A 144,179-nucleotide genomic window follows, 5' to 3' on the forward strand; every position below is an offset into this window, starting at 1 on the left:
CGGAACTGCTGTGTGTACTTGCTGTGTGTACGAAATAGAGCAGGTGGCTGCCTCAGATTCCCACCAGTCTGACCGCAGTAATGTTGTTTATGTACTGTAAAATGGATGCAGTAAGTTCATTCTGTACAATGAGTAGCAAGTTTCACTGTACCGTACAACAGTGCTAACAAGAATACTTCAATGTTTCACTTTCTACTACCAAGTCTCATTAACGCTCACCCTTCGAAACAGTGTTCCATAAGTGTAACAAGTGCATTGGTGTCTTCTTCGTTTAGGTATATTAGCGGCAAGGTCCGCGTTCAACAGAAAATGAAGTAAACATGGCGGACGTATCGAAAGAATAAGACGCACTTCACGCTGTGCCACAACCAATCGGTGAAAGCGTAACATGGTCGGTCATGGCCAGCACGCCACGGAATAGCCAATTGCAATGTTCTCCACAGAGCGAACAGGGAAGTGTGACCACGAAGCGTGCATAGATATCACTAATTTGTAGAGACATACTATTTGATCGTTTTTACGGGAACTACTGGATGAATTGTCACAAAATGTACAAAAGCACGCTTTCACCACCAAGCCCCTGCCACTGCCGCAAATTTGGTTGAAATCCGTCCAGCGGTTTGGCCTGTAGCCGTGCGCAAAGTTTTCCCCCATTCAGTCTATGGGAAAAAAAGACGTTTTGGGACCCCCCTATAACTTTGCCCCCCCTGGACCAAACATCTTGCAAAAAAAGTCAGAGTGGCCCATATACTTTTCATTACAATTGTTTCTCTTTCTCCATCAATTTGGGATAAAACAGCACCTAATCCCTTGCCACTGGCATCCACTTTGATTGTAGATTTCCTTCCTGGTACAAAACCACCTAATAGTGGTGCCTCAAGGATACTTTTCTTTTATAGTTTCCACACATTTGTCATATTTACTATTCCAAATACATTCTGCATTTTTATTCATCATCTCTCTCAATGGTTGGGTTATTTTTGAAAAACGTTCAACAAATTTAGTGCTCTGCTAACCCTAAGAAAGAACATAAATCATCCTTGTTCCAAAGGATAAGATGCCTTTTCAATGGCTTCCATAGCTTTATATTTGGATTTATAACCACCCTTAGAAAGAGTGTGTCCTAGGTAGTCCACTTCACTACTACCAAACTTACACTTAGTGTGTTCTACAGTTAATCCTTTTTCCTCTAGTCTTTTCAATACTCTACATAACTTTTGATCATGTTTTTCCATGCCTAATCCACACACTTAGATATCATCCTGGAAAATATATACATCAGGCATCTCTTCAAATAAGTGTGACATTACTCTTTGAAATACTGCAGCGGCCGAAGCCAGACCAAACAGCATCCTAGCATAACTATACATACCAAACGGAGTGATAAACATAGTAAATTATTTTGAATCATAACATAACTGTATTTGGTGATAACCAGCTGACAAGTCAATAGTAGAGAATGTGTCAGCTCCAGGAATTTAATTCAGCATTTCAGAGATACCTGGCAAGGGATACTTTTCTACAATTATGGCTTTGTTCAATTCTCTAAGGTCCATTCATATCCTCACCTTGTCATTTGGTTTCTTGGCAACCGCTATAGGGAATACCCACTAAGATGCATTAATGTCTTCAATCACTCCTTCATCCGTCAACCTATGTAGTCCTGCTTTAACATCCTCACTCAAAGCTATGGGAATGTGTCTCACTGCATGGGACATGGGCTGAACATCAGGTTTCAGTAATATATTTTGTTTGTACCCTTGAAGTTTTCCAATTCTTTCCCTAAACACACTTGGAAATAATCCTTTCTCTTTACCTCTGACATATTTAGGCTGAAGACCTCCATTGTTGGCCACCACTATGGAAATAGGTCCCAGCCCTCCAGGATTCAATTTATAATAATAATTTAATCTGTAGTTTCGACTGATCTTCCCTTCCCAACACATTCACTCCTTTTGAGGCCACATATACTTTAACAGCTGCCAACCTGCTTTTAAATTCAATCAACGTACATCTGTATCCCAATATCTGAATCATTGAACCCTCAAGGGGAACCTGAATCCACAGTAAATTCCAACACTATGCCAGTGATTTTGAACATGGTTTTTGGAGTGGCCTTTTTCTTACTGCTTCTAACCATGATGACCACATCTACTCCTCTTCTCTCTTCTTCTTCATCCTCCTCTTTGTGTACACACTTTATCCTTTGCTTGCCCTTCTTATTCTTCCACATTATGCTGAAATGACCTTTCATTCCACAATTCGAACATTGTTTGTTCAGCGCCGGACAATACTGCGAATTAGCACAGTGTGCCCTTTAGCCAAATCTAAAACATCTTCGGGTATAGCTTATTTTCGTGTTTTCTTCTCTGTTCTTTTCTGTAGGATATTTGGTAAACTCTTTATTTTTTCCACTCTTTGTTTCTTACTGAATTGATCTCTTGAACACTTTGTTCTCTTTCACTACATTCACTTTGGTCATCTTGGTTCCCAAGTAATTTTCTCAATCCTTGATAGCCTTGCTGCATGTCACAGCATGTTCTTCCTTTTTGGCAATAGTCATTGCCTCATCTAGAGATGGATCACCACACATCCATAGTCTTTCTTGGACCACAGTACTGTTAGTATGGATAATAATTTGGTCATGGATCAATTCATCTTGTGTCACACCTCTACCAAAATTGCAGCTTGTAGCTAAAGTCTTTAGCACATTGACATACTTTCACTCACTTCTTGTTTCCTCATGTAGAAATAATATTTATTCACTGCTACATTTGTTTTGGGTTGATAATAAAATGTCAAGAGCTTGTATCACCAACTGATATTCATCGACACCATCGCTTCTCCTTCTGCTGCTTCACTTTTTTGATGGGGCAATTCCCTTTAAACTCTGTGCCCTTCTTGGCCTAAGGTGTGTAAAAGCATTGGGCCTCATTACGACCCAGGCGGTAAGGGGTTTACGGCAGCGTAAACAGCGCCGACCCTTACCGCCTGATTCCGAGGTCCCTTAGCGCCATGGAGGATTTAACACCTGCTTTTAGCAGGTGTTAAAATCCATGGCGCTAAGGGACCTTGTTGTTAATTACGCCACCGTAATTTACGGTGGCGTAATTAACGCCTTCCCCACTCCCATTATGCCCTATGGGGCAAAAATGGGAATGGGGAAGGGTAAATGGGGATTGGGGACTTACCGCCCCGCCAACCTCGGAATGGGGCGGTAAGTCCGCCAACCACCATGGCGTAAACGTAGTTTACGCCATGGTGGTAAAGGTACGACCCAGGCGGTAACTTAACGCCTGGGTCGTAATGAGGCCCATTTTTGTTCTTTTTCATTGCTGCGAAGGTTCCATTGTTGATAGTGTCTATATAATTCTTCCAATACTCCTTCCATTTTCTCCATAGAAGGGGAGGTTCACCAACTGGACAATATTAGCAAGGAGGCTGCCTTAAGACCTGCCTTAATGTGGCCTGGAGTGTGGGTGTTGGAGGGGGATAGAGTCTACAACATCCATGTGCAGTAGGAAATGACCCTGATGGGGGCAGCGTCCCTGCCTTGGTTTGGTTATGTTAAAAGCTTGTTAGGCTCCCTTTGGCTTACCCATTCATGGGATCCTCCAATATCTATTGTTATGGTGGTTTTGAAAATGATCACAACTTCTGAGTGGCTCACGGTGGTTTTAGTCAACCAGTAGTTTAGCTTGTCTATCCCTAGACTAGCGTTGTATTACATTTTGTAGTGATAGAAGGGAAAGAAGACTTAGTAGGATGATGTTCGGCGCGCAACAATGCACACGGTCTACTTCAAATTCCGCCTGGGTGTATTGCCTTTCAATGCAAAACCCGTATGCCTCTATTTTGGTTGCTTGGGGCAGGAACATGTGGCCAAATTACATTTTTGTTGCAAGCATTATTCCCACCTTCGGATGATCACCCGTTTGCCCCAATTTAGGGAGGCTAGTATTTTTCAAATACAAGAAGCACTTATGTGGGCATTTTCAATTGAAAGTGTGGTTGTGGTTCTCAACATTGCTACCCTTCATTTAGAAAGTGAGCAGGCAGCAGAATTTAATTATGGTTGAGAGTCATTCCCTCCAAGATAAAGAGTGCTGTCAGTAGGATGGTTACAAGTGGTTGTGGCCCTCTTCCCTTTCAATTTGTATTGGATAATCCTTGGAAAATTAGTTATTTTATTAAAAGCATTGTTTGCCACTGTATATTTGCATTTTTAAACCCATCTCAACATTGATGGTGTTTCTTAAACTTACACCAGTGTTCCAATTACACGGATGTCCGACAATACCACACGAATTACCATAAAGGGTGAAATGTTTGTGTGGCTTTCTGCATCCTGTAGACGTGCCTATCTTGGGTTGCAAACAACATGTGTACATCATAGCACTGCTTGTAAGACAAAGACCATTTTCTGCATATGTAGCCCTGATGTTTGTATCTCCTTCTGAAGACTGGCTACCTTCACCATACTAGACTTCTGGAAGTTATACGGAGATGCACACCCACAGATTCAGAAATCAGCCTCTTTTTAACTTCCGAAAGATGCAGAGACAAGTAGAACCAAACTTAGCCTCTCACAAACATGTCAGTTGTACGCATCCACATCCACAGTGGCTAGTATAGGTCAACCTAGATACAACTACCAGTCCCCCCCCCCCCTGTCCATGCCCTATACATATACCTCTTGGAAGAGCGTGGGAACAGGCATAGGAAATCCCCAGTCAATGGTTGCAGTGCATGGGAAGTCAATTAATAAAGCTCTTGTCAGCTGCAAAGTGCCAAGAATTGTTCACATTAATGGCCTCATCAGGAGTTGGCCGTTATCCTGCTGGTCAATCTGCTGGGATACAACCCAACGCAATTAGCATTACCACAACTTGGTCCAGCGCTAATAGTGGTGGGGTAGGTCCCCATTTTTTCAGAGTAGATGGGAATCAATGGAGCATTTTTGGCACAATTACCACGGTGGTAATTGCGCCATGGTAATTGCGCCAAAAATGGGCGGAAAGTCAGCACATTCACCTCTAGCTCAGAGGTGGAGGTGAATGCTCTGAGTTTCCCCCAAACTCGGGATTGGGTGGGGCAGTAATGCAGTGGTAATAACATTAACGCCACATTTTTACCGCACTGCCCAACTCCTGGTGAGGCCGTTTGCCACTTATGGTACTTCAAACCTGTAATTCCTGTCTGCCTGCCACTGAGGTGCATTCTCATCTATATCTACTCCTTGGCGATGTGTGCCTGTCCTCATCCAGTGGAGAACTCACTTTCCGTATTATGACTCAGTCCATAGTGGCCCATGTGCCACCACTCTGTTGCAGGTGGCAAGCCCTGCCTCTATCTTCAGTTTTCTCTTTGTGTCGCATAACGCCATGACAATGACAATTGCTGGATCCCAACGCGGCTGACCACAGTCATTGTTGTGTGATTGCAGATATCCCCCCATCTGCTCAGGGTGGGTACCAGTCATGAAGCCTCCCCAACTGTACTTCCTGACAGGCATGAAGGACAGAGCAGTTGGACCCTCAGACTTCGAGATGCCTGATGACATGGGCGAACTGCTGGGGGGGCTGCAAAAATGTCAGCCTAATCTAGTATGAATACGTGATTCCAGAAGCAGGTTTGAGAACGAGAATGCAGGAGGGACGGCGGTTGACCAAGAGAGAGAGCAGAGAGAGAAGAAGGGATGGGGAAAGCTCCTGTATATAATACTGATTTTCTAAACAATTATGAATACCTACTTACCGTGCTTCTGCTTCTACGTCGGTCAAGCACACTACAGATTTGGCTACGAGCATGGAGGTCCCATGCAAGAGGGAGCTCTTCCCGATGGCTGAAGTTGTCAGCCAGCAACGGAAAAGAATGCCCAGGCTGCAAGCATGTACCAAGGGGAGGCACGTGGAGGTATGTTTCCCACACATTTTAAGAGGTTGGGGAAAGCCTTCGGGGCACCGGGTGATAGGTACAACTGTGTATGTGTAATGTGCTCTCACGTCCCTAGAAGTCCCTAGAAGCGTGCACTCCGTTGACGACGTCCATTGCTAGTCGAGGACATCCATTGCTAGGCTACGACAAAAACCAAAGAAATATTCCACGGCGCCTAATGTGTCAAAAAAAAGAAACAGAGCTGCTACTGGCCTGTAACGAAGTACACCACAGTGTTGAGTATCCATCTATCCTGCAGTGCGCAGCACGTGTGTGTCGAAAAAAGCTCAGAAAATATATCAAAGATAAAAGGAGCATTTCACTGTAGGAGACAAATACACAAATTGACACTTATGTCAAGTTGCATCTATGGGAACCACACATAAAAAGGAATAAACAAAACCACCACGAATTACCACAGAGGAGAAGGTGACCACACAATAGCCATGCAGTCTGTTCCTTCGCCTACTACGTTTCCCCCAGAAGTGGGAGAATCCAATGTGCCCTGAAAAATGTGGCTTTCAGCATTGCGCAAATGTCATGTGCCGCAACAACTACAGTGTAGAGAGGAAAAAGTCACTGCTTATACATTGTTTAGGTTCAGCAAGTCAAGAAACATTAGAGGACCTTCCTGAACTGCCAGAGGAAGAGTGTCTTAACATGAATGAATATGAAAAATGCATGTCAAGATAATGAGCGAACATTATGAGAAAAGATCACCACCATTTTAGAGTGCTACACATTTGGGAAGAGGGTGCAGGGAGAAGAGGAGAACAAGGAACAGTTCATCACTGTGTTGAAGAAGTAAGCATCATTCTGCAATTTCCATCAACACCTTGACTAGAGACTGAGAGACCAATTCATACTAGAATGCAGGAATACCAAAGTCAGGGAAAGACTGTGGCCAGAAGATGACCTGCCACTGGAAAACATGCTGAGAATAGCTAGAAAAGTTGAACACACTGATAAATGTGTCAACATGCTCTTCACACTAAAGGAGAGAGGCCACTGTTGATTTGGGCCCACTAAAAGAAGTTGAATTATTTTATTTTATTGTGCATCAGTTAGGCGCTTATAGAGTAAGTCAGTTCCATTTCAAAGTACCCACAGGGCAACAGGGAGGGAACAGTAGAAGATAAAGACAGACCTACTATGCCTTATGAGTATTCAGAACGTGCAAATGGAGGGTTGTGGTTAGTGCTGGAATGTCCATGCTCGTGCATGAGCAGCAGATGACGTGCATCGTATGGTAAGTGCTATTAGGTAGAAAGTGCAAGCCTACATAAATGAGGCCGGAGGGTGCCAAGACAAGTGGTGAGTGATAGGCAGAGGCTGGGGCGATTGGGTATGGGTGGCAAAGTCCCCAAGAGATACATAAGGGCGCGGGCCACCAATTACAGGTACTGTGAGATTAGCAGAGGAGGGACGAAGCAAAGGAGGATGTGAAGATGAAAGTCTTGTGGATTTGCCGGAATTTGAGGAAGTCATGCTAAAGACGAAGAGGGAGGGGGAGGCTGTTCCATAAGAAGTTGCCAGCTGAAGAAAGTGATCGGCCTCCGGCCCTCTGTTTAGCAAATCGCTTTACACACAGAGAGTTGGTGCCAGAGGACCGCAGAGGTCGTAATGGGGAGTTTTTAGTAAGAGAGACTTGAAAATAGCATGGTCCCAGGCCCCAGACAACCTTGTGGATGATGTAGAGGGATTTCAATCTAGTCCGTGCTTTAACGGGGAGCCAGTGGAGAGTTTTTGGGGCAGGAGAGAAGCTGTCCTTGGGTTTAAGGCCAAGGAAGGATAAGTCTTGCTACCCTATTCTGGATTAGCTGAAGGGGGTCTTAAAGTGGAATATGATAGTTTCAGGGGAAGGCTATTGCAGTAGTGAAACCTAGAGAGAACCAGGGCTTGGGTAACATTCAGCTTCTAGGGGAAAGTGAGAAAAAGGAGAATTCCTTTAAGACGGAAGAGTTGAAAGTGGGACTTCTTGGCAATGTCCTGGGGGTGAGGGAGGAAGGAGAGAGAGGAGTCGAAGATGATGCCAAGGTTTCTGGCTTCAGAAAAAGGAGCAGGGGAGAGCCTATAGAGGATGGCCAGAGTGAGGGGAAAAAAAGGGAGCAGGGGTCCCAATGGGAATGATCTCAGTCTTGATGGCATTGAGGCAGAGATTGTTGGAAGTGCACCAGGACTGGATGGCAGATAGGCAGTCAGGGATGATGGAAGTTGCAAGAGGGTCAGCAGGAAGTTTGAAAAAGTGTTGTGTGTCATCTTCGCAGCACTGGAAGTTGGTGGAGAAAGAGGTGAGGACTGGTAGCTGAGCAAGGTAAGTGTTGAAGTGCCAGGGGGAGAGGTTTGAGCCCTGGGGGACACCACAGGTGGAGAAGGAAATAGGTGAGGAGAAGGTGCCCAAAATGACTTAGGACAAACTGTCAGTTAGGAAGGAGGTAACTCAGTCCAGTGCCCACTCTGAGATACCAAGGGTATCATGGAGATTTCTATGAGGATGGAGTGGTTAATGGCAACAAAGGCAGAGGAAAGATTGAGTAGTATGAGAACAGCTGGATTGTTAGAGTCCAGAGATTCAAGTAGTTCTGTACGGGTGCTCAGAAGAGCACTGTCTGTGCCTCTGGATGCTCAGAATCCAGTTCCATGCATGAGGTAAGTTGTGGAAAGGCCAGCTTCTCCAGCAGTTTCCCAAGGAAGGGGGTGATAGAAATAGGGAAGTAGTTGGCGGGACAGGTAGGGTCTGCTGAAGGTTTTATAAGGAGGGGGAGCACAAGGGAGTGCTTGAGGGAGGACGGGAAAGATCCTGTGGCAAAAGAGTGGTTGCAGAGATCAGCGAGTGCCGGGGCAAGAGAGGAAATGTTGAACCTGATGGTTCTGGAGGAGCAAGGGGAATCGTGTTTGGAAGAGACCTTCATGGAGCAGACAACTCTAGTGACTTTGTCAGGTGAGTCAGGGGAGAAGGAGGAGAGAGAGGAAAAAGGAGGGTGAGAAGCCATAGGAGGCAAGATGTGTGTGGGAGGGTAGCAAGGATGCTCAGTATGTCCTGAGTTTTAGTGGTGAAGCATGTGGACAATTCGTTGCGGAGGGCCTGGCACGAAAGAGGCGTGGAAGAGACTGTGGAAGGGTTGGGTAGTTCCCTGCAGATTTTACAGAGTTCCGCCGTGTTGTTGGATGCACCTGATACTCATGCCTGGATGTGGGCCCTCTTCTTGGCACGGATGGAGAGTCTGCATTGCCTTTGGGGCAGGCGCCAGGCCATTTTGTCAGAGGATGAGCTTGTGGTTTGCCACTTCCGCTCCACAGCTCTACACATGCATTTCAGGGCTTCAAGTTCAGAGTCATGCCATGTGTTACGTTTGGAGGCGAGTTTAAGGCAGATCCTCATGACTGGGGCAAGGATGTCAAGGGTGTTCGTAATGGCCAAATGGAGGTTGCTTAGTAGACCATAATGCGGAAGACACTGTGCTGGCAATGGAATATGGATCACAAGAAATACTGCAAATACATGAACAAGTCTTCCAGGAGTACATAGGCTGCTTGGAGGGATTCACACATCAAATACAGATAAAGGAAGTATCTAAAGCAGTGGAACTGAAATTGTGCAATATTACGATCTCCATGAGGATGAGGTGAAGGCAGAATTTAAGAAATTAGAAGTACAAGGAATATTAACCACTTAAGTGCTAAGAATGTGTATGCTCATCCTTTTTGCATAGACTTGATTAAATCTCGGCAGTTAAAGGGGTTAAAGAGCACAGACATCTCGGAATGGGTGTCACCACTGGTAGTGGTGAAGAAAGCTACTGGGAAAGTAGGAATTTGTGTCAACATGAGAGAACTTAATAAATGTGTCATTCCAGAAAGACACACTGTGCCGAACATCCCGGGATTTCATATCAGCCACGGCCCAGCAAAAGTGGTTTCAACCCATGATTTGACCGCCACCTATCATCAGGTAAAGCTCCAAGGTGAATCAAGACATTTGACACCATTTATAACACCAGACGGGTTATATCAGCGCCAGATAAAGCCATTTGGACTTATTTCTGCAGCATCAGTATTTCAGAAAATTATGTGCAGGATCTTAGATGGTGATGAAGGAATCATGTTCTTTCAGGATAAAATTCTAGCATATTCAAAGACAATCGAGGAACATGACAGGAGACTCAATGGTGTTGTCAAGAAGCTGCATGCGATAGGAATTACTTTAAGTAAGAAAACGTGTAAGATAAACAGGAGGGAGATTGAATATCTTGATCATGTCCTATCTGAATAGGACATATCACCCAAGAAAGATTGAGTAGAGACAATCAAAAACATGATCACCCCAATTAGCAAGGATCAAGTACAGACATTTCTGGGGATGGCGGAATACTATTCGAAATTCATAAAGGATTTTGACAAACACAAAGCAGCAATGAGAAACCTGGTGAGAATGGGAGTGACATTTGAATCAGATGAGCACTGCGAAGAAGAGTTTAAATACATTAAACAAACACTAATGAAAGCATCAGCATTGCACAACTACAAGAGGGCAGGGACACAGTCATCACTACTGATACAAGCAGTATGGGCCTCAGTGCAGTTTTGATACAAATGGAAGGGAGTAGATAATACATGATAGCCTTTGAAACCAGGATTTTGAGGGGACAGAAAAATCTTATGCTACTATTGAAAAGAAAGCACTGGCAGTAAGGGGGCAACTGAGAAATGCATTTGTTTTGTGTGGGGAACAATATTTGAAGTGCATAAGGATCACAAACCACTGGTGGAGATTATTACATTGAAAGGCTTGGATAAGGGCTCAGATAGGATATGAAGATGGGTCTCCAGACTACAAGAGTATGATATAGTGGCAACATATATGCCTGGTATTAAAAATCATGCAGATGATTGTTCAGAATGACAACTCATGAAAAAGTGCTGGCGAATGAAGAGGAACAGTAGACAATACTAGAAGTAAAGAAAATACTAGTTCCAGAAGTTGAGTGGACAGAGGCTTTAGAAAGGGATAAAAAGATGGTGGCAATAACGTAGCACCTGCCTGAAGGGGCATTTAATGAGAAGGCCCTCAAGGAGAATTACATGGAGAAACAAAAAAGATTAACTGTACTTTCAGAACATTGTACTTAAAAGAGTTGACAAGGTGGTGCCTCCTGAAGGAATAAAACGATTGATGATGTAGCACATGAAGGTAATCAAGGGATAGTGAAGACGAAGCAGAGGCTAAGGAACGACTATTGGTGGTCTGCATGCGATATGCAGATAGAGAGAACAAAGAGGAATTGTATGCTTTGTGAAAATAGTGAGAAGGTGTCTGTGAGTGTGAGAATCTGACAGACATCCCTAGGAAACCATGGCAGAAATTAATCATGGATGTAGTGGGCCTGATATGACCTTATCGGGTTCAAACATACTGTTTAGTGGTTATAGACATTTTGACTAGGTGGGCAGAAGTGTTAATGATGCCACATGTGAATGCTAACAGACTGGTTGGATTTTTGGTGGAATTGTCGGGATACGCCAGTGTGATATTATAAGATAATGGGTCACAATTCAGATTGTGGGAGTTGAGAAAGTATTTCACGAAACATACCATTACGCATCGCACAAGTGCAATATGCCATCTCCAAACAAATGGGGTAGTTCAGTGATTCAACAAGGTGATCAAGGAATCAATTAGATGGGCTCGGACAAATGGGAAGGATTGGAGAAAGGCAATTAGGGAGACTGTATTGGCCCACAGGTTCATGCAACGCTGTACCACAGGTATTTTGCATTTTGAGTTCAGCAGAGGCAGGAAGGCTAACACAAGGATTTTTCGAGGATGTTTGGGGTGAGTTGACACAACAGAGATACAATTGGGAGATGTAGAAAGTAGGAGGCAACAAATGACAAAGTGTCATATTACAAGTCCGGAGTGAGAGGGAGTGCTGTTCCCCTGCTTGGGGATTGGGTTAGAATTAAGTTGCCTGGGGGCACTCAGGAGAGAGGGGTGCATGTGGTCAAAACCTATCAGAGTCCAAGTTGTGTTTGGAAGTGCCATCAAAACCGAGGATGTTAGAATGTGGAACATGGAGCGAGTGATGATTCTGAAAGGAAAATGGACTGAAGGTGCGGCACATAAAGATGAAAGAAATATTATGGGAAAAGGAGATTATTCCTTGCCATGTAATTCAGATGAAGGGTCATGGGGAAGGTCTAGAATCGTAAGAGAAAACTGAAGACAGAGTTACATGAGAGGCTACACACACTAGTGAGAAGAAGAACTTGTGTGAAGAATGGAGGATGTGTAGTATGATTATGTGATTCCAGAAGCAGGTTCAAGAATAAAAATGCGGGAGAAACAGTGGTTGACAGATAGAGAGTGGAGAGGGAAGATGGGAAGGGGAGTGCTCTTGTATATAATACCAATTATCTCAAAAATAATGAGTACCTGCTTATCGTGCTTCCGCTTCCCCATCTGTCAAGCACACGACACCTAACTTTCGATGCCAGGGCCCTAAAAAGTGCAGACAGTGGCCACACCAAGGGGGACCAGTCACTTGAGCCCACGCCTGAAGCTCAATGCTTGCTGGTATGCCGAGAAGGGAACATGCTCTTCCCCACTTCTTCCTAGTGCTGGAAACCACTTCACCCTCTTTCCACTCAGCGCGTAGTCAGCCTCCCTCTTCACCTCCCTGATACTGCAGGAATCTCCATTCCTTTCTTCCCTGCCTGATACCAGCAAACCCATTATCTTGACTATTCTGCAGACTCTTCATCTCCAACCCACAAGGCGTGAGACAGTGGTGATCCACATGGGGTCTGTTAGCTGTGCCTACCAGCTTCAGTGCCTTGGAGTTATGGGTGTGTAAAATGCTTTTTTCCTCTCACAACAAGGGGTGCAAGGGCTCGGATCAGGCCTCACAGTACCATAAGGAGATGTCAGGTGTGGTAGTCCACTGAGGAGAGTTCACACCTCTTAACTCTCTCTGATCTCCTAAACAATCCTCCTTAGCCATTGCTGGGAAAGCCTCATTGTCCTTGGTCACAGAGAGTTGTGAGCCCATTGTCTATTCCAGGGGTCTGCAACCTTTGGCTCGCATATATTTTTTGACCAGATATTATAGAAATTGAATTCAAAACATCTGGAGAGCCAACGTTTGCAGACCCCTGGTTTATTCATCACATCCCGTTAAGTGGCCGCTGGTAGTTGCAGCCTACTCAGGTTGTCCATACTTTGCATGTATCTCTGCTCTCCTCAACTACCCTCTATAGCTGTTGCTGGGCAGGCCTAATTGTCGTTGGTGAGAGAGGTGTGGTGAGGCCATTGTCTTGCATTTCAAAGCACCACACAATCCTTCCTGGACCCAGCCAATATCAGCCATCTCACGGCTGCTTAATATAAACCACCTACAGCCTTGTTATAAACACAACAACACAACAGCAATACACGTTACCTCTTTCTCCCCTTTCATAATGCTCTGAAATAAAAGCATACATTGTTTGAATAAGTGGCACAAGTGGTTGCACATTCAATAGGTAGTGAATAGTAACAATGGAAAATAAAGGGTTTAAGTAACTGAGGGGCTACACAAATCCACAAAGCACTTCTTAGTGGCTTTGAACTGTAGGGGAAATTCAGGGGATGGCCACCTGTTGGCAGTATGATATTTTATGTTGATTTATACCGTGCACTGCTACCACCCATGGGTGGTCTCCAGGTGCTCACATGGCTCTGCAACAAAAGATGGAAGGGCATGTTAATGAGAAAAGGACAATAGGATAGGTTCAGAATCAGGAGAAACTGGCGTCTGTGTGTGTTGTCTTGCGTGTAAGTTGAGTTTGCAACCCGGCTTGTTGTAACCGTAAGGGTAAGATTCAGGTCCTTGGCTTTGTACTAATACTTATGTTGGGTGTGTGACTCATGTGCGGTTAGGGCGGAAGTATAAACATGCACACTGGTTTGTTTTATCCATAAGGGGGAGGGTCCAGTGTCGTGGTTGTTTGTTGTTTGCATGAGTAAGTTGAGTGCAAATGCTAGTTAAGGCTTGGTGTGTGAAGTGTGTGAATGTGTATTTTGGTTAGCCCGTAGTGGTTTATAGTGGTTGTGAATTATGTTGGAGGAGCAGGAGCAGGGTGGATTAGTTAGTACATTGGTATATTGGTTACTCTTGACTGTTCCTCCAAGTATGTCCACTGGACGTCTCCACCACCTCTCGAGGCTCAGTTGGCAACCCCTTCACCCTCCACAGGGCTCCCGGCTTGTCTCTAGATGTTCAGAAATAATTATTCTGTATAGTTGTGCTTCGGTGAGTTCTAGGATTGGCAGCTAAAGTGATGCATGGCTGGTCTTCACAAACCTTCAGGATGTGATGCGTGAGTGATCTACCCTAACTATCTAGAGTGACGCATGGTTAGTCTACATAGTTCAATTGAATGCAGTGCATGGTTGGTCTTTTCAGATTGTCTATGTGTTGAGTGCAGTGTGTCTTTCACAGTTCTGTCTAATGTGAGGCATGGCTACTCTTCGCTGATTTCTCTAGGTTTGGTGCATGACTGTGAAGGAGGTTGAGGGGGTGGACATGTTTTGCTCCTCATCGATTTCACTGCTTAAATCCCTTTTCTCTGCTATTGTCCCTTTCTGCATTACATTTGGTCCCCTACTCTTTGCTTTCACTTCTATTGTCCCTTTGTGCTGACCATTGGCAGATGAATAGCTAAGTTTTAAGTCATTTCCTGAAGGTGAGGGGGTCTTATGCGGTTCTGATTTCCTTAGTCATTGTGTTCCATAGGTTAGCAATTAGTTGTAGGAATGAAGTTCCTCTGAATTTCCTTTTATTGTATGGTCTCATCTCTATTTGTATGTTGTTGTGTGATCTTAGGTCTCTTCTTGGTTGACGGCAGCTAATCTCCGCCTAGAGAAATTCATCTCCTTGGGAGTCATTACAACCCTGTCGGTAGGGGGTTAACGGGGCCGGTAGAGCTGCCGGACCCGTTACCCCCCTACCGCCTCATTACGAGGTCCGCTCACGGGACAACCCAAGGACGCCTGGTAAAACCAGGCGCCCTTGGCGGGTCCCGCGAGCGGTCCAACATGCTAACAACAGGCCCGTCATTAACGGGCCCATTGTTAGCATGTTCCCCATTCCCATTGAGCCCTATGAGGGCTCGAATGGGAATAGGGATGAATTCCTGGAAGAGGGAAATACCGGGCCCTCCAAGGTCGGAATGGCCCGGTATTTCCCCATTCCAGGAACCCGACCCGGTACCCGGAATGGGGGTAGCCATGCCGCAAATAGCGGCATGGCTACCTCCAGGGTCGTAATGACCCACCCCCCTTGTCTGTGTAAGGATTTGTGGGCAATTCAGAGGGCCTTGAATTTAATTTGTTTCTTTTTACTGTTAAGGTAGGCATTGTTTGCATAGACGATTCTTGATAATATAAGGGATATGATTGTAAGGTTTTTATGTGGAAAATAGAGGGACAGGAGCATCCTTCTGAAGAGTTTTAGGAGATAGAAGCACTGCTTTGTGATAGCATTGGCTTGCGGTTTCAGGGATAGTTCGTTGTCCATGAGAATTCCTAGGTTATTTATAACACTTGAGGTTTCTGATTGGGTTCCCATGCCTGGCAACCAGTCTAGTTGTGGGTTGGTTCCGTTGCCCTCTGGGGGTGAGAATTTTTTTGCTGTTTCGGCCAGGTTCAATTTGAGGTTGATCATTGTCATCCATCTGTAGATGTCTGTGAGACAATTGTTGAGGGTGTTGTTTGGTTCTTGGGTCGCAGTTATCTTCACGATCACTTGTGTGTCGTCTGCGTAGTTGTGTATGTGTAGACTGTGGAAATGGTCCGTTATTCTCTCAGATTTAAGGGAGAAGGACATTTTCATGCATTTGTAAACAATCAATGCCTTTGCTGGTGTTTGCTAAGTATACACCAATAGTGTAATCCCACAGATGTTACGCGATACCTAATCAATGACGCCTAATAAGGATGAATTGTGTTTTTGGATGTCTGCAGTTCATTAGCAAATTTGGCTAAGTGTTAGAGGTTGGTCCAGAGAGCATAATTTGCAGTGAACAGTGTGTGGTTTACATTGTATTTTTCTAAATACCGTTGTAAAAGTGTAATATACTAACTTCTGTTTGATACATTGGGCCTCATTCCGAGATTGGTGGTAGTCATGGCGCTATTTGCGCCATGACTTCCACCAATAACGGGACCGAGTCTGGTGTGGTGCAATGGGGATGTACCGGTCTAGTCTGACCCTGGCGAGACCAGTAAATCCCCATTGCACCAACCATTCCCCATTCCCATTTGAGCCCCTATAGGGCTCAATGGGAATGAGGAAGGAGCTATTTACAGGCCTGCTAATGGCAGGTCCATAATTAGCGGCCTGGTCCCCTAACAGGACCCTTAGGGGACGTGTGGTCCGACCACACGTCCCCTGCGGTTCTGTTAGGGGACCTCGGAATCGGGCGGTAGGGGATTACCGGCACCGGTCTCCTTATTGGTGCCCGGTATCCCCTACCGCCCAACTCGTAATGACCCATTATCTTTAAAATGTGATAAAATCCTGCTATGTGCAATTCACTTTTATGAATCTGGACCAAGGACCCAGTTATGAAAAGGTGCACAAAAGTGGGATTTTGGGGTGAACATAGCATGACAACAAGTGTAGCAAGGGTTGATTTCAGCAGCAAGAACATTACTATCGGACTCCACGGGAATGGTGATTTACAGAATTGTTGGCGCCGGATTTACCAGACCACTGGGGCTGTAATGCCCCGGTAATTTCTGGCACGTCCGGCGCCAGTAATTCACTATGGGTCCGGCAGCAGCCTGCCAGTTTTACCGGCACAGTTACCACCGGACCTGTAATGAGGGTCATTATTTGTAGCGCTTTTCATGCCATTATATTCACCTGCTTCTATGGGGAACCAAACTAATATGCATTGTTATCACAATGTTGCATAACACAATCCCCTTTTAAAAACAATATACACAAGTGTACATTGTGACAGAGGGTGCTGTCCCAAAAATCACGCTGACTCTTAAAGAAAAGTCCAAGCGTAGTTATTACAAAATAATTGTGAGAATAACTTGTAGTCTCAAGTTCATTGGGCTTTCCGGGGCCTTTTGGGTTCCCACTACTATGGGTCTTTCCCTCTCATGTCTTCCCTAGGCCTGGGTGCCACCTCCCCACTCCAGACATCCTTACTGGACTGTTAGTAACTCAACGATCGGTAACCCCTATCTGTCTTTCACTTCTCTACATATCAGGTGTTTACCCTAAGACGTTGGCTACCTATTTCGCTAGATAACTTCTAGCTTTCCCTCTCCTATCCCGCTTAGTAGTCTCAGGAAACAGGGAATTGTGCCTTCTTTCACCCAGTGTCACTCTCACTACTTTCAAACACTCTCACTCTTAACCCTTCGCCATACTGGTCCCTTACAATGTTCTCCTTCCAACATGTCACTGTCCCTCCAAACCCTCACTCCACCTTTCTACCTCCACCCTTCAATCCTACTTCCTTTTTCACTCCTATTCTTATTACCACTTGTATCCGCACCTGTTCTATACCACTGTCCCTCCTCCCCCTCCTTCTCACTCTACTCCACTGTCTCCTGTTGTGCCCCCGCTCTACCTCTCCTTCTCTACTTACTCTGCTACTTTTACCCACCCCTCCACTACCACTGTCCTCCTCAAGGGATATGGTGACCTGCTCACCCCTCTATTACCAACTACCACTTTACTGGTTCTGTCCTTCTCTTACTACTCCCTCCACCTTCTATCTTTACTCCCAACTACTAATACTAACTCTACCACTACCCCTGCTCCACTCCACTACTCCTACTCTTACTCTCCTACTCCTATTCGTGGCTCTCTCTCTCACACAAACACTCCACAGACCCCCTATCACCAATAGTTTCTGCATTGCTTTCTGCTTTCCCCTCCTCTTGTCTCTTGGATGTCCTTCTGCACCGCCTGTCCTCACCCAACTAACCCACATCACACAAGTCACATGCACCTTGTTAAATACTTCACCCCCTCCCAGGATTTGATACTCACCCTGTCCAATCACTTACCTGGCTCAAGGGGGTGTGGCAGGAGGAGTGCTTAGGGATGCTTCAAAAATGGCTTGTAAGCCCCGCCCCCTTTTCGAGAAGCATCTCTGGCGAGTTCTTAGGAACTGGAGGCCCTGTTTTATCATGCCTTCTGATGGGCCTTTCAATTTTAATGACTGTGCTAAGCCGGTGGGAGCCGCATTAATAATGTTTTCCTTTTCTGAATGCCGGGTAGATCCCTGGAGATTTCTCTGTACCCCTTTCTCACGATGCCGGTGTAAGGCTGCTGGCTGTCTGCTGTGACAAAGTGCGATCTGCTGCTGCGTGGTGGCTTCCCCCTGCTGCCATCCGCTGTGGCTTTCACCTGTCAGTGTTCGCCAGTATCATCATCATCGGTAGGGTGGGGAGGAGAGGGAGGTCTGTACACACTTGCACGAGCACCAGGAAACGTTTTGGCTGGACTCCCTCCATTCCCTGACACGGCCCCGTAAGCAGGCCTGGTCACAACATATATAGAGCAAACTATTTAATTTACAATTCAAAACCTCTTTATTGCTTTAAAATGTGGCCCCAATTCTGCTTGTACAGCACATGTCATAGACATTTCACATATTGCGCGACACACGATGAAACCTTGACCTCCACAGAAGAACCATTGACCCAGCGAGTGAAATCGAGCTTATTGATTTCATTTGCCCCTCACTGACAGACTGAAAAATGGACTCATGTGCGGTCTTCACTCTCTCCATGGTGTTGGGATACATGCAAATGGCACTGCTCATGTCCAAGGTTATGGGCTGGTGGCCTAGCGTGCTGTGTTCAAGCGGGAGCAATGTCTTTTTTTATTGTTGATTTTCTCGCACTGCTTGTTCAGTGCAAGCCTTTAGTATGCTTTGGGTTGCAATGTGTTTGTTCTTCTGTGGCTCCTGTCCCGTGCCATTATGTACGCTTGAAAAGAGGTTTCATCATCACAAATCGCCCATGCGTCAACTATTACTTTTGAAGGCGAGTCCCCAATTTCACCACCCCTGTCAAGTTCTAAGACCCTGACCCCCACACTCTCACCTTCCTTTCCACTTGCTGCCCTCTCTCCTTCCGATCTTTTTGAATCTCTTTTTCTGCCCCCCTCTACCACCTTTACAGTGCCTCGCATCTCCTTTCTGTCCCAAACTCACCTTGGAGCCCACACTGCCATCTGGGGTGCAGTAATGGCCCAGGCTACAAAGCAGGCAAGCTAAACATGCGCTCTGCTAGTAGCAGCATGGAAAAGACAGTAACACGTTCAAGCTTGTGCATGCTTTAATGGGTAACATGGCATGCTGCTGATAGTAAGTGTGGGTTTGAAACCCAAAGTTACTTTTAGTACCCTCTCCTCATACTATTGCACTTTTTATGTACAGAGCTAAATAATTAACCAGTTATTTGCTGAAATGTGCAATACTCTTTTGGCCACCTTTTTGGATTTGTTTAATTTGCATTTTGATTTACCACTTTCTTAGTAAATACCATTTCAGAATCATCTAAAGGTACCATATACAAAATGGGCTCAAAGTTTATGTACACTTGGAGCAGCAACTGTACTAAGAGTCATATGGTTTGGAGGCCTAGGGGTTCGGTGCGCCCACTGGAGAGTTGCTGATAGTCTTTGTATGTATTGTACTGCTCAGGGTCCAGCCCATTCAGCACTGTCTCCACTTTTTGTTCATAAGCAAAGTACTAAAATAAATAACGGAATTGATACCCAGGGGCGAGCCAATACTGGCACCACCAATAGGACTGTGGTGTGGTGGGTTGTGTGCTTTACTGTTCACACCTCTCACATCCTGTCCACTGGCAGACACCATGCAGTATCTAAGGGGCCAATGTGTGTTGTCTAGCGTTACATATGTGGGACTACCAGCTGATAATACGTGGAGTCACGTGTAAGCCTGCTACAACGCTCTGGTCCCTTAGTCTTTGCCTCTTACAAAGGCGTGGATTAGGTGTATTTGAGCGACAGTAATGGCCATGTGTTCCTGGTATTTTGTACTCTAGAAGCTGGTTAGGGTACACGGTTATTCTGTGAAGCAATTCCCATGGCCGGCTTGTCACTCTCATGTACGTACGGCAGGTGCAAATATGCTTCTTGACGTAACTAATCCATTATTTGATGATCAAAGAACATTTCATTTTTTATTTAATATAAAATAAATGCTATAACCAAGAAAAAGAAACATATTGCATTTGCAAATATTTGCACATAAACAATACCTGAGTTTTACATTTCTACATTGAATTAAGTACAATTCCAGCTACAACAAATATAGTCTGGAATGTGTTAGCTATTGTTATATACAACATAGGAAGTACAATTTCAAATCTCATTGTTTTGCTAGAAATGGAAAGAAGACAGCAATTTATGGATTTGTCAAAGACAATAAGCATAATGCAAACATGTATCTTAATAAGGAGGTGTGATGTTTACATTTGCTAATTTTGTAAAACTGTTCAATGAATATCACCAAGTTGACAAAATGATTTATATTTCGTGAAATTAAAACAAAACATGTGACCACTGCACCATTTGCAGTAAATAAGTATGCAAACATACATTTTGCAGCACTCATTTTCTGCAACAATGTTCCAAAGTGACTACTGCTTCGGAGGTTCTCCACAAACTGGGTTTACTGAGAAACTCTGAAGCGCAATTTCATCTGCAGCGTTATTCCCAGTAAATACAAGTACAGGTTTTTAAACAATTTTCTTGACTTTTTGACTTAGCTTGCTGGATTTGAGCCTTTTCTACCGAAAATATAAGTGACATGTATGTATTTGATTTGTCCACTTCTTTTGCTCATAGAAAAATCCTAAATTCTGCAAATTAGGATTGTATGGACTGTGTTTGAGCACAGTAAGTGGGAATTATTCACTTGAGGTTTCACTTTTTTGCTGTTTTGTTTTTGGTGATAAAGAAACAGGAGGAGATGTCTATGGGAGTCAAATTGGGAAATAAATTCATAATGTAGCAATTATTTTGATGTAAAAAAATTATGATTTTGCCAAATTTCACTGGTATTATAAAAATTGCACCCATTCCTAATCTTCATATCCAGTCAGAAGTAGAAATAGGTGGACAGTCAAGATAAAAATTCACAGCAGAACATCATTAACAGCAGAACATCATAAACATGTTAAAACAAGTCAGTAATTCATTTGTAATATGTCACAAAAACCACTGCACCATTTGCAGTAAATAAGTATGCAAACATACATTTTGCAGCACTCATTTTCTGCAACAATGTTCCAAAGTGACTACTGCTTCGGAGGTTCTCCACAAACTGGGTTTACTGAGAAACTCTGAAGCGCAATTTCATCTGCAGCGTTATTCCCAGTAAATACAAGTACAGGTTTTTAAACAATTTTCTTGACTTTTTGACTTAGCTTGCTGGATTTGAGCCTTTTCTACCGAAAATATAAGTGACATGTATGTATTTGATTTGTCCACTTCTTTTGCTCATAGAAAAATCCTAAATTCTGCAAATTAGGATTGTATGGACTGTGTTTGAGCACAGTAAGTGGGAATTATTCACTTGAGGTTTCACTTTTTTGCTGTTTTGTTTTTGGTGATAAAGAAACAGGAGGAGATGTCTATGGGAGTCAAATTGGGAAATAAATTCATAATGTAGCAATTATTTTGATGTAAAAAAATTATGATTTTGCCAAATTTCACTGGTATTATAAAAATTGCACCCATTCCTAATCTTCATATCCAGTCAGAAGTAGAAATAGGTGGACAGTCAAGATAAAAATTCACAGCAGAACATCATTAACAGCAGAACATCATAAACATGTTAAAACAAGTCAGTAATTCATTTGTAATATGTCACAAAAACACGTACCAGGAAGATAACCTAGTCTATTATTGTAAGAATATATAAATCTCTAAGCAGAGAAAGTGACAAGCAGTGATTATTAGGCGCACCTTCCAAGAAAAACAACCAAAGACATAGCACAAAAAAGGGATACTGACATAATATATGCAAGAAACTGTAACATACAATCTCCTTTTTAATGTGCCACCATTAGATTTATTATAGACCACTTCAAATCTTATCCTTATTAGAGATGGGGTAAAGGTTACACTTTATTTTCTGCATATTGTCTGTTCAAAACATGACCTAATTCTAGGAAAAGCGCATTGTCAGTGATACATTTGATTTGCATAATAGAATGTGTGCCTGTTGCACCTGTAATGGATTCTGTAAGACACTTTTCCCACAGTTGTAGAGGGAGGGAAATACACCTGTGCATTCTAAACTGGCATACTACTAACACTGTACTACTGGTTTCCAAATGATTTTAGAAACAAAATATGTTGCAAACTCGTATTCAAAGAAGAGATTATACATTTATATGTGTGATTAACACACAAACATATCTGTATACCTTCTGATTACAAATACCCTTTGCATATCCAATAATTATTTTTGTATAAACATACCTCAGGTGTATTCAATATAGAATGATCTTCACTGTTGTCTGCACATATACATCAGACAGATTTCAAGTGACATGCCATTTGTGGATCTCTATCAAATCCGTTGAACAAGTACTTTCATATATAACATTCTTTTGGTGATTAATATAGATACAGAACATATTCCAAGAACAAATGAACACTGTAATTGTGGGATCTGTACAATGATTTCGATGTTTTTTAGATCATTTATGATTAATATTGATAAAAGGTCACATTTACAATTAATTTCAAAAATGAAAAAAATAATATGTAGGTAGAAAGATAATTGAGGAAATATGTCTGATCAATATTATGTAACCCATACTTCTGCAGAACTAGTAAGGAACATGAAGGGATCAGCATAACAACACTACATGTAGGCTAGCAGGATGTGGCTGTTTGTACTACTGCAGAGTCCTATATTTGTGGTAGCGAAACAGGCAATCCTGAAGTTATACTGTGTGGTGGAGTGTCAGGAGATGAAGATTATGAGCATGAAACAGCTGCTCGAAAAAGTCTACAAATAGGTTGTGTGTGAGTATGTCTATTAATTTGCAAGTCATGAAAAACAAACACAAACAGTCTTGCAATTTAAGCAATATTAAAGTAAAGTGATTTTTCAATTGTGAATATAGATTTGAAAACAGTAGTTTGTAACTACATCACAATAGTAACCATACCAAGGAGGTGGACAGTCAAACTTATGAACATCAGTGTACACATGTACAGCTAATGAAAGTATTCCATAAATAAACGCATGTGAAGTTTCAAAAATAAGGGCAGTTACCATATTATCACTATTTACCACTGAATATATACAAGTAGACCAGGAATTTGTGATGGAGCAAATGCAGAACACAGGGTATGCAAATCAGGTTCAGGCCTTCTTTTAATTGCACAGGTAGTTGTTGTGTAGAAACAGTTGTGTGAGCGTGTAGGAATCGACTGCAGGAATTAAACATATTGGCGGTTCCAACAACAAGGTGATGAAAGAGAATAAAGTTGAAATATCAGTTGATGTGTACCTTTTAGTTGAGATTTTACATACAATATCTGAACAATACACTCTGAAACAAATAATAAATATATTAAAATAATGTATTGCTTAGTGGTGTAATAATAATGAAAAAATAGAACTGATGGTTGGTCAATTGAGTTGGTCTGTGAATATGTGTATGAATGAATGATTATGTAGACTGGTGAATGAGTAAAAGATGAAATGAGTTAGGGGATATATAGCTGAACAGAGGGCACAATCGTAAAATGTATCCTATTTGCAGAGTGGACCTTTTCACATTTAACAGGTAATTGTTGTTTAACACATCAAGGCCATTAGGGGTGGAGGGAATTTTATTTTGGCCCCCTGGCTGTGCGTCCTTCATTACAGGAGTTTGAAGATTGCGGGAGACAGAAGGGTTAACCTCTGGGAGAAATGAGCAGGGATTCTAGTCCCTATCCGGAATGACTGGCAAGTGTCTAGTAAATACCTTGTCTTGCCCTCGATGGGCATTGCCTTAATGGGGAAAAGTACCAGCAGGCCCCTGAGCACAGCACCTGCGCATGTTAGATTGAAGGCATCTCTCAGCCTTCCAACCAACATACTAAGGAAGACAAAATGTGTGCATGCAGTCTTCACATTTCTAGCAGCCCTTTCTCTGAACCACAGGTTCCTGCCTCCCATGAACTTTAGCATGTAGCTTATGGTAATGAGTGTTGTTTCCAGACTGTTCCCTTTCCCTCATCTGCCAACTTGCAGATGCTTGTTTTGTTGCCCATGTGTTATGATGTATTGATCTTAGAGAGATTGAATGAAAGAGAGAGGAGGGTGAGAGAGAAGGAGTGAGAGAGAAAGAGGAATTGACAGTGGCAAAGAAACATAGTTAAATGGGACCTGTCTGCAAGAGGCCAGTGGGAGAAATGTAGGGTTGTAGGTAGTGTTGTCGTCTAAGACCTACTTCCCTCTTACCCAGCCTATCTAACTCCCCTCTAAGATCTCCTAACACCTTACACTGCACACAAAATGCATACACAGACAGTTGCCCCGTGCCAAGCCATCCCCACATCAACACTAATGGTTCCAGGACTAATCTCCACTTTTTAGTCCCATCAGACTGTCCCTTATCAGCGCTTATCCAGACCTAAAGGGCTGTTATTTATCATATATTGGGCTCTCCCCTATAGATAATACACTCACAAGTCTCTCCACCAAACCCCCAGAAAGCAGATTGACACACAAGAACTGGGTACTTCCGTACTGCACCTATCAACACCACAGTTTTCATATCTGCCTCTCCAACTGTCCCACTAATCACCCACATGTTGTCTTACAAAGACACACATGGTAAATCCACCAAGAGTGGAAGAAGGGTGCTATGCAAAACCACTTGCATTTAATGCACAGCAGAGTTAAAAACGATGTCCTCTCCTAACGGATGACTTCATGCATACAAGGCTCGACTTGTACATACTCTGGACAAGGAACACCATAGCCATGCCTTCCAACACGTAACACAGGTTTGGCAAACTTTGTGGTAAGCATGCAGACTGCAAGATGCTGGGCTGTCTCCTGAATTTGCAGTGGGTGGACTGGATATACTCCATTACTTGCACAGATTTAAATCGTGGTACTGTGCTCTGCTTTAAGTATGGCGGGGACATTGTTCAGGGCTGGATATGATGTACAGTGTTTTCAAGAAACAGCTATGAGTTATGCCTTATCAACATTTCACACAGGGCAAGGCAAAGCTCATGCCTTTTGTAATTTGAGAAGAAAGGTTGGTGCTAGATTTTTTCCACTGAGAAACACGAGACATGAATCAAAAAGTAGAGATCTGGGTCCATTAGTATCTGGAGTCCTCCATATTCTGTCTGTCCTTTTCTAACTCTTGAACAGTGGATGCACTTGGTTCATTCACATGAATTCCTCGAAAATTAAAGTCCTCTTTTTTACCATCCTCTTCTGCATCACCCTCTCCTACCCTTTCCTATCTTTCGTTCCCCCCACTGTTAAGAGATAAACATCCTTTGCCTTTTAGGTAACGTGAGCCCAGAGAAGGTTATACTTTAAAGCGGGGTGTAAAAAGTGATTCAGTAGCGACCCAAATAGCGAAGTATAACAGTCCAGAATATAGGAATGTCTAATCAAGGTTCTATAAAAATACATACTTAATTGAAACACACCATATCCCACACTTATTAAAAAAGATAAGACCACACACACCCCACCCCTGAGGAAATAACAAAGATTCAGCAAAAATAGGAAAATGCAGCGCCCTGGGTAATGAATCAGTGGCCAAAGGCAAGTAAAAGCCACAATGTTCTCCAAAAGGATATTTTCTTGCATGTAAAAGGGAAAAAGGGACCTAACCAGTCTATAGGACCCCACAATGGACCCAAAGGGCATTTGATAGTCCATAGTACATCTTTGCAGTTATTGGTGGATCGACATTGTCAAACCAGGCCTCAAGGTGTTGTTCAAGCCGTTCGAGCCAAGTTCGGGGGCAGTGAGTGATGTTGATTTAAACAGCGAGCTGACATTGGGCTGGGGTGTATACGTTGCTCAGAGTGGTTCGAAGGCGGTGTCCGAGAGTTGTAGATTGGATCAGTCTACACGATCTATTGGAGGTTTAGTTAGGGTTACAACCTCTCGGCATGGTCAGAGAGTGATGTTCTTGTGGTTTGAATCCTAGGTCGGCGACAGGTTGAGGTGGTGATCCTGATCCTCTGGTGTGCGGTCAGTGAATCAGCAGTTCAAGGTCGAGTTGTTTGTGTATAAACTGGCTTGAGTTGGCAAGTGACACTCCAGTGGTCTGGCTTTAAGCAATTCACTTGAGCCAAGCAGGTGACATGCTCCGCGAGGAATGATGAAACATTGAGTTGGTTTAAGATTCAAGCATGCTGGTTTAAAGAGTTTAGTTGAGTGCTGAAGGCAGCACTGGCAGTTCCTGTGTTTTGAGATGAAGTGAACCCAATTTGAAAGCAGTTCAACCTGTTTTATGCAATGAAAATAGCGGTCCTGGCTGTCTTGGCTGCCATATTGCTGTGAATCCCAATCCAGGCATTCAAGGAGCAGATTGGTCTAGTTCCTGGGCATGGTTAGGGGATAGAGCTTACCTCTGCTTGGGCACTCCGTCTTCAACTCACTGACAGAGTACTTTAACTCTCCCAACAGAGGTCCAATGAATTCTTCTACAGATTTGTGTTCAAGAGTCAATCAAAGAAGGAGTGGGAGACCCCTTCTTTTAAAGGCAAAGGCCCACAGGTGATTTGACTAAAGCATGCCTGTTTAGGCATCCAATCCCTGTTCTTGCATCAAGTGGAATCTGCCTTCTGACATCAACCCATCACACTTAAAGTGTGTTGTGCTACAGGAAGTGGAGAGAACAGGAAGGAAAGATAGAAACAAAGAGTAACAAGATAGTGGTCCTCCAGTTGTAAAGAGCTCCCTCTGTCTGCACTAGCCCTGCCGTCTTCCATTCTCAACAGGATTAAAGGCCTTACAAAGCACTCTGGTGTGAGTGAAGCTACTCATGTTGTAAATGGGTGTGCCTTTTGATTCTGGATTCCAAGACCTTTTCCTGGGGAGTCGCCCCACTGGAGAGGGTGTTGCCTGCCCTGACAAAGGAACAAAGAGAGGACATTCTCATGGCTATCGTCCTGCCAGAAGTGGCAGGGTGCAGCTGTATGGGGAGAATACACATAATACTTTCACAGCTGAGCTGGGCCCACATGACTGACTCATATGTGATGTTAAATTGCTGTGGCTGTAATGAGAAATACTATCCATTTTACTGTAACTCAAAAATGGGCTATACTTAAAGATGTATCTGGCACCAGGACAATAGTTCATAATTATCATAATTATATGGTTTTGGTACAGACGTGCGTATCGTAAATGATGCCCATGCACTGTAGAGACTTGGCTGTCACGGCAGCTGTCAAACGGGCAGCTTTGACCTCTGAACCTGCTCTGCACCAATGGGAGAGCAGAGGCTGTGTATCAGGATACTAATGCAGCAGGGCACAGGTTCACAGTGCTTTTGGCATGGAGCTTATGAAAGGGGAATCTGAACAGCAGATGTGTTTCAGAGGTGGAATTACCCTCATCATTGCATTAATGAATTAAAGTCCAATAACCTACACCCTTGCCAAGTGGCAAATCCTCACAATACAAATGAGTAATTTTCCTTTGATGCCACTGTATTACCACTGGGCAAAACAAAAATGGTATGCAAAGTGACCCCCCTTCTCACCCCCTGTAATGACACCCAAGACTGCATAGTCCTCAGAAGTCCATCGGTCATGTGATCTCAGGATCCTAGAGCAGAAACAATGCACGATACCATAGCACAATAACCATACAGGCTCTTCTTCCACGAGAAAACGACCTGAAAACTGTGCAGCTCCCGTGTCCTGGAAGCCTCTGTGCCTGTGCCTGGAGTAAGCGCTGGGAGTTTCCTTCACTCGCGCTATCACCCGCAGGCTCTTGCAGGCAAATCCTCAGCTTCCTGGAGGAGGCGGAGCTTTGGTACTCACGTGACCGCTCACGTGTCATCCTCTGCCACAAAAGCAGAGGCAGCGCTGCCGAGCGGCGCTCTTCTTCCACGAGAAAACGACCTGAAAACTGTGCAGCTCCCGTGTCCTGGAAGCCTCTGTGCCTGTGCCTGGAGTAAGCGCTGGGAGTTTCCTTCACTCGCGCTATCACCCGCAGGCTCTTGCAGGCAAATCCTCAGCTTCCTGGAGGAGGCGGAGCTTTGGTACTCACGTGACCGCTCACGTGTCATCCTCTGCCACAAAAGCAGAGGCAGCGCTGCCGAGCGGCGCTCTTCTTCCACGAGAAAACGACCTGAAAACTGTGCAGCTCCCGTGTCCTGGAAGCCTCTGTGCCTGTGCCTGGAGTAAGCGCTGGGAGTTTCCTTCACTCGCGCTATCACCCGCAGGCTCTTGCAGGCAAATCCTCAGCTTCCTGGAGGAGGCGGAGCTTTGGTACTCACGTGACCGCTCACGTGTCATCCTCTGCCACAAAAGCAGAGGCAGCGCTGCCGAGCGGCGCTCTTCTTCCACGAGAAAACGACCTGAAAACTGTGCAGCTCCCGTGTCCTGGAAGCCTCTGTGCCTGTGCCTGGAGTAAGCGCTGGGAGTTTCCTTCACTCGCGCTATCACCCGCAGGCTCTTGCAGGCAAATCCTCAGCTTCCTGGAGGAGGCGGAGCTTTGGTACTCACGTGACCGCTCACGTGTCATCCTCTGCCACAAAAGCAGAGGCAGCGCTGCCGAGCGGCACTCTTCTTCCACGAGAAAACGACCTGAAAACTGTGCAGCTCCCGTGTCCTGGAAGCCTCTGTGCCTGTGCCTGGAGTAAGCGCTGGGAGTTTCCTTCACTCGCGCTATCACCCGCAGGCTCTTGCAGGCAAATCCTCAGCTTCCTGGAGGAGGCGGAGCTTTGGTACTCACGTGACCGCTCACGTGTCATCCTCTGCCACAAAAGCAGAGGCAGCGCTGCCGAGCGGCGCTCTTCTTCCACGAGAAAACGACCTGAAAACTGTGCAGCTCCCGTGTCCTGGAAGCCTCTGTGCCTGTGCCTGGAGTAAGCGCTGGGAGTTTCCTTCACTCGCGCTATCACCCGCAGGCTCTTGCAGGCAAATCCTCAGCTTCCTGGAGGAGGCGGAGCTTTGGTACTCACGTGACCGCTCACGTGTCATCCTCTGCCACAAAAGCAGAGGCAGCGCTGCCGAGCGGCGCTCTTCTTCCACGAGAAAACGACCTGAAAACTGTGCAGCTCCCGTGTCCTGGAAGCCTCTGTGCCTGTGCCTGGAGTAAGCGCTGGGAGTTTCCTTCACTCGCGCTATCACCCGCAGGCTCTTGCAGGCAAATCCTCAGCTTCCTGGAGGAGGCGGAGCTTTGGTACTCACGTGACCGCTCACGTGTCATCCTCTGCCACAAAAGCAGAGGCAGCGCTGCCGAGCGGCGCTCTTCTTCCACGAGAAAACGACCTGAAAACTGTGCAGCTCCCGTGTCCTGGAAGCCTCTGTGCCTGTGCCTGGAGTAAGCGCTGGGAGTTTCCTTCACTCGCGCTATCACCCGCAGGCTCTTGCAGGCAAATCCTCAGCTTCCTGGAGGAGGCGGAGCTTTGGTACTCACGTGACCGCTCACGTGTCATCCTCTGCCACAAAAGCAGAGGCAGCGCTGCCGAGCGGCGCTCTTCTTCCACGAGAAAACGACCTGAAAACTGTGCAGCTCCCGTGTCCTGGAAGCCTCTGTGCCTGTGCCTGGAGTAAGCGCTGGGAGTTTCCTTCACTCGCGCTATCACCCGCAGGCTCTTGCAGGCAAATCCTCAGCTTCCTGGAGGAGGCGGAGCTTTGGTACTCACGTGACCGCTCACGTGTCATCCTCTGCCACAAAAGCAGAGGCAGCGCTGCCGAGCGGCGCTCTTCTTCCACGAGAAAACGACCTGAAAACTGTGCAGCTCCCGTGTCCTGGAAGCCTCTGTGCCTGTGCCTGGAGTAAGCGCTGGGAGTTTCCTTCACTCGCGCTATCACCCGCAGGCTCTTGCAGGCAAATCCTCAGCTTCCTGGAGGAGGCGGAGCTTTGGTACTCACGTGACCGCTCACGTGTCATCCTCTGCCACAAAAGCAGAGGCAGCGCACCCTCGCGGCGTTGAGCCCGATAGGAGTAGAGGGCGTTGGCTGTTGTGCGGCTGTTAGGCGCTGGTGGCGTACTATCAAGCCAGGAGTCCGTGGTTCCTGACAAAGTCATGACCGCTAGGGTAGTAAGACCAAATAGAAAAACTGAGACCAGCGATTCCCCCCCAGAAGAAGAAGAAGGTAGGTGCCTGAGAAGCATGAAAATGACCCAAAAACAACAGGGAAGCACCTTAAGGGGTCATGAGAGAACACCGACACATAGTCCTAAGAGAAACGAAAATGACAAAACTAGTGAATGGGGTCTGCTAGACAAGGGTGGCCAACAATCTCTACATCAGACTTGGGCTCCGCAACCAGAACAAAATGTACAAATACAACAAACAGACCCCTCAAACTCATCGCTGACTCCAATAGGGGTATTTCCGCAAAATGCAACGAAAAAACCACAACCGCAGCCATCGCCACCACTGCAACTACTACCCGAGCTCGATCCGGACCCCGTTGTGGAGCAGGTCGCGATGGACCTGGGTGACCAGCGCGGAGACTCCTCGGCTGAGACACCGGGGACTCACAGAGTCGGCTCTTTAGCTACGAGTGGGGTGGAGAACGGCCAGGAAGGCGGGGGAGGGGTGGACGTCGCAGAGACCACAAAACACGCACCATCCGGCGAGTCTAGCCGAGCGCCTCCCAACATGGCCCATCAGGGGGAGTTGACGCCGGGCCAAATCCAAGTGGTGGCGGCAATCCACGCAGAGGCAGAAGACAGTACAGACGACAAGGACAACCAAATAGACATGGAAGAAGTTCTTACGGCCAGTGATGGCAGCAAAACAACTAACAGTAAAAAAAGGCAAAGGCAAATGGTCAAAATCACCACAAAAAGAAACAAGAGTGGTAAACATCTCAACAAAAATAGGTCAACAACAAATGAAAAAAATCCAATGACAAACTACTTTACGGCTCGATCTAACACAAAAGGGATAAATAGACATCACATGGAGCTATCAGACATGGAGATACTCGATGCTCTAAATGAATGCTTGCCCCCTTTCAAACTACGAAGGTTGGACTGTAAAAAGAGTGGAGAACCAGGAGCGAAGGACGTTTTAACATTGGAAGAGAAAGAGGGATCATTGAATCAGTTAGATGAAAGAGAAAGTGAAGAGCCCGCAACACTTAAGACACTTCTCCCCCAAACGGCCTTGCAAGAAATGGAGATACTCAATGGCGATCTGCATCTACAAATCAACATAAAAACAACAGAAGAAAGGGAGAAACGGGACAACTTAAGGGCCAGGGAACAGGAGAAATCAAAATACCAACAGGAAAGGGAAAGTCTATTTGAAAAACCAGATACTGGTGAGAAAGAAGGAACCTTGGGTGGTATACAAACAGGGATGTACAAGACAAACAAAACACTGCGGGAAATAGATACTACACTAGTTTCAAATTTGGAGAAAGGAGATACGTCTGAATCAGACAACATAACATCCACAAATCCACCTCGGGAGCCCGACCCGACAGTAAACGACGAGACTATACGGGAACGACATCTGAGCAAAACGGAGGAAAACACACACTCAGGGGATCAACCAATCCCGTCTAAAGTGACAACTCCAGTTCAGACCCAAATGAAAAAACACGGACAGAACAACCATCAAAACCAGTGGGGTCATGAACCACTTAGCCCTCGACCAGATACGACGGAACATCGAAGTCGCTTACTCGATACTGTTGCACCATCACAAAATCTGGGGGGAAACAAGACAACAGTTATAATTGACGCCCCATTAAGGAGAACTTCAACACAGCAATATTCTTCGAGCTCAGCGGAACACTTAAACAAAAAGACTGACCTACTTTCCATCATGTCATCTGTAAATATAGCACTTGCTCCATTCATGAAGCTCTACGAAGCCATTGCTGACTCACTGAAGGATCACACCAGTATCCAAGCAATGATGTACAGCAAAGTCATCTTTTTAGAAGCATATATCATGGCCTTAGAAGCCGGGAAAAAAAACAACCAAGAAGCGAACCAAGATACATCAGCCATACCCAACCAAACATGTGGGAAAGATGAGGCTCTCGCAACAACGACAAAAACTATAGAAACTCAAACAATTATCACGATAGACTTAACAGAGAGCAAATCATCCACAGAAAAAGTCACTAAAGTAAGTCAGACGAATACCTGTCTAGGTCAATCAGAGTGTACACTGAACTCAAACAAACCAGAAATTACAATTGAAATACCTGGAGACCAACTCCAGGGAGGAGAAATTGTTCAAAAAAAAAAAGAGGGAACAAAAAAATTGTTACCTAAGCTGCCTAAGACACGTACAGAACCAGTAGAGGCGATTTTTCAAGTCTTTAAGCGGCCAGCAAATCACAAAGATAAAGTACGCATGGAGGAGAGCTTGGATATAAATATAGAACTAACGAACAGACAGGAAAACTCGGAAACGATTAAGACAGCACCATCGAAGATAACATTCGACTTTCCGGAACACGATGAACTAATGAACCTGAGCCAATACGTGTCAGAAGACTCTACCTCAGACTCAAGTCCAAAGAAAACCTCCCAAAGTCTGCACTCACAATTGGCCGGTAAAAGCAATAAAGCAGACAACAAAGTAGAGGGAAACTCACAACGGACCGAACAACGCCAAAAACAAAAATTGGCAAAGACATGTAGCAGAGATAAAAACGAAATCAAGGCCACTGAAACGTTGAGACAAAAAACTTTGAAACAAATGATGGATACAAAAAAGGAGAGAGAAAGGGCGAGATCAAGAACACCAGATCAATGGAGTGGCAGAACTTTAAAGAAGGTAGACCACCATTCCCGCGCAAGAAAAGAGGCCCGCGAGAGAGAATGCTCAAATCTAACACAGCAAATCGACTTTCAGTATCGCCAAGACGAGCAAGAGAGCGAAAGGAAAAACTTAAGAGGATATCCGCAAACGAGCAAGGATATGAAATATAAACATGACAAACGCGGGAAAAATGAAAAGATCATCACAACTTCATCACGTGGCCACGGAGAACTGAGTCCACAGTATAGAGACAGGACTAAATGGCCCAACCCAAAGCCTAGGAAATGGGACCAAGCGAAATGGCAGATTAAAATAACGCAAGTAGAAGAAAATGAGGACAAGGTAACACTAAACAGAAACTCGGTATTAAAGTTGTTCAAATACATCCGAAACCTAAAACATATCAAATCAGAAGATTTATTAGTGGTAGAACCAAGTCATAGAAACACCAAGGCCAGAACTTACTTGCATATAGCGTCAACGAAGTTAAAAAACACCCTCCTTGAAAATAAAAGAGAACTAGAAAACATGGGATACGATTTAAGGGTGTACCAAGTGACGCAGACACAGCAAAAACATGACAGCTATGACATGAAGAGGAAAGAATTTCCAGATAAAAACTTAAATAAACAGAGTAACTCCAACTTACAAACAAAGGAAAGTTACACAAGTCTCGGAGTTAAGGAAAAGACGGAAGAAATGAAAAAGCGAGAAGGTCAAAAATCATTGAAGTTAAAGGAAAATATCCAGTATGGAAGAAATCAGATAGAAGACAAGAGACTTAGCCATAGTGATATGGAAACATCCTCGCGAAAACAGGAACGAAAACAAGAGGATCCAAGAAACATTCATAGAGCCAGGGAAACAGCGACTCGCAGGAAACACAATCAGGAGCAACAACAAAACAAAACTGAGAGCGAACCTTCATTAAAATGTGCCCCAATGAAAGGAATATGGTCCTGGCTGCCAAAAGCACTAACAGAAAAGAAGCAAAAATAGCAGTTTCCTGGAGTCGAGCACATTCAACGAGGGAAATGCAAGGGAGGAGAACAGAAGCAGACAATAAAAATGTGCTCGTGGAATACGAGAGGACATCTTCACCTCCTATCGGCTAGCGACACGACTTTAGGAGCATACGATTTAATATGCCTCCAAGAAACCTGGCTGTGTGAACCGCCCTCTATGCGAGGTTTCGATATAATCTTGGCACCCGCAAATAAGGGCCGTCTGGGAAGACCATCTTCAGGGCTCCTGATCGCCTGCAAAAACGGAAGTGGGATCACACTAGACAAGACATTGATCAGCAACCTGGAAATACTGATGGTGAAAGCCTCATGGACTCGCAAGACAAATAACAAAGAGAGCTATGGAAAAACACCATTAATTATAGCAAACGTCTACTGGAATCCAGCATCTACAGAAACAACTACCTTCCTGGAGAAAGTGGAAGAAGCACTGGATATAGCCATGGCGGAACACTTAGTAAATCACTTCATGATCTGCGGAGATCTAAACGCTATATGCTCTACAGATCCAGAGAAAGGAAGCAGTCAAGTAAACAGACAGCGGGGAGAACAGCGCGGAATACTATGGACCCGTCTAATGAAATCAAGAAATTTGCACAATTTACAAGAAGCCTTCCCAGACCCAAAGCATCTGCCAACATGGGAAAGAAATAATTCAAAGGCAACAATAGATTACATGTTCGTCACGGAACCGATCTTGGCTATAACAAAAGACTTTGGAATAATCAGAACAAGGGCCAGTGATCACAATTTGCTCTCAACTTCTTGGGAGGCATCAAGCCCCCAGAATGACTACATGAAAGCCGACATCACAGTCAACGGACAAGGAAATCGATTAAAACTATCAAAGGAGCACATTGTGGAACTGGAAAATCGATTTAATTCCATGACGGAAATAGCGGAGGAGAACAAAACTAACTATATCCCTCTTCTAACAAAATACAAAAAAAACACATTTGTAAAAAAATTTGGTGGAAACCCACCAAAACATGTGTTCGATAAACCTTTGGTGGAGAAACGCCGCATCCTTCGCAAAATCCAACGAAGAGCAAAAATTAATGATACACCGGCAGCATACGAAGAAGCAGCGGCGGCAGCAAAGCACTACAAAGCCTGGGTTAGAGAACACAGGTTAAAACTCTACCAACAAGACTCGGAAAACATCTTGAAAATGATTAGTGGGAGAAACACAAGAGAATTTTGGAGCACCTTGAGAGCCACGACGGACGCACAAGAAAAATCATTAATAAGTGAGGTGGGAGAAACAACATGGGTAAAACACTTTGAAACAATGTACTTAGCTCCAACGAAACCCTCTAGCGAACCCGTGGGACACGAGCAAGGCCCATGGCTAAAAGTAGACGACCCCGAGGAGATCCGACTAAAGATATCAAGTCTAAAGAACTCAAGAGCCCCGGGGCCCGACGGGGTCACAAACGTGGACTTAAAAACAAATCCCGAAGAATGGGCAAGTCTTCTGAGTAAAATCTTCAGAAAATGTGCGGATTTGAGAACTATACCGTCGTCCTGGAAATCAGCAACTGTGGTACCCATTTTCAAAAAAGGTGACAAAAAGAATCCAATGAATTATAGACCAATAGCGCTCCTCGATGTCATAGGGAAAGTGTTTGGAGCAATGTTACTAGACCACTTTAAGCGATGGGCAGCAAAAGCTCCTTGTGAAGACCCATTTCAAACGGGATTTAAGAAAAACATGGGCACGACGGCCAATATTCTACTCCTTTCTGTCCTGAAAAATAAAGCCCTGGAAGGGGGCCCTAGCATTTTTGTGGCTTTTATCGACCTGACCCAGGCCTTTGATCGTATAGACAGGGCAAGGCTCTGGTCTAAACTGGAGGAATGGGACTGTCCTGCAACCTTGCTGAACCCAATTAAGGCACTATACACAGACACCAGTATACGGATCCGCCTGGATCAAAACGGCTTACTATCAAACCAGATACCAACAGCTAGAGGTGTGAAACAGGGGTGTCCACTGGCCCCGGCCTTATTCTTAGCATTTGTTGGTGACATAAATGGCGCGGACACAACTATACGATCTTTTCCACCGAAAATTTGCAAAACACCAATAACGAGGCTCTTATATGCGGACGATCTAGTACTTTTGGACTACACTCCCGTGGGACTACAGCGTCAAATGACAAGTCTGCAGAAATATATGCAAGAAAACCGGCTAGAAATCAACATCAAAAAAACCAAATTGCTGAGATTCGGGAAGGCGACTAGAAAAAGCAAAGGACCGAGCTTAAATCTGGAGGGCGAACCAATTGATATAGTCTTGGTCTTTAAATACCTAGGAGTCACATTAGACAGTACAAAACAAGACAAAGCCATGCAAATAGCATTAACAACGAAAGTAAACCTAATGGCAGCCCAAGCCAGGGCAATAGATAGAAAGTTTGGCAGATACTCGCTGATACCAGTGCGAGAATTTTACAAGAAAAAAGTTATGCCAACTCTATCATATGGAGGCGACGCCATGATAAACCTGCCTTTAGATATCTGGACAAAAATGGAGTCAAAGTTTTGGAGAAAAGTTCTTATGCTGCCTAACTCAACCCCAGGTGCCTCGATTCGTAAAGAGCTCAGCTTGCCGTCCCTTAAAAGCTCTGTTGAACAGGGAAAACTGATGCTTTATAGGAAATGCCGGATGGCGGAGCCTCCATCAATTTACAATTTGATAAAACAGGAACTCGAACGAACCAATACTGGAAGCCTAACGAAATGGAAAAACGACAACATCCAGATGTTGGAACAAATTCAGGAGAACGAAGAAACACTAATCACCAACCCGAAACGAGTCCTCAAAAAACTAAGAGAATACGATTGGATACGAACTCTGGAAATTGCAGAAAAAAACAAGTTAACTGCACATCTGCCTCCAAACGTAAAAAGACTAAACGAACTACAAGAATTCATCAAAAAATTCCCTTGTAGGAAGGGGAGAGATATGTTACTTCGTGCTCGCCTCAATCTCTTGCCAACAAATGAGATCTTGGCAATAAGAGGCAAAACTGAATCCAATCTCTGTCGTTTTTGCAACACACAAGAAATAGAGTCAATACGTCATTTATTGCTAAAATGTGCTGCAAACCAACAAGTAAGAAGCCGTTACCTGAGACATATTTTTTCTGACTTTACTATAGCTGACGAAGACACTTGTTGGGCTCGCTTAATGGGAGGAGACAAGACAAAATGGCAGATAGCTACGTACAAAATACTAGAATCACTAAATCTGCCACGGGCATAATCCGCGAGGATGGCACATTTTAAGCAACATTTTACAGCAACATTTTTAGCGACAGCACCAGCTTTATGCGAATTTTATGACAAAAAATCATTTTTGTAAAAATCTGTTGATCAAACACAAAAAAAAAAAAAAAAAAAAAAAAAAAAAAATAACCATACAGCTGAAAAACAATTCAAGTGTGACTTTCTTGCTGACAGACTATGTTTTATACAGTATGATTATATGATTAGTAAGTCATGTGCTGTTTATGTGCACCTTAATAAACTGGCATTCTTTATCAACATATCTAGTGAGGATACATGTTCATATATTTATCAACCGGCAATGTATCCTGCATAAAGACATGTTGCCAATACATGTTCTCCTCATTGCTACTTCCTGTGTGCCATGTAACCCACATTAGCTAGCCACCTGGCTTTTATACACACACATTGTGCGACAACATACTAATGTTTTCCGAACCAATAGTAGTGTGGTCGCTACAAATACCTCTCATATCAATATGCACTATCAATAGGAACTCACATTTCACTAGATGTCTCAATCCATATTATTTCAGTTATTTCATCTACACACATAACACATACACAGGCACACAAGTGGGTGTTCACACACACACACACACACATACTGATTTGTAATGTTTCTCAACACTAGTTATACTAATATTGTATTCATATTGTTCGAGTGTGACACAGTGACTATGGGTAAGTAGGAGAACAGGGATAAGCAATGGCCTGTGGAACTATACTGAACCCTGCACTGCCACCGGTGACACAACGATTCAGTAGTCAAAAAGGCATAATGTGAATAATATACCTCCTCAGCCTCTTTGATGCCTTTTGGCATTCTCTACTCTTCATGAGGAGTGCGAGTCAGCATGGACCCTCCATTCAATAGCATGGCAAGCACCAGAATTAAAAGAATGTCCGAACAAGGCTTTATCACATTTCGTATTTTACTTGAACAGAAACAATCACAACAGCACTAACCAAGCACCCCTTAAAGGTCACGGGAGGATAGCTCAGGCGCAACGTGCTCGACACGGAGCACTACAGGTTCGATCCTCGGGTCCGCACTTAGAAACCTCTGGGTATTAAGCGCGTTATAAATAACCTATCATATCAAAAACAAAGATAATGCAGACTCCACTCTGGAAATCAAATGACAGCAGAGAAAAGAGACGGCAATTATGCAAAAACACAGTGCTAGCAAAAACAATTAAAGTTTCTTTTTAGGTAGCGAAACGTGCGTCTTTAGAGCCCATGATGTCAGAAAGTAAAAAGCCCAGTTAGGGGCGTCTAATGATCTCAATAATGCCTTAGTCTTTTTGTAGTGGAACGAGAGTATTGAGACATCTTCTTGGCACTTCATTATGGTTTGGAGGCACGATTCCTTATGTCATGCAAGCTCAGAAGTATTTATCGCAGTGTTAGACACCAGTAAACAGTGACTGACAATGTAAACGCTCAATGGGTTCTGATGCAAGTGGGTGATGTTTGAGTCAGAGAAGTACAACGACCCAAATGTTTATCAAAGTACAGGAAGCAGGACATTCAGTCACTGTGTTTGGCCCAGTGAGATGGTTCTGGGAAGAGGCTCATGCTCTTGGAGAAGACTTGCCTTAACCCTATACAAGAGCCCGGATTACGTTTTACTGAGCTTATTAGTCACAAACAGTTCCAAGGTGATTTATACAATGATTTTATTAAGAGGAGCTCCCCTCCCATAGACAATGCGTGTTACTTCCTTTTGGTGAGGCATAGTCAACCAGAATCAGATCAAAGCGACTCATTGCGGGTGGGAAACTCCCAGCTACACTCAGCCAGTCCTCCTCATCTAGAGGGGGACAAGATCCCCAATGATGCACCATAATCTTCTAAGGAGGTGCATCCCACATGGGCGATGGGTGCAAATTCAAAAGTCCTTTCATCTACGTCGGCCTGAGTGGATAACCTAACTTTAGTATGAATCACTATATTGCCTTTGACATAACATTTAGGTTTATATTTATTTCAGCCAGGTTGCATTACCAACAAGGAAATAAAGTTATTATGGTGTACTTTGTGTCTGAAATTTCGGCAAACCACATCACAGTTGCAGTGGTGTCAGTAGATATTGTAATCACTGTATGACCGGCAGTGATTATATTGAATATTTATAACCAATGAACCCAGCTCAGTGCTATCACTGACATTCTTTTTTAAGCCTCAGAGCATGTGTGGAAAGTGCGTCTATCGGAGAAGGCTGCACTTTCTTGCAGAGAATCCAGCTTCATTGTGTATATAAAAAAAAATCAAGATAGCACACCCTCGCCGATGGCATTCTGTCACACAGTCTTCGGTAGAAATTGATCTTCATGTTTTTGCACACTCTGGATTTGTTAGTCAGTGTCGAATCCTAGAACATTTCAATTCGGCAACTGGAGACTCCAGACGCAGATTCTGAGCTGGGATGCCATGATTAAATCCTGTGTGATGTCATCTGTGGTGACGTATGAAGTTATGAGCATTCAATGTTGGGGTGCTAAGAGTTCATAGCTCGCGATATCATGCACATTTAGGATCTTTGTACATGTTCACATGTCGCTGTAATTAAATATGTTTGCTTTGAATCACATATGCAGTTGAAGTTGCCTGCTCTACGCCACACTTTTTGTCTTGTCACTCCCAAAACATGTCTTCTACCTTACTATAATGAGATCCAAAGAAACTCAAATGTGTTTGTTGCACATCTTTGATCCTCTTGCACTTACAATGTAATGCCTCAAGTGCTTTTGAATTAAAATGAGAAGACAACTCCAAACCTTTGCTTGTTCTCAATTAAGGTAACACTGGATGCTTCTCTGGGAAAACACATATTTGCCCCAGGTTCAAGGGGGGGTGGCTGGAGGGGTGCCTGAACTGGTGCCTCTTCCTTCTGGGTAAGTATACTGTTCTGTAACAGATTTCTTAAAACCTTTTAAGATGTTAACTTGAGATGCCTACTTCCCAAACTGTCTTCCAATAGGCTTCAAAATAATACTACGTCCTCTTGCTTATTCATGTGATAATTGTTTTTTTTTAATATAGTGTATAACATGCTGCCTTGTAAACACTACAAGGCTCTGTGTGACAAAACTGGATTCACAGGTGCAATTGGGCTTGGAAGGTGGTGCACATGGTATAACAAACATCTTTAAACTGGGTTCAAGATTGAGCTAGTGGGATTGATCCCTCGGCCCAATGTCTCCCCAGTTTTGGAACCATTGTTGATTATTATTCCTTATGTATTGCCTTGGCATCCATGTGTTTCCTGAAGCTTCAAGGAGGGAACTAATAGATTCCAGAGGTAGGGAATCTAAAACTCATGGCACCTTCATTCATGTTAGATGCATTTCCAATCTAGTTGGAAGTGTTAGTGAGTTACTAGGTATCAACACCCTCCACCTCAGCCTCCAGATCCTCGTTGCTCTGCCAATGCAACACTTCCCTCATGCTTTACAACCTCCCTGAAGTTTCAACAACTCCAGTTTGTGGAGCCAAGCAGGCTGGCTGCAAGCAAACAGCAGGGCCCTATGCAAGTCCCTTCCTAATATCTCTTTTTCAGCACCTTGACTCGTGCCCTCTACTCAAAGTATCGAAAAAGCTCCTCTGTCGCCAGATCCCGGGCTCCATTACAATTCAGCTCATTATCCCTTCTTAACCCTCTCCATGGTTACAATGCGACTTCTGAATTGAAAAGCCATTAGCCCTACTTCTGATAACTAACGATACAACTATTGCCTATTGAACCCACAATCATATTGCCAGATTCAGCTGCCTATTCTATTCTATTCTATTCTATTCTATTCTATTCTATTCTATTCTATAACATTTTTGTAAAGCGCCAACTTGCCCACAGCCCTCAGGGCGCTCACATAACAATACAAACAGAGAACATAAAGAGGGGAGGCAACACGGTTACAGCAGTGATATAGGCAGAGTCCAGTGATAAGGAAGGGCTAAGAGGACCTGCAGTCCTCCTCCATTAAACAAGTGAGTTTTAAGGGCTCTCCTTTGAAATCCACTGAACTGAGCGGCAGACGGGAGATGCCCAATGGGTAGCAGTAGATTGTTCCAGATCCTTGGTCCCCATGCATTGAGGCTCAGGTACCCATATTTCCTCAGTTTAAAACGTAGTTGCACTCACCAAAGCCTTTTTATGCATTGAGAATATGTTTGTAATTGTGTGTTAGTCTTACCTCCGGGCTTACCTCCCTTGACCTCTGTCTACCTGCATCTTGGTTTGTGTTGATAACTCTTATTTCACTGCAATGTACCCTTGTTTTATCATAACTTTGTACAGTCCTCCTGGGAAATTTGCTGTTAAGTCAGGCAGAGAGTAACTTACTTTAAGCAGCCTGGCCAACTTGCAATAGAAGGCCTTCTGGCACAGTGCAAAGTTTTTGAAAAGTTTGCATTCCTTCCACTGGAGAGGCGAGATTTTGTATGCAAAAGGTAGTGTGATCATTGTATGGCCAGCCGATGTCTTTTTAGCAAGGTCCCCAGAGGGTACATTGCAGCAATCCAGGCTTGTCATCACTGGGAATGTGGCCAGCTCCAGGCAGTGGTGGATTTGTATTGTATTGTATTGTATTGCATTGTCACGATTTTTTGTAAAGCGCAACAAGGACCTGTTGGCATCTAGGCACTAGTGGGACAAAAGAGAAGAGGAGAATCAGCCCACTCTGAAACAGCAGTGTTTTAGGATGTTTACGGAAACTTAATAAGACATGATAGCTCCTGATGTAGTATTCCATAATGACGGGGCCAGCACAGAAAACGATTTGCCGCCGGCCCAGGCACACCTAAAACGGGGGACAGACAGCAGAAATTGGAGGAGCGCAGTTGTCTTTTAGGTTGATAAAGGGAAACCTTAGTTTGAAGATATTGGGCTCCCATAGAGTGAATAGCACAGTGAAGTGTGCATAAAATCTTGAAGTTCACCCGGGCAACCAGTGAAGGCGTTGGAGAAGATCTTATGAGTGGGAAAGTCTAGAAGCACAGGGGGCAAGTCTGGGTGCCACATTTTGAAGAATCTGAAGCCTCTGGATTATTATCGCTGGTTGACCGAGATGGATGCCATTGCAATAGTCTATTGCCCCCATAATGGAGGCAGTCACTGTCTTAACCCTAGCCTCATCAAGAAGAAAGGGGAGTGCCCAGGGAGACATTTCACAGGCTGGATGCCTGGAGATTGGTTCCCTTGACCCTTGTGCTGACCAGAGCACAGACACTGTACTCAAAACCCGGAACACCCATGGCCTTTATCTTTTGGCTCATGCTGGGAATGCTCACATGAGTCCAGAATGCCTACAAAGTAAATGGTGTGCGGGATTGGTTGGGAGCGGTGCTCCTCTACTTTAAAAACATTTTTTTTACTGTTCCTATACATTTATTTAAAAAAAGAAAACGTACCAGAATGGTTTTTATTTCTTAATAAAAGTGTAAGAAAAAGTTGAAACTTTCACTTCAGTCCACTGCACTGAACATTCCCTTAAACAGCAGGGGGAGTTTATTTATTTGATATTGTTCACTTGTTAGGCGCCTATACAGCAAGTAAATACTGTTTCAAAGCGCCCACAGGGCAAAGGGAGGGAACAAGGGAGCGAAACACATTAGAAAATACAAAATATTATTAAAAAAACAGTGGGGGGAGGACTAACCTACTATGCCATGTGACTAGTCAGAACGTGCAACTAAAGTTTGTCTGGTGGTTTGGAATGCACATGGGAGGGGGCGTGGCAATGGGGTTTGTGGGGATTGGGGGCAGGCCAGCAGGGAACATAGTTCCACTACTTCTTTTCGTATACATCTACAACTGGCGTCACGCAGCACCTGTGTCTCTGTTTTATTTCTGCTAACGCAGAGCTGAGTTTCTTTCATCCGGAAATAAACATGGCGCGGGCATTGTGTGGTAATCGAAATTAACTTTGCAGACTTTACTGACGAAAACTCGCAGTAGGTGGGGATATTTTCTAAAGGCAATTTAGTTTTGTGACCTCTTTTGGTGTTGACAATTTTGAACCACTTTATGCTTCTGGATAATGATAGACTGTTATTGGTTTTCCTAGATCTCTGATTGCTGCTTCTCTCGCCCACCTACTAGACACACATTTTTAGCAATCATTGTTTTGAATTTGATGTCTGCTCGGCCATGTTCTGTAATTTAGGCTTAATGGCTATTTGTGATTGAATAGCAGTACTCCGGCATGCAAGCTGGCGTACAGGAAACACACACTGCAGCTGTTATGTTGCAAGTCATTCTGAACAGCACATCAGAAAAATGTATCTATGCAATCACTTGATTTTGTTTAAATGTATCCTTTTACCAGTACTCATTTGCTGCACTCAAAATACATCCAACAAGAGATCAGAGTAGCCATATGTTAGATACTGATTTCTTGCTTGATCAATGTGTGCACGACAGTAACAACAACAACAACAAATGTGAGATTAGGCTGTGGACCTTGTAGAAATGTTCCCGCCTGTTATCAACCATAAGTAACTGCACATGTTAGATGTTCCTTCAGTGTTCTTTTAAGAGCCAAAATGATGAATGATTTGGCAATAACTAGCTAAAAATTATCCAATAAAGGGACAGGCTGGTAATTGTATGGCTGCTGATGATGAGGTTATGGGGAAAGAAAATTGTAATTGTTTCTTTACAAAAGTAATCCAACCCGTAAATGCGAAGGGCGAGTATGTTCACAGGAACATATGCAGCCTGGAATACACAGGACTACTCCTTTTGAGTGCATGATTGACCCAAAACGTGAGTTTCTTTTTTATTACTTTCTGAGACAAAATGTTTGACAAGTACGGGGGTAAACTCTTGGTAACAATGTGTGAGAACTAGCACATTTTAGGCACACAGGGTCAATAATATTACTCAAAACATCTAACTATGCAATTCGTTGAAGCATCAAACTGGACCACGCAGTCCCACAAAGTGGCCCGCACTAGACAGGGGGGCAAAGCCTGTGAGCATTGAACTATTGCCGCTTGGGTCAGTCCGAGTCTTTCACACACTTATGATTTAAAGAAGCTGGTGATGTAACTTCCACAGAGCTTGGCATTCAGAGAACCATTGGGCTAAATCAACTGTGTTTTCAAAAACGTCCAAAGAAAGGCTGGATTTGGTCCTTCTGTGCTGCTATTGGATGACTATTCAAAACATAGCTCTGAGACCGCCAATCACATTGACTCTATTGCAGCAGCTTTGCAGCATGGTGTTTCCAAGAGTACTCCATCCAGTGACTGAAGGGCCATAGCGGCCATAGAAAGTGTGATATGATTCTGAAGCTATGTAAATTATGCAGTGATTTCTGTGCTAAGCATCCCATCATAACATTGAATATGTTATGTACTGGCCTTTCTAAATCAATATTGGATCAGTTATTAGTTTTGGTTGAACGAGGGAAGCACATGTGTGGTGAAATCAGGTGAGGGATTTGTTAATCTTCCTAATTACAAGCAAAAGGAACTGGGCCGAGGATATTCCCCTGCTCTAAAAACAGAAGAGTCTTGACAAAGTTAGTAAGTTTAGCAGAAATTGCAGTATCTCTAGTGAGATACTTTGTAGAGAGCACAAGCTATTCATGCCAGTGCAGGAGAATTGGTATCAATTCTAAAGTGGAAAAAAAGCACTTTGCAAAATAGGAAGCACAATTTATGGCTAAAAGGTGAACACCCCAAGCCCTACAGTACGTGTGGTTTGAAGAAAAATGTTCCAGCTGGATTCTTTCTTCCTACAGCTTGTCAGACCCTTGTGCCTAGACCTTAGCTGTGGTGACAAAAGGAAGGATGTCTGGTGGGCTCTGAGGCAGTAGATGGGAGAGGGACTCCTCAGCTACAGATCTCCCTTATTTTAGCGGCACTTCAGTGTTTTGGCACCTTTTCCTCTGCATCAATGAAGAATAAACACCTCCAATTGGAAGAAGCTTGTTCCCTCAGTCCTGGACTCTGGTGAGGGGACTCTGGATCAAGATTTCCTATCTATGCAGGAGTCTCGGAATGCCCACAAAGACTTGGCCAGATTCGGACTTCGCAAGATGATGCACTTGTCAATGATCACAGGACCCCTGGCATTGGGCTGCTGCAGTTCTGGTGAGGCAGAGCAAGTCAGGGGTTGCACCAAACGGATGCTTGTCTTCAGGGTAGTTGGTCTCACTAGCCCAAGGGAGGAAGTCGTCCCATACAGGTCTTCCCAGTCGATATGAAAACGGTGTCAGCACAGCTGCAGGGCTTCACCGCACACTTTGCGGTTTAGGAGGGTGCTGCTGGCATCCTAACACATCTTTTTCTTTAGATGTTCCCCTCCAGTGGTTAACTCTGCCTCTAATCCCAAAAACCTCACTTTTTACATGATTGTCCATTCATTCACAGCCTATGCTTTCAATCCCTCACTTCCTGCCTTTCGAGATACACTGGAGCCTTGCTGGCTCCAAGGCTGAAGCCTGCCAAAGGCAAAACACTCAAAGGACTCAAACCTGCATAAACTAACAGAGTAAAAGGCTAGAAGAAACTAACAAATAGAAAATGGTGAAAAAAAGAACACAGAGGCCATTTTGGGAAAATTGTCACTCATGCTATACTACAGCTGATGGTTAAGCCTGCGGTAAAAATGCACACTGGTAGTAAAAATTAAACCACTGCCACCAGCCATTTAAAGCAGGTTAGTGCAACACAAAATGTTACATGAGAAGTGGGATAGGGAATTACTAAGTAACCCACAGCACTCCACATAAGGTCACTATACAGAAAACAGCTGTCTATGGAGTTTGTCAGACTACATAAAACAGTAAAACACAAATATCCTAGTCAGGAAAAACGCATGATAGAGTGAGAAAAAAGTCTCTCTCACTCAAGTGGAAAAAGTAACAAGCTCTAAATCCATCAAAGGAGCTAGGGTTCTCTAAGGTTGAAAGGAATTAGCACTGAAATGAAAATTCTCCCTAACAATAGCTTTGTGCAGGAATGTGTGTGTGCTTCATGTCTAACGCATCTATGTTGTGGCTTTAGTCATGCATCATCAGCTTTCTCCGTGGTTACATACATTCCTCTCGCTCGGTCAACTGCAGGTGTATTTCTTCAATTACATCATTAGAATAGGATCTAAATGGCTGTTTCAGTGAATAACTTTTCTCACATCTATGATGCATCGATCATGGGGTGGAGGGGGCCCAGAACGATGTACACCTCTAATTTCTGTGATGTCCTGATGGGGACAGGACTGGTTCAACAAGGGCCACATTTAAGTCTTCCTCTTCAATCCCCCCTCTGGTCGAGCTATAGACCACACTTCCTTGGATGTTTTCCCTGCTGACGCATGGTTTTGGAGTCCATTCCTTCGCCACTCCTCCCAGGTGACCTTTATACTTTACATGTACATCGAAATCCCAAGTCGTATAGCAGCAGTCTCAACCGTGGGTCTGGGGGATGTGAGAATCTTGTGCCTGGAGGGAACAGAGGACACTGTTACACATGAGATTTTAGTACTCTGAAAGTGTGTGTCTTTCCATCTGCCTGCCTCCATATGTCTAGTAATATTTTCATCCCTATTGTCTTCTTTGTAGTCTTCTAGCACCGGGTTATTGCAACTCTGACGATAGAGAAGGCCTATAGAACTAACACAAGTACATTCAGCCCATTGGTCATCCATGATGATGTCCAGGAATAGATGTACGCCAGCCAATCTTCATCTTCCCCTGCTGGGCTCATGATTTCTTCCATCTTGGCATGTAACTCTGATAATGGCATTATAGTTTCTGTGAAGGTTACATTGTCTCCATTGGGAGAGGGTATGTACGTGCAGCGAGACTGGACGATCTTAGTGCACACGTCTCCTTCCATAGCTTTCAGGACATCTAAAACGTATCTATTCTGGAGGGTCATCAGTCAAATTGATTGTCTGCAACAGTTCCCATTGCATGATTTGGAGTCATTTGGTGTTCAGGATGGCCTGGGCCCCTGGTACAACTGAAGCAAATATAAATTCTGTTCTGCTGACCAGCCTGTGTTCTGGTGGTATTGCATTAAGTGCTTCTTCCATTTTGGATGAGATATAGTTTCCCTGTTTCACCCTTGTCAGCTTGTTGTGCATCCATTTTGGGAAACTTACATTTGTATGTCTTTATGAGGCACTACTAAAGATGGTGTATTTAGGTGCACTAAAGAGCTTATTGCTCCCTGATTTGGTGGTAAATGCATCTATGATTTTTACCCACAGGCCCAGTAGTAGTCCATTAGTATTGCAGGGCCAACCTTCATGCCTGGTATCTTCGATGTTCAATTACATCCTTTATTCTCCCCAATCTTTACTGGACCATCATTCTGGAAAAACAGGAAAGCATTCTCAAGTGGTATGATTGACGTGGGACCTGCTTCATTCTCATCCCATGTGAGCAGCTTGGCACTCGCTGCCCATTCCTCAAGGCAGTCATCGTTTTCCTTCTGGATGACTTCTACTTGAACCATTAGGAGAGCCTGTGCTTTGAACCTCATCCCTTCCATCCATCCTTCTCCTGTGATCACCTGGCCATTCCCCATCAGCTGAGGTCTCTCCCAGCAACCTTGAGGTCCTTCTTCCCCATTTTTGGGTTCTTGAGTTACTACTCTTGGTTCCCCTTCGTTGGGGCCTTTCAGTACATACTGTATCATTTTGTCTGAACTCCAGTAACCATCTATTATGGCTTGAGTCTTGATGTAGCCATCTTCATACATGAGCGTTTTCTTGTGACATCCATCTCCGTGTGGACCATCTTCCTTGAAATTCGCCTCTTGTATTGCAGAGTACTAAGTGCATAAGGCATTGGGCTCTGGCTGCTAGAATTTCTGTGGCTATGAGTGTTCTGGAGGTACTCATGGCAGAGGGGATGAGAGAACACACGTAGCAGATTTCCTTTGCGGTTTCTTTCTCATGTGCTGGTATTGCATGTTATTGGTGACAATGGCAGAATCAGCTGAACAGGCATTTACATGCTCAAAATCCATATTCACACTTCTCTCAAGTCTTTTTACTTAGTGGGCAGCACTAGTAACTAACTTGGGAATATCTGTGTTGACAACAGGAATTGGGGTTGTGTAAGCATGCTCTTCAAAGTGTGTGTAGTACAGTGCAGGCTTTTTGTGGAGCAAGGAGGGTAAAGAGGTACAGACAGAAGCATGCAAAAAAGGTCAATACGATAACTCTGACTGCAGCGTTCATGTTATGCATGTGGGTATGCTCTTGACATTTTCCACAAATTCGACACAAACCTTTACCTAAACTTATGATTCTTATGGTCACTGTAGAAACAGTAAGGCTCTTCTGCAATAGTACTATACTAATGCTGCAATAAAAAGGCATTCAAATATAAACTGTATTTTCGTACTACCAAACAATGCAACAATGGCCACGACATTTCTTGTCGAAATTGGGTAAGTGTGTGTAACAGAGGAAGAAAGCTTAAATGAAGATTCAGTATGGCATCATTGGCTCTGGGTTACTATGAGTTCATGAAAGTGCGTTTCTTCAACCGTGCAAGTGTAAGATTACTTGTTGAACTCAGTTCATAGGCTTGCAACAATTATCTAGTGTAAGAAAAAACAATGGGCCTCATTGCTACGATGCTAGTATCCTGGCGGTGGAGCCGCCAGCATACCGGCATATGGTACTTACCTTTACCGGCACCCAGTACGGCCACCGGATTATGGGTGCCGGCAGTATGGTGTAAATTCCCATTCATGGAGGCAATGCCGGTGGTGATAACGAGGGCTTTTTTGGCCGTTAGGGCACCTGGCTAGGTAACCCAGGTGCACCACCGGCAATCCTGTAGTCAGGCGTTCCGGTAAAGTGCCTGCATCCATCGATACCACCACTTTGTTACAGGACCACCCGACTTACAATGAGGTCAAATGGGCCTACTTTAGTTCCTGTTTGCTCTTGTCTGGCTCCTGGTCTTTGAACATATCTGAATTTGTCACTGTTCTTCTTCTTCTTCTTGTTCTTGTTCGTCTTCTTCCCCCTCCTCTGTTGGGTTGTCTACATGTTAGGCCCGGGGGGTTACACCTCGGCAGGGCTTGACATCTCCCAAGTAATTCCAAGCCTTTTCCGCCATTAATTTGACAGCTCTGTCTATTGCTTGCATTATGATAAAGGGGCCATCGAAGCGCAGTTTGTGCCACGCTCTACCAAAGTGTCTCAAGAGGACTATGTCCCCTGAATGAAGAGGTTGTTGCTGAAGCAGCTCAGATTGTTCTACTGGAATGTTGTCTTCATCATTCTTCTTCGACCTCCCCAGCCAGGACTTCAGCTGTTGAGAGATAAAAGAGGCACTAGCCGTCATTGAAGCAATATATTCACGCATTTCATCACTGAGAAAAGTGGCAACATTTTGGGCGTCCGCCAGCGATCTAGTGGGAGGAGCAAGTGGGAGGTGCATGCGTCGTTCTGTCACCACCTCACGAGGGGTTAAATGGTGCTCAGATGCAGATTGACTGCGCAATGGGAATAGTGCTAAGGGCAGGCAATGGAGCCATCCCCTTTTCAGTGTCATTTTTATCTTGGCAATTGAGGCGTTCACAAATCCCATTCGCTTCCGGGTGATAAGCACAGGAAAAGATATGCACTCAGAGGTATCCAGGCATTGTTTCGAAAACATAGTTTCTAATGCAAAATTTTCGGAAAGAAACGCATCGAAAAAATGCATTTTTTTGTAGGGAACGTTTTTTTTTTTAGTAAAATGCGTGTTAAGGGTTAAAAAACAGGGGTTCGGGGGACCCCCGTTACATTTTTTTTTTTAAATGCATTTTTTCAATGCATTTGTTTTCGAAACGTTGTCATTCAAAACTTTGGCATTCGAAACAATCACTAGGAACCCACTCAAACACTTCATTAACTAAGTGAGGTCCATTATCTGAATACAGGACCTCGCACACCTGCCCCCCATCGTGGGAACACCTATCTGATGAGGAATTTCCATCACTGAGGGCATCAGGGTGTGAGCATGGACCAGCTTCGATCCATCGAGAAAATGCCCACACTACCAAAATCATGTACCTGTAGCCATTACAGTTTTGAATCATGTTCATGTAATCTATGTAGAGATGTTGAACGGGCCCATTAGGGTGTGGTATTGCTCCTCGCACTACGCGCAACATGTGACCTGGTTGAACCTCTGGAATCCAATACAAATGTGAATAAAGGTGGTGATGTATTCCACCAAGTTGTGACAGAACCAGTCTATATGTGATGCAAGAACATCTTTGCTAAAATGGGTCCACTAGTGCAGCTGCATTAACGCAATCTGCAATAATGCAAAGCGGATAACTGGCTTTCTGGTGCTTTCCTGTTACCACAGTGGCCATGTGAGGGATATCGAACACTCTCCATTTATCCACAACTCTTTCTCCTCTGCTTGTGCTCATCCCTGGAATTCTACTATTTGAAAAATGGGCAATTAAATATATCCCTCTCGCAATAGCATGCTGAGTGCACGTTTGTGGTTTATTAGGTGGGGTGTCAAACTCGTTTATGTCTGTGAAATGTGATGCTTGCTTTGCTTCTGGGTCTGCGGTTTCCTTGCCACAGGAAATCGGGTCTCCCCCCTCATGTTGACTTGGTATTTCACAACTGATATTGCTGATGGGAGTGGCAGCGTTTCTAGCCAATAGGGGTATGTGCTGTACCGGCGTGCCATCAGCATGTCGATAGCCCCTCCTTTTCCAATGCGACAGTCCTGCGTGTACTGTTGATGTCACATAGGCGTAGTTGGAATTTAATGTCATTATATGAGCTACCAATTCTGCTGCTTGCACTGAAAAATGTGGGATACTCCTCTGCTTGCCACTACTAGCCACTACTTCAACTGTCCCACTTGGCTTTGTGCATCCCATCGCAGATGACCTCACCTGCAGTCAGTGAGGAGAGTGAGCCCTGCCCCCATAGCAACAACTAGCTACAGTGACATTCCCTCCTGTGTGACCAGACATCTTAGCATCCCAAGCCAGTCCCAAAAACTGCTGCTCTCCTACATTAAAACATGTCCTTGTTACTATCGCGTACCTGTTTGCATATGCCAAGAACACATACCATTATTTCTTACAATACTGAGTCTCTGGGAAAAGGTTTCTCTGGGAAAATGCGATCAAGGCCTGGCTCTTTTGACAAATAACTTCATATGTTATGCTACCATCACCCTGCCATGCAAATGGCAGCCTTAAAACCTCTCTAGAGATCAGAAGAGTTCAGTAGAAATGTAACCCTAATTCAAAAAAATTCTGCGATGTCAGCCATCCAGAACATGAAAGGTTCTCTAGGATGCTGCAGAAATGAAATTCAATTCAGTAAATGACAGAAACATTAATCACAGTAATGTTGACGAGGCCTAAACTCAATTGAATAGTTAAAGGGCATAGGCCCAAAATGGCGGAAATGCTTACTTCAATAATGTTCACGCAGACTGTATTTCTTTTTATGTTAAGAACATTGGCCATATATGTTTATATTCCTCCCCCTAGTTGATTCATCAACTACACCACCATTCTCTTTCATCTTGTCAAAGGGAGTTTTTGGTAGTTATTTGCAACATCCTACGAGCAGTTGGCATGTACAAAAAGGAACAAAGAGCAGAAGGATAATAGGCATTATTACTTTAAGAAAATTGCTTAACAATGAGGGCACCCATGAGAAAATCGATGGGAACCAATAGTCATTCTGCACCCCACCCTCCTTCTCCATGGTATTGCGCAGGTTGTGTAATGCATGTATTGCCTGTGAGAGACTGCCATTGTCTGGGTCATTGAGGGTATGTACGTGCAGCAAGAACTGCCTCGTTCCGTGGAAAATCACCCTTCCATGGCAGTAATGAGATCAAGTACATTCCCACTCTGCAATGTGGTTAGTCGTATTGCCCGAAACTCTTCCCTAATAGCATTCAACCAATTCTCTGCGTCAATGACCATTTCAATGAATTCCCACCTTGTCATTTGTAGCCACCTGTAATTGTTTACCCCTTGCACCCCTGGAGCAGAAACTGAGGAGAACATCATTTCTGCTTGGCTGAGCAGTCTGTATTCCTCTGGTGTTTCATGTAGCTTGTTCACTAATTCGTGATACAGATAGTTTCTGCAGCAGCTGTGACGCCGAATCAAAGATCAGTGAACTTGCTGTTGCGATAAGTACATGGGCTTGGTCATTGGATGCTTGCGGATTGCGGTGATGTGAACATCAGGTACCACCAGGACGTTACCTTGTAGTGTTGCCAGGGAATAAAGACATCTCCAGGAAAGCTGCAATTGCGTGTATGCCAGTCCGCCGAACACCCTGTATAGGTCCATGGGAGCCGCGGGAACCTCCTTAATATCAGAAAGATAGACAGTTACATTGCAGTGTGATTTTGCCCCCACAAATCTGCTGCCGTTGCTTCTAAAACACAAGGAGAACCATGTGAGTTTCATAACTTTAGTAGAGGGTTTATATGTATCTATCCAAGTCACACTATTCACGTACTTGCCCCATGTGAAGAACACGTTTAATTTATTTTTAGAACAACATTCTTGTGTAGCCCAAAAATTCCCCATGCACTGCATCCAATCAGCCTGTTGACTCATTTGCCTTTATAGAAGACAGCACTGTTCATCGGTAATTTAGGCCTACCTCCACAATGAGACCTGACCTGCCCAGCCCTATATCATTAGAACAATGAGATGCATGTGATACTGTAAAATCAAACTCATTCTTCCTAACTTGATTTTCCTGAAAATCAGTCATGTTCACCTGTCCTCTTCTCTGATACCTATGTACGAGATCGCTCAACATATTGCCCTCTGTTATCATCTTCAATTCCACATAACTGTTGTCATACACTGTTGTCTTAACTTCCACCCACTGTATCTGAACCTTATGTCCCTGAATGGTGCCTCACACTCTGCATGAGGCTAGGTGAACTAAACAGCTTACTACCTCTGGTGGCATCTCTTGAGGTAAGAACAACCTAGATAGGGCTGCTGCCTAAGGAATCAATAAACAGCCAAAACGGGTTTCTCTTTTCCCAGTGCTTGCATGTGGTGGTACCACATGCTGTCCTCTGCGTGGTGATGCACACTATCAGATCTACCTGGGATAACTCTTGTATCAGCAATATCTCTAAATTCCAGATATTGAAACATTAACACTCCCAAGCAGTTCAATATGTTTGGAAACTCTATGGTTTCAGCATTAATAATATTATAGCCAGCAATTGTGTCTTAGCTTATCTTAACCACATTTATCATCAATGTATGCCCGAAGGCATCTTGGTGCTAACTTATACAGGTTAATAAGCAAGAAAGAAGCTAGAATGGGTATGTTTTAAGAGAGCGCCTGAATGGCAAATAATCATCCACAGCCCAAAGGTCATGGGGGAGAGTTTGACAATGAGGGAGCGGCTACTAAAAAAGACTACTGCCAATAACAGTCAGTTTAAATTGTGGGACCTCGGCGAGGAACACAAAACCTGAACTTTGCCTGTAGATAGGCCGCTCCACAGCAAGCTATGCAGTAATTGAGACACATGGGTGCAGCAGTGAGTGGAAGTAGCCACTCGAGCTGTCAATTTCTGCAGAACTTGCAGGTGCATGAATTGCAATAGTCCAGGGATGAGAGTACCACAGAAGAAACCACAGGTGCACAAAGATGAGAAGATAGTATAGGAAGAACCTTATGCAGCATTTTAAATTGAAGATGCCCAATCTGGCAGAACGCACTAATTTGGGGTACCATAGAAAGAGATGACGTGATTTGAATCCCCAGATCTTTAACTCCAGGAACAGGGGTAGGGCAAGGAGCCAGCGAAGAAGGCCAGAAAAGAGGTGACCAAAGAGTGGCGGCAGCTGAAGAACCCACCACCAGTACCTTTGTCTTTCCCCCATTCAGTTCAAGCCAGTTGTTACTGTTATGCTCACCTGGTCTCTGCGGGGACATTGGGGCACGGTTGTAGCCCTCCCTGGACTGGCTCTCCTGGGTCAGGCTTCTTCCCCTGCTCCTGTGTTGTGGACTGCGCTGGTTGTTGATACTGCCCCTGCGAGAATACGAGAATACGAGAATACGATAGGCTTTGAGAAGGCTGTGATATGGCTGTGATGATGGCCTGGCGAAGTCAGACGGGTGGCAGCTATCTGAAGACATGCCAGCAGGTGATGGATGGCTGGATCTGCGAGGATGCTAGCCGAGATGAGCTACCGAGTAAGAGTTGGAAGTCCGGAACAGGTAAGGATGCGCTCCGACCGCAGTGACTGCTAGGATCATGGAAGATGCGCTGCAGATGACGATTATTGCTGGAATCAGGTAAGACGCGATTCAGGCGATGGTATTGCTGGAATCAGGTAAGGTGCGCTTCAGGCGATGGTATTTCTGGAATCAGGTGAAATGCGCTTCAGGCGATGGTACTACTGGAATCAGGTAAGAAGTGCTTCAGGCAGCAGTGAGCGTTACGCTGCTATGAGTAGACTAACGTGAAGTGCTTGCATGTGGGCGGGGCAAGCTTAAATAGCCTGGGCCCAGCCACGCCCCTTTGCTCTGCCTTGTGGCCCCTCCCTGTCACTCCCAGAAGATGCTGCACGTGCAGCCCAATGTATTCCTATGGCCACGCCTTACCTGGATCCAGCTGGACCCTTTATGTGATGGAGCTTGTGGTCCTTGCGCTGTGGCCATGACAACACTCCCCCTCAAGGCCCCTCTCAGGGGCGCTCTTCCTCCTGGTCCTGGTTTGGTGGGGTTGTTACGATGGAATTGTCTGATTAGTCGTGGGGCATGCACAAATGCACTAGGCTTTCATGTACGGTCTTGAGCTCCATAACCTTTCCAGTCTATAAAGTAGTACAGTTTAGATCGCACTATCATGGAATCCAGAATGGTTTTGACTTCGTATTCCCGTCTCCTTCTATGATGTCGGGCTCGGGTGGTGCTTCAATCCGAGTATCAGGTTTTATTGGTTTCAAGAGAGCAACATGGAACACCGGATGGATCCGCATGTTAGCTGGTTAATCCAATTTCATGGCAGCAGGGTTAATGATGGCTTTGATGGGGCAAGGTCCCACGTACCTGGGACAGAAGGCTCTGGGTCCTTTCAAGGGAATGTTCTTGGACGCCAACCAAACTTTATCACCGACTTGATAATGCAGAGCCTCTCTTCGATGTCGGTCTGAACATTTATTCTGTGGTTCTTTGGCTCTGGTCAGGTTTTCTGCTGCTTCTTTAAGGGTTCGAGTGATGGTCTTGTGCAATGTTGTAACTGCTGGCATTTCCAATTCATCATGTGAATCAAAAGTGGCTGTTCGAGGATGCCGACCTTGCACTGTGTCTAATGGGGTTTGTCCGGTGCTAGTGTGGATGGAGTTATTGTAGGCAAATTCGGTCAACCAGAGGATATTTTTCCAGGACTCCTCAGTTTGTTGCAACATAAACCTCAGGTATTGCTCCAGGGTCTGGTTGGTCTGTTCGGTTTGGCCATCGGTTTGGGGCTGATGACTCGTGGATAACCAGATGTCAATTTTGGCTATTTTGCAGCACCTCCTCCAGAGAGCTGAGACGAATTGTGTTCCGTGATCTGAAATCAATACTGATGGGAAACCATGTAACTTGACAATTTGCTCCAAAACACAGTGGCAAGGGCGGAAGCAGTGGGAAGCCCCTTCAATGGAATAAAATGGGCCATCTTGAAGAATAAGTCTACAATAACCAGGATCGTGTTAAACGCATTGTAGGGAGGAAGATCAGTGATAAAGTCCATAGACAGCGTATGCCATGGTGCTGGTGGTACAGTCAAGGGACATAGTAACCCTGCAGGACTTAACTTCTGAGATTTGTGTTGTGCGCAGACACCACAGGTTGCAAAGAATTGGGCAATGGCTTTTCTCCAGGTTGCCCACCAACAGCCCTTTTGAATTTTGGCCTGAGTCTTGGCAATCCCAGGATGTCCTTCCACTAATGATTCATGGTAGTTTGTTATTATCTGGTCTTGCAATTTCTTGTCCTGAATATTTAGTCTTCCTTGAAAATAGGGTAGATCATCCTTGATGGAGTATTGGTCTCCCCTTGCTAACGACTCCTGTTGTGCTGTTTGGTTCATCCAACACCGGAGATCGGTTTTTAAGTCCTCCCAACCGGCGGTTGCAGCGATTTGGTTCTGGATCCGTTCTTCGGGAATAATGGCCACACGCTTAGATGTTGTGAAAGCTTCTTTGTCCTCGCCCATGCGTGATAGGGTGTCTGCTTTCCCATTGCTAACTCCAGGTCATGTCAGTAATGACAAAATCGTATTCTGCAAAGAAAAGAGCCCAGCGAAGCTGGCGTTCAGATTGAGCCCTGGCAGTCTTCAAGTATTGCAGATTACGTTGATCTGTGATAACCCTGACCGTGTGTCTTGTTCCCAGAAGATAGTGTCTCCATTTTTTTAAGGCTTCTTTGATTACTAGCAATTCCTTGTCAGTGATTGCATAGTTTAATTCCGGCGCTGAAAACTTACGGGACCAAAATGCTATGGGATGTAGTTGTCCCGTGTCCGGGTCCTTTTGTGACAATAGTGCTCCCATGGCTATGCTGGAAGCATCTGTTTCGACCACATATGGCAGGTCGGGTCAGGGGTGCCGAAGAACTGGTGCTGAGGTGAAGGCAAGTTTCAGCTCCTGGAAGGCGTTTTCTGCTTTGGGGTACCAGAAAAATATCTTCTTTATTCTCATTAGGGAGATGATTGGATGAACTATCTGTGAAAACCTTGGAATAAACCGTCAATAAAAATGGGCAAATCCGAGCACACTTTATACTCCTTTTGTGGATGTTGGTGTCGGCCACTGAAGGATAGCATCCACCTTGCGTGTGTCCATGTGAACTCCTCGTGGGGTAAGCATGAAGCCCAAAAATTCAACTTCCGTGACATGGAAGAAACATTTTTCCAATTTGGCAAACAGCCAGTGCTGACAAAGCTTTTCCTAGAACTGCTCTTACATGGAGAACATGATCCTCCTTGGACATAGAGTAAATAAGAATGTCATCAATGTAAACGAGTACGCAAACGTCCAACAATTCGTGAAACGCATCGTTCATGAAGAATTGGAACACCGCCGGGGCATTATATAATCCAAAGGGCATGACCTGATACTCGAAAAGTCCATATTTGGTTCGGAATGCCATTTTCCACTTGTCTCTCTTTTTAACTCTCACAAGGTGGTAGGCTCCTCGTAGGTCCAGTTTTGTGTAGATTTGAGCATTCTTCACCTGATCTAGCAGCTCCGGATGAGTGGCAGGGGGTATCTGTTCTTTACTGTGATTTGATTCAGTGCTCTATAAGTTCTTAAGCCACTCTCTTTCTATGGTATGAAAAAAAGAGCCGAGGAGGCCGGGGACTTAGACGGGCGGATTAATCCGTTAGCTAGGTACTGATCCAGGTAAGACTTCAGATGCTGGTTTTCTTGCTCTGTTAGAGCGTAAATTCGACTGCAATGGATTTGTGCTCCGGACACCAGAGATCTGGCAGTCGTAAGGTCTGTGTGGAGGCAGGGTGTTTGCTTGCTCCTTCTGGAACACATCTTGGTAATCCAAATATTCAGGGGGTAGGGAACCAGAGAGCCCCAGGATAGATTTCATCTTGAGCTCGTGGTTCTTCACACTTTTGTGGTAGCAGATGTTAGAGCATTCTTGAGGAAAGGTCAGCACTCGTGTGCGCCAGTCAATCCTAGGGTTGTGGGTTTACAGCCACATTTTTCCTAAGAACATCTGGAACTGAGGAGCCCCAATAAGATCAAAAGAGAGGTCTTCCCCATGACCATCCTGACACATCAGCATGACTTTGTTGGTATGTTGCGTCACTGGGCCGGATGACAACTGAGAACCATCCACTGCTGTGACGTTTTCCGATTTTAGCATTTTCTGGAGAGGAAGGCCTATTCGTGCAGCCAGATCCTGATCAATATAATTTCCCACTGCTCCGCTATCAATATATGCCTCCAAGGCATGTACCTTTGACGGTTGTTGCTGGTTGACCAAAAGTACCGGGATGACCAGATGTGAGGTCTGTACAGATTCCTTCTTTTCGCTCGACAAGTGGACTCCTACGCTTGTCGGGCATTGGAGTTTTCCGGGTTTTGTTCCTTTTCTCCGTTGCCATAGTCCGTTGCACCTACTGTTCTTTTGGGGGGTTTACTGGGCATTCCCTGAGGAAATGTCATGCTCTTCCACAGTATAAACAGAGTTGTTGTTGTCTCCTCTTTTCTCCCTCCGCCCTGGAGATAGGAGCCTGTAATCCCCGATATGCATAGACTCGGTTGGTTTGTGGGTTTTTATTTGATTTTCCTGGGGTCGCATATAGACCGACCTCCCTTCAGTTCTTGTGCGATCCATTTTTCGATTCTACAACCTGTGGTCAAGCTGTACCGTCAGACTGATGTACTCCACACAATCTTCATGAGGGTTGACCACTTGGGTTACCACATCCTTTAGTCCCCCATGCAATCCCCGATAAAAAAAGTGTGGTCTTCTTCTCTTCTGGCCAATTTGCCTGTGCTACATAGCTCATTATCAGGGCTTGTCCTTGGGTGTGCCTAGCAAACATTTTTTCCATTTCCTGTTGGAATTCTCCAAAGTTTCAGAGTAGAGGATCATTCTGGTTTACTAATGGTATTGACGAGTCTGCTGCGCTGCCTCCTACATATGAAAGAACAAAGGCAACTCTTGTGCTATCTTTAGGAAAAGCCCCATGTCGGCACAGAAAGTGAAGGCGACATTGGTTCATGAATATGGCATACATAAAACATTCGGGCGGGCCAGTGGCACTGCACCTGGAAGCACCACTTGAACTGGTGGCGATGGCTGCGGCATAGGAGGCTGTGCAATTCCAGATAATGGAACCTGACCTGCGTGTGTCTGAAGCATCTGTCTTGCCAAGTCATCAGTTTGTTCTCGGGCTACAATAAGGTCCCTTCTTAAGGCATTGGTTTCTTGTCTGGAGGCATGAACTTCGGCCCGCAGTTCCCCCAGTAGTTGGGCTAACTGGTCAGTTTCTGAGGTCAACACACTCAATCACGATCTATAGAGAAAGTGGTTTTACTAAACCGATTTTAATATGTAAAAACATTTTATCAGAGCAGTAGAGCAGTACAAGACTTGTATAATATGTTGATGATGATCTCCAACATAGAGAGGAAGTTCAATTTTGTCACTTCCAGCAATTAAAACACAGTATCAAGTGTATAAGTCACAACAAAAGAAACATATAAGGCATTTTACATTAGATAATGCCAATGTACCTGGATTTTTCTAGTGCTATATCTGCACGTCAGTGTATGAATACTTTAATGGTCACTCAGGTGCCAGCGAATAGAAAAATCCAATAACTTGTACTGTGAACACACGACACTTAGATAAAGGCACCTCTGAACGAAGGGTCCTTTCTAAGGATCTAAAACTTAGTGTAGACATATGACATAATATAATGTCTAGAGTTTTTAACACAGTCTATGGCAACCATTCTACACATAAATCTAAAAACACATGAGTCCTGCTCATGCTATATCAGAGTCGACCGGTTTCATAACCATATCTCATTCTGGTTATCTTCATCAGGACTTTGTTTGATAAGGTCTTGATTGCCTGTTCTGGGAACGCTGTCTTGCGCCCTTACGTGTGTGTTCCTATTCCTATAGGGTATGGATCAAAGAGAAACAGAAAGAGGAATGGTTTCTGAGGTCTCCATAATGCCCATGCAGAGATTCAGAGAGGCTTTGCATTCTGTTACGCTCACCTGGTCTCTGCAGGGACTTGGGGCACGGTTGCAGTCCTCCCTGGAACTGGCTCCCCTGGATCAGGTTTCTTCCTCTGCTCCTGTGTTGTGGACTGTGCTGGTTGTTGATACTGCCCCTGCGAGAATATGAGAGGCCGTAAGAATGCTGTGATATGGCTGTGGTTTCCCTCGAATCCTTCTTCCCAGAATGTGGTGAGCATGCGCTTACCCATATAGTCTCACCTGTTTATTTATGAGGGTGAGCTCCGTCCTGCTTCTCAAGTGCAGGGGTGCTTTAGATAGACCTAGTTTCTTTACTGTTCCATGTGCGTGGCAGCCAGACCGGCTGTGATGAATCACTTCAAAGGTAAGTGTTCCTCAACAATGATTATTGTCCGTATTCTTTTGCAATGTCCTTTTTTCTGTGATTATTGTCCGTATCCCTTGTAATGTCTTTTCTTCTCCCCAATAGGTGATGAGAGGCTCAACGACCTTGCAGTGCTGGAAGTGAGCCCCAATGGAGGCCTGAGGAGTTTACGATGTGCCAAATAGATGGTAAGTTTGGTTGTAAGGTCCAGCGCGAGGATTGCATTGCGCGCGACCTTAGCGTAATATCTTTATGTTGTTTCTAACCTTATTTGTCCTTTTCTCCTGCAGGGATGGCCTGGCGAAGTCAGACGTAGGGCAGCTATCCGAAGACCTGCCGGCAGGTTATGGATGGCTGGATCCGCGAGGATGCTGGCCGAGATGAGCTCCCGAGTAAGAGTTGGAAGCCCGGAACAGGTAAGGATGCGCTCCGACGGCGGTGACTGCTAGGATCAGGTAAGATGCGCTGCAGACGATGATTATTTCTGGAATTAGGTAAGACGCGCTTCAGGCAATGGTACTACTGGAATCAGGTAAGGTGCGCTTCAGGCGATGGTATTGCTGGAATCAGGTAAAATGTGCTTCAGGCGCTGGTATTGCTGTAATCAGGTTAGATTTGTGAAACCCCCATAGATATTATGGAAAAGCCTGGTTTGTTATCATTAGAGAATCATTACCCATTTAGGGATTTAGTTATCCATCATTGCATCCTGATTAGTTATCCATTATCCACATATATGTAGCCATTTGCATTTGCTATAGAATGAGGCCTGTTATATTTGAAGTGCCATGTAGAGACACATGTTATATTTGTAGAGACATGTAGAGATATGTTATATGTATTATGTATGCATTTAGACACACGTATGAGTGTGCACTTAGAGTATGCATTGAGCTTTGAGTATAGTGCTTGGTATGAATGAATATGTTAGGCACTACATTCGAGAATAGAAAGCATATAGCTGGCTCTTATGGCATTTTGAAGCCATCCTGAATGAGACACAGAGAAGGGCCATGGACTGCGAAAGTTGTTTTGAGTTACAGTGTACGAGGAATGCGTAAACAGTTTCTTAGCAGACACAGATAATGTGACTCTTATTCGAGTGGAGAAGGCATTGCTGGCTTTATTATCAGGCCTGCCTGGCTGGTGTTCACAGACAAAGATGGTGGGCGCCATGCAGGGAGTGCTTTGCCTTGCAGAGAGACAGATAGAAGAGAGGGATTTCAGTGGAGTGAATAGAGAAATATGGGGAGATGGTAGGACTGTGTTTTGTAATGCGGACAGGAGAAGGCCATGGTCTAGATATGATGTACAATTGTCATGATGACAGAACAAGCAGTAACTGGACATGCATCACAGACTTTTAGGCACTGCTCGGATTTAGAAATGCTGACAGAGGTATGAGTGAATGCTTAATGTAACCATAGAGATTTATGTACGTCATTGAGTAGTATATCCAGAGGTGAGGCTATGGGAGTTTCTAGATGCAGATGGAGATAGACTCTGACTCTGCTCTCTGAGATGTAGATGTAGATGTGGATGGAGCTGATTCTGAGATCAAGCGAATTTTGGATGGAGCTGCTCTTTTTTGATTAATTGATATTTTATTTCTATCGCACTCGTACACAAGTGTTTCAGAGCGCGACAAGGCAAGGGAGGGGAATAGGGAGAACAAAACAGCGATCTTACTAGGCCCAGTGACATTGAGAACGCGCAAGTGCATGGTAGAGGGGGAGGGGAAAAGTGCATGGAAGGGGGGAGAGGTGGAAAGTGCGAAGCAGAGGAGAAACAGATAAATAACATTAAATAAATAATAAAGGCAACAAACAGTGGTAATGCAGCCAGGAATTTGCAAGTGCTAGGTTTAAGGCATCAGACAGGGTAGGTTTTATAAGTGCAGGAAGAAAAAGGGGGGGCTGTCTGGGTACAGATACAGACCCCAGTGCAAGGGGTGGCCCGGAGGCAGTGCGGGAGGGTGGCAGGATGAGCAGGTACCTGGGCCCAAAAGACAGAGGGTGGCCAGGTGCATGGTGCCAACAGAGAACAGATCAGCAGGGTAGAGGGGGAGCGAAGGCAGAAGAAAAGAGGAAGGTCTTGAGGTGCTTCCGGAACCGGAGATGGTTCTCCTCAAGTTTTAGAGTGGCAGGGAGGCTGTTCCAGAGGGAGGCCCCATCCGAAGATAGAGATCTACCCCAGCTCGTTTCTTAGAAAAACAACTGACCCCGAGTGAGTTGGAGGTAGAGGAGCAAAGAGCTCGAGAGGGGAGGAATTTGCAGAAGGATAGCTGAAGGTATTTTGGACCCAGGCCTCAGAAAGCCTTGTGGACAATACAGAGGGTTTTGAATTTAATCCTTGCATACACTGGGAGCCAGTGGAGAGATTTCAGAGCTGGAGAGATACGATCCCAGGGCTTGAGGCCAAGGACAAGTCTCGCAGTCCTGTTCTGGATTAGTTGCAGAGGGCGGAGAGTAGAGGCAGGTAGATTTAGAAAGAGGCTGTTGCAATAGTCCAAGCTAGAGAGAACCAGAGCTTGAGATACCATGAGCTTCTGGGGGAAGGAGAGGAAAGGCAGAGTACCTCTGAGGAGGTGCAGTCGGAAATTTGACTTTTTAGAGACCTCAGAGATGTGGGCGGAGAAGGAAAGGGTGGAGTCAAAGATGACCTTGAGGTTCTTAGCCTCGCAGGTGGGAGTAGGAGGAGGGCCAAGGTAGGCCAGCCAGAGAGTGAGGCGAAAGGATGGTGAAGGTGTGCCGATGAGGAGGATCTCGGTCTTGCTGGCATTCAGACAAAGATCATTGGCGGCACACCAATCTTGAATGGCAGTTAGGCAATCAGAGATGAGAGTGGGAGAGGAGGTGGCAGAGGGCAGCTTGAAAATGAGTTGAGTGTCGTCAGCATAGCACAGGAAATTTGAGCAGAAAATGGCAATGCAGTGGGCGAGAGTTGCCAGGTATTGGCTGAAAAGCCAGGGCGCGAGGTTAGACCCCTGGGGAACACCACAGGTAGAGAGGAAGATAGATTTGAGAGAGAGGAAGCTTGGGGAAGCATTCTGATGAGAGCTGATGCAGATCAATCTGGCAGGGAGTCTGGCAGAGAGAGTTGGCAGGAAGACCAGACCACTGAGAGGCCTGTCCCTGACTGTCTGGCTGGTTGCAGAGTTAGCAGGAGAGGAGAAACATGGCAAGAGGGGAGAATTGAGCTGAATAAGACATGTGCATTGGGAAGTAGTGTTTGCATCATACCTTGTTGTGCATGAATAAACGTATTCTATTGTTATAATTAAAACTGACTTGTGTGTTTTCATTTTGTGTCCATTGTGCATTTTATTTAGTTTTGTGTCTATTCTTATGGTTATGGTAATAGCTTATGTTTGTGTGTCCATAGCCGTAACACAGTGCACAAATCGCCGTGAGATACAAGAGCAGTGGGGGCCATAGTGATTCACCCCCCCCGAGGTAGATTAGGAGAACTAACAGATTTGCTTCAGGCGATGGTATCACTGGAATCAAGTAAGAAGCGCTTCAGGCGGCAGTTAGCGTTATGCTGCTATGAGCAGACTAACGCAAAGTGCTTGCATGCAGCCTGGTGCCAGACAAGCCCCTTTGCTCTGCCTTGTGGCCCCATCCTGCCACTCCCAGAAGATGCTGCACGTGCAGCCCAATGTATTCCTATGGCCACGCACGACCTGGATGCACGGTGGGGATATGCAGGGTGAGGAAATAACACGTGCACCAGAAAAAAAGTGTTCAGAGCACACTTTATCATGAGCCTGGTGCCAAAGGTGCCAGGACTGGGTCCAACTGGACCCTTTATGTGATGGAGCTTGTGGTCCTTGCTCTGTAGCCATGACAGCTACTCATACATTAATCTGGGGGGGAGAGAAAACAGAAAAAATGGAACATGAGAAAGCACAAAAATGCAAAAAAGAAGAACAAGATACTGCATACACTGTCTTAATTGGTAAGCATTCCTTCAATGCAGGAATGAGGCCATAATGTCCTGTTGCCAAAATGTATGTAAAGAAGGCATTAATGTTATTGAATGCAAAAAGTTTGAAGCTATACTCCCCTTGGTACTCCCCACTCTTAATGCTCCTGCTGTCGGACGGGGCGAGGGAACTCCTGTCCTTGCAAATGTCAGTGAGATGGATCGGCCAGAGACTTTGATGGCTGTGGGAGTAGCATAGACTACTTCTAATGGTCCCTCAAATTTGGGGTCTTTCCACATTCGGACAAAATTCTGAATAAAACACAGTCACGTTTGAAAGAGCTGTGGTTGATGTAGCTGCAACGACTCTTGCTGTGATGGCGATGAGTCAATCACTGGTGGATCATGATCTTGGTGTTGGGGACCAACCTGGTGAGATATAAACCTGACCGATTTGTTTAGCTCCCTTAGGTTCCCCTGGAAACCTTACCCTAAAATCTGCATTGAGGTGTGTGCATCTGGGGGTGTGCGTGCAGGTGTGAGAGGGGCATGCAATCTCCTGCCTGTGATTATTTCATGTGGTTTAAGGTTATGGTCAGAACACAGCTGATTTCGCAGTGCAAACTGAGTAAGTGTCAAACAGCTCAACCATTACTTTTTCAGTGTATCACATAACTTTGCAGGTTATTGTTTCAATAAACCATACATTCACTCCAGTACATCATTGGATTGTGGGTATTAAATAGAGCACAATTTGTGTTTTATACCCCAAAAGGAACATATATCTTTAAACATTTAGTTGAATAAATGTGTGACTTTGTCAGACCAAAGAACATCACAAATCCTCCACCAGAAATCTGAATGCACATTTGGTATCAGAGTTAACACAGGGACATGCTTCGATCCATCGTGAAAATGGGCAAATCACAACAATTAAGTAATGAAAGGTACTGCACCTGTTAATCATGTTGAAATAGTCTACGTGTAGGTGCTGAAAGGGACCTGATGAGCGGGGCAATGTCACCTTAAGTATTCTAAGGGTACGACTAGTGGAACACCTTTGGCAGGTACTACAGTTAGATATGAAATTATCAGCAAGCTCTTAGAGGTTAGGAATGAACAATTCTTGCTGTAAGTCTGCAGCAAAGCATTCCTTGAACGTATGAATTGGAAAATGTAACTGCTCAAGAGCAAAAGTGAGCTACGTTTGGGGCATAACTTGTTTCCCTGAAATATTCTATCTCCAAATGTGGACAGTACAGTGGGGGAGAGCAAACCCACCCTCGTTGTCCATAATTCTTTTTCCTACTGGGATGCCTGTGTTTGCAGTTCGGTGAGCTGGGTTAGGGGAAGAGTGATGTAGAGAACTGTCTGTTCTACCAGCTGTAATGAAAATTCAGAGGACACAATGTCACTGGGGTTTTCTAAATATGCTGCTTTCTTGGCTGCTAAGTCAGCTTTGTGGTTGCCATAAGCAATTGGGTCAGGGTTGTGTGTATGAGTTGCACATTTTACTACCGCACCTGCTGCAGGGAGCACTAATGCATCTTTCAATCTGAAGAGCAGCATGGCATGCTGCACAGGCGTACCATCTGATTTTTTAAACCCTTGCCTCTGTCATCTGGACCGGCTGGAGTGTACTGTTGATGTGATGTAAGCTGAATCTGAGTAAATGCTATTGGAGCACCCTTGCAATAGTTCCAATGCTGTTATTAGAGCTACAAGCTCTGCTGCTTATGTGGAAAAATACCTGGCTTTGTTTCCGCTTGCCACTCTCCTCTTCGGTCCTGTGCCATCCAATCTCCCCTGATATTGGCCCTTCGCCATCTCACATGAGCTTCTCTCTCCTTGTTCCTTTTCTATTTCTATGATGTATACGCTCTGACACAAGACCTGACAAACTGTAGCACATCAATGTCTTTCCATATTAGTACCATGTAACTGCCACGCCCCATACCACTTGTCCAGTGAAACTAATAGCTGCAAGCACCTCACAGAAGCTTTACCAACCAGTAAAAGTGATTGTACTTCTGTTAAGGCCCTGGCTTTGTTTGGACATGCAAATCAGGTCTTGGGACATTGCTGTCTGACAAAGTGCGTCCCTCTACTTTGCATATTGTTTTTTGCCACATGGATTCCATTATAGGTCTTCCCTCGTCCAATCAGAATGCTTGGTATGTAGTGTGTAATCTCTGGTATGTGTGCCTCATTCAAATCCATGTGCTAATAGCCTTAATGGCCTTGTGAGAGGTCATTATCACTTGGAATAATTACCCATTTCCAATGAATAGCCCTCGACTTCATCAAGGGCAATGGCCTGTACTGGCAGAGGTCGACATGATAATGGCCTCTCTCTCCATCTATAAGGCCTCATTTCATTAACAGATTAACAAAGATGATCATTGTCATTTGACTGAAGGATTTGCTGTGAAAATTACCCATACTGCATACTGCCCTAGGTGAGCTAAGTAGGCATCTCTAATCTGGCGTGGCTATGTTCTAACTGGTCATATGAAATCTGGCTAAGTGTCCTAATCAAGCTTGTTGTAAACTGTATTTATTATGCTAGGCTTGAAATTTAAAATGGTCATGCTGCAATCTCTTCTTTGTGTGTTAAGAGGGCCCAACAAAATCTAGCTTTTCTGTGTGAAATGAGTATGCTGGAATCTGCCCTTACTTTGCTAACAGGGCATAGAGTAACCTGGCAATACTATGCTAAATTGGCATTCTGAAATCAGATGTTACTGTACTAACTAGGCACACTGAAAACTGTGCAAACTATGGCAACTGGGGATGATGTAATCTGCATTAACTGTGTTAACGTTCCCTCAGGAAACTGACCTTATTTGTTAACTATGTATACCCAAATTGATACTTACTGTGCTAACCTGTCCTAATGGGGTGTGTTTCATTGCTAACATGACATCCTTGGAATCTTGGATTACTGTGCTAATTTTGAATGTTGGAATTTGTTCTTACATTGCTAACTGGACACAATGATATCTAGTTTCATTAAGATTAATGTCTAATGTAAGTATTGGATTTGTGTTATTCAGTAATTTAATTGACCACATTTATTTTCTAATAGCCTTAATGGCCTTGTGAGAGGTCATTATCACTTGGAATAATTACCCATTTCCAATGAATAGCCCTCGACTTCATCAAGGGCAATGGCCTGTACTGGCAGAGGTCGACATGATAATGGCCTCTCTCTCCATCTATAAGGCCTCATTTCATTAACAGATTAACAAAGATGATCATTGTCATTTGACTGAAGGATTTGCTGTGAAAATTACCCATACTGCATACTGCCCTAGGTGAGCTAAGTAGGCATCCCTAATCTGGCGTGGCTATGTTCTAACTGGTCATATGAAATCTGGCTAAGTGTCCTAATCAAGCTTGTTGTAAACTGTATTTATTATGCTAGGCTTGAAATTTAAAATGGTCATGCTGCAATCTCTTCTTTGTGTGTTAAGAGGGCCCAACAAAATCTAGCTTTTCTGTGTGAAATGAGTATGCTGGAATCTGCCCTTACTTTGCTAACAGAGCATAGAGTAACCTGGCAATACTATGCTAAATTGGCATTCTGAAATCAGATGTTACTGTACTAACTAGGCACACTGAAAACTGTGCAAACTATGGCAACTGGGGATGATGTAATCTGCATTAACTGTGTTAACGTTCCCTCAGGAAACTGACCTTATTTGTTAACTATGTATACCCAAATTGATACTTACTGTGCTAACCTGTCCTAATGGGGTGTGTTTCATTGCTAACATGACATCCTTGGAATCTTGGATTACTGTGCTAATTTTGAATGTTGGAATTTGTTCTTACATTGCTAACTGGACACAATGATATCTAGTTTCATTAAGATTAATGTCTAATGTAAGTATTGGATTTGTGTTATTCAGTAATTTAATTGACCACATTTATTTTCTAATAGCCTTAATGGCCTTGTGAGAGGTCATTATCACTTGGAATAATTACCCATTTCCAATGAATAGCCCTCGACTTCATCAAGGGCAATGGCCTGTACTGGCAGAGGTCGACATGATAATGGCCTCTCTCTCCATCTATAAGGCCTCATTTCATTAACAGATTAACAAAGATGATCATTGTCATTTGACTGAAGGATTTGCTGTGAAAATTACCCATACTGCATACTGCCCTAGGTGAGCTAAGTAGGCATCCCTAATCTGGCGTGGCTATGTTCTAACTGGTCATATGAAATCTGGCTAAGTGTCCTAATCAAGCTTGTTGTAAACTGTATTTATTATGCTAGGCTTGAAATTTAAAATGGTCATGCTGCAATCTCTTCTTTGTGTGTTAAGAGGGCCCAACAAAATCTAGCTTTTCTGTGTGAAATGAGTATGCTGGAATCTGCCCTTACTTTGCTAACAGGGCATAGAGTAACCTGGCAATACTATGCTAAATTGGCATTCTGAAATCAGATGTTACTGTACTAACTAGGCACACTGAAAACTGTGCAAACTATGGCAACTGGGGATGATGTAATCTGCATTAACTGTGTTAACGTTCCCTCAGGAAACTGACCTTATTTGTTAACTATGTATACCCAAATTGATACTTACTGTGCTAACCGGTCCTAATGGGGTGTGTTTCATTGCTAACATGACATCCTTGGAATCTTGGATTACTGTGCTAATTTTGAATGTTGGAATTTGTTCTTACATTGCTAACTGGACACAATGATATCTAGTTTCATTAAGATTAATGTCTAATGTAAGTATTGGATTTGTGTTATTCAGTAATTTAATTGACCACATTTATTTTCTAGTTCGACTCTCATACTTTGTATCTGTGTGTTGTGTTGTGTGTGTGTGTGTAGGGGTTAGTTCAGGGGGATAGGTGAAGGAAAAAGAGGGCTATGGGGGGACAAGTCGGCATAACAGAGTCAAATTAGAAGATCACCAAATAAATGTGGTCGACGGAATAATATAGAACCATGCTTTGCTGACTGGGTATAATTGAATCTGGAACTGCTATGTTAATCAAGTATAATTAACTATGCCCTTAATGTCCTAAAGGTGTATAATGTAATTTAACAATGCTATGCTTATTAGCATAACATAATGTATCCAAAGTTAGGAGTTAAGATTATCCTGTTTATCCTATTTATCACAACAAAACCCATTATGTTATTATGTCATTGCTAATCACTGCTGTGATATCATGTATGTGCTTGTGGGCTGAGCAACACCATTGCAAATGTGTGTGGAAGATAGATGACATGAATTTGAATGTCACCCCCATAGCATTAGCACTGTAGCCATGCATGTGTGCTTGTTCTTAGTGGTGAATCATACACATACTGAATATAAATGAGGACTCTACGTCGGTCTGGAAAAATAGCACTGTAGAGCAGGAGATGTACAGGTCTGTCATGCCCCGCATTCCTGCTTACAGTCGTCCGGGGGCATCTATTTCTAGGTGGTAGCTGCCCTGGCGACTGTTTTCAGTTCGCGGAATACGCTGCACTACATTATCCAGCATTCCTTCTTCCCGCGGTCACCTGAAGCGCACGCAACGTGCCTTGCGTCCTGAAAATGATACCGGTATTTAGTACGGCATATCCCTACAACGAGTGCTCCTAAACTAAGTAATTAGTTCGAGTGCCCGAATTATTGACTTTCTGATTCCTGTGTTTCCTGGACCCGGCTTATGCTTTAAGGATTTCTCTTGAACGTTTTGTCCCTATGATTTCTGGCGCCATTTCCTTCGGCTGTTTTCCCTTGGTAAACGAACTCACGGCTTTTCTTAACGTACTGTTTCCCTCTTGCCCTTGATTGTTGTGGCGCCTTGGAACCTGTTAACCTCAAGTTTAACGCGATACAGAACACTAGGAAATTCTGAACGAAACCTCTTTTCAAGTTTCTTTTCCCTCTTCTGGCTGCTAACTCCACTGGCTTCCTGAACCCTTCAACCTCACGTGTGTCACAAGCCCACAAAACACCTTTTTTCAGGATCTACCATCAATGCGGCTCTCATCACCAAACAGTGCTCTACACATCGAAGTGACCGATTGAACGCTCTCCTGATTTGGTGGTCACTACTTGGATTGGATATTTTCACTTTGGGGACGCTTTGCTGAATTCTTTGGGGATTATTTTTGGACTCTAGTTGCGCCCTCGTGCCGTTCGGGTTAGGTGGATTATTGCACAGACTTCCTTCAACTGAGACTTCCTTCCTTCTTCACCTTGTCATCACTTTGCTGAACTCACATAGGTTGTGGGACTTCCTTTTGGCTCAGCAGGTAAGAGAGGGTAATTGCGGGCGGGTGATTGCTGCACTTTTGGTAACTCTGGCTGCTATCTTGAACCATCGTTCTTGCTTTGTTCCCTTAGCTCTGTTGTCGCTGCACCTGCCTTTTCACTCAAGCCCCTGACCTGTTAGTTATATTTTATTTCTACAGGCTGCGCTGTTGGGGGGAAAGTCTTGTTAACATCGCGTTCAAGATATCCCAGAGCAGAGGGGCCCCCAAGGTGGATGCTGATTCTGTATCCTTTATAAGTCTGTATCCTTTTTCAAGTTGTGTTAAAGTGTGACAACGTCACTCATGAAGCCCACACCGTCACCTCCCTCATACTGGAAGAGCACCAATAAAGCACAGTGCATGACACTAGAAACGTCCCAATACCACATCAAAAATATGAAAGACGTTATGGGCTCAGACAACCGTACCGAATGTACCCTCAAACTGAAGTGGTGGAAGGATGCCTGCAGATACCATCAGTTATGGAAGAACTATAAGTGAAGTCTGGCAAGTGTAAAGTGATGTAATAAAGAAAAGGCATGAGGATGCACTGAAACGATACGAATACTTAAGAATGAAGATGTAACTGAAATAACAAAGTGAATATGCATGCAAAAACAAAGGAATCATATATCACTAAGAAGTGAGAAGAGATGCAGTAGATGTATACACGCAGAAATGCAAGGTAGATAATAAACATAGAAGATTGTTACAGTAAAAAAATGTGACGCATTTAAAGCAGTCATGTTGAGAAGATGGATGTCGGTTTTGTGCAATAGTGAGCTGAAAACAGGTAGTGTAATACAGATTAATGCAAGAACAAAGAATATCTATTTGGCTTGGAATCAAGGATGTCACATCAAGAGGCAACTACAAGGCACAAGGGGAGTGAAAGACGATAAGCTACACACGCAGGACATATTTCTCTTATATTAAGTGACAGAGAAATAATTAGCAAGAGCCAAGTATTGGACAATTAAAAGTGAAGAAAGCATATGAAAAATGGAGCAACCAAGTCTCCAGAGGCCAAGAGGAGTAAAAACACCCAGCTTAATTGAATTAAAAAGCACTAAATAAAAAGAAAAATGGGCAAAATCATGGTCCCCTCGCACGTGGTACAAGACTTGGAAACAAAGCCTATTCGTTAAGCTCTAATTGAAGATGCAATGTTCCTACACTGCCTTAAATGTTCCGGAGAAGAGAACAGTCAGCAAGGTCAACTACTGAAAAGAGGCATTGGCTTAGCGCCTAACTGATGAGAGATCGTAGGCTAATTGACCAAATTGGGCAGTGGTCTAATGTTGTTCCTTGCACTTGGTTTTTCTTATGTGCTACTAATGAGCAGAATGTCCAAGGTTAGAAGAGGATGCCAAACAATCAGGATAGCCTATGCGATAATGGATTATACATTGTTGCAGAAGCCAATCCTCTGCTATTATTATACTATTTTCTGTATTATATGTCATTCGAGGTAGTCTCATGTGTGCCTACCAAAGAAGGGGCAAACAATTCTGTTATTAACACCAAAATGAAGTGTAGGTATATATGTTCCCTTAACCAATCCCTCCATATGATAGGTTTTTACTATTTGCCACATAAAATGACCTCATAGATGACGCATATTGGGGTATAAAGCCCTTGCATAATTGAAATGTATTTTGAGAGTGAGTAAGCTGTGACTAGTTATGCTTGCCAGATTTCCGTGCTTTTTTGAACTGTTAATAAAGTAGTACTTTGCCATATTCTTTGAGTCTGTCATTTGTAATCCTGTCCAACACTTGATAAGCTTCAGGTGCAACTGCACACCACATTTTTTCAGGTGCATAGATGTAGACCAAAGGCCATTTTATCAAGCAGTAAAAACGGCTTCAAGACTGATATATATATATATATATATATATATATATATATATATATATATATATATATGTATTATGCATATATTTATCAATGCATTGTCAAAAGGAAATTGTGTTACTAATACCCATGTATCATGTCTTACAATGGCTGTGATCTGATACAGGCTTATTGATAATTGTACGAATTCACTTGAAGAGCGAGATAAGTTTAGTTATTTTTTTACATATTGAGAAGAAAAAAAAATCACAATGTAGTTGTTTTCACAACCTGTTACTGATAGACACTTCACAGGTGATTGCTCGTGGTTGTATTTGGCTTGTGTTTGGGGCACCACTGATTTGCACAGATGTAAAGGGATTTTTGAAGTTGGTTGTTTAACTCATGATGTGATGTACAAATGTTCCAAACATATCCTAGGGCAGATGCAAGGTCCTGCTCTCTTAGCAGCGATGTAGTGGGGCAAGCTCACTATTAAAATATTCAACAGTGGAATGCTTTACTGAACGGCAGTGCTTTGAGCTCATTTCTAAAACCCTGACAGGCAATGATTCAGAAGCCATATTAAGGAGCAAGTGATTAGAGGTAGTTGGAGTTTCTTTCCTAGAATACTTTGCTGATGAGGCAAAATTTGGTTTCAATCAGCTCTTTATCAGATGCAAGTGTAGGGTTTTTAGGATGGCTACTGCTTGTTTTATTTACTCAGATTAAAGCAGTGATTTTCTGCTGTATTTTGCACCCACCTCGGTTTCATGAGCTGAATTTTAGGAAGCCCTACGTAGACAATGGCACAATAGTCTTGGCTAAGTAGGACAAGCGATCTAAAGAGTTCTATGCATAGATTTATTTAGCGTATGTTATGATATGTTATTGGGACACGTATCTGCTCACCGCTGCCATTTCTCATGGTCTCCAGGCACTCTGGCGCATCTGAAAAAGGAAGCGAGTTGGGAAGTTTAGTGGGGTTGAGCGAGAACAGTGCAAGAGAACTTTGTTGTGCTGTTGGTAGCTTCCGTTCCTAAAAAAACAGTCAGAGTGTGCTAGTATGATTTTGGTGGATTGGCATTTATATGTTGTATGCAGGTGTTTTCGGTGCGTGGTGGGTGTTATGGAGAGATGGAGAGTGTTTGTAGTGTTGGTGTCTTTTGTCAGATATTTGTGTCGATTTAGTCATGTAATGGGCGGTGGAGTGTTAGGAAGTTATAGTAAACAATGCAACACATTGGCTCCCCTCAACATCCTCCAAGTGCAACACATTGGCCCATCTAAGTGGGTTGTGTTTACTATCCTTCTAGATCTAGTGTGTGCTACACCTTAACTAGCAGCACCATCTTCTAAGTGCAGTGCATGGTTGCCCTGTACATCTTTCCAAGTGTAATACAATGGCTAAACTACAAGACTCATCAGGGGCAGTAGAGGACTAACCTCAGTTTATCTAGGCACAGCACACATGCTGACCTTCATAGTTTTTCTAGATGCAATACATAGGCTAACCTGCACAATTCATCTAAGCTCAATAGACAGGTTGAACTTCAGAGTTCTTCTACATGCAATGCATAGGCTAACCTGCACAATTCATCTAAGTGCAATACACAGCATGACCTTCACATTTCTTCTATATGCAATACATAGGCAAACCTGCACAGTTCATTGAAGCGCAGTACAATGGTAAAAGAAGGAGCATAATGTTAAGAGTAGGTGGTAGAACTATAGGAGTGGCAGTGTTTTACTGCAGCACAGTAATGGCTTTACTCCTCGCACATACCACCTTTTATTTTAATTGAATTAGTATTGTTTAAACCAGCGGCCTAGCTCGGGAGCAGCAGAGCACGATACAGAATGTGGGTAGCCAGCATTTGGGCTGGCACCTTTTAACAGTAGCGCAATACTGTGAGGTCTGTGCATCAGTATGTGAGTTCATTGGAATTAGTCCTTGTTCAGGTGTTGCTGAAAGAGCCATGTTTTGAGAGATTTTCAAAATTGGAGAATTGTGAGGGCATTCTGAGCTGACACCTGGATCGAGTTCCAGAGGGGTGGTGCATGACAAGAGAAGGATTGTTCGCAGGTACTCTCTGTGCTGACGAGTTGTGATTGAAGATGGTTGGTCAATTTGCTGCACGAGGAGCTTGTGCCACCAGATATTGGAGCTTAGCCACAAGGTACACTGGTGTGCTACTACTGACTACTTTGTAGATGATACAGGCAGTCTTGAACAGCATCCTGGCTTTGGAAGCCAAAGTAGTTAGTATAGGTTGGGAGTATTTCAGTCAAATTGTTGTGCTCCTGTTATAAGACATGCAGCGGCATGGTGGACTGCTTTTATGGGAGTCAAGTGAGCAGCTGGGAGCCCTTTTAGAAGAGCATTTCTCCCATTGATGTGCGAGACCACAAGGCCCTGCACTAGGGTCCTTAAATCCTGCGGTGGGATGAAGGGTTTGATTTTACGAAGTGTAAAGATTCTGAGCCAGGCTATTTGGGCCTTCTTGGCTATGTTTTCCGGGACTAAATATTGCTGTCAATGGTGAAGCTTTAGGATTTTGCGGAGTTTGAGAGTTGTGGATCAAATCTTTCTAGGTGCATTTCATAGAGCCATTGTTGGATATGTTGTTTTTTAGCAGGCGATCTGATGAGGACAAATTCAGTCTTGGATGTGTTTAGTTTGAGGTAGGCAGTTGACATCCAGGACTGTATTGGATTGTAGTCGTTATTTATATCGTGCCCTTTCCCATTTGTATGGCCTAAATGTGCTTTTTGGTAGGAAAGTCCTCAGGGGCCGAAGTCCAAGTATGGGAAAGATCTAAGAGACGACTTAAAATGTGTGAGTGCATTTGGCCAAGATTAGGACTTAGGAGGGCTGGCAAGGCTCCAGTTAGCAACCCAAGAGGTCAGGCATCTGGGAGGGTGCTAAGGGAGGTCACGACAGAGTGTTAGTGCTGGAGACTCAATATGTACCAAGCTAGACCAAATTTGTCATATGTTGTCACTGTATTCTAATGGCAGAGCTGTTGAGACAAGTCCGGTGTTTCAGTGAGAAGCGCTTATGTGACGAGCTAGACCGAATTTGTCATAATCATAGCTGCGTTGTAGATTACGTGGATGGATAGCTGTGCATCTGGCAGATGTCCACTGAAATGGTGTGTTTATACATACCTTAAGCCCAGATGAAGCTTATGATTGATGTTGCGTCATCCGATTTTCTGTGAGGAAAAAAAAGTCAGCTACTTTCGTAGACTTTTCCAGGCACTATGGACCAGCTACTCTAAGGTCTACCAAGTGCAATAGACAGGTTGTCCTAGAACATCTTCTAGGTGGGACAGACAGGTTACCATAGAAACTAGGCTAATGGGATTCTCAGAGCGCAATAGACTGGGTACCTTTATCAACTTACAACATATTGTCCACGTTCTACAAATGCTAACCAAAGCAGACTAATAAGCGCAATATCAAGGAAAGCTGCATGTAACCACTATACATTCTAATCGCTAACCCAATCAGTTATAAGAGCAATGGAGGGTTACCAACATATATCTTCAAGCGTCAAGGGTGGGCTTACTATTGTAAGGCAAATTGTTATGAGTGTGCCAGATGTGTTAACCTGCCTGTGCTTTCTTCTAGTTGCAATGCCAGGCTACCGCATATCTAGGTACCACCCCATACCTGTCATTACAGGTATTGCAGTGGGCTAATATCAAAGTATCAGGTCCAGTACCAAGACCCTGGAACAGAGGCAAGCTATCCTGACAGAGTTTTAAGTACAGAAGGGGCACTCCTAATACATCTTCTTGGTGCAATTAACAGTCTGTCCCTCAAAGAGCTTTAGGCTGGTTGGGCCAGTCCACCCTATGATCTTCAGAGTGTTGGGGACATGACGTCATCCAAACATCTGCTTGATTGGACAAGCCAATGAAGAGTGCAACACCATTCCTAAACTGCACCCAAAAATCCATCTAGGTGTAACACCCCCAAAAATCCATCTAAGTGCATCTCATTTCCTACCCTCCAAATCCATCTAAGTGCAATTCAGTTCCCACCCCGCAAAATCAATCCAAGAGCAGCTCACTCCCTACATCCAGAAACCATCCAAGTGCAACATATTTCATACTCCCAAAAACTATCTAAGTGCAACCAATTTGCTGTATCCAAAAATATCTAAGTGCAACACATTCCTACCACCCCCAAAAACATCCATGTGCAACACCTCTCCTACTGCCAAGATCCATCTAAGTGCAAGTCATTTCTTACCCCCTAAAACCATCTAAATCAATTTTGTCACATCAATGGGAAGGCACCAAGATTTAATTTCAGCAAAGCAATGGAAGGAAACTTGGATTCAACATTGGCACAGCAGTGGAAAATCAGCTAGAATCGACTTTAGCACAGCAAAGGAAAACATTCAGATTCAACCTGGTGCAGCAAGGGAAAGACTCTCAGATTCGACTTAGGCAGAGCAATGGAAAAACACACAGACTGAGCCTTGGTACAGCAAAGGAGAGACACGCAGATTAAACTATGGCAAAGCAATGGAAAAAAAACAGACTAAGCCCCGGCACAGCAATGGAAAGACACCCAGACTCAACCTGACACAGCAATGGAAAGGCACTCAGACTCATCTCGGGCACAGCAATGGAAAACACTTAGACTCAGCCTTGGCTACCTGACATAGTTAGGCTAAAAGCAGAATATGGCTACCTGACACAGTTAGGCTAAAAGCAGAATGTAGTTAACTGGCGCAGTTGAACTAAATGCATGTGAGCATGTGATATTAGGTAATAAAAAGTGGAGGGTTTTACTAGATTACACTAATGGCTGTATTCCCCAACCACACCACACTTACCTTAACAGTCACTGTAGTTTGTCCGCAGCAAGTGTCCTAGGTGAACACAGGCAAAAATGGAGTGGAGCTGGTCAGTAGGGAGCTGCCTTTTGCCTCTGGTCCTTAGCCAAGGGCTGCCCATGCATGGCTGCCCTGGGGCCCTCAGTGAAGAAGGTTTCATCATGGTGGAGGCCACCAATCGCAGGGCAGGGAGGGGAGAACAGAGGAGGGATTTGTGAGGGATTGTGACCCCAGAAATGAAGAGCAATGGCAGGTGCAAATGTGAAGGTGTATGGAAGTTGACTGGGAGGGGGCATGAAGTGGACAATGGCAGACGGGAATGGCAGAGGAATACAAATAAATAAATAAATGAGCGTGTGGTTGGCTGGAGTGGCATGGCAGTGACATAAATAATGAAAGGAGCTTTTGGTGTCTGGGAGCAGCAGGGAGCTAAAAATAAATAAATAAAGGAGCGGGAAGGAGCTGCATGGAAGTAAAATAAATTAATAAAGGATCGGATGACAGATGGGAGCATCATGGGAGTAAAATGATCAAATAAAAGATTGGATGGTGGGTGGAAGCAGCAGGGGAGTACCAAAATACATAAGTAAAGGATCAGATGGTGGGCAAGAGTGGCGGGGAAAAGAAAAGTAAACAAAAAAGGCACAGAGTGTTGGGCAGGAGCAGTGAAAGGAGATCAGGACATGGGACCACTCACTCAGGGGTGTATCAAGCAGGTACCGAGATGATGGCTAGGTAAATGAGACACCGAATTATATTCGGCACGCCATTTACACTAATGTACAACTGAGTTTCCTCTGCGTATTGGTGGATGGCTATATTGGGATCTTGGAGGAGAGTACCCAGAGGCTCCATGCAAAGGTTGAAAAGGATTGGTGAGAGGATTGAGCATTGGGGCACTCAACAGGAGACCTGGAGTCAGTTATAACACAACTAGTGCATCTGGACAGCCTGCTGTCTGCCTGAGTGGTAGGAGATAAACCAATTCAGGTCGGTGCCAGAGAATCCCATCCTGTCAGCAAGGAGGAAGAGAAGGATGTGGTGGTTGACAGTATTGAATGCAGCCAAGAGGTCAAGGAAGATGAGGAGACGTGAGTCACCCTTATCCATGATTTGGAGAGAATCATCCAGCGACTGGATGTTGGCTATCATGATGCTACACTTTGGGTGGAACCCTGGCTTATAGTCATTGTGGAGGAGGAGTTGTTCGTTTCTGGTGAATAGTTGTGTAGCAACTACTTTTTCCAAGATTTTGCCAATAAACAGGAGGTTCGTACTGAGCCTGTAGTTGTCCAGGTTGTCTAGATCTAGGGTTGTTTTTTTCTAAAGAGGTAAGTCTGAGGGTGTCCAGGAATGATCCTTCTGCGAGGGAGGCATTGATGATGCTGAGGAGCGCACTGAGCGCTGGGCCCATCGATTGTTTAATGATGGTGGCTGGAATTATATTGTCACAGTAAGAAGCAGGTTTTAGGTAGGCAATCATTTTTAGGAGATCCCGGGGAAAGAGAACTACACCTTACCTGATTGCAGCTGTAGGTTTTTCCATCTGGCGTCCATGGGTGACCGTCTGCCGTAGGAAAGGCTGCCCTTGGCCTCTCAGTTATGAGGGCTTCCTGGGTGTGCAGCAACCAATCAGGGACAGTGGGAGGCGAGAAAAGGGCAGCGAGGGGAGAGAGGGAAATGGAACATGGATGGGTGGTAAGGCTGGGGGAAAGTACACACAGTGCAAAATAAATAATTAAATAAGCCATGAAGGCATCTTCTCGAGGACGGCCTCAAATGCAAGGTTGAAGGTGTGGGTGCCTCTATGGCACAGCACAGCAGGAAAAGAGAGAGGGCTTGCTTCTGTCAAGTCATTCAAACTGATGTACTTCCTGGGTGTCCAGCAGCCAATCATGGCGGGTGGGAGGTGCTAACAGGGCAGAGAGGGTAGGGAGGGAAAAGGAACAAGGACAAGGACGGGTGGAGGGGCTGGGGGAAAGCACACGCAGTGTGAAATAAATAATTAAATACGCCAGGAAGGCGGCTTCTCAAGGACAGCCTCACTTGCAAGGAGGAAGATGCTGGTACCTCAACAGCACAGCGCAGCAGTAAAAGAGAGAGGACGTGCCTCAGTGAGGTCTTTAAAACTGACAGACTTTTTCGTGTTCAACAGCAGCCAATAATGGAGGGTAGAAGGCAGGAACAGGGCAGTGAGGGGAAGTAGGGAAAAGGAACAATGACGGGTGGAGGGGCTGTGGGAAAGCACGCGCAGTGCAAAATAAATAAATAAGCCAGGAAGGTGTCTCCTCGAGGACCACCTCATCTGCAAGGATGAAGGTGCTGGTGCCTCTGTGGCACAGCACAGCAGAAAAAGAGAGAGGTATGGGAATAATTGTTCTGGTTATCAGTTTCCTCAACCACAGTGATCGCTTATTTGGAAAGGCTGGGATCAACAATTGTTTACAAAATTACCTTTAGTGATGGACAGTGAGTGTCCTGAAGTATTTTTGAATCTGAGAAAGTGAGTTGATTGGTTTCTCAAAGTTTCTAAATGGTCTTTGTTTTTTACCAATTGAGAGACTTTGGGCCTTATTATGAGTCTGCCGGTCCGGAAACAATGGTGGCGTTTCCGGCCCTGCTGATTCCGAGTCCTGCAGGGGGCAGGTGTCACTCACGTCAGGTCTGACCTGGCGTAAGTAACACCACCAGCCTGCAGGCATGGAAACGCCGGCTCTGTCATATACGGAACCAGTGTTTCCATGGTCCCCATCCCCATGGAGTCCCTATGGGAATGGGGATTTACAGAATTCCACCTCCAGAATTACCGGTTCACCAGGGTTGCAATGCCCTGGTGATTCCACCAATCACAGAGGTGGAATGGCATTACCAGTCCGGCGGCAGCCTGCCGTTTTTTTCCCGCACGGCTACCACCGGACTCGTTATGAGGCCCAAACTGTTTCATCATGATGCGATGTTCATTGTACCCCCTATTCTGATATGAATGTTCAAGTCATATCTATGTGGAAGTGAATGTGATAATGTTCACTTAATTTTGCTAGAGAACATCAATATGCACAAATCAGAAGTGGGAGAGTGCTGCCCCCAAAGGGACTCTGTATGTAACTTTCTTGTTTCTGGGCTTAGATACAAATATTCAAACTCTGGCCATTGCAAACGTCCCTGATTAATTCTAGAGCTCTGGACCAATGTCCAAATAGTGAAACAGGCATGAGAGAAGAATCTAGTGGCCCATTTTGCCAAAGGTCTGTAGAGATATTAGAGGGTTCGACCTTCCAAACTATTTTTCACCCAGGCCACTGAGAGGCATACCTGCCTAACCTCCGGGTTTTACTCAGAGACGCTGGGTTTGTATCCTTTTCTCCCGGTCTACGGGGAAGAGCGTGGAGCCTCTGGGTTTTCCGGCCATCCCTGCATCTCCACTAGATTTATGCGCTTTGATACCTTTCCTGCCATGCATGCAATACCGGCAAGTAACACCATGTGTCCGTCAGCGTATCCTAACAGCACATCTGATGGGAGTGAATGTTTCTTTGCTGTCCACCCTACCCCCCAAATACGCTCATGTTTGACTTCAAAGCGATCACCCCCAAATGCGCATATGTTTGCCTTCAAAGCGAGTTAACTGTAATGAAGGGCAGACATTACGGCCTCCGCTATGACACACGTGTGCTATGCCAAATGTGGATTAAAAAAAAAGCTATTGAGCGGTGTTCAGGAGATTTCATTATCACGTTGATAATGCACTCACATACTTTAATATGTTTTGCACGTTTGGTGCTTATTACAATCCTGTTAGTTTACATACAAACTTAAATATATTGCAACATGTGGGCGTGAACTTGCGAACATGTGGGCCAGGCATTCCGGTGACGTTGATCTCTGGGGTTTTCATTTTGGAATGTAGGCAGGTATGCTGAGAGGTCATAATGAATATTGATGAGAACTGATTCAATATCACCTTATTGCCTCTTGGGGGTCTGAATGTTGATAATGTAGCTGGATGTTGATCCCTGCAAACCCTTGGAGCTGATGGGATAATTGACTATCTAGAATCTTAGTATCTTAAAGGTGGTTTGAGGTAGTATAGATTAGTAGTTGGAGGGCTCTTTATGACAAGCAGTCAATGTATTGCGGTTACCAGATGGATGTTAAAGACAGGCTTGGAACCTACCCTAGTTGAAGAGAGGCATTTATGATATTTACTATATCTGGTAGTCCTCATGAAATCTTTAATACTGGTTGCTGTGCATGGTTCTTAATTGCACTGATTCAATTTAGGGTGTAGGACGAGCATGTCAGAAGTGCTTAGGAGTATATAGGGATAAAGCGATTGAATAGGATTGAACAGTATAGTCTGTGGATTGTTGGTAATTGTGATGTTTTCATTTTGGTGCCTGGTATTGTGTTGCCAATAGATGATGTCGATTACAGTATGGCTTTGCTGTGCCCTAATATTATTTTTTTTAAACTACCTTTTCAATTTCCTCGGGCAACATGTATAAAAGTGTATCAGATGTCGATCCAGATTTATGGGGACAGATTCCATAAAGTGCAAAGGTGAAGCAACTGATTCCCATTTCCACAGGTCTTCAGTTATCACTTTCACGAAATATTTTTGGGGGGAAATATTTATTTCAAAGTATACATACTGTACATTTATATACATATATTAAAGAATAGTTCAATACCATAATCATTAACAAATTCATGAATGAGAATGTCGTACTTTGGGACATTGGTGAAGGTGTGTTTCCTCTTTAGCATGAAAAGTCTCACAATAGATGGTGCATTTAGGAATACCCAGTGCATGTGACCTCACTCCCTTCCAGCAAAGCAGTATTTGTATACTACTGTCAGGTTTTTGGCTTACCTGATGCTAGCTGGAAAATGGAGACATAGGTGATGAGCTTGGCCAATGTTTCACTCATTTTCTTGTGTCGTGAAGAAATGGACGGTCTGCTCTAGATGCCACCCTGCTTGTGTAGTGTTAACAAGCCGGATGAGGTCGGGAGAGAATCTCCCGACTAATGGGAAAAAACCTTGATGGGGAAAGACCTGTAATGGATATCAAGAGGGGTCCAGAGGTAGGAAGCATCCAAAGGAAGTCGCTGGAACCATTCAGTACAGAAGGTCCGGAGCAATGTAGACAAGAAATGGGGAAGAATGCCAGAAAGCTGGACTGCAGAAAAAACGAGGAAAAAGCAGGTTAGCAGCATACCAGCAGAAAGCTAAGTAAGAAGGAAGGGAGCGCTCAGCTAAGAAGCCTTAGCGTTGAGGCGCGCTATGCTTCTGGTGTTTGTTGAAAATATGGGAACTGGTACCTGTTCCTGGAGTGATGCATGAGCCTGATGAATGTGTGTGCCGCCCTGATGTATGGGGCACGAACGTTAGAGAGGAGCATGCCTTTGCCACCATGTTGGAAGGGGCACAATATCGGATGGAGGTCGGCGGACACGGAAGGCCGCCAACGGTGCCAGTGGGACCAACGGTAAGCATGGGGAACCCTATCAACTACCCAGAATGGTGGTCTGTAAATAGGTACCTTGGGGTTAACAGTAACTAGAAGAGACCAATGGACTCTTTAATTGTCCATCCTAGGGATCAAAAACAGCTGTGAGGAACATACATTAACGTACTGATCTATACAATTGGAGATATGATATGAAGTGGTGGTCTGTGTTTATGAGTGGGGGGTGTATCCCCCTCACTTGTGTGGCATGCAGTAAAGTCCATAGGTTGCCTGCCTCTGAGCACGAGAACATTCCTCTGTTATGTTTTTTTATGTTTTAATGCAAAGCCGAAATGTGCAAAGCACAATGATAAGAGGCCGGTGGGGGATAGGAAGGTCAGCCCTGCTGCCTCTCATCACTGAGCCGCTAACGTAGGTGTCACTGACTGACGGAAGAGGAATCCTCAGGTCTTCTGTCAGCCAGCATGCTCTGAATGAGGTGGGGTTTACAGTCATGTTGTGTTGTCGGTGTGCTGAAGAGGTAGCATGAGTTGAGTGAAATGTGTTTTGTGTATTGTGTAATGTGTTTGTATGCATGCTTGCAAGCAAGTGGGGTTGGCTGGGTGCGCATGTGGGAATGTGTCTGTGTGTGAAAAGAATTTGTCTGAGTGCTGTATGAATGTGCGGGTGAAACAGTGTATGTTGTGGAAATGTGCGGGTATTGTATGTATGGGAATTGGATTTTCTGTGTGCCTGTAATGAGTGTATGAGGGGGAGAGGACCTCTAGATTTAGGGAGGTGCTGCATGCATACAATTCATACTGGGCATGCAGGGTACAGCAAATAAAAGTGTTGTTACATAGCTGCAGTGGCACACTTTGGTGCAGTCAGTCTAGCTATTCTTTCTTACTGTGGCATGGCACTTTCTATTGAATATCAAGAGGAAAGCAAACATAATGTGTTCAATTATGTAGCTAGACATTCATACCCAGTCTAGTTATTCTTTCTTTACTGTGGCGTGGCATTTAGATTGGGAATCAAGGGTGAAGCAAACATGATGAGTGCTGTTATGTAGCTAGACTTACTGGGTTTTAAATTGAGGGTAGCTGGGTGCTATTTAGCCCCTGCTTGTTGGTTAGAAGAGCTTGGTTAGCTTGATACCAATATCTATCAGCAGCTACTTTGAGCCCCTGAGGCCAATTGATGTTGAATACACACACCTATTGTTTTGGAAAATCTATAAATAAACATTAGGACACATATATAAAACATGTACACTATAAGGAATCATAAATAATGGATGAAATGATATGTTCGAGTCTTATGTGGAAGTTAGAGTTGCAGAACATTGTGTACTAACACCTTGTTCCCAAGTGGTAGCTCCTGGTCACCAGCTAATGCTGGATACCCAAGAACTATTTACAGCGAATAATTATCCAATCACAATTTTGATCCCCAACTGACATACTTGGGTGCAGCTAGTCTAGCTACATGTTATTACTGTGATGTGGTAGTTTACAGGGCATCAAGGGTAAAGCAAACCAGTTTTGTTACATGGCTACATAGGCTTCTATTGATGGCACCAGTCTGGCCATATATTCTTTTTGTGGTATGGCATTTTGGTACTGGGTTTCAAGAGTGAAGCAGACTTAAGTCACATTATGAGGATAGATGGGTCTACATAAATGCAGCCAATATGAACAGTTTCCTATGGTGGCATGGCATCTATGGATATGTATGGATACAGTCAGAATGAAAATGTTTATTATTCTGGCATATATTGTGGGCAAAGCCATCCTGAAAATGTTTTGGAAAAAAGCATCTGTGAGCTGATGGTGATTTACATCTACTGGATTATTTCATGTGCTATGTGGTGACCAGAAGGAGTTGGACGACTGAATGACATGGTCAGAATTGGTTTTATTAAAATAAAAGGAAACACTCCTAACTTGCCCTCTTCCATTGAGGGACGTTCCCTACCTTTCAAAACTAGAACTAAGGGTGCTCGTCAATGTCCAAAATTAAGAGTCTTGTGTCCGAATCTTAATCAATAACTGGCCTTACCACTTCAAAAACAAACAAAAAGAAGGAGTCCAGGACAAAGTCTCTGGGTTGAGGCTTCTGCCTGGCCCAACACTTGAGTATTCTCAACAGTTCATTAAACTCGACAACAGTTCAGAACTTTCTTGCAGAGGTTTGTTCAAAAGAAAATTTCCTCAGCATGTTTCCTCTTACCCCAAGCCTACTGATAACAGGTCTGTGACTCTTGGTCTCCCCGAAGTCCTATGGCTCTCTGGCAGACTTGCTTAACTCTCAGGCACATAGTTTTTATAGAGCATTTGTCCACTCAGGTTACTCAGGTTCCCGTATCCTCACCGGCTTCCCCAGCTTGGATGCAAAGTGTTTGTATTGAACTTTTGTTTCACACAGGGCACTTGCCCATTCAGGTTTCTCAGGTTCCTGTAATCATGTCGGCTTTCCCTGCTTGTATGCAATCAATCAAATTCAAAAGGGCACTTGCCCGTTCAGGTTTCTCAGGCTCCCGTAAACTTGTAGGTTCTTCAAACCAGGATACAAAACAATCAAATCTCTCTTACTTGTTAAAGGGTGCTTGCCCATTTGGGTTCTTCAGGATACTGTAACTTTGTAGGTTCTCCCAACCTTGATACAAAGTATTCATATCTCTTGCTATGCTTCATATAGGCTGCTTGCCCGTGTAGGTTTCTCAGGCTCCCGTTATCTCATAGGCTTCCACAGCCTTGGTTTGCTGTATCTGTATCTTTCAGCAATAGTCTCTCTGTGGGAGCATTCACTTCCCTGGTAGTGCATCTCTCAACAGTTAACGTCAGTTGGACATGGAGTTCGAGGATTCCTACTCTGCCTGGCGATCTGGTCTCTGCATTGGTTGCTAGGCCCTAGGCCTACCACAGCTTTCTTGTGGTCGTGCCACCAGAGGAAATGGGTGGTTCCCCATCTCTGCCTTTCCCGCCGACCCCTGCTTCTAGGTCGGATGGGGTGCCAGCCTTCCAGCATTCAGCTAGTGTTCGCCTCGATTCCCACACCACCTCTTGCTCTACGGTCTGACGTGTCTACGCCTAACCAGGACATCTCTTCTGCTGTGGTTTGCATCTGCGTAGGATTAACTCTCCTTCCTGCATAGGATATGTTTCTCCTTTCACAGTTTCTGCTGTGCCTAAGTGCATCATCACAGTAAAAAGGGGTTTGTTTTTCTTCCCTGACTGTGACGCTCAGATGAAGTCCAGCATTGCCTGAAGCCAACGTGTTAGATGAAATGGCACTATTCATTGATTCCAAAATATTATCACAGCCAGAAGGGTTGTGATGCTGTCCTTTGACCTTGAAGTTCAGGCTGGAACCAGCATTACTTGGAGGCAAACAGATGTAACTACAGTCTTATCAATTCTCATGTAGGCAAACAATGTATTTCAAACTGTGATTTCATTAACGGAATTAGAGTCCTTGTCCCCAAGATGGTAGCCACTCCTAGTGAGGCCCAGTGAGGTCCCACGTGTCTAGATTCCAAGAGAGTTCCTGCTGAGTGGGATCACCACCCTAGCCTCAAAGGAGATGGCTTCCTCCTTGGGAGAAGGGACAGATACTCCGGATTCATCATAGCTACCATATCAAACTGATTGCAAACTGTGTGGCTTTTGACCCAATTTTTCACAAAAAGCTTGCTACAAAATGCACCATTGTAACACATGAACTTTTTTTTAAGAACCTCCCAAAAACCAGGGCTCAAGTCGAGGGAACATGCGAGTGGGTGGAGTCCCCCCACCTTTCCAGGAGTACCCCCACTTTTTTCAGAGGACACCTTGATATTTTAATTTCTAGTGGTGCCACATTCAATTGGTATGTTATTGAGTGCCCCCACTTGTTTTTTATGACTTGGCCCCTGCCAAAAAAACGTTGGTTCTTTTGGGCTCTCTCGCTACACTCGTTGTTCGTGCATATTAGAAGCAAACATTTACACCCCACAAGTTAAAAAATGAATCAGCTTCGACGGATGATATGGTTGATAATGTTTTCTGGTTTTTGTATTTATTGAAGCGATTCACTGGTCAGTGCACCATTTTTGCATACAGCACATCAAGTGAGGAACGAGCGGTCAGGTGTACTCTTTCAGGCAGTGTCCATGCTTGATTTTGCTCTTCTACGCAGGCTGAACGTTGTGTCCTCTGGGGCTGCACCACGACGATGTGAAGGACGACCCATATCCTTCCTTTCTGATGATCACCCACATGTCAATGCAAAGGGTCGGACCACACCAACTCCTAAACTTTTCCAGTGCTCCCTTTCACTGCATTAAGGATCAGTGCCTGTTAAGTAACCTTCGATGCAGAAGGGCAGAGGGCTATCTGAGTATCAGTGGGAGCTGGTTTGTAATCCTGAATGCACCAGTGGGAGTAGGCCATCACACATGAAGCATATCAAAGGTGTGACGGTACCTCCCATCACCCTTCTACTGGCATATCACCTGCACTCTTTCGGTTTTACTGAATGCAGTCCCTTTCTTCAAGACGTTATTGCTCTGGGTGTGCAAAGGATCACTGCACAGAGTTAATCTGTTTATTCTGAACTTGGAAGAGTTAATGTTGTTTAATTGCCTGCATAATGTTGCCTGTGGGGCACATCACCTCCCTTGAGCTAGATTCCTAATCAGCTGCTGGTGTTTGCATGTTCTACAATATGACCTTTTAGGAGCAGTGCTCATATTGCTTAATGGACGCCATTTAATTAGTTCAGAATACCACACATTACACACGTGAAACGCAGAAGCAATGTCCCTTAATGGCATGCGGCACAGCCTGATTGGTAGGCGCAAACACGTTAAAGTAAAAAGCAAGAAGAATAGTGAGAAATATGTATGCATAAAGCTATGTCAGGAAATTTAAAAAAATGATAAGATGGAAAAGGTATGGTGTTTTGTAAGATAATTATCCAAAAGAAAGAAAGGGGAGAAGAGGTTCTGTGTCGAAGGGAAAAGTACACAGGGAATCACAGCATATATGGAGAAGGGTGATCTTTCCCATGGTAGTGTGTATAGAAAAAAATTGTTAATTTTGTATGGCATATAGATATTTATATATGTTTATTGTATTCATTTAACCATTCGTTCTTGATAATATGTATCTACAAGAGTTCAATTCACAAGGAAATTGCCCACAACCACAAGTTATTCACACACTGTTACGAAGTTTTGTGTGCACATCTATTGCAATATTAACACAGCGCAAACAGGTGCTGAATCTAATTTCAATGCACTCATTTGTATATGTACATGAGCTGCCCATTGCCATGACAACCACGTGAACACACAAGCTCACGCTTTGGTATATGCTTTCATATTTAAGAATGTGGTTTTCAAATAATGCCAGTCATACTGTAGTTGGTACAGACAACGCTAAGCTGGAAAGTAAAGGAATGGGGTCAAACCAGCGGGTGCAGGCACCAGAGGGGAGTACCACTTAATAGAGTGCTAGAAGGTAAAATGCTCCCTGTGCAAATAGGCAAAATTCCTAAGTTTACATCTGCAAAATTGTAGACATTTTGAATGTATGTATTATTACACTTCTCGCGCAATAGTTCTAGGAAAATACTGTATAGAATAAATAAATAAATAGATAAAATAAAATAGATAAATAAACTAAATGTACGCAATAAGAGCGCGCTTCAGGACAACTTCAGAATAGCGTGTTCACGTAGTTTGCTTTAAAAAAGATCCCACAAATATAATTTCTGTCTTTTTTTAATCATTAAAATAAGTGCCAAACTTTACTTTGAAACGAATTATTTGAGTTTTCCACGTACTTTGCTTTAAAAAAAACTGCATATAAACCCTCACCTATCCCGCGATGTTGCAGATTTTATAAGCAGCTTTTCTAAAAACATTTCAGTTAGTTTGCACAGAAAATTCATTTCTGAAAATCTGTGAATTCAATATTTTTAATTTCACTTATTTCTCGAAATTGGCATCATTTAATGACTAATTTTAAAAAATGATCAAAATCAAATCTCAAAGATTTCACACATCCTGTCATGGTTTAAAACACCACACTCCAGCCAGGGACTCCTTCCCAACAATGAATGTGGCGCACAATAAAGCGCTTTTTATTTAGATTCTTTGGAGTAGGCGTCCAACCCGTCTCGCACCCAACCTTCACAAACACCCCATGTCACAATGGACTAGGAACCAGGCCGGTGTGTATAAATAAGATATTTATTAATTTATTATTTAATGAAAAAGGAAAAATACTCAAAATAGAGCAGCCACCAATATGTCACAACACAAATGCAATGATTCCTACAGAACAATTGGTTCAGATAGCCTATCACAGTTTACATGAGTCTTTAATGGAAAAACAGGAAAAAGAACAGTATTAATGAAATGATAGCAGCTAAGTTTAGCACTCCCCCTGGAAACCTCACCCCCAAATATCAGCTAACGTAATTCCTTTGAATGGAAGGCAGTGGCAAGGAGTAAGGATAGAGAGAGAAAATCAGATTTGGAATAAAGCCCAAAACCCCAAGATGGGAAGCCAGAAAAGAACGTGAAAACCTGTTTTTGGAGCAAAACGGCAGAATCGGATTTTGATTATTACTCACACGGCTACTCACAACTGCTATGGGGCAGAATGAAAGGAAATTTGTGTTGCTGCACTTGAGGGGATAGGGAAGCTTAGAGACTACTAATCAGCGCACCAGGTCAATGTGGAAAAAAAGGAACAGTCAGTTTTGGGAGAAAGCAAATGCAAAAGCAAAAATACAAACAGCAAATGGAAATTCGTTTTACACAGGATTTGCAATGACAGGCAGCTAGGGATGGGGTTTAGCTTTAAAAATCGGAAATCAGTTTTCAAGGTTAAGGACAGAGGCACATGCAGATAAGAGTCTAGACAAAAGGGATTGCTCCCAATGGGACTACGGTTTGGGTTTTTCAATAGGATTGAGCAAATTAGGAGTTTGTGGGGTAATGCACACAATACATGGGTAAATTCGGTTTTCAGTACACAGAGACTAATTCTGTTGAGGCTATGCTTTAATGACTATAGTTATTGAAGAAAGACACTAGGGACACTGGGGTTAATTTTGAATTTTAAACAACTTGTACCATGAATTTCAATGGGGAATTATTGATTTACTTCAAAATAATGCTACAGATTTATACAGACAACTGAGAGATGTATCAAAAGAATACACAAACAAGCACAGGCTAATACAGATTCTTCTATGGCAAGGTGGATGAATTATACTGGCATTTTGGATCTTTCAATGGGATTTCAATGGGTTTCAATGGGATATTCAATTGGGTTATGTTGCACACAGGAAAGGATTATGCAATTTAGGGCTGGGGTTATTTGCTACTTACAAAGTAAGCCTTCGTGTAGGATTCTGGAAAGCCACCTGGATCTCAGGAGACTCTGGACAGCTAGGACAAGGGATCTGGTCACTGCACTCTCCTGGATGGGATTCTGGATAGCCAGCTGGATCTCAGGACAATCTGGAAAGCTAGGCAAAGGGTCTGGTCGCTGCACTCTCCTTGAGATGGTTCAGCTGCCTCCTCTCCATCCTCCTTCTCCTGATCCCGGATTCTTGTGTGTTTGTCTGTTTGTTGTTCTGTCTAGTACAGTCCCCCCTTATATAGCCCAAATTACATCAATAACGTTACAATCTAGGGGGCGTACTCTATAATTACTCCTACCGTGGCATAGGACAGCTTACCATTCCTCTCTCTGCCCCCTGGCATCATTGGTTCAAGGGCAGAGAGCCAAACAAAAACCATACATTGCTGTGTGGTGACCCCCATATGCACTCCTAAGGGCTCAAAAAACCCAAATCAGGTAAGGTGGTCTGCCAACAAGTGCCCAGCAAGAATTACTGGATCATTGGGACAGACTCCAACATATATTCAGTGTACAACTCTCATAAATAAAACATTTAAGTGCAGACCATATTCATATACAAAATCACAACATGAACATCTCAGGTCAAACATTAAAAAAACATTTTAAAACAAAATTTTATCAGCATCATAATTCAAACATAAGTAAATACAAAATTGTAATGTGCAAACAATCATAATCAGAACAACAAGTAGATGTGACTCAAATTCATTTTTATAACACAACTGAATCTCAAGAGAGTACAAATTATCCCTATGTTCAGCATCTACAGAATTCGCAAGAACTCCCAATTAGTTTGTGGTACCCTCTAACGGATACTCAGCAGACAGTAGTTCACGATAGTCCAAAATAGCTCTTTTGAAGTTAGTACATGGCCAACGCATTTCGGATTATTCAAAATCCATCCACAGGGCAAGGAAAGCTATCTGTTCAGTTTGGTGCATCGACATGTGCATATACCTAAAAAATTATAAAGAAATGTGTATCAGAAAACGCGGTTTTCAATTTAAAGGCAACTGTAATGTAACTCAAGAATAAAGAAGCACCAACCTTCAAGCTTCATATATAATATTCAAATTAAGGGAGAGAGCCTATTAATGAAAGAAAAAACTCATTAACTGCAGCTAATCACTAAAGGCTTAAATTCACATAAAGAGCCCAAAGGCTACAGGAGATACATATCGAATGAGGTCCTGTCCATAACACAAGGTGGGAACTATTGAATATAGCTAATCACTGGAAACTTCGGCAGACAATTCACCAAAACATACAACAAATGCTTAGTGTTATGCATACATACTCACCCAGTAGGGGAGGTAAATCCTCATCACTGTATGGAATGAGGAAGAGTCGGGCAGTTGTCAATGGCTGGAAAAGAACAGAAAAGGGTTGAAAATCTGGCTGTGAATCCTTTCAAAATGCTAATCATCACCATAACAAATATAACAGACAATGGGGATCTGCTAAGCATGGGAACCGTCAAGAACACCCTGTCTGCACGCCTACTGCAAATCCATCAGCGTCAGTATGAAAAACTCGGCAGTCTAAGTGATGGTAACACACGTTCGTGCAGTAACCAACTTACCCAACTCATGGAGGAAGAACCGCAAGGGACACAACCGGCCAGCTTGTAAAGGCAAGGGGAGAGAGCACCATCTGTATGTTGGTATTTATTACAGTTGTTTGTTCTTAGGTCAACTTTTTATCAAAACTGAGTTATGCCTCATAACGTCATACTTATATTCTCCCTGGCCATGTGAACAAGACATACAGTTGTGTCTGGTCATGGGGAATTAGATAAATCGATTGCCAAATCCGTACGATGTAGCATGGCCCTTTGGCACATTTTTGTCCTTTTCACACAATGTATAACAGTTATAACTCTGCAAATGATCAAGCATATTCATAATGTCCACCTCCATCTTTCCACAAACCATCATATTTGTCCCATTTTTAAATCGGCCAGAAACTTTGACTAGCCATTTCAGTCCACAAAATCCTAGGAACATGCACCTAGTCTCTAAAAATCGGCCTGGAAATTTCATGGAGAAATAGCATTAAACAAAATTATTTCTTATCCCGAGTGCTGCGAAAAATGCCTAAATTGAAATCAATCTTTAAATGTCAATTGAAAGGATCTTTCCTCCTCTGTGGGAGCGGCACATCATCCCCCACAGCCCACTGTCTTCCTGGGTCAGCTTGCAACCAGAGATGTTTACGGCCTTCTTTGAAGTTTGTCAGTTCATCTTTAGTAGGGGATGCAGGAAGGGCTCACCCCTTATAGTCATGCTCCATTCAGACTTCGCTTTCCTTGTCCTTCCTGAGCTCCTGCCTTTAAGTCTGGCAGAGCAGGGAATGATGTCAAATTTGCCAGAAGCGTTGCTGTCTTTTCCCTGTGGCTTTTAAAAGTCATTTTTCTTTTGCAGTGTGTAACGTGCTGCGGTTCACATGAATTGGAAAACAAAGCCATTTCTCGTGGAGTGTTGAATTTCTTGCCGCTCTTGTGCATTAAAAGTCAAACAAAGCCATTTTTGGATGTAATGCACACCTCTTGTCATTGAGATAAAAACAGAGCAACGCAGGGCCGTTTTCGGTGAAATGCTTAACTTTTTGTCATTCAGATGGAATGAAAGCAATGCAGAGCCGCTCTTGGTGTAATGTTTTAACTTTTTGTCATTCAGATGGGATAAAATCAAATGCAGGGCCGTTCGTGGTGAAACGTGTTCAAATGCTTGCCACACATGTACCAGGGAAAGCAAAGCACAGCCGTTTTTGGTGGCAATGTTTAATGCAGCTTTTCAGGTGACAGTGATTTCTGTTTAGGGCCTGTAAATGCACCCCAGAATCTCTAAAAAAAGAAACCATGTATTGCAGGGGAAGTTGAGGGCACCCCCCTGAGTATTATCACTGCTCTTTGTTTGGATACAGGTGCAGGTCTCTTGCTCTGACTGCTATGGGATGTTTTTAACAGGGCATCTCTCTGGGCATTCTTACTGGCTGAGGGAGATGTTCTAGGATTGGTTAGTAGGACTGGAAGCTACAATTGTATTGTTCTCCAAGGTACCAGAAAGGAATTTACTTTTGGCTGGGTTTGGGGTTTCGATCAGCTTCTTCAGCAGGATTCCATATTTCATCTTCAGGACAGTATTTCCCTCCGAAAGCAAGCAACTAGAACAGTGTGGCTGTTATCTAATCGTTGATTGTCATATGTCACAGACTTCTCAGAAGTGAGCGTTTCAGGATTTATTTACAGTCTCGAGGGTACAGTCTGGGAAATGTGCCTGACATTGATAAATAGGATTACTTTAGCTATGCTTTCTTATCTTTTGGTAGCGGTGGTCAAGCAGTTAGGATGAGCTCTTGGGAGTGGGGTGGTTGGTTCAAGATAAAAGGCACCATATATCACTGTGAATTAACCGAATATCCATACGGGAATAGGTTTATAATACTTTGTGTGGGTTAAATACGCTACAAATAGATATGCACATGAACAAGTAATGCCCGATGATGTAAACTGAGCTTGAGTTAATCAACAATCTTTAACCATTAGGGCTAGAGTCAACCACAGGTTCACGATGTGTCAGGGCTCAATGAAAGGGCTCAGGAACCGTACACAAATGCATGAGTGTCCCACATACCAAATGTAGGATTCTTGGTGCAGTCATTTTGTCGGTTTATCTCACAAACCCAGGTTTCAGTCTGCTGTGTTCAGGTGGAGGTGGTCCTGGAGATGAGCAGGGCTTGAATGGATGTCATCGGGGATCTACCGAGCCATAAATCCTAAATGTTGCATACAGAGCATATTCTCTGGTTCAATGCAGTAACATCTCCAAATAGTAAACAACATGTGTGAAAAGACATGTGTTGTATTTTCTATGAAATTATCAAATGTGGAGTCATAGGTTGAATAAGGGCTCTTTCTGATGTTTTGAAAATAGATACCCAGGACACCCTATTCCTGTTCAAATTACCCCCTTTCTCTTTGTGATTACGCAATGCTCCAAATTTCAGGTATTATTATTAGTTTTTAGTCATGTTTGGGATTTTAAATTGCATTTCCCTTGCTCTATAAGCTGTGGGGCTCCTAATCTTCAACAGGACCTCTTTCCCAGCAGCGGCATTACATCCATGACTGTGTGAGGCAAAAAGGATAAGGAACACACAGAGGTTGCGAATGAGCACATGCTCTTCTTGCTGATTCAAGGACATTTAGCACCAGCCCAGGTCTCACCCTAGAAGGCAAATGTCCAGTTCCCCATGATACTAAGGAGAGCATTGACATAAGTGAAATGTAGTGAATTCTTCAGAAGAGCTTCTTCACAACATAGTCAGGTTTCCATTTTCTTTCTTTGCACATCGCGCCTAGAAACACTTGTGTACAGGCGCGTTATAAATGACTTATCATATCATGCATTTATTTATTTATTTCATTTGTATACCATACATGCAACCCAGAGGCATTGTGGCGCTGTTACAGGAAAAGTTTTTCACAGCTGTTTCATCAACAATACAGAGGGTGGCACCGGTAAATGATTTCACATTGTACTAGAAAGCAGTATTGTAAAGGTTTTCACAGTGGTTACATCAAAGATACAAAGGGTAGCACAGGTAGAAGTTAACACATTTGAAATAAGATCAGTAATGTAGCATAGATACCCTAGAGGTGCCTGGCAGGGTCAGAAGGATCAGGTGCCAGAGTGTTATGAATAAGGGGAAGAGCTGAGTTTTGAGCGCTTTGCAGACACACAATAGGATTTTTTGGCCCTCAGAGAGGGGGAAGTCCATTGTTTATCTGCTTGGTAAGGGAAACTTGAGCCATCGCCTTTAGATCTCTTTACTTTGGGTAAGATTAGGCGGTCAGTGTAGGGAGTCCTTGTCGGTCTTGAGGAGTAGGCTTTGGCAACCCTTTGAGAGAGGTATGGGGCGTAGTATATCAACAAAGGAATGGAGGATACCCTCCACATTTTTAGGTGTGAGTGTAGTTTGGGTTGGAGAATGAGTACAATCACTGAGCTGCATCCATTAACACATTTTGGAGGCCCCTCAATCAGTAGTGATCCACTCATTAAACCTCTGCAGCCTTCTTACCTGGCTAAAGCTCAGTGCACAGGTTAATTCCAGAAATCTCAGTCATACTTGCCAGAACTAGTCTTGCCTCAGCATACTATCCGGAAGTCACAGACAGGCAAGAAAATAACCATCATGTTCATATCCCACACAAAACCTGAAAGAAGAATATCCAACTTCTGAACCCTCCCCTACATTTTAGAAAGGGAAGGGGCCTCTAGGTTCTCCAATGGAGGAAAACCATGCTGTTTGCCTTGGAAATGTTTCAGAAGGTGCCATCCAACTAGGGCGGGAGCGAGTGGGGCACAGCAGACCAGGGAACGGTATACACCTGGTGCTCTTAGATAAATATGGTATGACGCTTTCCCTCAACATTCTAGGGTCATCGAGGGTAAACCTTAGGATTTCCAGCCATGTCAAAGTCTGGGACAGGGTCAGTATTATGAAAATTGTTTCCTCCTCTCGTGTGAAGTGGAATGTCCAAAACTGCATATCCGGCGAGAGGCCACTTAATATGTTCATTTTCTCCTGTCTGATTAACCTGACTGAGCTGATGACTGCTTCGAAGACTTGACCTGGTGCTGTCTACTCTTGACGCAGCAGAGTCAACTGAGTCGCAAACTCTTGAGAACCTCTACCCCAATGTACATGTCTTTGACCATGAGAGTAATGTCAGCCAGCAGTGTCTGTGACCTGGGGCAGTGACAAACCTCATGAGAAGGGCTGCAAAGATGACCTGTGTCCCAGAGGGTGCAATTACCAGTCACTGAGAAAGAGAGATTCCCCCGAACTGCCACAGCAGTCACAGGAGCTGCTGGGGAACACTTCAAAGGCTTTGTAAGGAAATATTTCTACTACAGTTACAAGATGACTTCGAGCAACTAACTGAACATGGAGGATACATCTGAGGAAAACCCAGCCACATGGCTATAAAGAGAAGCATTGGGCAGCTTCATTAAGAATTAGCCCATCTGTTACATTTTAGCAATGTCTAACATTGAATAACCACTCTCCTGCTGGTTTGTAGCACGTGACGTGCATCAGAAGACCACAGATAAAGCTTGAGAACTCTGTTGAAATGCATGGCCTAAAACTGCAGTAGAATCTGGGGTCTGTGAGTTCGCCCAAGTAACATTGGCAGTTTACTAATAGCCCACCAGCTGTGTTGTAACACAAAAGGACTGCCACTACATTAGTGTATTTCTGGCAAAGGGCAAGGCGCACAACCAAGGGAACAAAAGTCATGCCAGTTTTTACAACAGCAGCCAGTCAATCTCTTTAAAGAATTGTTCAGCGAACACTGCAAGAGCACACACTGTTCAAGGACCCTTGCGCATAAAGGTTTACTTTTGTGAATGAACTCAGCCACAAAATACTGCCTGGGCCATGCTGCAGGTGTGTCTGGGGCACTTCCAATCCCTTCCCTATTCACACTGGGATGCACTTTGTCTGTTATCACGGCAGTTCTTTCCCCTTGTACATGTCTCTATTAACAAAGGTCTTGTACAGAGGAATGCACATTGATGTGAGGGGCGTTTTCAGACCCCTAGCATTGTATTGCATCAAAAAGAAAGACCCTTGCATACCCTGTGATAGACAGTTGGAGCTAAGAGAAACCAAGAGGGACACAGTGGAACCCACCTTCCTTCCTCTCTCATAGCCGTAGTCGGCAAGAGATGCAATCACTGATGCAGAATCAATGACTCAACAGTGCTGATAGGCAGTTCCGTGTGGGTGAAACTCCCAGGAATGTAGCTTCAACAGGATCATGGGAGAAGATCAAACAACAAATGAATCCAGACAGGGTCTTCCTTTCCTCCATAACATGCATACCCTCTCTGCAAGTCCTTCCCAGTGTATCCTTCATATTCTAGCTTTCTAGCTGTATCCATACTCTTGTAGCCTATTGTTTTTTACATTTGTATAGCGCACAAACAGCCCTTTATCCCCCTGTTGTGCAGCACTAAGTAGCTGAAAAGTATCTATTTATAAAACCCAGCACATACAAATGTCTATACATCAAAACCCTAGCCAGGTACTTTTGATGACCAGTGGAACACTGGAGGATAGCTCAGGGGCAACGTGCTTGCCTTGGAAGTAGGACGACACAGAGCAACACAGGTTCGATCACTGTGTCTGCGCTTAGAAGCCTCTGGGTATTAAGGGTGTTATAAATAACCTATCATATCATATCATGTCTACCACACCAAAACATTAAGACAATTCCTCCTATACTGCTACTGAATTCGGATAGGTGCTGTGGAGGGCGAAATCACGGTGTCGTACAGCGTACTTGCATTAGCTACATCCAGATCTCATAAACTGTGCCCAAAACACATTGATCAATAACTCAGTGAACAGCCCAGTGCAGGATGTGTTAATACCGCAGGCCTCTCCTTTCCCCTCCACCATCTTGGCCGTCACGGCATACCCAGGTCGATCTGCCTTCTACATGTTTACTATCGCGTCTCTTACTGCGCATTACACGCTGACTTACTGTTCTTTGAAGACACATGCCTGATGCTGGTCTGGGCAGTAAAATACCTGGTGCATTTAAATGTTTGACCCCGGCCTGTTTTATGTGTGATTAAAAGGTACATATCTTGTGCAGCCAAAGGTTACATCCAGTCCCTAAATCCACTCATTTTTGTGACATTGTAAACTGCATCTGCATTTCCTTTACATTGAAAATGTACATCTGGCCCATGAGGCCCTTAATTGCTTTGTGCTTTTTAAGTGTTTCCCCTCGCCCGTAAGGCCCTGTATTTTTGTATAAATTTAAAATTCGAATTTCAATGTCTACCTTTGTATTGGTCTGCTTGTAACATGGATACGGTTGGACCAATGATTCTTAAGCACACCAACTGCATAACGTTCCCAACACCTATTATCCAACAAAATGCAAGGAACAATTCCAGAAAGAATTACATAAAGAGTAACCCAACTACTGCTTATGCCAGCTGCTGTTGGAGCAAAATGAATAAGGTATGGCGCACAGATTCTATCCTCCTCACCAAGTACCAAAGGCACTGGGAAATGACCCTGTGAGCTTTCTTTGACGCACGGTTTGAAAAACCCATAAATTCTGGTTCAATGTGCACCAATTAAATAACCTGATACTAAAATTACTAACTCAATATTAACATCTACACAAATTGAGCCATCATGTATCAGAAAGACATTCAACCGTTGGCCACATCTTTTCAGGCAACAACTGAACACTTCACAAGATCCTTTCGAATCTCATTAAATAACTTAATGATAACGCTAACCTCAAATCAGAACTTTACCCACTTAACAGATAAGGGCCCAATAGTCACAGGAAAGGAAGACAGATCCTGTTACCCTGCCAAAATTCAGGAATGGACCGGCAGTGTAACACTAAAACAATCCAAAAATACAGAGGAATCCCTATTAAAACCTAGCATGCTCACCAGCAGATTGGTTACTAAAAATAACAAGAACATGTCACAATGTAATCAAGAGTTACATTTAGACCGATTAGAAATCGCAGAAGTCTTTATTTATTTATTTATTTATTTTATTTATTTGCATTTGTTCAGCCCACTTGCAGCCCGTGGACATCGAGGCGATGTTACAAGAATATGTAAGAAATTCTGATTAAGGTAAACAGATGTCTATTAGTTACAGAGGGCAGAGATAGTGTGCGATACAGAGGAAAGTAAGGTAACGATCAGAAGCAAATAAATAGTTCTAGGAGAATTTGATATCATATGTCTCCAAGAGACATGGCTGCAACAAACTCCCACGATGGAAGGCTACCAGATTATTCTGGCACCTGCCGCAAGGGGAATTAAAGGACGTCCAACTTCAGGACTGATGATAGCATGTCGAAATGGATGTGGAGCTTCAATGGAAACAACAATAACCGCCAACCAGTCAATTTTAGCAGTAATACTCACCTGGGGTGAGGTAGGCAAACAAAAAGTGAAAAACAAAAAAGTTATGATAATCAACACTTACTGGAATTCAGTAACAACAAGTGCAAGAAAACTCAATGCAATGTGCAACGAGGCAATAGAGGTAGCAATGCGTGAGTATCAAGTATCAACAATACTCGTGTGCGGAGACCTGAATGCCAATTGCAAAACAACACAAAAGGCAAGCAAAACCATAGCACTGCAAGCCGCAGAACAACGCGGCAAAGAATGGCTCAAATTCTCCGGCATGCATGGACTTCACAACGTAGATGAGGCTTTTCCAGTAACAAACAGAATACCAACATGGGAGCGTGCGCCTTTGGCAACCACGATTGATTATATATTTGTATCAGAATCACTACTGCATGACATCAAAGAGTTTAATGTGCGACGCACGTCCATGAGCGATCACAACATGTTAGTAATATCTTGGCTGGCAGAGAACAACAAAAGCGGCCGAAATTTGCAACTCGAACCGAACGCACAAGGAACACGAATAAGAATAAGTGCGAATGAGATCATCAAAGCGACAGTAAAATACGAAGCAGATGCACTGACATCAACAGTGCCCGACATTGATTATCAACCACTACTAATTCCGCACATATGTCCGAGAAAAGGAAGAGGACACATGATGAAAACTGACACAAAACATGCATATAATAAAGAACTTATTGCAAAAAGACGCGAATACAGAAAAGCGCTACGTAACGCACGCAAAAAATCCATCAATGAAACACCCGCAAATATCAGGAACATAAAATCAAGATACAAAGCATGGGTAAGAGCCCATAGATATAAATTGTATCAAGCTGACGCGGAACAAATTATCAAGGCTCTCATTACAAACAACAGCAGATATTTCTGGAGTCTATTAAGAGATACAGAGCAAACCCTTGAGAGACAAATTTTGAACAACATTAGTCAACATGCATGGGAACAACACTTTGAAACAGTTTTCAAAGCAGAAGAACCATATACCGGCATTGAGACACAATCGAAAGCAATAAACTGGGTCAATGTAGAAAATAAAGAAGACATTTTGAATATAATCAAGAACTTAAAGAACTCCAGAGCACCTGGTCCAGACGGCATTACCAACGCTGAATTAAAAAAATATGCAAACGAATGGACAAGCTTCATAAGTGCTATTTTTCGACGCTGCACAGAACTAAAGTCGATACCTGAATCATGGACAAAAGCTATAATAGTTCCGATTTACAAAAAAGGGAACCTTACAGATCCAGCAAATTTTCGTCCGATTGCGTTATTGGACGTGATAGGCAAAGTATACGCAACGTTACTAATGAAAAGATTTCAAACATGGGCTGCATCAGCAAAATGCAATGATGATTATCAAACTGGCTTTAAGAAAAACGCAGGAACCTCGTGTAACATTCTGGCGTGTAACATCTTAAAAAGCAAAGCACTGCAATACAAACAGTGTCTTTTTGTACTATTCATTGACTTCACTCAGGCTTTTGATCGTATTGAAAGGCCGATCCTATGGAGAAAACTAAAAGAATGGAATTGCCCGGAAGACATACTAGCCCTGATACAGGCTCTGCATCATGAAACCAGAATGCGAGTTCGTCTCAGCCGAGAAGGGGATTTGTCTAATGAAGTCAAGACCACCCGAGGAGTCAAGCAGGGATGCCCGCTGGCTTCAGCGCTGTTCATCACCTACATTGGGGACATTCAAGACATTGGGCAAACAATAAGGGTATTCCCGCCAAAAATCGGAGTCACAGAAATCGGCCATCTACTATATGCGGACGATCTAACTTTTTTTGATCAAACACAAATAGGTCTGCAAAGAAAGTTAAGTGCCCTACAGCAATATGCAACAAGCAACCACCTGGAAATTAATATAAGCAAAACAAAAGTTATGATCTTCCAAAATCGTGAGAAAAAAAACAGCAATTTCAGATGGCGGCTGGGCCACACTGAAATCGAGTCCGTCACCTCATTCAAATATCTTGGAGTATTCCTAGACAGTTCACGCCAAGAAAACACAATGCAAGCGGAACTGTTTGGAAAGACAGACAAACTAGCAGCCCAAGCAAAAGCTATCGATGGCAAATTTGGGAAATACTCACTTGTCCCAGTTTTAAACTTCTATAAAATGAAGGTCATACCTACCTTGACATATGGGATGGAAGCGATGCCCATGATGCCAAAGCAAATATGGGCTAAACTAGAGGCCCGATTTTGGCGAAAAGTCTTGAAATTACCCCAATCGACATCAGGGGTGGCCATACGCCGAGAACTCAGCCTGCAATCTTTAAAATGCACAGTGGTGTGCAACACCATAATGCTCTTTAGGAAAAGCAGAATGGACACCAGCAATAAAATCTTCAATATGATTAAATGCGAAATGGATGCCAGAAACTGTCAGATGCTAATAACATGGCAAGAGGAAAATCTAGGTGTATTATGTGATATAGCATCGGACGAACAAGAACTGATTGAAAATCCATGTAAAGTTCTACAAAAAATTAAAGATGCAGATTGGGCAATGACGATCGACGCTACAACAAGATCGAAACTTATGGCTCACTTACCACATAATATATTGAAACGAAACGAGTTGCAAGGCTTCATAAACCAATTTCCAAATAAAAAGGCGCAAAATTTAATTTTACGAGCACGACTCAACATAATGAAAACAAATGAGATACTTCATATCAGAGGACAAACAGCAACTAACGATTGTCGTTTTTGCAACAATGCCAGCCACCCTGTCAAAGAAACAATAAGACATTTGCTCATGTCATGCCCAGCAACGAATTTCATTAGACAACAATATTTGTCACACATGCCCGGTTTTAACATATTACACGAGGAAAATACCTGGTGGTGCAGGCTCATTGGGGGTGATAAAATCACATGGCAAGTTGCAGCAGCAAAAATGTTAGAATACATCGACCAACAACTACTCAACAACAATGGGTGTCACCAAGAACAAATACAACAGTGACCACAACATCCATCAAATGAACCGGCAAATCACAAATTGCCCACAGAAAGCGACCAACTGATCGGATAAATAATCGTATGAAATGATGAGAAGACCTGTATTGTAAAAATCCAATGTGATTAAACAATAAAAAAAAAAAAAAAAAAAAAAATAGTGGTTAGGTATACAGTTTACATGAAGAGTGTAGGCCTCTAGATAAAGAGTTTGGTTTTGATGGCTTTCCTGAAGGCATGGTGCGGGTCTGTCATTCTTAAGTGAAAGGGAAGAGCATTCCAGTGGGTGGCTGCCAAGGTGGGGAAGCTTACAATGATAACTTCACACCAACCATTGATTCTGTTCTTCAAAGGCTATACGCTACTCTCCAAGAATAGGACTAATAAGAGACATGGTGGTGATGCCCTTGCATATCTAGAGAACATTAGTGTAACAACGATTGATAAAATCCCACTTGTCATTTTAAAAGATGGTTTGCCAATGCTTCATCAATGACAATACCTTAGAATCTATCATTGTGTTTCCCCACCTACTAAGTCCCAACACAGCCTTTTCACAGGAATTGGCAGGCCTGCTAGCAAGAATACAAACCACTGCTAAAGGAAGTATACAAACTTGGGGAGCTTTTCTGATCACACTCTTGAACCTCCGCAACTTTTTTCAGAAATATATATATCTTAATGTGTCGCAATGGTGTGTGCAGGAAACGAAGACTTAGAGTTCTCCCACTTCGTTTGCCAAAATTGAGAAAAAAAAATCTGCACACATCTATTACTGCGCCACTTGAAATAATAATCAAGAATCATATAAATTCGCTTTCTCTTGCATTAGTCTGCATGTTTTTTTATTATTCTTTTTTGTTATTTTTTATATGTATAGCCCATGTTGATGACACGTGTTTCGGCACTCTTAGTGTGCCTTTTTCAAATCTGGGCAATATTTTCTCCACAGGTTACTATCTCTTGGTGTTCAACAACTCTCTAATAACGTATTTTCAGCATATGAAAGCCGGAGTCCCATCAGACTCTTAAACGATGTTCGTACTGAAAAATCATGGTTCCAGCGTCACGCGTCGCATCCTGGAGAAAATATTGCCCAGATTTGAAAAAGGTACACTAAGAGTGCCGAAACACGTGTCATCGACATGGGCTATATATATATATATATATAAAAGAATAAAAAGGAATAATAAAAAAACACAGGAAGCCTCACCATGTGGGATACACACCTCTTGCTCGATCAGCCAACTCTGCCGAACCTCATTATGTTTAGCCAGACCATGAATGAATGAAGTGGCATCCCAAGAGTGTACAAACGTGCTCATAAAGAGCTGCCCACCCTAAACAACATGAATTCTTTTGGATTTTGGATTTATTCTAAACCCTAAAAATCATGGAGACAATATCCTTGCAGATACCCACATACTCATGAATTTCCAATGCCAAAAGCCACCTCTCTACAATAAACAATCCCTCACTCCGATTACAGAATTTGAGCAAAAACATTATTGCCCCAGAGAAGTCTAAAAGAGCCAAATACTGGACCCAAAATAATTTTAAAATATCCAGATTCATTATTAGTCCCCTTAAGATGTCAGGGACAGTTCCTAAAACATAGAGAAAATACAAATGGCGTAACCTCAAATTGACTTGCAAAATCCATGGTAGAGTCTATCACAGAACATGAAAAAAAGGAAAAAACGTGTTCATTTTAACTGCCCAGAGGAACCCTAAAGACATTTCGATATTTACAATGGGCTAACACACCCCATTAATTCAGAAATCAATCCAAACTGTCAGGAAAAATATGGTCAACGTTCTAGTGATTGCCTTCCAGGATAAAATCACTAAAATCAAAAGCAACATCAACCCCAAAAAAGATAAAACAATGTAACCACACCCACTCACAGCAAACCTCCTACATGTTGAGGGGTTGATAAAATCACACTCCAGTACCATGTCAAATGCACTGAGAAATGACATACCTCTGCCAAACAGTGTGACCCCTATCCAGGCATTCTGACCAAGGATCGCGTGGGCAGTCTAACAGAACCAGTGACTAATATTTGTAATTCATCTCTTACAGAAGTAACTACCCTTGTATCCCACAAAACGGTGGATATTAGTCATCTGTTAAAAAAACACAACACTGGTGGATATGCGTGGACATACCACAAAGGTTTCATTGCTAAAACTATGGAAATATATAATGTCCATTTATCGGATTCTCCACAGTGAGGAGAACCAGATGTTCCATGAAAACCAACCGTGTTAAGGGAGAAATTCTGATATCTCTTGACAATAACATACCAGCAGCCCTCTTTCTTACTTTACAATCTCAAATTGACTCACCGGCACAAAGGTTTCACTTTCATCTCCAAATCCGCAGTAAGATTGTGCCCTATCTTGACATTAATGAACAAATGTAAGTTACCAGCACCTTCGTCCTCGCTCACATCAAATGTAACTACTGCATCTATCCCGCGAGGCATGTGCTGGGTCTGCAAATGTGGGATCATATCTCACCATGCTTGAAAGTCCTCAGCTGGCTTCCCAGGGAGGACCAATTTCTACACACACTCCTCTTCCTGGCTTCTTGGCTTGCTGGAACATTGTGGCCCAACATATCCGAACACTTGCATGAATAGATGCATCTCTGCGAGGGTGTTGGGTTCCACATTCAACAATGATCTAATACTACCCAGATCCAAGAGAATGAGATGAGGGGGAAACCTCTTGGAGCAGAAAGCACTAAACAATGCAACAACCTTCTTCTAGACCTAAAAACAGAGCACAACCTGAAAAGGTTCAAAATAAGTCTGAAACAATGGCTGTCCAACCAGAGGCGTTGCTAGGGGGAGCTCAGGGGGCTATAGACCCTGGTCATTTGGTTGTAGCCCCGGATAGAATCTCAGGAGCTGCAACCAAAAAGCTAGCTAGCCCCCAGTCCTGACAGTTCCAACAATAGTGTAGCCTCTGGTCTTTTCCAGACCTAGCAACACCCCTGTGTCCAACAACAAACCCTACACAGAAAGCCATACCCCATGACAACATGGCTTTGCCTTGTTAGCAATGGGCCACTGGATCATCAACAATTACCCCTACAACAAATAGCACTTTCATAGCCCCCAGCTGGCTCTAGCCAGTTCTGTTACCCTCGAGCAAACATGCTTTTTGTCTGTAAAGGGTAATCTTACCTGGGGGTGTTGCTAAGATCCAGGGCTACACTAATGTCAGGACCGTTGGGACTCAGGGCTAGCTAGCCTTTCAGTTGTAGCCCCTGAGATTTTATCTGGGGACACAACCAAAAGACCCAGGGCTGTAGGCCCCTCATCCTCCCCCCCTACCCCCCCCTCCGCTAGCAAAGCCTTTCGAATGACTGTGGTTAATAGAACAACTGAAGCCCTGCTACGTGTGTTTGCAAAGGATAAGCAAAATGCCTGTTTTCCCTCTTTGAAACTCCATCCTATCAGAATCAGCGACACCCTGTTCCCATCTGTGCATTCTTGGCTGTTTGTGGTACATCCACTCTCCATCTTGTTTTTTGATTGTATAATGTCTGTGTCCCTAGCACTGTGACGTGGTACTCTGCAAGTTGGCACCTTTCAAAACACCAAAATAAAATAGAAATATTGTGGAGTGTGAACTATGGTGGTTCAGGAGGTCCAGGACTGGGGGATTCTGTGTCTCTTGCATCCATTGCATAGTGGGCTGATACATATCACCAGTGGTAGACCCCTACTGCCTACTGCCAACCCTTGATGCCTCGTATGTAATGTCGGGGACTTCAATATTATGCAAGTATATATTTCTATTCGCTTTTTCACGTTTTTGCTCCATGGGTTTAAGAATGTGTGTAATTTATTCTGGGGCCCTAGGCAAACTTCTTGAACTGCTCAAAAGAGCACATTGTCCCTAATGACTTGCACAATGTAGCCTTTTCTTGAACCTTTTTATATACATCGATGAAACATGTGTAGCTACTGCAAAACGCTACCTGTTAAATCGCATAATTTGCAGTTGTCACATAAATTAAAATTGATTTGTAGTTATATATCAGCGCTGCAGAACTAATGGAGAAAAGAAAATTATAGGGGACAGGAAAAGGGGACTGATAAAGTATCACTATTCTCCACTCCATTGTAATATAATAGGATTGTTGGCTGCATTGCTGAAAGTGCTGCGAGTGCAATTAACACAGTAACACAATGGTTTTCAATTATAAACATCCGGAAACCAATTGTACTAATTTGCTGTGACCAACAACCCAGCTGAGACATGAAACTCTTCATTTCCTTAACCACGTTTTACAAATTAGCGCGCAGTCCAGAATACACACGTATTGCATTATTACTTCCATCTAGCAGTCATTTTGTTATTGTGTTTTTTCCGCTAGCATATGCTACGAGCTATGAGAAAGGGAAGGTCATTGGAAGTATGATTGTACAATTATTGACCAATTAAGGACTAAATACATGACATCAGGCCTATAGAGGTCAGATTAGGAAGGTGGGGATATTTTTTTGTGCAGTGGGAGGCTCTCTGCAATGGAGTTTACATAGAAATATCGCTAAGGAAAATGCAAACTGATCAAACATTATTCAGCTAAATGTCATAGAGGTCATTTCCCAGGTGGTTTGAATCGGTAAAAGTGACTGACAACACTATTTCCGCCACTTAGACACAGCCACCTCAGTGTTGTGCATTTGTAAATCGGAGTTGGACAATGGGGCGGCCATAACGCGTCCACCTCTATTTCCTTCTCCGACTTACAAACGCGGGTGTCTATACGCGAGCATGGATTTCCATGTTGGTATTAAAGTAATGCATTCCTATAGAATCTGCTGGAAATGAACAATTGGTAAATGCAGCTGTGTCTATAGGAATGCATGCTAAATACGGCCTGCAAAGCGTACTTTGCAGGCGGCATTTGCACTTCCACAAGCGTGGTTGAAAAGTGAAGGGTAAAGGCGATCTTGCTTATGTTTTACTCCTCATTGTTCCACCTTGAAGTAGAACTGAGTAAAACTGCACGTAGGGGACCGTTTGCACAAATGTTCACACAGGTGGCGGTCCCCTGTTTGCAATTAAGTTGGGCGTTGAACGTGAAACCCATTGGGCCTCATTACGACCCTGGCGTTCTGGGAACTACGGTACAGGTAAGCATGCAGGTACCGCAGTGCCCAGACCGCCATACTACCGTGTTGTGTTTGCGGTTGCCTGTCTGCCTGCCAGGTCTGACCTGGCGGGCAGACCGGCACCCACGAGCACAGCACGTCGGATGCACCGGCAGCACTCTGAATGCACTGGTGAATCCGACGTCCCCATCCCCATTTGGCCCTATGGGTCCGAATGGGGATGGGGAGGCCCTTGTGGATGGGGAGGCCTTTGTGGACGGCACATGTAAATGGGCAATTACCGCGTCCGGCGAACTCAGCATGACCCGGTTCTTGTCCATTCGCGGGTGGCGGACCAAATGCAACTCTGGCGGCAGCCGTGCCGGATTTACCACCACGGCTACCGCCAGAGTTGTAATGAGGCCCATAGACTTTAAATATTGAAGAAGAGGTGCAACCTAGGACTATCTAGCTTAAGTGCAGATGCCTTCACAATAGTACCCTGTGTGCCCACTATCTCCATCAGCAATGCTATTCTCAGTGGTGAATGGGGACCGCCCGGGGCAATTAGATACAGTAGAAAAGATAGAGGACTTTAGGTGCGTGCATGGAATGGAAAGTGCCATTATTACCCTACGCTGTTGCTTGATGTTCTGTGAACTGCCCTGAAACTTGTATGATTAAACCAACCGCAGTAAAAAAGCAAGCATGTGTTCTGCTTCTTCTACTGTGCATTGCCCATCAGTGAGCCTAATAACGCTGGTGGTTTCTTGACATCACAACCTTTCATTTTAAATAGAGAGTGTGAAGAAATAGAGTGAATAGTCATCAGGATCCAAGAACGTGAGTGAGTTACATTCCTGTGATGTCGTGTGAGATAGCCAATGCTGTGATTCCGCTCTCCTTACCTCTATGATAACGCTGCTTAAAGAGAAGAAACTCAGGGGCCAACCTTAACTCTATGAGAACGCTGCTTGAAGATAAGCAACTCAGGGGCCAACCTTACCTCTATGACAACGCTGCTTAAAGATAAGCAACTCAGGGGCCAACCTTACCTCTATGACAATGCAGCTTAAAGATTAGCAACTCAGGGGCCAACCTTACCCCTATGACAACGCTGCTTAAAGATAAGCAACTCAGGGGCCAACCTTACCTCTATGACAACGCTGCTTAAAGATAAGCAACTCAGGGGCCAACCTTACCTCTATGACAACGCAGCTTAAAGATAAGCAACTCAGGGGCCAACCTTACCCCTATGACAACGCTGCTTAAAGATAAGCAACTCAGGGGTCAACCTTACCTCTATGACAACGCTGCTTAAAGATAAGCAACTCAGGGGCCAACCTTACCTCTATGACAACGCAGCTTAAAGATAAGCAACTTAGGGACCAACCTTACCCCTATGACAATGCTGCTTAAAGATAAGCAACTCAGGGGCCAACCTTACCTCCATGACAACGCTGCTTAAAGATAAGCAACTTAGGCGCCAACTCACAAAAGTCTTACTCAACTTGTCCCAAACTCACGCGTGAAGAGATATACGTAGGTTGGTTGATCATTGAAACCGTGGGGAAATGTACACATCATGTGGCAAGTCCTCGAAGCCCTGGTCAGTGCACATCCAGTACCCATGTGGGCCGGAAAGACAAGTATGTTTGGGTGTGGGGAAAATGCACAGCCCTTAGTTCTGCACCTACTCACTGTTTGCAGGTGAATGGCACACGCAACCAGTCTCTCCCCTGCAGCCAGGACCACTTTGTGAGTCAGGGAACCTGCATGGTATAGAACGTGGGACAAACTTTTCACCTCACATTCTGCACAAGCTAATGGAGATTCCATAAATATTAAAAATGCATTGCATGGGCACCAATTAGGTTATAAAGCATTAGCCCTCAGGGGGGAGAGAGGGTGTGGTGGCCTACCAGCCAATCAGGAGGGTTGGAACAGGGTAAAGCACCAACTACGAGCCTCCTCGGAAAGCGGGAGGCTGCCATCTTTACGGCTGGGAAAACAGGTAAGTCCTCACCGCATATTGATACCCCCCTTTCCTCAACCTCTCACCCCAATTCCCACATCCCTCACGCAAACTCACTCCACTTACCTTGCTCTTTCTTGTCTCTCTCTGGCACCAGGAACACTCAGCCCATCTCCATCGCAGCAATGGCCGCCATGGAAGGGGAAAAGGGACTATGTGTCGTTCCCTTCTCCCTAATCCATGGTGGCCATCTTGGTTTGTATTTGTTTTTAGATGAAAAAAACGGCAACAGTGCCGTTTCTCAACTTAAAAAAAAAACTGTTAGCTTGCCCGGATGTTAATAGTAATAAACCCCTCCAGGTGTGGTGACTTTAGCAGAACAGGTAATGCCCGGTCTCCCGTTATAACTGTCCCGAGCATTGCCTGGCCCGTGAATGTCCCCACCCATCGGGGTTTATTGCTTAAATAATAATCTAGCTGAAAACATAATGGATGACCTTATAATATAAAAATAGTTTCAAAAGATTAACTTTTAAGTCCATTGTGAGGGCCCATTTAAGTCTACGGGTGTGAAGGAAAAATCCCGAAGACAGTTGTGTTTAGCATCCCAAGGGCTTTATCACTAAAGTAATATGTGTCCAGTTATACTTTCCGCTGGGGAGTAAATCACAGATGGAATAGAATTCCATAAACTAATTCCACTCCACCTGGGCAGGTGGGGGAAAGGGCAGAGTGCCCCATTTCACCTCTGGCTCAGCCGTATTCATCAAGCGGGCTATCAGAAATGTCAGGCAGAAAGGCATGGAGATAGTGAAATGCCCTCCTCTTGCATGGTCCCTCTGTGAACCCTCTTCCAGCTCTGGATGCGTACCTGCAATTCCCCCATGCTGCAGGTCTCAGCAAGACCCTGGAAACCACAAGAACCACCCGTCTTTAGGCACATTCTGGTTGCGTCTAATAGTAGCTGGATGTCTTCCCTCCTCCTCTCTCTCCATAGTTTCAATTCGGCAATGATAGCTGGCAGTGTGGTGGCCGGGCTAGGTTACAATGGGCTAGATAGTCTTCTACTATGGGGAGAAGGCCCCCCGCTGACACGAATCATGCCTCCTCGAGGAACTGTTGTCAGGTATTTCCCAATGTATGTAATGGAAAGGGTTAATGATGGGTCATTTGCCATCCTTCGAATAAAACCGAATGCAACTGGGTTCCTTGACGCTTTTGAGAAAACGATATATGTATACTCATCTTTGCAACCACACGCACCATCTCACCCACAATTCCTCGCGTCGCAGCACCAACCATGCTGTGCACATACTGGGACAGAAAGCACACGGAGTATGAGAAGGCCGGATATGCATGCATGCTAAGCATTGCTTGCAGCTACATATTTTACCGGAAATCCAAAGGTGACTTGTTTCCCAGTTTCTGAGTTTGTGAATAAATCCAGTGTGGCAAACCGGAAGGAGACTCGCACCAGGGGCCATGCCTCAACCCGTATTTATTTACAATAAAAGAAAACGCCTCACGTTCCCTACTGCTAAAAGGGGTATTCCTGGGGTGCTGTTGCGAACACACGGTGTGGGCGCCTAACTACAGAGCTCCATTCTGGACATTATTCTTTTGAAGAAAATATCCGGTTTAGAGCCACCCATGGACAAGCTCTGCAAGATGAGCAACTCTAGTAGGACACTCGCTGTTATAATCAGAGAAAACCGGTGCGAATTGGCAGAGATATCCCAGGGATAAGATCTGACGGTGTCAATGTAGAAAGATGGACGCATGGGAGTACCATACTGGTGTGAACTATAACCGCGAGAAAGTCGATTGCTGAAGGCCACTGAGGGGAGGAGCCAGCCCTGAACGTTGGCAGGCTAGAGTGTGCCGCGCCAACACTCTCTACGCGGAGTGGCACGCAGAAGTCGTACATTTTGCTGCTGTCCCGGACCGGAGAGCAGTCTATGACACCCCCCTGGACGTTTTGCAGAAGTTGCCAGTTTCTACCCCGGCTTGCAGTGTTACAATCTACCACACTGATCCCTCCGAACGAGGAGGCTAATCCCACCTTAGGGCGAGTGCGGGTAGCTGGCCAGATCGATTGCAGGGGACGCAGGAGCAAAGGTGCTCATATGAGGGGGAACCGCAGTCATTGAAGTTGTGCAGGCATCGGAGGAGGCCCGTCCCGATCCGCAAGCAGTGTGACATCTACATAGCAAACGAAACATCAACCCGAGCGGGGACCCCAGTGGCGTGTGATTCCTCCATTGTGCAGTGAAGAGAAACTGCGAGGAGGTGACGTCGGATCCCCCAGGAGGGTCAAATGCGGGTAGGAAACTACTGATCCCCTCTTTGAATCCACACTTTGGGATAACACAGCCATAACGCGGATGCCGTCCGCGCTCCAGGGGACGCATAAAGGCCTCACCGCTGAACTAACATTGTATACGGGCCCAGGAGGGGGCCAGATACATAAACACAGCCCGCCCAGCTGTCCTCGACGTGCCTGCATAATATAAGCAGTGGAGATGCAGGGATAACAATACGCCAAAATATATAGCCTTTTATTTTTACATGGTTTATGTTAAACCTTATACAAGACAAAAAAGTAAGAAAAAACATGTATACAATAAAAGAAGGACAAGAGCAGCCTGACTAGACTCATTTAAGCCTTCATTTTAAGTCCTAAAGACAATTCATCATAAACAAAATGTCAATTTATTAAACGAAAAACGAGAAAGAAATAGTTAAAACAGTAAAAATGGTCTGTGTATATACCATCCCGTAAGTGCAATAAATGTCATGTTATCATGATGTCAGCCCCACCATTTTAAGAAATATGACCACTCTGATCAAATGTGGGTTCACGCCACCCTCTAAAGCATAGTGAAAGAAGGTTTCCTCTTGTAATGTTGCTAGGTTATGTACAAAGGGGCCAAAAACTTCCACCCTGGCCTCCCGAAGCACTGGGCATACATTCACTAACCTCCCTCCCACAGTGACGACACACAGTTTCCCATTGGCCTCTGTTAAACAATATTTTCCTTGTGGGAAGCAAGTTGAACCTCATTCTCATAAAGGTGTCTCTGAATCAACTATCCGGAAACTGTTTAAGGTACTTCAACAAGGGGCCCCTTTTCTTGGGCTCCAGATATATTTCAGCGTAAGACGTGTACTTCGTTCTTTCTTCACATGTATTTATCCAGTCAATTTCTAACATTTTATTTTCACTTTGTCAGGACTCTCCATCAGGGCCTCCGGATTAATCCCGTATAGAGCCATGATGTTTTCACAGCACTTCTTTCTTATATGGAACCATAAACTCCCCAGACCACCCCCCGCTCCCTAAGCGTTTGAGAATGTTTTCCCATTAAAGCATACAATGAGGTCAGCTCATTGGAGAGTAGCTTTCGGTATAACAATATTTTCTTTATGTGTACTGCGTTCCTCAAAGAACTCAAACCTAATTCAAAAGGCAGCATGACAACCGGAACACAATTCGGATAGGTCCAAAGCTCTCCTTGAGATCAATCCCTCCAATTTGTTCAGCTCCAATTTTGCGTTAACCACCCCTATTTCAAGACCATAGAGTGCTGCGGGAATCACCTTAGTCGTAAAAAATAAGAGCAGTGGGCAAAGGGAAAGCCGGCAGTACGTTTTATTCATATGGGCCATTTGGCCTGCAAACTGTTTCCCCTTTGCTCATATTACCTCCCTCCTAAACCTAAGGTCTGAGGGCCTAACTAGCTTCCGTCCCAAGTACTTTACAGAAGACAAGGCAGTCAACTAAGTCCGTCCCATTCTCCAACCAAATCGCGTTTTCCTTTCCTTCCTACCGTTAAAACACATAATGATGGACCTCTGTGTGGGTCCTTTTGTGCAGACCTAGCCCTCTTATATCTATTCCGCTCTCTGTGGTCTCTGTGGTCAACCTAAGACATTACACCCATCAATTGGTTTGCAAACACATTCAACAGTACATCGGCCTCTGTGTTTGATAGAGACATTTTTTGAGAGCAAACACATATAAGGGGAGGTCTATCCCTCTTAAGTTTTATAGTATTACAGATTCTATGGACTGGCAAAGGTTGTCTGGCTGCCTGCCCTTTTTCCTGCTGTTTACTAACAAGTTCAGAAGGTGCTTGTGCTCATGTACCACTCTCTTTCTAAAGCCAATAAGGACTCTCCTGGGCAAAGGGTTATTATTGTGCTGTAACTGAAGAATGGCATTATGTAGTTCCATCATCAGACAATTCTCTGTTCAAGGTCTCATTGTCTATGTCCATAACGGTAAGAATGGTAGTCACCATAAGAAAGCCCTCCAGTGAACTGTTAGCCTCTTGCCTAGCTCATGTATTTAGTTGTTTAAAACTGCTATAATTGTATTGTTTGCAGTGTCAACCATTCCAGGATGTTTGTCACATATGTCAACGTCAGCTGTGTGGATGTTTTGTCCATATAAAATGCCATGAAAGCAGCCTTCACCTCTTGTCCGAGAACTAAAACATATTTCAGCACATGGCCTTGTTACTTCTCCTAGTCTTCTCCATCAGGATGAGCCTGTACTTTCCCCTAAAATGTGATAGTCCAATGTTGGGATGCATGCCCAGCTCCCCTGTCCCTCCAAACGGTTTAGATTGAGAGCAATACGCTAGGAGTGTTTGTAAATCATGATGCGAGGCGCCAGCGGGCAGGTGTACATAAGGGACAATCGGACGCTGGAGCGTGTAGCAAGTGTAGGGGTTGTAGAGGTTAGGTATTTTGAGCAGAGAACTATACTGAACTGCTGCCATTTCATAAGCTAGGCCTAAAATGGCCAAGACCCACTATCAGAGAATAATAGATGGAGGCATTCGCAGTAGTGCACATTCACATTCTCGTTCTCATCTCAGGCAGTAGATGTGGTCATTCTATCAATTAAGACATAACCCTTTATTGTTTCATACTGCAGACCCACGTAATTCGAAAGGAATGTGAACAGTGAAGCGCGGGTAGGTATGAGTCTGTCCCTTAAGGTCGATCTCATGGGAGACAGGGTAGAGGTCTGGCGCTGCCAAAACACCAATCCCACATTTAGAGCACTTGTGTCCCCAGAACCGCAGTCATTCTATTCAAACTACTAGATGCTCAATTCTGGAACCCCTAAATCCCTCAGTATTCAAATGATTAGTGTGTCCAGATGGAGCAACCAAGGGAGGGGGTTGATGTCAAGGGGGGGGCAGAATCAGAATGCTCTGTGATTTGTACTGCCAGGTGGACAGGGTGAGAGTAACACATTTAGGCCAACGATGGGGAGGAAGGCAGAGGGCACCAGAGTGTCTGAGATTGAACAAAGCTCCTCGCATTTCAGAGAGCTATCTTGACCTCGACAGAATCCACTGAGCACATGTCTAATTACCAGGTGCACATCATGTGGATGATATGTCGGGAGAGGAGCCTTCTCAACTAACAAACCAATTGTGTTGCGAGAGACAAAAGTCAGCAAGGACCGCGTGGAAGAAGATCAACACAAGGAACTGTAGCCAATCATGTGGTGTTCACTAAGGAGCAGACTACATCTATGTAGGGATCCACCAATGAGGATGATGAGAAAATAATGTATATTGGTTGCATCATGAGTGACACTGCTACCCTTTAAAATGCCTTGTTTGCTTTGAACTAACCAGTGCGCTCTGTGGCAGTAGGGTTTGAATGCTCCTGCTGGCATGTATTTTCATTTGTGAGAATTAAAACCTTGTTATCCTTGCAAAAATTCAATAAGATAAGTTAAACAAAGCTTTATAATAAATATAAATTGTTCAAACACGGAAAGACATACATTTCTCTAAACAAATTCAAAGAAAGTATCATATTCAGCAGTAAATACCAAAGACATTGCAAGAAAAAATGAAGACAAGAATAGATGCATAAGTTACTCTACAATAGACTTAATATTTAGTTCACAAATTTTACTGAAGATGTCTATTCCTGGAGAGTTCCCTATTTTTGTGTGTCATGATCAATGTATGATCATGTTTTGTAATCTGCCAACGTGCCGGTTTTTAAGCAAAAAATAATTTTTTATCGGTGCTGCTGATCTAAAACATTCAAATAAACCAGTACTGAAGGCACGTTTTGGCTATCGCCATTTTGGTTGGCGTGGATTTCGGAGCCTTCCTCAGGGCAAGACGGACCTAGAAAGAGTCAGAGAAACAAAAAGGAGGCAGATGTATATATTTGTCAATATAGTGTTTTGCCAGTATATGTAAGGTGTCTCTTACCAAAAACCATTTTTAAAAGGTGGGGATCGTACTGCCTTTTTAGGTTTAAAAAAAGGTTTCTACATAATACTCACCCTGTATGTTTAAACAGGGGTATGCAGACTAGTGGACCTTTTGGTTGCTGGCGACAGGCTTTCCTCTTGGGGATGTGATCTCAAGTCTCGCAATTGCCGTCTTGGATCACAAAGGAGTCCAAGGATAAGGGACTCGAGGGTCCAGAACCGGAAAGAGAAAGTAGAGAAAGAGATCAATAAGTGGTCCACAACAGCTTGTGCTGTTAGTTATTCTTAGGTAATTTGGAAAAGCAACAACCTAAGAGCAGGGGAACAAATTGGAGTGCTGGAGGTTTTTAAAGGAAAAAGTTAAGGACCTTTGATTGATATTGATTGATTGATATTTTATTTCTATCGCGCTCGTACACAAGTGTTTCAGAGCGCGACAAGGGAAGGGAGGGGAACAGGGGAGAACAAAACAGCGATCTTACTAGGCCCAGTGACATTGAGAACGCGCAAGTGTATGGGAGAGGGGGCGTGGAAAAGTGCATGGAAGGGGGGAAGAGGTGGAAAGTGCGAAGCAGAGGAGAAACAGATAAATAATAAATAAATAATAAAGGCAACAAACAGTGGTAATGCAGCCAGAAATTTGCAAGTGCTAGTTTTAAGGCAGCAAACAGGGTAGGTCTGATAAGTGCAGGAAGAAAAAGGGGGGGGCTGTATGGGTACAGATACAGACCCCAGTGCAAGGGGTGGCCCGGCGGCAGTGCGGGAGAGTGGCAGGATGAGCAGGTACCTGGGCCCAAAAGACAGAGGGTGGCCAGGTGCACAGTGCCAACAGAGAACAGATCAGCAGGGGAGAGGGGGAGCGAAGGCAGAAGAAAAGAGGAAGGTCTTGAGGTGCTTCCGGAACCGGAGATGGTTCTCCTCAAGTTTTAGAGTGGCAGGGAGGCTGTTCCAGAGGGAGGCCCCAGCCGAAGACAGAGATCTGCCCCCAGCTCGTTTCTTAGAAAAAAGACTGACCCTGAGTGAGTTGGAGGTACAGGAGCGAAGAGCTTGAGAGGGGAGGTATTTGCGGAGGGATAGCTGAAGGTATTTTGGACCCAGGCCCCAGAAAGCCTTGTGGACAATGCAGAGGGTTTTGAATTTAATCCTTGCATCCACTGGGAGCCAGTGGAGAGATTTCAGAGCTGGAGAGATACGATCCCAGGGCTTGAGGCCAAGGACAAGTCTCGTAGTCCTGTTCTGGATTAGTTGCAGAGGGCGGAGAGTAGAGGCAGGTAGATTTAGAAAGAGGCTGTTACAATAGTCCAAGCTAGAGAGAACCAGAGCTTGAGATACCATGAGCTTCTGGGGGAAGGAGAGGAAAGGCAGAGTACCTCTGAGAAGGTGCAGTCAGAAATTTGACTTTTTAGAGACCTCAGAGATGTGGGCAGAGAAGGAAAGGGTGGAGTCAAAGATGACCCCGAGGTTCTTAGCCTCGCAGGTGGGGGTAGGAGGAGGGCCAAGGGAGACAAGCCAGAGAGTGAGGGGAAAGGATGGTGAAGGTGTGCCGATGAGGAGGATCTCCGTCTTGCTGGCATTCAGACAAAGATCATTGGCGGCACACCAATCCTGAATGGCAGTTAGGCAATCAGAGATGTGAGAGGGGGAGGAGGTGGCAGAGGGCATCTTGAAAATGAGTTGAGAGTCGTCAGCGTAGCACTAGAAATTTGAGCAGAAAATGACAATGCAGTGGGCGAGAGTTGCCAGGTATTGGTTGAAAAGCCAGGGCGAGTGGTTAGACCCCTGGGGAACACCACAGGTAGAGAGGAAGATAGATGAAAGGAAGGACCCAAGTTGGACCTGGGAGGTTTGATCTGAGAGGAAAGAGGTCGGCCAGGCCAGAGCCTGATCAGTGATACCCAGGTTTTCACCTTCTCGAAGCTACGAGCTGGGGGTAGATCTCTCTCCGCGGCAGGGGCCTCCTACTGGAACAGCCTCCCTGCCTCCCTGAAACTTGAGGAGAACCATCTCCGGTTCTGGAAGCACCTCGAAACCTTCCTCTTTGCTTCTGCTTTCTCTCTCCCTCTCCCCTGCTAATTCTTCACTGAAACTGCACTGAATCTGCAACTGGGCCACTCTCACCGACCCCGGTCCTGGGCCCAGCCACTCTCCACTTGCACTGCCTCCCTGGCAACCCCTGCACTGCGGGACTGTCTCTGTATCCCTACAGCCCTCCCTTCCCAGCACTTGTCTGCACTTACCTTGCACTTGCCACCAGCTGGCCCTCTTTATTTATTTATTTTATTTTATTCTACTTACATTGTACTGCACTTCCCCACCCCCCCTTCCCCATGCAGTTTCTCCCTTCCCCCTACCCCTGCACTTGCGCGATCTGAATGACATCTGGCCTATTAGGATCGTTGTCTGTCTTCCCCTTGTTCCCCCCTCCCTGCCTCGTCGCGCCTTGAAACACTTGTGTATAGGCGCGTTACAAATGCCATATCATATCATATCATATCAAATATCACAGAGACGATTGAGCAGGATGGTATGGTTGACCGTGTCGAAGGCAGAAAAGAGATGGAGGAGGATGATGACAGATGGAATGTTAGAGTCAAGGTTGGTGAGCAGTGCTTCAGGGATGTTTAGGAGAGCAGTTTCCGTGCTTCTGACAGCTCTGAAGCCAGACTGGTGGTCATCGAGACAGCAAACAGAATTGGAATGAAGGTTAAGCTGAGAGATGGCCAACTTTTCCAGGAGTTTGCCAAGAAAAGGAGTAATGGAAATTGGGCGATATTTAGCTGGACAAGAAGGATCAGCTGTGGGTTTCTTGAGAAGAGGATGCACAAAGGAGTGCTTCAGAGGGGAGGGGAAGGATCCAGAGGTAAAGGATTGGTTGCAAAAATCAGCAAGGGCTGGAGCGAGGGTGTCAATGTGGTCCTTGATGGTTTTAGAGGAACAGGAATGAACCTGTTTTGAAGAGGCTTTCATAGATCGGACTTGTCTAGCAACCTCATCAGGGGTGAAAAGAGGAAAGGACGAGAAGGATGGTGGGAGGGTGGCTAAAGGAGGGTCAGCAATCACAGATGGAGAGGGAAGAGAAGGAGTGTGGGTGGAGAAGGTGGACAGGATGTCCTGGGTTTTTTAAATGAAGTGAGAGGCAAGGGCATTGCAAAGAGCCTGGGAGGCAACAGTAGGGGTAGAGACTGCAGCAGGGTTGGCCAGATCCTTGCAGATTTTAAAGTGTTTGGCCGAGTTGTTAGATGCCGCAGAGACACGAGCTTGAATGTGGACTCTCTTCTTGGTGAGGACAGAGAGTCGGTATTGCCTTTGTAGCAGGCGACAGGCCAGTTTGTCAGAGGATGAACAGGAAGTCCTCCATTTCCTCTCAGCTGCCCTACACTTACGTTTAAGTGTAGCTAGGTCAGAGTCATAACAGGAATTGCACTTGGCTTTGGACTTAAAATGGATACTCATGACAGGAGCAAGAGCATCAAGAGCGTATCAGAAATTGAAGAGTAAAGCAGAGACAGGGCTGTATCAGGATGAGAGACAGCCAAAGGTGGAGGGGTGGGGGAGAAGGTGGCGGCAAAAGCCTCAACTGACACACGCTTCATGGGCCAGATGTCCGAGAAGGCAGGTGGCAGTGTTGGGGTAGGCTTGGCTTGGGGGGAAGAGAGGGAGAGATGAGATGAGAGGAGGGAGTGATCGCTCCAGGAGAGAGGAGTGGTCAGAGGGATGGAGAGGGGGAGGTCAGAGGAGATCAAGACATCGAGTGTGTGCCCTGCAGAGTGAGTCGGGCTAGAGGGGAGGATGGACAGGGAGAGGGAGTCACAGATGTCACAGAAGAGTACAGAGGAGGAGCAAGGAGAGTCTAAATGTATATTTAGGTCACCGAGGAGGAGGAGTTGAGTGGTAGAGGCCAGGAGGGAGGAGGAGAGGTCTGCCCACTCAGAGAGAAATTAGGTGATTTGAACAGGAGGGCGGTAGATGGTAACCACAGTAAGAGAATGGGTAGGCGAGAGAGAAAGCCTACAAACAAGGCATTCAAAAGAGAAGTAGGTCTGAGTGGGAATGATAGAGGCAGGAATCCACTGAGGAAAGATCAGGGCTATCCCCAACCGGACCGGGAGGATCTGGGTGATCAGAGGATCTTGTAGCCATCAGGGAGGAGAGTGTCAAAGCTCGTGACTGAGCTGGCCGTGAACCATGTCTTAGTAAGACCAAGTCGAAGGAAGCCATGAGAACTTCACAGTGAGTGCCACCATTAATGGGAGAGGACGTGATAGGGCAGATCACAGAGACCATATAAGGAGTCCATAGATCTGGTGATGGAACGACAAAGAGGATGTCAGTAAGGGTCTGTCTGGCGGAAGCATTGGAGTAGGTGTCGGCGATAGGAAGACCAGGATTAGAGGCCAAGATATCCTTTTTGAACTTCTTCCCACCAGACTTAGTGAGAAGGGAAGGATAGTCAATGGAGAAGCAGTTGGAGAAGATAGGAGAAACAGAAAGCGCCATTGGGGTGGAAGTAAGGAGAGGATGGAGATACTGGGGGGGCTAAGGCAGGTAGGTGTGAGACAAAAGAGAGTTGTGAGGTCATTGGGCTGGCAAGTTACAGAGAAGAAACAGTATACAAGCAAAATACAGAGAATTTCGCAATGGGCAGCAAGATATGACTTTGCAGCACAAAGCAAAAACAGCAAGATTTGACTTTTTGGTACAAAGCAAAAAACAGCAAGGTTTGACTTTTTAGCACAAAGCAAAAACAGCAAGATTTGACTTTTTAGTACGAAGCAAAAACAGCAAGATTTGACTTTTTCAATCTTGGAATCGGATTTACCTTAGTATTTTACCACAAGTTTCCTGGTTGCAGGGGTAAGTATTTTGCTTTTTTCTCTAGAAACAGTGTTGTTTCTTAGAGTACATCAGTCTGGGAAGAAGTTCCGACAGAGAGTGGTGTATGTTGCAAGAAAAAGAAAGTCTTGTCTTGAAGAAACGTACAGCACAATGCACAGTGATAGAAAGGGGGGAGAGAGAAAAGATGCAAATAACGGGTGAGAGAATCATTCGTGAAAAGGTCACCAAATAAGTTGGTGCTCATGAACTACCCAGCCAGAAAAATTGTGAGGCATTGGGTCAGAAAGGGAAAGGGAAAAGAAAAAGGAAGAGAGAAAGGAGAGGGAGAGAAGCTAAGATAGAGGGAGGAAAGGGGAGAGGGGTAAAGGGGGTGGGTTGGTTCAGTGGCGGGAAAAAAGAGAAAGAAAAGGAAAGGGTGGGGAAAAGAGGGATGAGGGATGGTTCAGTGGGGGGAAAGAAAAGGAAAAGAAAAGGGTGGAGAAAAGAGGGATGAAAATAGAGAAAAAGTAAAGTATATATAAATGTTTATATACCTAGCCCTCAGATGCAGGCTTTCCTCGTAGATAAAAAATGAGTTGAAGCACTGGGTGTTGATGGATGCGTGGACGTGACTGTTCGTCACCATTACAGAGCGAGCAGGAAAAAGCCTGCACAAAGTCAGGCACGTTGTAAGGCAGAGCCTTTTGGTAACAACGAAGACAAATGACAAATGTGAGGATTATGTTAAAGAGTCTTGAGGCTGTAGTTGCTGGTAATGGTACACCAAGCGAAACTTACTATAAACAGAAAGCTAATGCCACAAGTCCTTCGGTCGCAGATCGCGGAGGAGCTGCTTGGTGAATTGTCTGTGTCTGGATGCCAAATGGAAGCGTTTTGTAGTCATGGAGACCTTCCGTGGTAAAACCCATGATTCCACAGGGGCAGGTAAAACCATGAATGAGGCCAGGGGTGAAGCCAAGAAGAAAAGTTCTTGAAAAACGGGTAAGCACGGAAGCTGTCAGCCAGTTGTTGATGGCGAAATGTGTTAGGGAGAATTCTCTTATAAGGCTAATTTCCCAAACCTAGTGAGTCCTCCAGCAGCTTTGCTGGATTTTTGGGGTTTGTTTTTTCTCCTGCTAAGAGTGAGACTCTTTCCCTCCCACTCTTTGACTTTTTGTGTGCTTATTGGCTATGGGGTCTTTTACTCCATAGGGTATCATCTGGCTTTTGTGTATGTGTTACACAGCACCCTCAGTACAGTAACACAGGGGTGGCATAGTGACCCCCAAACATAGACTCCATACCCTGGGACTGACTACTGTCTCCAAGGGCATGTAAAGTCACCATTGACTTTACTAGTCCAAAATTGTGAACAGAACCAGTACAAACCATCATAGTGTGGAAGTACTGGAAGGGGATAATTAGATTGCCCCTGGGTCTGTTTTCAAGGGGGCACTGTGCAGTCCCCCCTTGGCGAGTTTCTGGCTCGTGGCAGTGGTTACCACGTGAAATATTCCACCAGAATATTTCATATGGGAATTTCCCATTGGTTTTAAATGCACCACTTTTTTGGTGCAATTTGAAAGATACCACTGATTTATTTATTTAATATTAAATCAACGGTTGGGTCTTTTTGCCAGAACTCTTTTCTAAAATGGCGTTTGTGTCTGTCTCTGTAACTCCAACCAAGGTCGGGCCCTTTGTTACACTATTTTGTCAGGCTTCTCCACAGAAGCCCTCCAAATGGTGCATACCCTGTCTGGGTTCCACAGGATGTGTGGGGAGGGGAATTGGCACCTGGACTGCGTTGCCTTAGCAACCCAAGTCGCACTCTATTCTGATTGGCCCAGTGGTGAGCCACCCGGCTCACCACTTAGCATGTTTGAGTGACAGCTAGGCTGTTGAATGGGGGTTTTTCTGCATAAAAGCAGGGCTTTTGGGACTGTAACTTGAGAAGTCGCCACAGGACCTAAGAATTCGAAGAGGGAAGAAGCTGAGCCATCTGCAACAACGACACCACCGGTGGAGCCCTGCTGCAATGAATTTACCACTTTCCCAACGACAAGAGAAGATCTTCTGCTGGACGATTCTTCTTCCTTTGAGCTGGTGGGATCAACCAGTTCACCCCTTTCGCCTTCCAAAGACATCTCTTGGTCGAATCGCCTGTGCCAAGCACCCCGGCGGCCAGATAGCCAAGCTTCACCACTTTGACCGCGAATAAAAGGAACGCACCTTTTAGCCGACGAACTCCGCGGCCGGTTTCATCCCTGTGCAGTGCATCGACTCCAAGTTTCCTCCTCGACGAAATCCTCTCTTCCCCTGGTCAAAACAATAAACTACAACCACTGCCAGGAACAACTGCCACCGCTGGAGCTTCCTCTCTCTTTAAGATACTGTGTTCTACCTGGCCCCCCCTTTCCACAGATTGCTAAAGGTGACCCTTAAATCCTTAGCTTTCCAACTGGGTTGGCCCCAGAATTTCTAACTTTACTTTTGGAATCACCCCACCCTCTTTTGAACATTCTGCAAAGACTTTTAGTGCATTTTAAACTGTGTGATCTTGGGCACATTTCACTTTGCTCCATTTAAAGTGGGCCTGGCCTATGAACTTTGGCTCTACAGTGTATACTGCCTTTACTCCCTTGCTTTGAACTTCTAAAAGTGTTGGGAACTGTTTTATTTGTATGCCCTGCCTTTGTCTCTCCCTTCAACTTAACTATTGGAGTACCATCTAGGTTACGCTCTCACATCTGTTTTAACAAATAGTGGCTGTTTAACTCTGACTTGTCTAATAGTTATCGAGGGAGGTGTCTATACTTTACCTGACTGTGTTTTAACTAACTTTTGATTTAGAGTGCTAGTGTATTTAAATAAATAATTATATTCTTTTGATACAAAGCTCTGGTCAGTGTTTTTTTGCTCTACTGTGTTTTTAGCCCTATTGTGTATACTCTATATACTGCCCTACTCTTCTTGAGAGAGGTCTGACTGCTCAGCCACAGCTACCAGGTAAATCTGGGTGGTGCAGACTGCTACCAATTGGGTTTACTGCTTACTCCTGTAGTCTTAATCTTCTTGCAGTGTTCCCCAAGGGAACTGCACAGGATTCTGCCTAACACAATGCCATTGAAATAAAAACATGCCAGAGTGTGCATGGAATGAAGGAAAAGGGAGAAAGTAAGGGAAATAAAGAAAAAGAGTTGTGCTGGGTGAATGGTATGCTCGAACCGGCGAGCAGCCATTGTGTTACGGACGGCGGCAAGTGGACACTGAGTTTCCATGGTAACCTAAATAGTGAAACTGAAGAAGAAAAGAAAGCAAAGTGCACGGACATTGTGACTGAGGACATCACAGGTAATTCTCAGTACAGAAAAAGAGGGGGGAGAACGCATGGTGTATGCGTGTGTGCGTGTAGATATATTCACGAGCATATGTGCACAACGTGCAGACAGAATGGTATATGCAGCAAAGTCATATATATAATTTGTAATGCAACGGTGGAAAATGAGACTCATGATGTATGTGCCTATTGGTGCATGGTGTGGGGCCCTAGGATAGGCCACCACGGAACGCGATCTATAGGTACAAGGGACAAAGGGTGTTAGGCGGTCCATGATGTGGGGATTGTCGGGGTGATGGAAAACGATTTTGAAAAAAGCTGAAAAGAAGGGCGGAGGCCTTGCTTGTAAAAAAGCGGTCCGAAAAGAGCCTATAACCTAGATCACGCTTACATAGTACTTTGCGGCGACCTAAATCTGATCTGTGAGGAGGGGCGGTCTTTGGCCGAAAAAGACCAGAAGACCTCTCCGTACCAAGAAAATAAAAGAGGAGCTCACTGGGCATGTCTGATGAAATCACGAGATATGCATATGCTAAACGGAGCACTTGAAAAGGAGAAGATCTGCAAACCAAGGTGGCATTCAGGAAGTCTGGCTTCAGTCATTGATTATATCTTCATTTCCAGAAAAATGTAATCGTTTTAGGTAATCCATATGCTACACAGTGACCAAGGCTGCCTCACATTTCAGTGGTTTGTGGAGTTCGCCCACCTACCCAGGACATACCAATTTAAAGTGATGGTGGAGAAGAACAGCAAAAGGTTAAGGCTCCTCAATCAAGATGTTAGTAATATGGCCAGAAATCTGTTGATACAGCTCAAAGGCGACGGTCAACAGACACGCTCTAAGGCTATTGACTACTTGCCCCTGCAAGAGGCCTTCAAAAATCTAAGTATGGCCGAAAGCTTAATCAAATTGCACATAGATATGCCTTCGACTCAGAGTAGGCAAACAAAAAACTCACTCTAAGACTTAAGGGCCTAGACTAGATGTCAGCTACAAAGAGCGCCATATGTTTGAAGTACTCCTATAAAAACTGGATGAAAGTGAAGAAATGGGAGTGAAATATAAAGGATGCCCAGGTGATGCTGCAAGCACTGATGAACAGGAACAATACAAGGGAGACTTGGGCAATCATAAACTCTACGGTATGCATCCAAAACCACCTTGTAATAAATCGTGTATCAGAAAGAAACTGGACAATCTTCTTTGAGGACCTATATTCACCACTTTCATCTCAAATATCCAGGCTCACTGGAAACTAAAGTATAACCTGGATGAAATAGTTGCCCTGATCACTAGAGCCAAAGCTTCCCGTGCACCAGGCCTGATTGGAGTGTCGAATTCGATGTTAAAAGAAAACCCAAAAGAATAGGCAGACGTGCTGGATTCTATTCTGAAATCTATCCTTGCAACAAGATTGATTCTGGAATCCTGAAAGGAGGCAATCATGGTACCGATATACAAAAGTGGTGACTGCGCTGATCCTGGGAACTACCGGCCTATTGCGCTGCTGGATGTCTTGGGGAAACTGTATGTGTTAGGAATCAAACGGCGTGTTCATTATGGAATAAATGGAGAAAGTGCCATCCACTCTGATTTCAACATCACTCAAGATGGCGGTTACTCCATGCTATTCGTTGAGTTAGTAAGACTTCTAGTCTTTGTCAGGAAAGCGTTGAGATTCCGACAACTCTATCTGTCACGAAATCAGGCCAGTCAGCGCATTGCTAAATGTTTGCTTCTTGCATTCACTCGCTGCCACTCAACTTCCCATTCAGTGCCTCTTATCCCTGCTCCTCGTAATTCTGTTTCTTCCAGAAACAGTTGTTCTCTTCTCACTTGCTACTTGTTTTGTCCTATTCCTGATTCTCTCTCTCTCTTGTCTTGTGTTCGGGCTACCATCCTTCTTTCCTTTGAGGTTTCCTTCTTCCTCACTCCCCTTCACCTTTGCGACTCAGCATCGGTCACCTTCTGCCTTACCTTCCTTTTCTTTCTTTCTTCCACGACCTTGAGGTTCCAGCTCCTTTTTGTCTTCATCTTTGCCTTCTTACTTACCCTTAATTCTTTCTCCACCTCTCTTCTGAGAACACCTACAATATAACTTGCTGCTATTCAGCCCAGGACATTCCTCATTTACAAGCAGCTTACCCTTGGATTACAATACCTTTCTCTGGACTACAAGCTCCACCATTCCTCTGTTGCAACATCCTACTCTTGGACTACACTACCTTTCCTTGGACTACAAATTCTAGCACTCCTCATTTGAATGTCAAAACTACTTGTTCAAGACTCATCATCAGGTTTTATTCCCCATGAGGGTTTCCCAAGGGCGTAGCCCATCGGGTACACAGAGTTTTGTTCCCCATAATGATTCTGGATGCCTGGTTGGATTCTCCCGTTAGTCATCATATTCTGCTGCAACAAACCGCGAGTAGTTGTTATTTGGGACTGTAACAGAAAGCAACAGCAAAAAGAATGGACCAACAGGTGCAGCAGTTGGTCGCAGTAGTTCAATAATGAAACACAGATATTCCGAATTTGAAGGCTGAGATCACAGTACTAAGACAATTGGCTACACAACCTCATTCTGAATGACCTCCTGGAGCCCTGGCTGCAGGAAAATATGATGGAAACCCTAAAAGACTAAAATAATTCATTGATGCATGTTTGGTTCAGTTCACACTGAAGCCAGCCTTTTTCCCTTCCGAACGTTCCAAAGTAAGCTTTATGATCTCCAACATGTCAGGAAATGCACTTGCTTGGTCAACTCTTCTGCTAACCACCAACAACTCACTATTGGACGCATACCCTGCCTTTGTTAACAGCTTACAAACTATGTTCGGAAGGAGGGAATTAGAAATCTCTGCCAAGGAGTTACTGCTAGATTTAAGACAAAGTAACACAGACATTGTAAATTATATCTCCCAATTTAAACAGCATGGCCAGGTGACGCCTTACTTACTCTTTTTCACAGAGGACTAAATGATGACCTTAAAGACAGACTGCCTCATTACAACAGTGGCGGTAAGGCAACAACGGCACCGGTAGTGCTACCGGTGCCGTTGTTGCCATGCCGCCACATTACAAGTTCTGCTTGCGGGGGCCGCTCTGCATCCCTGGTCAGACCGGCACCCACGAGCAGAACAGGATGGTAGCAACGGTACTGTTATGAACGGTACTGCTGTTACCATCCACCCCATTCCCATTGAGCCCTATCGGGGCTCAAATGGGAATGGGGACGTACCGGCTCCGGGTCCCTTACAAGGGGAGTTACCAGGCCCGCAAAGGTCGAAATGGCCCGGTAATTCCCCTTTCACAGGACCCAGAGCCGGACCCGAGTATGGGGGTAGCCATGCCCTTATTAAAGGCATGGCTACCTCCAAATTTGTAATGAGGCCCAATGTATCTAGGATTCCACGTCCTCACAATCTAGCAGAAATTATCACTTTAGTGCTTCAATTGGATTACAGAATCCAGGAAAGAAACCAAGAAAAGAAGAACAACAGACCCATTCATTACACTGAAACACCTTGACTTAAAAATACTAAAGCAACAAAGAATACAGAATAAGGTGAATCTATGCAACTAGGAACAGCCTGACGGGCGTTAACACCCGAGGAAAGAAACTGCAGAAGGACCTTAGGTCTCCTTATGTATTGCAGATCTAAGACACATGTGCTCAAAGATTGTCCTCTCACTCCAATGCAGCATTCGGGAAATGCTTCTTCCCATCCGTAAAGGGAACTACGGATGGTTCCCTTCTTAAAGGTTCCCTAAACTGCATACATGAACCAAATAACATGGTTGTCATACAGGCATTGTTGTCCTTTTATGACACAACAATGTTGGCTATACCTTCTCTTATTGATTGCTGTGCAGCAAGACTCTTTATGGATGACGAATGGCCCAAACAATACCGTATTCCCCGAATTAAGAAAGTTTGTATGCCTGTAGAAGGTGTGGATGGCACTCTCTTAACTTCAGGACCGATCCATGAACAGAACTCAAAGGTGATTATGTCCATTGCATCGCATTCAGAAGAGTTAGGTTTTGACCTGATAAAAGTGGCACACTACCGCATTATATTGGGAATCCCATTGTTATGTAGGCATAATCCCTGCATCAAGTGGACTGAAGGAACCATCTTTGTAGGATCCAAACAGTGCTTACAATCCTGTCTACAACAAGGTGTCGTTGGTATACTTATCCAAATGAAGATTCAGAAGAACACCAATGCAACTATCTCTAATCTACATCTACTGCCTGGGTCCCATCAGGAACACCATGATGTATTCTCCAACAAGGAATACAAGGAACTGCCTCCTCATAGCGAGGACGACTGCACAATTGAATTACTCCCTGATTCCCAAATTCCCTTTGGTATTATGTATACTTTGTCCGAACCCGAGAAGGAAACCCTTCATACTTATTTACAAACCAATTTACAGCACAGTCTCCTTGCTGAGTCTAAATCCCCAGTGGGGTTTCCCTTTTCTTAATTCCTATGAAGGATTGTAAGGAACTATGACCGTGTATTGACTACAGAGGTCTATATAAGATAACCGTCAAGGATCGATACTGTTTGCCCCTCATTCAGGATATTCTAGAAGCTGTGGAGGGGGCTTCTATATCTGAAAAATGGATCTGCGGAGCGTGTATCACTTGGTCAGGATGAGTAAAGGCGATGAGTGTAAAACGGCTTTTGTCACACCATTCGGCCACTAGCAGTATCGCGTAATGACGCTTTGCATAGCGAATGCTCCTTCTGTTTTCCAAAGATTTGTAGACCACATCTTTTTGGATCTCTTATGACATTCTTTGGTGGTCTACTTAGATGATATTCTCATCTATTCTATGTCTCTAGAGGAACACCAACATCATGTTGCAGAGGTATTACAAAGCCTAAGAAAACACCATTTATTTTTCAAAATCAAGAAGTGCCCTTTTCATCAGCCACCGATACCATATCTGGGTTTCATCCTATCTGCAGAAGGTACGGCTATGGACCCTACCAAAGTTAAAGCCATTATGGACAGGATGAATCCACAAAACGTCAAGGGAGTTCAACAATTTATAGGATTTGCTAATTTCTACAGGAAATTCATTCCTAACTTTTCCTATAAAATCAAACCCCTCACAAACATGTTTTAGAAAATCAGATGTTCATGCGGACCAAAAAGGCTCAAGACAGTTTTGATAACCTCAAGAGAGCCTTCTCAACAGCACCTATTCTTCAATTACCAAATCAAAGGAATCCTTTCATTCTGGAATCAGAACCCTCAAATTCTGCCATAGGAGAGCTTCTCAAACAAGTATTCACTACTGGTATGGAACACCCTATAGCATACATGTCTAAGATATTGTCCTCTTCTGAAAACAACTACACTGTCTTAGAAAATGAACTTTTGGCTATAAAAAGGCATTTCAAGAGTGGAGACACTTATTACAAGGATCGCAATACTCTATCACTGTCAGAACAGACCATCAAAATCTCAAGGAGTTACAAAAAGTTGAATGTCAAAACAGTCATCAGACTAGATGGGCCTATTTCATTCCCTCCTTGAATATGCTGTTAACTTACATTCCTGGATCAGCCAACCAATCAGCAGATGCTCTATCACAGGCACTGGAGAAGAAACCAACATGCACATTCCTGTAAAGATGTTTCCTCAGACCTCTTTTCTTTTCTTTGTTACAGGCCTTTTACAGTCCGTCAAACAACAAAGCCAAACATTGTCAGAATCCTCAAGGAATATGTCATCAAATACAGATTACAAGAGGAATTCTAACCACTGTTAATGTTTTCAAAGGCATGGTACACTCCAGACCGGGACTGGCGGGGGATGCAGCACACAATGAAAATACTTTTATTTTATTTATTATGAATTCAATTTGAGAAGGCACCCAACCCGTTTCACACCCATCTTTACAAACACCCCGGGTCTCAATGGACCATGAACCAGACTGGTGTGTGTGGGATGTATTGACCCACTTTTGGCTCTGCTATGCTGCATCACTCTGTTATGGTGGTGCCAGAAACTGCAAAATGGCCACAAAACCCTTGTGAGCGCCAAAACCCCTGAAAATCGTGCTTTTCAATGCACAAAAAATATGGCTGCCCAAACAGTCACGCATGTTGTCAGTGGTGGAACAGAGCTCTCACTACTGAAATGTGTCACTGGGCTCCACAACAATTGAAAGTTGAGTGCAGAAGGAAAAAGCAATGCTTTGCTAAATGAAACTCCAAATATTGCTTTAAATCACCTTTCTTTGCTGCTGAAACTTCAGAATGCTGGTACAGAACACCTTCCAAATATTCAAAATTCTCGCTGGGTGCTACAATTCATTTAGTTTAAGGAATCACTGTGAACTTACAAGGTCCTGAAAGGCTAAGAGCAAAAAGAGATCTCCACAGCAATAGTGGCCTGCCTGTGGATCTGTAAAAAAATCTATGTGCAGCAGAGGGCTACCTGTGATGACAGCTGTCAGGGGCCTTCCTGATTAAACTTTAACATGTTATAAACTGAAAGTCAAATGTTTGCAATATAAGAGGCCTGTTACTGATGGTAACCCATATTGTAGTTGTTTTTGATCCCATAGGTTTAAAATCCTGAATGAGAATTATATCTGTTATTTGATGCAACAAGTTTGTTTTGTGCTAAAGTAAAGCCAAAAGAATTTAACAATTAAATTAAGCCTGGCTGAGGGTTGTAATTATACCAAGGGATTGCCAAACAGGTTCTATCCAGGGGGAGGGCATTCCTCTCAGCAGATGCTGGCTGAACTGTGCTAATTACAGGCTAGGCCAGATTCTTGTCTCCAGCCCAGGACTAAACAATGTACATACTCCAACCCAGGATATTGAAGGTGTGAAAGGTCGTAAAACTGCTGCAGCCCAGGAAACTCCTGGCTGACAGAAGAACATTCCAAAACGAGGGGGCTACCACATGCTTCAAGGAGTGACAAATACTGACCATTTGGTGGATATGTAATGGACATTTTTAGAAGGTGTATAACTTATTATCAGAAGGGATGCAAAATCTGAAAATGGCAGATTAATTAACCTAATTTTTAGCACTACCTTTGAATACTTAGTACAACCGTGTAGCTTATTCTGAACAGGAATGGCAATAAATGTTGGTTTATGGGGACTGTATTTCAGCTAGAATTCTGAAACTTTATACACACATTCCCATGGTAAACGTGCATATTTGTGGAAATTTACAGAAATATTGGAACCCGTTCTCATTACAAAATTGACAAAATTCTGCAGAAAGGTGAAACAAAGTTGCATAGCTGTGGGATTTTGAGAAGCAGATACTCCATAAAATATGCAATCTGTGTGATTTTTATAGAGGTTGCACATGTGCAAATATGTATTTTGCCAAAATTAGACTTTGTGTTCCAGTGGCTAGGGGTGGATTCTCAGCATCATAAAATTATACCATAAAGAAGACACTCTGTTTCTCTCCTCCTATAAAGGCAGAGAGTAGACTCTGACCCAATCACCTTTCACAGGGGCAAGCTTATCAGAGCCGGCCCAATACTCGCCTTTTGTGATGTCATCTGGCATAATATATAGGGACAGCTGACAACACATATGGACTTCTACAACTTTTCTATCTCCTGACTGCTGGCGGAGCGCTCTGCTGCTGAAATCTAAATCTTCCTTGTTCCAGATTCCAGAAACTTGGCAAAGCAAAGGCCTATGCATAGCTGAACCATTCTCAGCTAGGCCTCAAATTCTAGAAAAGAATCCCAAAAGCCTAGGGGAAGCATCATTATACAGCCGGGCGTGCTGTTAATGGTTGCCTGCTGAATTGAAATATCCTAAGAACCAAGAAGGGCAGATCCCGTGCAGTCTTGTGCCGTGCTGTGACCAGAGAGCCTGGCTGACCCTGTCCAGTCCAATGTGCCGAGCTGTCAGTCCCTGATAGATCCGATTCAATGGTCCAGAATCCTGACAGTCCAAAATCTTAAATCCATTTGTTTTGTGAGTATTAACAGGAAGCTAGAAACTGTTGATTCCCGTGCATTATCTTATCCCCTCCTAACCTCTGAACTATCCTTACTTCCACAATCAGTAACATTGTCTAAATCCGTAGTGAAATCTTATTCTGTCTTTCGGTAAAAGCATCCTTGTCCTAGTCATTTTGTCAACTTTGATCTATTAATTTAATTCGAGTGACCAGCCTAGCGCTCCAAGGTGGACATCGAGGAACCAGGATTGAGTCGCAAATCACTCCTGATTCTTACGTTGTGCCGTCCTGGTGGCTAAGCTTGGATGCTCTAGTACATAGTCAATATTTTTCTGATTTTAAAACTTAAGCCTCTGTCCAAATTATCGCGCCTATTTTACAATAATGACCTTTACTAAAACCTCTATAACTCCCGCAGTTTTCATGATAGAAATGAAATTTCAACTCCTACTTGTACCCAACATCAATAGCTATCCAAAAGTGTCCCGCAAATTTGCATTTTTGCCAAAACCTTAAACATGTGAACTCTCTTTCTATAATTTCCCACTTTGCCTTTGAGATCCAAACTACTTTCTTCTGATTAAACCATCGCTTGTGATTGTTTGCATTTGTTCAAAGCGGCTCCCATAGGAATTTATAATAATTTAAGCATTTTTCCACACATTTAGAGTTCTTGCTCAGCCACTTTAAAAGTCATCCTGACAGTTGAAAAGCCCACTTCGTTTTTCTCTTTCTGTTTAAGGGGCCAAGGGGGAAGTGAGACACTGTTTGATCTGTACTATTTCTGAATACCTGCTATCTCCTCACATCTATTTGAATTTGCTTATTGTTGGGTGGAGGTGTGTTGCAGCGGGAATTGTTAACCCCAGTGCTATCTGTTTCAGACCCATTCAAAGTTTTGTGTTCTAGGCTGCATTCTTCTTGTGTTTATAAATGTATTCCTAGTGTATTAAAGATATTATTCAGTGTTCTGTCACCCCATTGGTGATTGTTGTTTATCTATCAAAATATATTGTGATTACATTTTCAATACATCAATAAATATTTACCTTTGCAAACTAGTCTGATTCCTGGTTCAGTGTGACCGGGGGGTGGGGGTCTCAGGAGAAGGGTGTGATATGAGTGGTATATCGTTCAGAATATTGAACTCATAGACAAACATAAATAAGGGTTTCAGTTGTGCACTACATGCTGGGCTTTGACTTGGGTGTGTGCCGGATTGAAATCACTTACATGTGAAATAATATAATATTTATTTATATTTAACTTTCAATGAAAATCACACAAATTTAATATAGGGCAGCAATCACCAGTGTGGTGATAATTACACTGTAAAATGATAGAATACACTTAGTTTGACCTTTTAACATCAGCTATATATTGCACAAGGGAATACAGGCAAGATTATTTTTGGGAGGTGTTTTCTGATAGCACCACAGTTAGTATTTCCCACTGCAACACTCCCTCAAAACCCTGTTAACAAAATGTGGTGTGGGTAGAATGGAGTAGCAAGGAGTCAGGTATACTAGGCAACAAACAAAATGCAAATCCGACCTTGCCCCTCTGAATGGGAGGCAAAAACGGACTGAAAACCTTTGAAAATTGAGCAAAATAACACTCCGAATTACTAAATACTTGTTTCACATGTGCAGTTGAATAAATGTGGTGAAAATGAGTATAGCAGTATCAGAGATGTAAGAACACTAGCAAACTACAAGGCAATGTACTTACAATGGGCATACAGTTTGGAAAATCAACTTTGGAAGGAAAAACACAGTGCCGGTAAATCTCACATGGAGAAATTGCATTTGCTTAGTTTCACGGGTTAAAAATAGCAAAACGGCTTGGAAAATCGGTTAAACAGACAAAATCGGAATGTGGTTTTGATGTCTATGGACAAAGGCACATCACAGGTATAATATGGAAGTGAAAGGGTAACTCTGGAGGGAAGGCAGCATGAGATTCTTAACGGGAAAGGAAACTCAGTTTTTAAACGGGAATAAGTTGCACAGGGAGAATCGGTTTTGGAAAGGAAGCGCCAAGTTTTACTGAAACTATATTTTAGTGGCTAGAAAAGAGGAACGACTCCTGTGAAAAGATTAAGCTTCAGTCTCAACCCCCCCATACGCCACGTGTCTCTTTATGTGGGAATTCATTAGTTTATTCCAAATATAACTAAGGACATATGCAATGGACTAAAAGGATAGGAAAGAATGGCACTAACACATGGAGATCAAAAATAGAATGCACAGAGGATTCTGACCTTTTAACAAGATACAGAGATACTTATGGGATTACTTATAGGGTGGAACAAATGGCAAGGTATCAAAATGGGATATGCTACATTTTGCTATGAGGAAGGTGTTATACTTACAATAATCATTTGCATTTGGTATTTTGGGCAGCCAACCAGGTTACTGGACAGCAGGACAAGGATCTGGTCACGGTACACAGCGGCGGGCTCTCCTAGAAGGGGACAGCTGGCAACCAGGGTCTGGTCTCAGTAGATAGCAAGGTGAATCAGCTGGAGAAAGCAGGTAGAGGGGCAGAGCAGGTAGCGCTGGAGAATTCCAATGAGGATTCAGCCACCTTTCCCCCTTTCTCCCATTGATTATGGGGATATTTGTAGGGCTTGAGTTCTGCAGGGTGATTCTGCCTGGATAGGAGGGTCTGGATCAGCTACCCCCTTCCTGGCTGTGGAATCTGGAATCTTGCAGGGTAAATGTGGAATGTCTGGATCTCTGGATGTGCAGGAGTTGGAAAAGTCAGAAGAGTGTCTGTCCCGAGCTTCCCATGACCCCCTTTTATATAAGGAGCATGACATCACAGGAGTTCACTATGGGGCAGAACTAAGCTAGACCTACCTCTAAGAATCGGATAGGTCAATCTGTAATGATGCCTCCTCCCTGGAAGCAGATTGGACTCTGTTTTATGGGGTGAATTTTTATGAGGTACAGAGCCATTCCACAGATACCTTTGCCAAAATCAGTTATGACACAAAAATGGACTTTTACAACTGTTATGCTTTTGAAAATAACATAGACAGATTCCATATTTGACAAAGAACATGGTATTCCCACTCCCAAGTTTGTACAATGTTGTTGAGTCCTTCTAATAATTCTTTGACATTTCTGGTGGTAATTGTTTCACCTAATATTCTACACTTTTATATAGGTATACGGATTAGCACAGGGCATGTTTTCATTAATTTTCAAAGCTTCCCCATGTATACTTTTCCCACAAATGATATTTCATTGGCGTTTGCATCCCCAACCTGCTAGGAAAAGCTACAACGTCTTATTTTAATGGCGCAAAAATTACATTTGAACTGTTAAAATTGTGCATTACTGTGTTTCCAGGTTGCAGAGATAAAAGTCTTAAAGTTTATTAAATAAGAAAAGTCTTTTGACCCATGTGGCCTGGCTTTGTCTTCCAAATATGGGCATTCCTTCTAACCTACAGTCAAATGTCAGGCTATAGTCGGCCTTAGTCCACTGTTGCCATGGATTCACCTTTGAAGCCCTTCAGTTTGAGTTGAGGGGAGGTGTCACCAGGAATTCACACCTATATGTCCTGAAACTCCTTTTTTTCAAGCTGGTGCAGTGCTGCTTCGTCTGACGAGGGTGCAATATGCTTCCCCTTGGCCTATTCATAGTTTCCAGGGGGCTGTTCCACTTGGGGGAGATGATTCTGTTCCCAGGAAAAGGCATGGTGCTGTGAAGCCAGGGCCTGTCAAACATGAAGCTGGTCTCACAGTCATTTTATTTATTTATGTATTTATTTTTCTTTCCCTTAACCAAAAAGCAAGTCTTTTAGGAATAAATATCTGGTATATGTTTTAAGCAACCCCCCATCACATTTATACGCAAGCACAAACCCTTAGTTTAACATTTCACTTTTTAAAAGGCATTTTCTTGTTTGGCAAAAGCACCATTTTACATGTGGGTTAATTCTGCTGGGATGTCACTTTCAAATGTGTTTTTTCTCGCATCTAGATTCTGTACATTATTTATAGCCCTAGTCAATTTCTAATACATGGGAATCTGTCCAAGGCAAGTGTCCAATGAAACTGACATAAGCAAAGAGAGAGAGGGCTTCTTGTGAAGTGTTTGTCTGCATTATTGTGTTGCAAAAAGTAAAGCATTTTCCGTACGGCTTGGAGTCAAGTTCTCTGCTATTTCACAGATTTTGCCTGACACAACATGCCATTCAGTGAGGGATGCTCCCATTTGCAGGTGTACATCCTGAATTTGGGTGTACATGAATGTGTCTTACTGGAAACAAACTGGGTAATGTTGAAAAGATGAAAAAGAGCATCAGAGCGCAGTCATTTTAAATGCAGAGCATTTTCTTTTCCAGTAAGAAGTTTTGAGCTGGCAGCATAGCAGTGCTGCCTTTGAATTATTTTCTTTGGTGCACATAAGGCAAACACTGGCAGACATTCTCGGGGTGTAACATGTTCCATCTCGACCCTTATGTGCCTGGTAAAAACAGCACAGCCATTATTTTTTTACCCTCCCAACCATGGGAACACATCTTCACTGACTTCATTGTGGATTTACTGCCTACATCTGACAACACTGTGGTTATGGTGACTATTGATTCCATGACTAAAATGGTGCATTTTGTTCCCATGACTAAATTACCTACTGCAGCCCAAATGGCCTTTTGTTTTAAACACACAATTTTCAGATTGCATGGTCTTCCTAAAACTATCCCACCAGACAGAGGTCCCCAATATATTTTGACTTTTTGGAAATATTTGTGCAAGACCTTAGGAACACAAAGAGCTCTCACATCTGGCTTCCACCCACAATCTAACAGGCAAACAGAGATACTGAACCAATCGTGAGAACAATATTTCAATATTTAAGATGTTTCATATCAGCAGACCAAGACAACTGCAGTACTTTACTACCATATGCAGAATTCACTTACAACAATTCTATTCACTCTGCAACAGGCAAAAGCCCATTCTTGTGTACCTGTGGCTATCATCCTTTGATCTCACTAACTGCTATCTCCCCTTAATCCAATTCACCTTCAGTGGATGAACTGGTAACGGATATTCAAACAGGACACTCCACAGCCCTTCAAACCTTGAGAACGTAAAGAGAAAGATCCAAATACTACACAGACAAGCAAAGATCACAGGAACCCAAATTAAAAATGGGAGATCTGGTGTGGTTATCATCGCTATTTCTACCCAAAATATTAATCCCGTATAAATTTTCACCTCAATACTTTGGTTCCTTCAAAGTCATGAAGGCTGTGGGTACAGTGGCCTATCAAATCCACTTGCCTACTTCATGGAATAAGATACATCTTCCATGTCTCACAACTCAAGGATTATGTATCTGACAACTTTCAAAGGAAACAACTTAAGCAACCCCCTTGATGACGAATTGGTATACGAAGTTGCATCAATTTGTGATTCACAATATTTCAGGGGTCGACTACAATATCTCGTAGATTTTAAAGGTTATGTACCTTCCGATTGCACATGGGAACCAGCCTCTCAGGTTTTTACATCCATATTCGTGATGAAATTCCATTGTTCTCACCCTTGGAAACCTGGACCGCTGCCTCCACAGGTGGGCGGGGGGTGTACTGTTAGGAATCAAACTGCTTGTTCTTTATGGAATAAATGAAAGTGCCATCCACTCTGATTTCAACATCACTCAAGATGGTGGTGACTACATGCTATTTATAGCATTAGTAAGCCTTCTACTCTTTCTAGTCTTTCTCAAGATGGCTTCAAAATTCCGACAACTATATCTGTCATGAAATCAGCCCAGTCGGCTCATTGCTACGTTTATGCTTCTTGCATTCGCTCTCTGCTGATGGACTTCCCAGTCAGTGCATCTTATCCCTGCTCCAAGTAATTCTGTTTCTTCTGGAAACGGTTGTTCTCTTCTCACTTGCTACCTGTTTCATCCTTTTTCTCTCTCTCTCTTGTCTTGTATCCTGGCTACAGCGCGTCTGTCCTTTGCCGTTTCCTTCTGCCTCACTGTCCTTTGCCGCTCAGCATCGGTTTGCATTCTGCCTTACCTTCCTTTTTCTTTCTTTCTTCCACACCTTGCAGTTCCAGCTCCTTTTTGCCTTCATCTTTGCCTTCTTATACTTACCCTTAATTCTTTCTCCATCTCTCTTCTGAGAACACATACAATATAACTTGTGGCTACTCAGCCCAGGACATTCCTCATTTACAGACATTTTACCCTTGGATTATAATACGTTTCTCTGGACTACAAGCCCCACCATTCCTCTATTGCAACATCCTACTCTTGGACTACACTACCTTTCCTTAGGCGACATAATTCCAGCACTCCTCATTTGAACGTCAAAACTACTTGTTCAAGCCTCATCATCAGGTTTTATTCTGCACAAGGGTTTCCCAAGGGCATGCCCCATCAGGTACACAGAGTTTTGTTCCCCATGAAGACTCTGGATGCTTGGTGGGATTCTCCCTTTAGTCATCATATTCTGCTGCAACAAACCATGAGTAGTTGTTATTTGTTATTTGGGACTAATAGAATGCAACCCTCCTTCTCCAGAGCCTGAAAATGTGAGCAACAGACTCAGGCCAATAAAATAATTTCCAATTTGAGTTGGGACCTCGCAGCCGCTGTTCCTTCATGCACTTTTGAAAGAAATAACAAAATAGTAAAATCTCAGAGAAAGTATTTGGTATGTGTTGAATTTTTAAAAGCTTTTGAAAGCATTAGCCGAAAACTGCTGTGGGCAAAGTTAAAGTGGAATTGCCCGCCAGATCTAATAGGTGAGATCAAAGCCTTACACACGGACACTACTGTCAGAATAAAGTTAACCATGGAAGGAACCTTAATGGACAAAATCAAAACGAGCCGCAGAGTAAAACAGGGCTTGCTCCTTACATTTACAATTTATACATATCTGATCATGAAAGCCTGTAACTATTTCCACACAAAGGTAGGTGGGCATGAGATCACTCACCATCTGTATGCTGATGATCTTGTCCTGTTGGACAGAACCCCATTAGGGCTACAGAGGCAACTAAGCCGCTTGGAAGCATATACAAAGCTGAATAATCTCTCAATTAACAAAGAGAAAACCAAGGTGATGTAACTCCAAATGCACAAAAATGGGAAGCGAACTTTCAGTTGGCACATCGATGGGGAAAAGCTGGAATGTGTTTAATCTTTCAAATATCTGAGCTTGTTGATTTCTACAAATCTAGTGGAGAAGGATAACATGGCTGCCTTGAAAAGGAACATAGAAGCATTGGCCAACCAAGCAATAATTATGAAGAGAAGATTTTGTGCTTTCTCTCTGCAACCAGTAATCGACTTCTACAAAGCCATGGTGGTCCCAATAGTAACCTATTGAGCGGAGCCACTGGTGACTGTCCCACGCTCTATGTGGCCATTACTCGAAGGAAGGTTTTGGAAACATGTCCTCTGATTGCCTAAATCAATTTCTATCCAAATTGTAAGAAGAGAGCTGAGGTCTAATATCATTAGGGGCAGCAGTGGATTGGAAAGCTCTATGCCTCTACAAGAAATATTTATCACCAGACCTGGCTATCTGCTTCCAAATGATACAAGCCGAATTAGCTAAATGAGATAACAGTTTTGGCTCAAGGTGGGAAGGATCTTGCAGAAAACTCCTAAACACCATTGAGGCCTCTCCAGAAGAATTACTGTTGAATCCAGACAAAACTAAAAGGAAACTTTGGGATCGAGATTGGAAAACGATTGGGGAGGAAGGTAATAAATACAAACTTTTCAAACAGTTGGGGTTTGAGGAGAAACCATACGGCCAGCCCCAGAGATACATAAAGAGATTCCTGGAAACGGTATACAGAACCCTGCTGATGAGGTTCAGATTTAATCTCCTACCAACTATGGAGATTACGGCAGCTAGGTCAAAAGGCCACACAATATTGCTGATGTGTAGATTCTGTAGGTTGGTAGGCTCACGGGAAACACTGCAACATCTTGTGACTGTCTCTGAGGCCTTAACAGAATTGAGATCAAAATGCCTAGCCGAATTTGCCAAAAACGCAGAATCTTTACCCTCTGATGAATGGTTGTCAATGACTCTAAGAGGTGAGTGTGTAGGCCGTACCATTGCCATGAATTACTTAATTAGAGCATGCCTAACCCTAAAAGGCCTGCCCTACCATGTACCTCCGAATCACTGAGGAAATATTTGACTGATTACAGAGTCACCTTTGGGGTGAGGAAGGAAACAAGTTAAGAATATAGAATTTACCAACTAATTCTTCCTTCTCCTAAGAGTGCCTGGGTGACTGTGGGGATTTTAGAATTTTGGGGGATTCTTCTTCTTTTGTAAAAAGTTTTGTAATAAAACAAATATGCAAAGCAAAAATTAATTTTAAAAAGTGCACATTAATAGCAAGTGCAAGTAAGTGAGAAACCCAGTGCGGAGAAAAGGGCGGTGCACTAGGACTGTTGAGAGACTGTGGAGCTGTGTCTCTGTCCTGCCTTGTGCTTTGTGCCCTTGTACCCCGGTGCTCATTCTGCAGCATAACACTCAGCGTTGGACTCACCTACTAGGGCTCTGTCCCTTTGAAGTACTTTGTTTCATCGATCGGCTCGTTGCGCGTCAAGTGACACGTCACGTGACCAGGAAGTGCGCTTCATAAGGAGCCGCAGTGACCCCTTGTGGCGAGAAGCCCGGTGCGGTGCACTAGGACTGTTGAGAGACTGTTTGGAGCTGTGAGGAGCGGAAGATCACCGTTAGCGGTTGTCCATGGCAGAAAGAGCTGATCCAAAGAATGGCCAGGAACGCGTAGCTGGTCCCCTGCTGAGGAGCTCTGGTCTACGTTGCCCAGGCTCACGTCTGGATGTTACCCGCCCAACAGCCTCGGTGAAAAGCAGTCCCCTAGCGTCTCACCTTCAACCGCCCGCCGTTTCAGGCAAGAGAGCACGATCTGTCTCATGTACGACCTTGTCAACACACAATCTACCCCCCTAATTCAAGATTCTCTACTCAAAAGAGGGGATAGTGTTGGCGACAAATCGCCACTGACTTTGTCTAAGGGGGAGACAGGAGTGGTCCATACACCTTCAAACCAAGCCTCCGAAACAAAACTTGCGGATGAACAAATCAGAAATGCACCACTCTGTGAACAGGCCCTTGCTGTGTGTACTCTGATTCATGTGGTCCCCAAAGTGACTCTTACTGATACCATTACACAAGACTTATCTAGCGAAAATTACCCACTTCCAAGACTTGGAACAGATCTGTGATCGACCCAGGCCCTGTTGCTCTCCCGGGATGAACAAGAAACAAACTTAACATCAAAAAACCAACTGACATTCCAGGCAAAGGTCTATGGGCCCCCATAGACGACTGTCTTATTTGAACCTATGCTCAGTGACAACACATCAGGGCGGACTTCAGCCCCTCCCCCCAGAGATCTCACTGAGAATCTTCTTGTAGAACTAGAGGACTCTACGATCTCCCAAGATACATATGAAATGGTCCATTGGATTCTAAACAAAATAATGGACAAACTCCCTTAAGACTCCTATGAAACTACAACTTCAGATATGTCTGACTCGAACTCTGAGCCTGCGAAGAAACTGAAAAACTTTCCATTGAAGATCCAAGCGATAAAAGCTCCCCTACTCAAAAAACAACATGTAAATAAGACGGGGAAACGAACTACATTTTGAAAAAGGCGAGTCCTAAAAAGGGATGGTTTATATCCGTTCAGAAAAGGTGAAAAGATATCTTGCAAATCGGTCTTAAATTTCTTTAAAAAAAGAGATCAACCTGCGGAGGAAATTTCAGATGCTGAAATCTTGGAGGGGCTGGCTGACTCAGTTGCCCTGGTGGAACCATTAACTGTAGTCGAGGAGTCCATAAAAGACATTTCGAACTCCACAACAGTAACATCGAAAACCATACCACCTCAATCTCTAAAATGCATTATGGCAGTCCAAGGCCCTCTGCTACAATGGGAAAATCTCAAATAAGAAAACAATCTGAACTACCAGTGACGGCTTTAAGATCTTCCCCACATGATGACAGGCGTTTGGAAGAATCATCTCTCCCACCAAGTCTAAAAAGTACCAAAAATATTGGTCTTTTAAGGCCCAATGATATTTTACACAACAGCTCTCCTAATTCTGTAGGAAAATCACAGTCCGAACCTACATTGCCCTTAGGAACCAAAGGGGGCTTATTGGACATTCTCCAAATTTCGCCAGATGAACTTCGAAGCGAAAGCAGACTCTATCCGCGCGACAAGAGGGAGAATGCAAAACCTAATTTTTATGAATTAACTCCCAGAAAAGATGGTACTTCGCTCTCTTCTTCACTGAGGAGAAGACGATCTGACTTTCATACACCTAAATCCACAGGTTCACCGGGGAAAAACCCTGATCTATTGACGATCATGTCCGCTATAACAATTGCCATGGCCCCCTTTTGCAAACTGTGTGAGGGAATTGCAGAAACCTTGAAGGATAACATAAACATTGTGGCCACAACAAACTCAAAACTTTGCTTATTGGAGGCTATATACTGGCAAAAAACACAGAAGTCCCATCAACGAAGAATCAGGCAACTGAAACTTTACCTACAGATTTCCAATCTCTTCTCCTCAAAATCAGACAAGAAAAGAACAACTATGCAGGGGGGGCAATGATTTAGCGTCCAGGGAACGCAAACGAATGAGTGCCCAATGGATTCCCTTATCTTAATCCCAGACTCAGAAAATGGTCCTATTGACCTGACCGAGGGTGGCGAAATCCGAAAAGCACTAAGATCAGAGAAGATGACAGCCACAGTAAATCCACCCCCTGCCGGGTTGGGGACTAAACAAAACTCAGCAACAAAGGCCCCTCTCAAAGGAGGCATAGTCATAAACGGATGCATAACTCAGATAAACACCTCTGTAACAAGTTCTGAACCAACCACAGACAGGCCTCGCTCGTATGAAAGCAAGGTGAATAAACAGCGGGACGAGGTGGCGTCTTTTGGTATATTCTCAAAAAAGGCATCAACAATTACGGATATTGTGTGGCATTCAAATTTAAAGCCAAAACCCACTACAGACAAACAGTGCTTGGAAAAGCCACCCAAAAAATACAGCAGCAGAGTGGTTTTGTTGAACATTCAAAAACCAAACTCTCCACATACATCGAAGGGTCAGTCTAAAGACTCTGCAATAAAACCAAAAAGCACTCAGCTTCCATCTAACAGTACAACTCCAGATGACTTAGTAGAGTTACTGAATATGAGTGTACACCTTGAAAATGACCCTGACCAGAGCCATTTATCGTCAGAAGGAAGGAAAAGGAAAGCGGCAGTGTTTGTAAACGAAGACGAAGATTTACCGTCACAAGATAAAAAGAAAATGACAAAAAAACTCTCTGGCACCTAAGTTCCTTACGCTTGAAGAGAAAAGAAACATTCAATTGAAGAAAAAACTGAATGAAAGGCATAAGAACACTGATTCTGCCACTCTAATGCCACATGCCTCTAGACACAGATCAAATGAGAGGCATGAGAATGGAAACAAAATGGTATATTGGAAACATGAAGCCACCGATACGACCGTCTCCCCAAAAAAATTAAACTATAGATCCACGGTGCAGGATAATCACAGAGAAAGAAGATCGCTGCAACAGATAAAATCTTTTTCAACAGTAAATACTACAAAAGCTTTGAAACGAAAGTCAAACTGAACTCATCAGGAGAACAAGACGGGATTAGAAAAATCTTTCAACATAGGAAGAATTGCTCATAAAAGGGATAATCTGATACTGAACCGATGGACCCTGATGCAATAACTACGACTAAGATCGAGTGATTTAAAAATAGTGGAGCCTGGACTTAACGGGTGCGATGATTCAGCTTGCCTCTACATTGAATCCCCTACGGGAAAAGATTGGATGAGAAATGCAACTGAGGACCTATACCACTGGGGATACATACTTGACGATCTTAGTCAGAAGACATACAAACGTCTCTCTGCTCACAGTAACCCTGGTAGATCAACGGACAGATCGCATCGACCATCTTATGAACCCAGATCTGAAGGTAGAAGAGGTTTGCGCTCTGGTGGGTCCAGCCACCCCTCGACCACCAGGCACATTCTGTAGAAAAATCACAGTCCGAACCTACATTGCCCTTAGGAACCAAAGGGGGCTTATTGGACATTCTCCAAATTTCGCCAGATGAACTTCGAAGCGAAAGCAGACTCTATCCGCGCAACAAGAGGGAGAATGCAAAACCTAATTTTTATGAATTAACTCCCAGAAAAGATGGTACTTCGCTCTCTTCTTCACTGAGGAGAAGACGATCTGACTTTCATACACCTAAATCCACAGGTTCACCGGGGAAAAAAACTGATCTATTGACGATCATGTCCGCTATAACAATTGCCATTGCCCCCTTTTGCAAACTGTGTGAGGGAATTGCAGAAACCTTGAAGGATAACATAAACATTGTGGCCACAACAAACTCAAAACTTTGCTTATTGGAGGCTATATACTGGCAAAAAACACAGAAGTCCCATCAACGAAGAATCAGGCAACTGAAACTTTACCTACAGATTT

This window comes from Ambystoma mexicanum, chromosome 2q (assembly GCF_040938575.1).
Source record: "Ambystoma mexicanum isolate Mex_15411 chromosome 2q, UKY_AmexF1_1, whole genome shotgun sequence".
Classification (NCBI taxonomy): Eukaryota; Metazoa; Chordata; class Amphibia; order Caudata; family Ambystomatidae; genus Ambystoma; species Ambystoma mexicanum.